The sequence below is a fragment of the Bidens hawaiensis genome, unplaced genomic scaffold (genome assembly GCF_021521415.1).
Source record: "Bidens hawaiensis isolate Kalapana, Puna unplaced genomic scaffold, B.hawaiensis_p1.1 tig00037826_1, whole genome shotgun sequence".
Lineage (NCBI taxonomy): Eukaryota > Viridiplantae > Streptophyta > Magnoliopsida > Asterales > Asteraceae > Bidens > Bidens hawaiensis.
The window spans coordinates 9,951-154,129 of NW_027496628.1; the positions used below are offsets into that span (position 1 = coordinate 9,951).

Genomic DNA, 144,179 nt, shown 5'->3' on the forward strand with positions numbered 1-144,179 from the left:
GCTGCATATCAAGCTGCACTTGAAGCTGATCAAGTATGTTTTTAGATTTACTTTGTTTTGTTAACCACTTAACCGCCATCTAATGATTAGGACTTGATTTATTACATTCAAAGGCAAATGCATATGCATAGAATTAAGCAAGCTTTTATCGAGCTGATCTTGAGGAGCTTGGTTTGTTTACATCTCTAATCTTGCCTAATTTGATGTTTTATTGGCTGTGATTTATTAATTTCTTGATGCAAAATCAGGCTAGAGAACGCGAGAGGAGAGATGAGCAAGAGAAACTAGAAAGGGAAGCTGCTGAAGCTGAGAGAAAACAAAGGGAAGAAGAAGAGGCTCGTGAAAGAACCGCACGTGAGGCTGCAGAAAGAGAAGCTGCATTAATCAAACTAAGAGAGGATAAATCTTTGTCTTTGGGCCCTGAACCTGAAAAGGGGCCTGATGTTACTCAGGTATGGTATTCTATACTCTTGCATTATCCTCATTCCTCATGCTAATATAAGTGCCATGTTAGATTTTAAGAAGAAGTGTGTATTTAAAATTTGTAAATGGCCTGAGTCTTTGCTGAGAAATATCTGACTAATAAAAAGTAGCTTCAGAGATAATTTTTTTGCAACCGGTGAACGAAAGGCCTTATTGTTGGACATCCACAGTTTATATTTGTTTTTAAAACCTCCCAAGTGATTAATTTGTAAAATTATATTATTTTTGAAAAGCCGTACTTTTTTAGTCGTGCATGACACACTGATATTTAGGTGGCCTTAGTGTAATGTATTGAATAGTTGTCGTAGTCTATCTATAGATTATCCCTTACAAATAATTTTTGTGTTAAAATAATAACAAAAACAAAATTATTACATTTAAAACTAAAGTTTTGAATAAGAATAAAATTTGACCTTTTAGTTGTCTTATGGTTTGACCTATTTAGCGAAAGTTAATCAGCCAATTGAGATAAACTTATCATTATTATTTGGTGATGTAGGTATTGGTAAGATTACCAAACGGAGAGCGAAAGGGGAGGAGATTCCATTCTACTGCAACAATACAATCCCTATACGACTTTGTTGATTCTTCCGGGACCTTGGAAATGGGAAGTTACACTCTTGTCACCAATTTCCCACGTGTTTTATATGGTCAAGATAAACTATCTTTAACACTCAAAGAAGTTGGACTGCATCCTCAAGCCAGTCTTTTTGTTGAGATGAACTCATGAGGCTTGTTGCAGGAGCGACAAGTCTAGTTCATACTAAGGGCCCGGTTGTTTGTGATATAAATTTCTTTTTTTCTTCTTTCACTGGACCCATTCTGTGTTTAGGATATTGTTGATTGTGTATCATGCAGATAAACATTTTACCGAATGTATTAACCTAGTAATAAATAAACCTGTCTGACATACATAATGACATGCTCGGTTTTGTTCCAACCTTTGGTGGATGCCATATTTTGTTTTGGCTGTGGTTATCATGAGGGGATAACAGAACTAACTGCCTAAGGCTTGAATGTGGGTTTGTGTAGAATGCAATATTGCATCAGACAACACATGATGAACTGATCATCAAGTTCATGAAATGATGGACTCGGTCAGATGGAAAACATGATTAAAATAATAAAATATGCCAATACGATTTAAAAAATAAAATAAATTTAATTTTGTCTTTTATTAATAAACAGGTTAAAAATAATACATATATATAATCTATACTATATATAAAGCATGAGTTAGAGACCTCTTAAATTTTAAGAGGTACCAAACTTATTGCTTTGTATACAACAACTAACGCATCAAAATTTAAAAAACTAGAGGTAATTAAGTCTTTATATACAAATCTTACGTAAATTTCATTCTTTCAAAATATACTTACAATTTTGGTCCTCAACTTCACTATTTTTTTTGTAAAGTTTAATAATAGTTACAAATATGCCCCATAATTCAAAACTAACTACCCCACGACTTTTTAACGGACATAACTTTTTCACACGTTAATATTTTTTCAAAAAAATTACGTCATAAAAACGAGTATTTTATTCTCTTTAATTTGGGTATAATATTGTTATGGTTTTTAGTTTTAAAAATTTAGCATGTTACGCGCTTACCATTTAGAACCGGGTAACAAGTCGAGCTGGGCGAGTTCGGGTCATTTATAAAAGTACAATAGGGTCGGAATGAGTCGATACAAAAAAATGGTTATGGTTCGGGTTCGGGTTCGAGTAGAAATGGGCCAGATCAGAACGTTGTCGAGTCAGAACGGGTTTGGGGCCAAAATGGGTTGGTTTAAAAAATGATTTATTTCAAATTACTGTATATTGGTTAAGCATGTTTTAATGTCGGTAACGTGTATTCCCGTCCGGTTACACGTGTTCAATCTTCGATTACACGCAACTGGCTTTGCACGAGTTACACGCCCAACTTTAGACTATGTGCTCGTTGTCATCAGGTGACGTATGTACCGACACGGACTATGCGTTAAATATTGAGTTGCGCGTGCGCCCCGCTGCATTGCGCGGACACCATGCTAGTATATTCACATGTACCAGCTTTATACCAATAAACTATTTTGTATTTAGTTAGTTAAAAGAGTAAAAGCAACTGTCCTGTATAAATGGTGGCACATATTGCGGATGTGCATTCAACAGATAACTGGATATGTATATTTACAAAATCCACCCTCTAAGTTTAATCTAGTTGCATACCGCTAAAACTTACAAGAACAAACCAAACTTTCATTTGCTTGTGTTATTTAGGTTTCATTCCCATTCTTTTTGGTTTTATGGGGTTTCTTCGTTATTTAACTCAAGGAAACCCAACATTAAATCGAAAAATCACACGTCACAGTTTTTCTTTATAGGTGTTAGCATACCGATAAATATACACACATTTTCTTATTAGTTTCACTAGTTAAATTTAATAAAATATTTGCTTAGCTACTTCAAATTTGTTCTTTGAGGTTAGCATAAAAATATGAGCAATTTGATGTAAAGAACTAAAGACTTGAGTTAAGCTACTTCAAATTTCTTTATAGGTTTTAATGGATCCGATTGTCTTTATATTTTTGCATCTAGAAACGAAAGGAGGGTAGAATGAGGCTACTTCTTCAACGGCCTAACATGAAAGTAAGCTTTTGTAATTTTCAAGATTTATTTTATTAGTCTATAAGTTCTAAACTAGCCGAACTACTCAACATCGAGCTGTTAAAAAATGAGAATCAAGCCAAGTACAAAGAATTGAGCTAAGCTTAGGACTAAATTGGAACTCGATTAAATTGAGCTTGATTAGACTCTTAAGATTAAATGACTACTATTATATGTATATGATCACACTTATATTATATAATTTAAGTTGTATAAAATAGAGAGATAAGATTAATACCAATATACCATAGTTTGTGCATTATAATCAATAAATATTATATTTTAATCATTTAATGTGGTTGTTGTCTCTGTCTTCCTTTTTCTGACATTTTTCTACCCAAGTGATTGAGTAGCATTGGAAACAAAATCATGTTTTTTAATATTTTGTAAAAAAAAAAAAAAAAAAAAAAAAAAAACTAAGTCAACTATAGTATGAAATGAGACCATTACCAACGTCCTCTTGCTTGCATTTATGTTTAATGATCAAGTCATTGAATATGATTTTTTTAAAAACTTTTGTTTATAATTGTTTTTGAGGCATCTATTACAAAGAAATATTGAATAAGCAATTTAACGTTAACCTTCTATATCACTTTATTACACGTATATATGACCACCTTACCAACCCACCTAATGTGACCTTTTCTCTATATATTAATATTCGAATAGCTTTCTATTAAGCAATTGAACATGAACTAAAGTTCTCTCTTAGGCTTGCCGATAAAACTTTAATCACTTGTACTTGTAAAATATATTCAAACATGCTATAAAACTATGTCTAGTGATAACCTCCTTAACCATCCAAAATAATATATTCAAAGAATAAAATGCAAGGTTGTTGTAAAAAAAATATTTTTTTTAGTGTAAATGAAGATTTAACTCTCACTAAGGTTAACTATGATGAAATAACATCCCTAGACTAGTCATCAAACTAAAGGGCAAGCAACGCTTTAAACACCATTAAATAGAGGGTGCCAAAGGCGTTAAGGCAACTCTCGTGTAGTGACGAAGCTTATACTAGCATACTCGTGCGGGAGAGGGGGGAGGGGGGTTCAAAATGTATTAAACAAATTCACAAACGAGGGGGGTCGGGCTCAAACTTTCGATCAAAAGCAGCTAAATTTACACTACGTATAAAAAATTTCGGGTGAAAACAAGTAAATTTACACTGATACACAAAAAAACAAGGGGAGGGGGGTCATCTCAAGCCCTTAGTATACTTCGCCACTGCTCTCGTGAGTGTACTAACATGCATTAACAAGTGAAAAGACTGCAACATGATCTTAACAGGTTTAAAATAAACCAGGTAAAGTAAAGGTGTAGTCAAATATTAACCCGTTACACATAGTCTAAAATGTACTAAACAACCATTTCGAAAATGAAAAATAAAAGGTTGTTAGGGTTAAATATGAAATATGTCGAATAGTATAAGGACCTCACTAATCCACTCATCCCCGATAAATAGGAAAGAAAGTTTAAAGTTTAAACTTTAGATTAAAAAACATTATCTCGCGTTGAAATCGCTAGAAAATAGAAATTGAGCATTTGGGGATTAGGGTTTTATAATAGTCATTCACGCCTGCATTTCAATCACCAATCAATCAAATTCGCTTCAATTCGTTCATTCAATTCCCCTAATTGTCAACCCAATTGCAATTGCATACATAAATGATTAGGGATCTGAAGGTTTTCCGGTATGGCTAGATTGTTATTATCCCAACAACAAGACGATTCACGCCTGGTTTCCAGAATCCAGATTCGATCCACGAATCGTACACACGCATTATTATTGCCTATGAGTTTTGGCGGCAATTATTTCATGATCCGATCGTCAATTGATTCGTTCTCGGTTGCATGCGAAGCGTTCTCTGAACACGCCCAGCAACTGTAATTAGGGTTTTGCTCCTCTTTCTTCGTTGTTTCTGGATCTTTTACGGTTTAATTGTTGTTGGTGTTATTAATGGGTTCTGAATTAGGGTTTTTGGGGGCTGGTAATAATAATGAGTTGGTTAAGAAGTTGAATTTGGGGTTGGATTTGAAAGTGAGACCGGAGGTTGAGGATCCTGATGTTGTTGAAAGGTGCCCGAATAATCGATACGTGAGGGTATGACTAATGTTTCATTTTTTACTGTTTTTATGTGTTTGGTGAGTTATTGAAGTTTAAAAGTAAGAAAAATGAGTTTTGAGTTGCTTGTTGTGGTTAAGTTAACATGGCCACATGGGTTTGTGGTTGTTATGTTGGAAGGTATTTATTAGCTCTGTTGAAGTAGTATTAAATTGCGTTTAAAACATGTGATATGAACCAGAATTTGACCATGAGGTATGGTTGTAAAAATCGCGGCTAATCACTAATTGGTAGGGGTGTTCAAAAAAATCCGAATACGAAAATTTGGATGCCTGAAATTTCGGATTCGGATAGTGATTTTGAAAATTTTGGGATGTCTGAATTATCTGAAACATTTTTTTAGCTATTAAATAATAAGTACTAGTATTATTTATAAATTTCAGATACTTTTCGGATATCTGAAATATTTTTAAAAAATAGTTCTTTATAATGTTTTTTGTAATTATTCTCTTTCTAGAATTCGGATATCGGATATGAACTTCCCTACTAATCGGTGGTTCGCTATGGAATTTTCATCTAATCAGATAACTAATAGCTAGGCGGTCAGGCCCAGCAATTTTGGCCAAATGAGCCAAACCCTGTAAAATCCGGTCCTGAATGGGTCTAGGAGGGGTTAAAATCTGTCTACTACAAAAAGTTACATATAAAGATGTGTATAATATAAAACTGGAAATTACATATAAAAATTCCAATCCGATTATCGCTAGTCGGTACCCCACCGCCCGACTAGAGAGTTCTACAACACTGCCATGAATTGTTACGTTTTTTTTATTGTTTTGTTTATTTACCAGTTTCTTAGTGTTTCTTGTGTCCTGTATTCAGTATAATGAAATGCTGGGGAGAGGAGCATTCAAGACTGTGTATGACTTCTAGACTTATACTCTATTTTCCTTATGTATAAGTTTGTACATCCATCATACTTGTAGATATAACTTTATTTTTGCTAATGTAAGTCTGTGTTCTTTTGTGTATTTAAATAACTTTACTTACTTTTTTGTTTTATTTATTGACAGATATAAGGGTTTTGATGAAGTTGAAGGAATTGAAGTTGCTTGGAACCAAGTGATGCTAGACGATGCTATGCAATCTCCCGAACATTTGGAGAGAGTTTACTCAGAGGTTCACTTGTTAAAGACACTTAAACACGAAAACATAATCAAGTCCTATGTTTCATGGGTGGATGATGAAAAGAAAACTATTAACATGATTACCGAATTGTTCACTTCTGGGAATTTGAGGCAGTAAGTTTAAGTTCTGTTTCTCTTGTTATACACTTTATTTAAATTCTATTCGAATAGGGTTAAAATTATGTTTTATTTGCTTTTAGATACCGAAAGAAGCATAAGAGTGTTGATTTGAAGGCGATCAAGAATTGGGCTAGACAGATCCTTAAAGGGTTGGCTTATCTTCACAGTCATGAACCGCCTATTATTCATAGAGATTTAAAATGTGACAACATTTTTGTTAATGGAAATCATGGAGAAGTGAAGATTGGAGATCTAGGACTTGCAACTCTGATGCTACGTCCCACTGCCAAAAGCTTGATTGGTAACTGAAGACCGACACTCGCTTAGATTTTTTGTAAAGTTGATAAAATGTTATTTATTTGTAATTGATTAATTGGATTTCAGGAACACCCGAGTTCATGGCTCCAGAGCTATATGAAGAGGAATATAATGAACTAGTCGACATTTATTCGTTTGGAATGTGCATACTGGAGCTGATTACTTGTGAATATCCGTACAGTGAATGCAGAAATCAAGCACAAATATACAAAAAAGTTACTTCTGTAAGTTTCCTACCATGTATTTGCATTATGTGACTTGAAGTTGCAATAATCTGTTCTAATGTTTGGACAAACAGATTTTGCTTCTGATTATTTGATTTTTTATGGCCAAATATTTTGTTTCATGCCAATTACAAACTGTAACAATCCTGTTTACTACTTCTATACTTTTGCCAAAAAAGTCCTTTTTGGTCATTATTAGTATTATAAATTCAGAATTTGTCAAACATGTAGCATCTGTATGTCTGGCTGTTAAAGCTATAAACAGTTATATGCTTGTTACAACTATAAACTGGTATAGCTGATTCAAACACGCATAATGTGTTATTCCAGAATGTGGATGTGTGATCTTGGTTTTTGTTTGTTGCAGGGTATAAAGCCTGCTGGTCTTTTAAAAGTCAAAGATCCACAAGTGAAAGAGTTCATAGAGAAGTGTTTGGTCCCACTGCCTCAAAGATTGTCAGCAAAAGAGCTTCTGAAAGACCCATTTCTTGACCTTGAGAGTGTAAAAGAGCATGTGCACGAGTCGGTCAACTTTGACTTGGTCAACCTGCCAACACCCAACGATTCTGCCATGGACATTGACCGTAATGATAATAAGGTTTCATCTGGTAGCTTAGGCATGAAGAGCAACACTAGCATACTTGAGCTTCAGTGTCTCAATGGGAGGAATGATATCCGATTGAAAGGCGAAAAGAACGAAGATAACTCCGTCATGTTAACTTTGAGAATTGCTGATTTTAGTGGTAAGATTTGTTTATCTTAATGTGGTAAAATTGGTTTCGGTCGTTTTTTTTGTACCGAACTAAAAAATCTGATTTAAGTAATAAGAAATTTGATTTTGTTTTATGTTTAATAAAAACTATTATTCGTTCGATTTTGCTATAATCAAAATCCGGAAAAACCGTTTTTTAAGTTAATTACAAGAAACTAACAAATGGTATGGCTCAAAAACTTTAGATCCAAATGTGTAACAACAATTAATTATTAACAAAAAAAGGCCCAATAGGGCCTTAACTTTTTAAGCTGAAATGGTAATACCGAACCGAACCCATTGCAAAAACAGGAAAAAAAACGAAACTTTTCAAAAACCCAAAACAGATGCAATTTTTTTGTTATATATGTTCAAATTTCTCTAATTTATGTAGGTAGCGTGAGGAACATTCATTTCCCTTTTTATCTGGATTCCGACACTGCACATACAATTGCTCAAGAAATGGTCGAACAACTTGACCTACTGCATGAAGACGTTGCTGTAATTGCAGAACTGATTGATGACATGATCTTGAAGTTCGTGCCAACATGGAAAACCTCTTTCAAGAAGTCTGGTTCTAGTGGCGGTTCTGTAATTGTTCAAAATGATCAAACTGCAAGTGGGCCCACAAAGGCTGAAAATAATAATAATGTTGGGTCGGATTATTCTTCATCTACATATTCTGGTGATTGGATGAAGAGCTCGGGAACAATAACCAGTGATTCTTCAGTGCTGTGTGAAGAAGAGAAAGACGTGTGCGAAGACTTGAAGCAAGAACTTGATGCGATTGAAGCTCGGTATCATCACTGGTATAGTGAGTTGCAGAAGTCTCGTGAAGCTGCGATTGAAGAAGCAAAGAGGAGATGGGTGACCAAGAAGAAAGAGTCGGGCTTTTGAGTTTGGTACACAATAAATGATTTGGTGTGTTTTTTGATTCGTGTGTTGGTTTTGAATTTTTTTACAGTTGGCTTTAGACGGTTTTGTTTTAGAATTTGTGAATGCTTATCAATTTGTTGATGATTGATTTGATTGTAAGGTACATTGTTTGAATTTTTTTTCCCAGGTCAATGATAATAATAGGTACAGACTACAGGTGCTGGTTAGCCCTGCTTGCGGTGCGCACATATGATGTATATATGTGTGAACCCTCGGGTGGGCAAAAGTGAAATTGCACTAATTTTGACGTTATTTTACTAATCTCGTGAAAATAACGTTAAAAGTGACGGACGGTTAATCAGGCATCATGTAGTGGCGTTGATAGCTGAAAGATAAGGGTACATGCACCGATCAGCCGGTGTCCCGATGATTGAGTGCTATGTGCCTTATATCCAAGGCTTGATGCAAAACTACTATCGAGCCGGGGGTCTCACCGGAAGCAGCCTCTCTATCCCTATGGGGTAGAGGTAAGGCTGCTTACATCTTACCCTCCTCAGACCCTACCATAGCTTTGCTATTGGTGGGATATACTGAGTACAATGATGATGATGATGACTACAGGTGCTGGTTTTTTTTTTCTGTTTACTAGTTTTGGGTTGTGTTAAATCTTAAACGGGTCAATTATATAATATAGCTAAGAGAAGAGTTAAACAAGATGCAGCGGGTTGAATATTGCTGTTGTCGGTTAAACAATGTGAAATGGGTTGAATGCAGATATGTGAAACGGGTGAACATAGATTTTACGCAAAAGAAAACGAGTCAAATGAAATATATTAGATAAAAGAATGGTTAAACAGTTCGCATAAAGAGTTTAGCTAAAATGCTAAATGAAGAGTTAAACAAGAGAAACAGGTTGAATGACGATTTTAAGCTAAACAAACAAAGATTTTAGCTAAAAGAAGCGCTAAACAAGGTGAAACGAGCTAAATAAAGTTTTTAGCTAACTTAAGGGTTAGTATAGGTAAAACAAGTTGAATAAAGATTTTGGCAAGAGTTAACAAGGTAAGATGGGTTGAACAAAGATTTTTAGCAAAAGAATTAGTTAAACAAGATGACACGGTCCAAGTAAAGAGTATAGCTGAAATAAGTTTTTAACGAGAAGAAACCAGTCAAATATTTTATTTTAACTAGTTACAAAAGATGAAACTGAAACAGGCTATAAGATTTTATTAGAAGAGTTTAACAACGTGAAAGTCATCTAAAGTCGTCGTCTAAAGTCTTTCCTGACCGTACAACCTTTTTATTTTTAAATCATAACAAATTTGCACTTAGTTAATAGTTGAACAATTGATTTTTAAATGTTTTTCTAACTGCATAAAAATGTTTCATTTATATATTTAGATGTACTACAATCATAAGATCGCTTTGAAATCTAAAATCAAGTGAACATCAGTTTGAAAGATCACATACATGTATATACAATATCACAAATACCAAATGTTTAACCTTATATACACCATTCGAATTACAACCTTCCATCTTAAACACATGCATCAATGGAACAGACGAATCGCCAACCAATCGGGCCAAAAACAACAAACAATCACTTATTGAACACCACCACATTTCATACACTTACCAAGACATAATATAAACATATAAACCATTAAATCATCAATTACTACTACCAATTCTCTTTGACAATTTTGGACTTCTCAAGAATAAACTTGCCTTCCTTATACTTTTGCGATTCCTCATAAGCCCGCTCGTATTTCCAGCCCAATACCTCACGACAATCCAAGCAGTACACGTCAGCAACTGTGTGGAGCCCGGTCATCAAGTTCCTATCTTCTTTCGGGCCCATTGACACATTCATTGCATGAGAAAACAGAAAGGCTCTACCGTTCCTCCCCTAACATATAAAAGAAACACAATTTTGATTTGAGATGAAAAGATTAATTTCGTATATACCGTTACAAACTTGGAAATTTCCGTACATATACCCAACCAAAACTAAAAATATCATATGTTGGTAACTTTAAAGAATTTTTACTTAGCGATCACACTCTACCCATGCCCATTATAGTTGTTTAAACCCTATTTTTTATTTGAATTGCGATCAACAATTCGACATCGACAATAAACAAGCTATAAATCGGTAGAAAATCAAAATTTAAAGTTAAAGATGGGCATGTATGGAATTTTATAAAAGTTTTAGAAAAATAAGAGTAAAATGATGATTTATTGAATGGTTATAATGAATTGGGTATATTTGATATTTTAACCACTTTGTAAGGCCATTATATGATAACTTTAGTTTTGCATGGGTATATATGATATTGTTCAAGTTTGTATGGGTATATATGAAATTGCTAAAATATTATTATAATTAGAATTTAGAGAAGTTAGTAATCTCGTCACGTCACATCTGCAAAATTAGATTTATTTCAAGAATCATCCTTTCACTAAGAAACCAGCCAACAATGTATTTTGTTCCTTTAAACGGATCAAGAGCAAACGTATATCTTTAACTTAATGGGGGTGTTTGATTTCGTGTTATAAAAGTGATTATGTGATGTTAAATGGTCAAAATAAGATAATAAGCTGTAATAAAAACGGGTTATCTAAAATAGTTATTTTGCTATCCTTGTGCTGTTTAAAGCAAGTGATTAGTAACACATAACATGACCCCATAAAACATTTTTGTGAAGAAAACAGACATTTGAAATGAAATTAAAAGTCTTTCAAATTCAGATAAAAGATAACAATGTAAGGAGACTAACCAACTTAAATTGGTAGTTTAACCTTAATAACCAAATAGAAGCAGAATATGTTTATCCAAACATTAAACACTCGTTATCCCAAGTTCCCAACTTCAAGTCGCAAAAAACAAGATCCAAAATGCAAATCTTTTGTTTAAAAGTAGAGCTCTCAAGACACTATTATTTCAACTTGAAGTTGGGATAACAAGTTTTTAGTGCTTAAATAAACTTCTATTTGATTATGCTGAGGTTAACTAACAATTTTGATTAATTAGTTTCACGACACTGTTATCTTTAAGTTGAAGACTTTCATTTCACAATATGAACTTTTTACTTCACAAATGTGTCATTTTAGTCCTGTTATGTATTACACTATTACTAATCACAACAGAAGCACATCCAAATACTAATTTTGTATAACCATTTTTATTACCTAATTATCTGATAATGATTATTCAACATCAGATAATCACTTCGAAAAGACACATCCAGACATCCCCTTTAAACTATCAGATAATCACTTCTAAAACGCACATCCATACACCCCCTTTTAAGTTATCATATAATCACTTCAAATGCACATCCCCCCCCCCCCCCCCCCCCCCCTTCTCTCTCTCTCTCTCTACTAAAACATACATCCAAACACCCCCTTTAAGTTATCAGATAATCACTACTAAAAAATACATCCAAACACCCCCTTTAAGTTATCAGATAATCACTACTAAAACACACATCTGAACACTCCCTTTAAGTTATCAGATAATCACTACTTAAACACACATTGAAACACCCCTTTAAGTTATTAGATAATCACTAATAAAATAAACATCCAAACAATAACTATTTCTAAATGACGCATGCAAACACCCCCTTAGAGCTATCAAATAATAATTTCTAAGAACCAGGTTTAAGTTACCAAATAAGCATTCTAAAACACACATCTAAACACCACCTTTAAGTTATCAAATAATCATTTCTAAACACCCCCTTTTAAGTTATCAGATAATCAGTTCTTAAACACACATCAAAACCACAACTTCTTGAGCATCAAAAATCAAGAAACAGTACTTTGAATCATCACAACTCTCAACAAAATCTTCAAGTTTTGTTCTCACCTGAAAAGCTTTAGAAATGATATCATCATGAAGGGCAACATGATTTCGACAATTACAGCAGCCATATAACCTCGGACCCACTATCTCCGCCATTGATGATTGAATCTGTTGCCACAGTCAGATAAACCCTAAATACTCAAATCAGATGATCATAATCAAGAAACAAAGAAAATAAAAATAAAAATAAAAAAGCAATCTTTTTTCCTAATATCCTACCAACAAGAAAGATTGATACTTAACTTCCTTTTGTTCTTTGATTAAAGCGGTTTTCAATTTTTATGGAACAAAATGGTGCAAATTGAAATGGGTAAATTGAAAACAGAGTAAATCCTAATAACCCAAATCAGATTAATCATAACCAAGAAACAAAATGAACAGAAAAAAAAAACAATCTTTTTTACTTAATATCCTACCAACAAGAAAGATTGATACTTAACTTCATTTTGATCTTTAATTAAAGTGGTTTTTAATTTTTTATAGCACAAAAAGGTGCAAATTAAAATGGGTAAACTGAAAACAGAGTAAACCCTAAATACCCAAATCAGATGATCATAATCAAGACTCACAGAAAAAGCTAGAAAAGTAATCTTTTTTTCCTACCAACAAGAAAGATTGATGCTTTAACTTCTTTTTGTTCTTTGATTAAAGTGGTTTTTAACTTTTACAGTGCAAAAGGGTGTAAATTAAAATGGGTAATTGAAAATAATAATATTATTATAAGTTAAAGAAAGCTGAAAAAGAACACAAATTAGGATCAGAGAAGGTTACCCAGTAACCGAAGTAGCTGAAAGCAGGATGGATGATGATTCATTGGAGTGTGTATATATGTATTGTGTGTTTTATTTAATTTAATAATAATAATAATAATTTATGGCAGAAATGATGGCTTTTGTTTGATTTCAAATCGGTGACGTGGATGTTCTGAATTTCAGAATTATGATTGTGAAGAATAAAGAAAGAGACTGTAGGGTTTGTTTTTGGCTGTGTTGGATTTTAGGTGGGCTCTCAATTTTATCATCTTTTTGTTTTCATTTACATCATTCAAAACCGGCTAAAAACGATCAAATATTCGATTTTAAGTGGTTCAAGGATGATACCGAGACGGTTTGGGTGATTCCAACTTCATACGTGATTATAAAAGTTTGTCGTGTATCTGGTTTAAGACGTGTTGTGTATATATCGGATGTATAATTGCTGGTTAATTGTCAGATTTGCATATCCGACCCAAAACCCGTGTGTTATTAACCCTTATCCGTTTGTTTTACTGTGCATATATCGATTCTCAAGAAATTAGTTTATAAATTACACAAATAAATTAAGTATGTGTGTTATGGTTTAATTAGCAAAGGCTAGTTAAAGTGTCACGTCATTGTCACGTAGACAGTAAGACTTTAACTACACACTCCCAAATTTAAGAATTGTTGGTTAATCATTGTTTTTGGTATAACTAGCTGCTACGTGAAGAGAGGAAACCACAAAGACAATAAAAAAAAACCGTTATGTGGATGGCACTCTGGGTGTTGTTTAGGGCGGTGCGGTGTTCATGACGTCATCTTGTCTATGTGGCAAGGATGGCGTCCCAAACCGAAACTAAAATGTTTTGTTCAAAGCCACCACACTACCACAATGACATTAGTGGTGGACCTAAGATTTTTTTCCCAAAGAGATCCCCTTTTTTGGTGTAGATTTTATACAACCGACATTAGAATTTTAGGGGCGGTGGCCGTTCGGGTTAGGTCGGGGCAAGTACTGTTTAGAGAAGATGAGGACTCAAACTTTTTTTCTAATTCTGTCCGAGATCTTTTTTAGTTGTCTGTTACTTGGATATGAGATTTGTAATAACTAGGTTTACAAGCAAGGGATTTACCATTACACCAAACATATTTTCATGAAGTCCTTGAAAATTAAACTATCTACTATATTTAAAAAAAAAATGATAGGAGTCTTGGGACCCCGATCCGACTAAGGTGGGTCCGCCCCTAAGTGGCATAGTCCATAGTACGTCCACAACTCGATGTTGCAAAAGGCCTAAGTCAAATAGTCAATAATCTACATTAGTAGGCTCAAACTCAAAAGACAGCATGCCATCTAAATCCAGTATGCCTAACATTCTAACACTCACTTCAATTATGAGGCTCTGGTATGACTTGACTTATGAGGCATAACCACTAACCAATAGCGTGCCAATTACCACACACCGTTTTCACATGACAACTCTTCCAACATCAATCAAACAAATATACTATAAAGTTATGTACCTAAACACTTAAAACAGATACATAGAAAAAAAAGAAAGAAAATCATGTCGCTATATAATCGAGTAAGCATGTATATGTTATTGGGTGAACAAATATATCTTCAAATCCCATACCCGGTCCAAGGGCGGATAGAAGTGGAGTTTGGAGGTTTAGGGTTTTGATGTTTGGTTGTTTTAGAGTTTTAGTTAATCCGTTTGATCAACTGGTTAAATTATCACACCTTAAGTCTGAAGATAGTGTATAGTTATAATAGTTGTATTGCAAATTAGAGAATAATTAATTTCAACTAATCAAAGGGGCCCAACACCAAATGTGAAGCTTTTTTTTATTGCTTTTAGAAATTACATGTATAAATTATCATTATTTAACTTGTTTTTCTCACCTTTTGTTTTTACACAACTGATTTGTTTCGATCGACCCATTTTTTTATGTCTACCACTGCCTGGTCCCAACTCCATGCCCGATTGGCTTTAAAAATTTTCGTGGATATGTGACGAGTTTTAGTACTCCAAGCCACAACTGCAAAATAAAAGCCAACACGAATAATCCTTCAAATTAGCCGCGCTAACACTTTCAACCCTCACACGAATAATCCTTTTAAGTATTGGGGGAGAGACCGCTTTGGGGCACCGGTTATTACCGTGGACGCGAAGATCAGAAGGTTGGTTGGGCCATTTGATTTTTTCTGTTATAGCTATAAAGATAGCTTACTAATTAAAAGATTGTAATAATGTGGCAATAACTTTGAGTGTTCTTGAGGTTTGGGTTTTTCAATTGTATGAGAAGTTTTTGTGTTCCCTAACAGAAATGACAATAGTACATCACAGTATTAAGAATGGAATAATTAAGTTAGGTAATTGTGGTTCTAGAAGGTCTTGACCAAATACACACAAGTCTTTACTTACACACGTGACAAAGGTTTCAACTATGAGTTGTAAAGTTGGGTACTATAACACTAGACCAAATGCTTCCTTCTTAAAAAACATCATTAATGGTGTTGACAAAATACATAATAAAATGTAGAAACACTTAGGTTAGAAAAAAACCATTGTTAATGTTTTAATCCAACTATGAAAACTGCAACATACTCTATATTATAATGGTATACAAAATTCCTTATTTTAAAAACAACTTCTAAATCTGTCATCCATGTTCTTCTTCACCACCATCACCTATGTCCCTCAAATCATCTGATTTCCAAGAGACAATATATTGCACACACCTTTAGACTTGTTGACTTTGACCATTTCTTTAACATATCAAATATTGAGTGGTTCAGCCTCCAATTCCCTCACTTTATCTTGCCCTGAAACACCATTACATACAAATTTAACAACTTATTAATCATAATGAATCTAGAAATGAAAGAATGGTAGAATTTAATGAAAAAAATATGAGCATACTTGATCTTTCTGCAACCCCCAAAAGACGCCTTTGCAACATCGACGCGATGAAGAGGAAACCGGAGCACATTCCAAACATCATAGTGATCGGGAATGCATCAACCTAAAAAGAAATTAAACAAAAACGATTAATATCATCTAGATTGTATATTTGTATATGTGACATGTGGCAATCGTGTCGGGTTGACAGTTAAGTTAATGAATCAGAAGTCAGAACTCAGAACACACCCTGTATATTTATTTGTATCTATGACATAAACATTAACCTGAACACACCTAAAATCATATAACTTATTTATCTAAATGAGTTAAAATGGTCATAAACGAGGCTGTAGCCGAGCTGAGCCAGGTTAGGCTCAGGCTTGAGCTCAAAGTTTCAAACTTAAACGAGCCGGCTCGTTCATTTTTGCGCGTTGTTGAATTGAAAAGGTCGAGCTCGAACAGCTGGTTTGTCCAGCCGGCTTGTTAAATTATTTTTACATTTTTTATTCTAGTTTTAAACGATCCAACCTATTTAATTAACATGCTAAGCACGTGAACCCGACCACAACCTGCTTACATAAACGAGTAAAAAGGCCAACCCAAATTCGATCTGTTTAATGAAGTTAGAAATACAATCCACAACATGCGTATTATCTTGTTTCAGGTCGCGTTAGTAATTGCCACCCCTAATATGTGTGCATATATAGATGTAGAGAGAGAATACTCACATTATAAAGCACGATGCACACAAAAATGTTGAGGGGGATTCGGAAAAAGTTCATGATTGTGCTTCTAGCCTCTTCAGGAATGTATTGTGACCTCATTTTCATTATAGATGGCCAAAATAAACCAACACATGCTTCAAATACACAGAATCCAAGCAGTTGGATACACCCTGCAAATGTTATGCTTCCACCCTTCTCTTTAGAAGGCGCCACCAAAAACTATTGAAAAAATAAAATAAATATCAAACACACATTTATATACTTTCATCAGAGTAAAATAAGGTTAACATTTATATACTCAAGGTTAACATACACTGGTGATGACAGGTAGCAAGAGGGATGCAGAAGAGATGACAAAAACGATTTGCATGTAGCTTTCGACTTTAACTGATGCACGGTCCAAAAACCGAGAAGCCAAAGAACTTCCCAACATTGAGGATAACATGAAAATAGAGAAAATAAAACCATGTGGAATATCTTCACCATTTGGGCTCAAAGCAGGAGTCCACAAAAACACAAAGGTGTACATTGAACCTTCAAATAGAGATTGAATCGCGCCCAATAATGCTATCTTTTCATCTGATTTAACAAAACATATAGAAATTATTACATGAACAAACAACCATAAACTAACTTAAGACGCATATAATATATATACACAGGTGAGATAGATAACAGAACACTAAATTATTGTGAGAACTAAAACAGCAAACCTAAATCAGTTAAAAATATTTTTTTTTATCAGTGGTCCATACTTTAAAAGTTTTTACTAATGACATACAAATGCGTATAATTTTTACATAAAAACCATTATATTAAATTATTAATATGCTCATATCTTTTATTGTTTTCAACTATTCACCTACACTTATATAGGTAATACAACCAATACATGACCTTACAAATGCACATGTTTTTTTTACATAAAAACCATTGAATTCATTTCTTCATGTGTTTTTCAAAATTGTAACCATTACACATGACTTACACATGTGTAGTTACACACACATGCATATATATATATATATATATATATATATATATAGAGAGAGAGAGAGAGAGAGACCAGATGCAATTGCTACAGCAGCTCCCCTAAATTGGGTCATTAAATCCTTGCTTTCTGATGGGTCACCATAGTTTTCGGTCCAGGTTGATAGAATAACAGCCATGCCAATGGCAAGAAAGATTGAAGCAGCATCAAAAGGAGCCACGGGCCCCAGAGCCAACGATCCAACTAACAGATTCCCAAATAAACCAGCCAATATAGCAACGAGCCCGTTTCCAAGAAATATTGCTTTGGAGAATGTTATCGATAGCCATTGTTGCTCAAAACCCCTCTACAATATAACATTAGAATCAAACACATAAGTTTTTAATTAGAGTATATTACACTTTTCAATATGCAGGTTGTGATTTTAATCAAAGGTAATTACAAATAAAAACATCATTTATCCAAAAAATTCTTAACACATTACGTCTTTTCTGCTAACTGGTGCTTAGAATTCCGTCAACTTTTTTACAAAATGTCTGTTTTGCCCTTACACCTAATGCCAACATGTGAAATTTATACCAAATTACCAAATACCTAAACATTTTCTGAAATTAATGTGTTGATAAACAAATTTCAACTTTATAGCAATTGCAACAAACTTTACTATTCAAGGGTAACAAAACCATCTAATTTACACAAAGTTCACTAACTTTTCTCGTTTTTTTCTTCAGAAAACTGCATTTTTTGGTCATTTTATTTTTTATTTCAATAAATATTTAAATAGAAAAAGTGCATCCAAACATGATCTTCTATTGTGGATTTTGTTAAATCTAGTTAACTAATTCTGATTATTCAATTATCACATAATTAACTTCAAAACACACATCCAAAAATCTCTCACCTTGTTGTGTTCAGCAACAAGCCATGATTCAAAAGCCGAAAACAACAGAGAAGTTGCAATCCCTCCCAATATTCTTCCCACCATCAGAATTCTATACTGAGGTGAATGCTTGGTGATGCAACTCAAAATATAAGTTATGCAGTAAGTCACCGAAGCTCGTTTTCGACCACTAAATACAAAAGAATACGCTTCAAGTCAAATTCACAATAATAAAACTAATCATATTATTAACTTGATCTGAAAACTAGTGATCTTCATGAAGAAATGCAAAATTACTGTTTATCGGCTAGTGATCCAACAATGGTTCCAAACAGCATGGAAGATCCAAATCCTGCAATAAACAGCTGCCCAATATCTCCTTTACCGAAACCGTAGGTGGTGTAGAGATGGTACACGTACGGCCCCTGCAACCAATCACCAGCTGCAACCACAATGGAAATTCATCTAAATAAGCTTAATACTTCCATAATAAAAAACTTCAATATCCATTTTACATATATCAGAATTTGAGCGAAAGTCGTACTTGTTACATTGATTCAATTATGTACTTAATCAACCAATGAGTTTATAACTTTATATGGTCATCAAGATCAATCTATCCTAGGCACACATTATGGATCAAACAACACATCAAACAATAGTACTATACAATACTCAATTGAGCTTAAAGCAGCCTAGATCTACAAAAGCTATCAACTTTATCAACATTTACATCAAATCTTGAACAACCCAGATCTAATTAACACCAAAGATTCACAAACAATGCAAAATGTAAGAATAAAGAAAACATTATAATAATAATAATAATAATACCATACCCATCATGAGGGAGTAAACAAGGAGGTAATTGTTCTTGAAGGAATTGAAAGCAGAGGGAGTATTGATCCGATCTTTATTATTCTTGCTGAGCTCCATTGTTGCAACAATGGCAGCAAGACCACCAAACACAATCAAGTAGAACAACTCCATTGTTGGTTCTTGATTTGGATTTGGATCTTGATCTGATGAGAGTGTGTGAATGGAAAAAGAGTGGACCAGAAAGCAAAGATCTTTATACAAAAAAAAATCTGTGTTTGAAGTGTGATGGAAGCGTGGAATTATATATATATATATATATATATATATATATATATATATATATATATATATATATTATTATTATTATTATTTGGTAACGGGATCCCAAATCTAAGGGATAAAAGCCCTATACTGTTCTGGCAAAAGGGTGTGTCGGTGAGTGTTATTATTTATAATTTTTTTTATTAATTATTATATCATTTTTGGTTTTAAGGATAGATACAAAATAGTAAACGCTTTTATACGGCACACCCACATAGTTTAGATCAGATCCCGAAACACTAATGTTTTTCAAAATTTTCGAAATGACTCATTTTAGAAAAGAGAGTTCAAAATGTCATCAATTTTGCTTAATTCCATAAATAGCCCCTCTAAAGAGAATCTAATGTTTGTATGGCCTAAACAGGGACGAGATCGGTACCGTACCGGTACCGACCGGTCCGGGTTCCGGAAATCGCATTTTTTTTGTACTGATACCGCTATTGAAGGTAAAAAAAATCAGAAAATACTGGTACTGATACCGAAACTCAATACTCCGATACCGACGGTACCGAATCGGTACTGACTTCGATACTAGTCCCGAATTTACTCATCCCTAGCCTAAACTAACCCTCAACATATGGAATACCCCACGAAATTCCAAAAGTGCACACGTATACTTAAACATGTATCATAACTCCCAAAAGACTTGTAACCTAATGCTACTTACCTAATTTAAATTAGCCCACTAACACAAAACGTGATAACACCACCAATTAAGATAAAAAAAAATTATATACATACAAGTATTCTTAGACATCTTATTCGAATTATTTAGTGACCAATGACCATACTTCATCTTGATGAGCCACCGGAGGCTATGTTGATGGTACAGTAAAATGTCCACCACAGCTTAGTCACCAACAACTTATATGGCTATGTTGATGGTACAATTAAATGCCCACCACAGAAGACAACAACAACCATCGACACGTCTTCTATGGACAACCTAGTTACATGTATTGGATTGCTAATGATGAACATGTACGCATGGTTATCATCTCCACAATCTCTTAATCATCTTTTCAACAAGTTCAAGGCGAAACCTCTCGGGAATTATGACTCTCGCTGGAGCGTGCTTACACACCAAACAACTCATCCAGGGAATATATCTTAATAACCCAGTTATGACATAGCTTAGCCGTGCACACGAGTATTCCATAGCTTTAGCCAATATTGGCGAACCATTCAAAAACAAGGACTTGATTGTGTTAGCTATCTCCGGCCTTCCGGGTGAATATAATGGTCTGAAGCAACCCTAGTGGCCCGCTCACCACCAGTCACCTTCAATAAATTTCACGGTTTAATTAACGACCATGAGTACATGATCCAACGTCATGCTCCACCTACACCTCAGGCTTCCATGGTTTTTACAGCGGGTCCAACAAATCAGCATGTCCTTTCCTCCACTACTTATTAACATCCTTGCAACAACAGGCGGCTCAAGTTGGGTACCAACTTGCCCACTTATTTCTCAAAATAATATTCAGCCACAAGCGTTCTATTCAAATCGCTCCCAAAACAATTATCGTGGCAATCGTCGTGGAAACTCACGGGGTACTAATACCAGGAATCGTGATGATTCTCGTGATACTGGTGGACAAAACCATTACCCACAATTCGCTTGGGCATCCACTCAGAACACCGTTTATGGTCATTGTGGCCAGTATGGTATAAGTCATATACATGCGCAATGCCCCAATCAGCCCGGTTCTTCCACTCGTGACTCACCTCAAGCGAACTTTGCAGCCTTTTATGAGAATAAATCAACAGCAGGCTCAACGTGGTGCCCAAACACAAGGTCGAACAACCATGTCATCCCTGACCTAACAAGTTTGGATAACTCTGAAGCCTACCATGGTAACAACTCCCTTCATGTTGGCGACGGTAATCCTCTTCCTATTTTTCATGTCGAATCTTCAAAATTCTATTATCATACCAAAACGTTTAATTTATCTAATATTCTTCACGTACCCAAAATTAAAATGAATCTCTTATCTATTCAACAGTTTTGCATGGATAATAACGTTTTCTTTGAATTTTACTCTTTTTATTTTGTTGTGAAGGACGAGTTTACACATTACATCCTACTCATGGGTCCAAATAATCAAGGTCTTTATTCGCTTCGTCTTCTTCATTAGAAGTCCCTCTGACATGTCTCCTTCACGACAACCCAAACATCATCTACAACTTGGTATCACCGTCTAGGGCATCCTCATGCACATGTTTTTCAATCTATTGTTTCTAGTAGTTCTTTACCTGCTTCATCAAAATTGTTTCCATCTTAAGTTTCTTCTTGTCAAATGGGGAAATTCTCCAAATTATCTTTGAATGTTTCAAATTTTCATAGTAATAATATTTTGGATTTGATTTATTGTGATGTGTGGGGTCCAACACCTTCTCTTTCTTTCAATGGCTACATGTTTTCTTATTATGTGTTGATCATCACTCAAAATATATGTGGATTTAACCCTTAGCTCAGAAATATGATGTTTACTCAAACTTTACATCATTTGTCTTAACGGTTGAATGCCGATTTAACACTAAACTTAAAAACGCCCAATCTGATTGGGGGGGGGGGGGGGGTTGAAGTTCGTAATCTTACACCATTTTTCTCTTCAATTGGCATTACACAGGCGTTCGTGTCCCCACACAAGTGAACAAAACGGTATCGTTGAGTGCATAAACCATGAAACGGGTCTTGCCCTTCTTGCTCACTCCCACACTCCTCAACGTGTTTGGAACTTTACTTTCGAAGCATTCGTTTAATTAATAAATCGAAAGCCCTCAAGAGCTTATTCCAACAAACCACCATTTGAACAAGTGTTTAAACGGCCTTTTGATTATTCTTTCCTCCGGGCCTTCAGACATCAATGTTTCCATGACTTACGTCCATACAATCATCACAAAATGGACTTTTGATCATCCCCGTGTGTTTTCTTAGGGTACATCCCTCTTTATCACGGGTATCGTTGTCTGGACTTACAAACCGATCATGTATACGTAGCACGCCATGTACGCCTTAACGGGCATCTTTTTCTGTTTACCCCGCCACTACCCCCACTTTATATGACCATCCATCTCCATATTTCTCCTCATATCATATTTCCCTCACTACACCCAACTCCGTTCCACAATCCTCAGCTAGCTCCTTAATTGAACCCTCTAATCAGCCCGCCACTCCTAAACATATATCAAACCAGCCTTCCACTTCTGAACCATCAGCTATGGACCCGCCCTCTACACCTGCCAAACCGTCGGTTAGTTCCTCTAGTTCTACTGACTATTCTTCCACTCATACTGCATCTTTACAACCTCATACTCGTCCACCTAACCTACGAAAAAATCCCAAAACCACCACTCGCTATGATCCTTCCGCTTATCACACTTCTATTAACTCTTTTGACCTCATTGAACCATCCTCTTTTACCGTCGCCAACAAATTACCAGAGTGGCGCAAGGCCATGGCTGAAGAGTTTGATGCTTTTGTTCAGAATGGGACGTGGTATCTTGTACCTCATGTTAAAAATTATAATGTTATTGATTCAAAGTGGGTTTACAAGATAAAAAAGGATGAAAATGGGAAAGTCCCTCTCTACAAGGCGAGGCTTGTTGCCAAAGGTCTTAACCAAAGACCTGGTGTTGATTTCCAGGAAACATATAATCCCGTCATCAAAGCCACTACAATTCGAGCACTTCCGTCTCTCGTAGTGATGAACCAATGGTCTCTTTGACAGTTGGACGTTCAAAATGCGTTTCTTCATGGCGATTTAAAAGAAATTGTTTATTTACGCCAACCACCGGGTTTTGTTGACAAATCCAAATCCGACCATGTTTGCCTATTATATAAGTCGTTATATGGAACAGGCACCGAGAGCACGGTTCGAACGTCTCTCCCAAACTTTGCATCATCTTTTTACTAGCTCCAAAACTGACATTTTTTTATTTATTTTAAAGGATCGAGGCACCATGGTGTATGTCCTAGTTTGCGTCGATGACATCATCGTTACCGTGTTTAATATTGTGGCAATTAATAATGTCATTGAAAAGTTGGGCACCTCCTTTGCAGTCAAAGATTTGGGGAATTCGAATTATTTTTTGGGCATTGAAATTGTTCTCATGGCAAAAACCTAATTCTGTTTCAGCGCAAATACATCTTTGAGTTGATTAATAAGGCTGGCTTATCTGATTGCAAAAGTGTGTCCTCTCCAGTGAGTAGTTCAAAAGTACTTACTCCCGCCGATAGCCCCTTCTTGCTGATCCTACAAAATACCGCTAAATGGTAGGTGCTCTTCAATTTGTCTCCTTATCAAGACCTGATATTACGTTGTTGTCAATAAAGTTTGTCAGTTTATGCAGACTCCTACAAAATCATTGGTCGACTGTTAAATGGATTATCAAAGGTACTTCTCATTTTGGTTTTTTTACTCACCATGATTTTGGTTCTACTCTTCAAGCTTTCACCGATGTTCACCGGCGCACAACTTTGAAAGCGTATTCTGATGCGGATTGGGCCGGTTGTCCAGATGATCGTTAGTCCACTGGGGGGGGGGGGGGTGTTGTATACCTAGGCTCAAATCTTGTCTAGTGAAATGCTAGAAAACAGCGCACGGTTTCTTGGTCTTCCACTATATCTGAGTATAAAGCTCTCGCTGACACTGTATCTGAAAAAAACCTGGCTCGTGGCACTTTTAAAGGATCTTGGTATTATCTCAAAAGTTTCACCTACACTTTGGTGTGATAACTTAGGTGCCACATATCTCTCTGCAAATCCCGTGTTTCATGCTCACACAAAATATGTTGAAGTTGACCATCATTTTGTTCGTGAACTAGTGGCTAAAGGAAAAATTAAAAGTTCGGTTTATATATACACACGACCATATTGCTGATGTGTTTCCCCGCCCTCAACTTGCGGGAGGGTGATAGACAATACATTAGATAGTATTTTATATTTATTAATACTATGTGGTATTTAATTGTAATATTCTATCCTATATATTTTGACCTTGTAATTGATATTCATTGAATCAATAATATATATTATTTTATGTGGTTTATTACGGGCCAACAAGATCATCCTAGTAGTTTGGGCCCAATCATGTGGGTTGGGCCTCAAGACATGAGTTTCTTATCAATTCTCCATTCAAGTGTATGGTCTAGCACTATTAACTCTTAAGATGTGTAAAAGGATTTCCTATGTGTTGTTGATGATTTGAGTTTTGTGTAAAGAAGATGTTAGCCGTATGAACTAGAACCAATAATGAAGATATAAAGTCTTGGTCTACTATATATGTACGTGTAATTGTGTGTGAGAGAAAGAAGAAATATAGAGAAAGATAGGTTTGTTGAGTTGTGTTAACATAACAGTCGGCTTGGGCTTTTTGCAACCCTACCCCACCCCACGCACCCTCTTCTTTCTCACCCCTTTATTTATCATCTCTATCTCCTCCTTCCTTTCTCACCATTTTCATTTTATATATATACATTCTCATCAAGGTCAAGCGAAAAAGAAGCTATATATGTATATCTTTTGAGGGGAATGTTGTTTGGCTCGAGATCATTAGAAACCATACATGGATCTCTTTCTCTATATATTATATAGATGCTATAATCAACTCAACTGGTCAACAGATGATCGATCATCCAGTTGATCATGTATTGGATCTGGTGTACTCGGACCAGGCTTCATTCCCCCCAATTGTTGCTTCGTTTCTTCACAAACTTTCAATCTTTCTTGCTTAATAAAGATCCGATCTTTGAGGTGGGTTAATCTTTATTCTTAACTCCAACAGTTTTTAGCTTCTTTTTATGACTTTTAGGTATAAAGTAGGTCAACTGATGAATACAGATATATAAAGGACAAGTCTTGCAAATAACCAGAAAACTATAGATCCGAAACAAAGCAGTTGATCGTAACAATTTGTCTTTGTGTTTGTGATTTCCATCATCATGGCTTCAAGTTAAAGATTCGTGTGTATGTTTATGCTATTTCAGCTTTTTACAATTTTAATGCATGTATTTTACTTTAACTTTCAACCCCTTCATCATTACCTTATGATTAACATCATGATGAAACCCTTTTCTTTTTCTGTTTTGTTTTTTATTTTCAAATCTAGGGTTTTTATGCTTTGAAACTTCATTTTTTTTTACTGTTTTTCTTTCCTTTGTTATGGAATCAAGGGATTTAGATTTGTAACTCTTTGAGATCTAATTTACTATAAAGAAGGTCTAATTTAATGTTGATTTAAATTGTTAATGGACTAACAAATATACACACCTCAGCAGTCAGCATCTACCTTCACATACAAATGTTTGAACCACAATCTTGAAATCACTTACATGGGATTTGTTGATCATCAGGTACAACTAATTTGCTTAAATCATTTTATTTATGTTAGTTCTAGATTAGTTATCATATATAGTTTCTTTAATGCCAATTATTCCGGCACAAGTGGTTGAGGTGAGACATCCAAATACGTCAATTTAAAAAGGTCTTGGGTTTATGTCATACTTTAGACAAAAATAGGGGTTTTCAAGTTGGACGAGGGGTTCTCAGTTCTCACCTACGGTAGGTTTACTTACAAAGGATGAAATGAAGATTATCGGGTGGCTTAATGACTCGTCAGCGATCCAAGTGACTATTAAATATATATGTTTTTTAATAAGTTGCTAAGATTGTTTGTTTTCAGTCATATCATGTGAAGGTTGTGACTTTATTAGGCTGAGGGGTGTGGGGCGCTAACCTGGGCGCGTGAGCCCCTCCGCTCGCGCCCCCAGGCGCTAACCCCACACCACCGGGGCGCGAACCGGGGCGCGAACGGGGCGCTAGCGCGAGCCCCCAGGCAGGCGTGAGTGTGGTCGCGGGAGAAGAGAGAGAAAAAGCCGGTGGGCCCGCCCAAAAGAGCCGTTGGAGCTCATTATTTTTAAAAAAAAAAACCTTAAAACCCTTATATAATATCCCAAACTCCTATATAATACCCCATTTCATCTATAAAATACCCCATTTCACTCATATCAATCACCACAACTTCAAAATAAAACTCAAAATCAACCCATCTTCCCAATTTTTTTTTAAAAAATAATGTCGTCGTGAGATACACGGGGATCTTCGACATGAGTTGGTTGAACATTTGTGGGCGAAGCGACCCGATGATCTTGTATTAGATTAGTGTTATTATTAAGTATTATTGTTTGTTTAATTTTTAGTATGTTTTTTTTTTGTAATTTGAATTTTAAAAAAAAATGTGTCTCCACACCAGGGCCAGGGGCTCCAGCGGGGGCTCCAACACCCCCCTTATCCAGTTTCTCTCTCTGCCACACGTCACAATATTATTGGCTGGAGCCCCCATTCGCGCCCCCGTTAGAGCCCCCCACACCCCTCAGCCTTAGGTGCAATTAGTTAATGCTAGTGGTTTTACTTGAATAAGTTAAGGATGTATATGTGTGAAGTGAATGGAAACCTCAAAGAAGCATTGAATGGTGATTAATAGGCGGTAGATGTGTCATGAAGAAATCTAATATTATGAGTTGTCATTTACTAGACCACTAGTAGCCCGGCCTAGTTGATATAATGTGAAAATGATTCAAACATTTTGTTTCTTTTTTCCCTTTTTCGTTGAATTATTTCTCTTATTATGTTGGCCTCACAGGCGTGGTAGTCCTTTGATTGATTTGATCGGTTTCATTTGTCCTTAACTCTATTCATCAACAGTTTCTTGATAAATTGTTCTTGTTCTTTGTATCTTGATTAATGATGCCATGTGAGCTCATGCATGTTAATTTCAAATTTTAAAACCCATTAGACCATCGATCCATCACATGTCTTTGGTGCATGCGTGTCAACCGCTCATCCAATGGACGGGGTTGGAGATCTTTGCCCTTAGGACTATGTCGTTGTAGAAAACGCTTGGATGAAAATGTTGTGACATGGGAAGAAGATAGAGTTGGTTGTGCCGATATGGTCGCAACCTCAATTGGTTTTATTTTCTTTAAACCCTAAAAGTATTTATTGATTAATATAATTGTTTTTAATGACACTCATACACTAATAAATTTACATCATTTGTCTATAATGAAACTTGATCATGATCACTTATCATCACTTGATAGGGATATTATTCCAACATTTTTTATATAATTAACATACATTTGATGATTTATAATTGTATATATGTTTTCTTTTATACAATTTCTCTTGTTGAGAAACAAGAAGTGAAAGAGAGCTGTCAAGTACCCTCATCTGTGAGTCAGACTACAGGAGCATGTAATGTCAAACGTGACATGAATTCTTGAAGCTGTGGGTCTGTCTGGCTTAGGGGTGTGGGGGGCGCGAGAGGGGGCGCGAGTGGGGGCTCCAGCCAATAATATTGTGACGTGTGGCAGAGAGAGAAACTTGATAAGATGGGTGTTGGTTGTGGTGCTCGCGCCCCGGGCCCTGGTGTGGAGGGGCGCGAGAGGGGGCGCGAGCGGTTTTTTTTTATTTTTTTATAAATGTATTAAAAAAACGTATTATTAATGAGGTACCAATTTCCAGCCATGTTTTTAAAAAAAGGTTTGGAAGATGGGGTGATTTTGGGTTTTTTTGAGGTTGTGGTAAGTATTTTATGTGATTTTGGGTGTGGTATGTGATATTGGGTTGATATTGGTTTATATAGAGAAAAAAAAATTTTTTTTTAATAAACTTAAAGAGCCAACGGCTCTATTTCTAAGCCCCAACGGCTCTGCACGTATTCCCAAGCCAACTTTACGCCCATTTTCAGCCGTGACTGGCCTTGCGCCCGCCTTGGTCTGCGTGCTCGCGCCCCTTTCGCGCCCCTCTCGCGCCCCGGGTGGTGTGGTGCTCGCGCCCCGAGGCGCGAGCGGATGGGCTCACGCGCCGCCTCTCGCGCTCCACACCCCTCAGCCTCATCATTTTTACATCATTCAGTAGTAGTACTACTATCATTTAATGTCTATTTTTAAAAATATACAAGGTTTGATGCAGGAGATACAAGTGGTGCTAGCTTTTATCTAGCATTGACTCACTTGCTCAGAGTGTAGTCAACATCTGGCATCTAGGGGCTATGGATTCTGTTTCTAAACCTGGCTACTCGTCCCTTAATTGATTGAACAGTCATGTTTCTTTTCTTCCGTTACTTCCTATTCATTTTCATATAATTAAGGTTAAATTCCCTAAATAACTCAAAATAGGATTGAGAAAAAAAAAAAGAATCCAAATTCCAAAAATAATCCATAAATTTGTACTGAGCCGACAAATTGGTAATATAACCGATAGGATTTTCCAACCAATGAAAACTTGACACTTGGAAAGTTTCTGACATTTCCGACGAGATTTTTAAAAATCTTGGGGTTTTCGTCCATATTTCTAATTTAAAGCATTTTGTAAAAAGCAGTCTCTCCAGACGGCTTTTTTATGTTTCCTATCTATTCTATTCAAATTATTATTATTCCTAACTTTTTCTTCATCTTCATCTTTTTCATCTTCATCTTCTTCATCTTCCATCTTTATCTTCTTCATCTTCATATTCATATTCCATCTAACAATAAACCATTGTTCTTTTATAATCAACAAATTAACTCCACCACTCAAGCAAGAACAAGAATTCGGAACCACCACTTTCCACCATAACAAAAATTAACAAACCCACTGGAACAAGAATTCCATCACTTGAACCATCACTCGGAACCACCACTTTCCACCGCACATGCATCACCCGTTTATAGCTCCAAACCAACCAAAAATCCCTACGGTCCGTTATTAGACCTGAAACCTACAATGAAATTTGATAATATTGTAGTTTGTTTCAATGAAAGAAGATGAAGATGAAGATGGAAGATGAAGATGGAAGATAAAGATGAAGAAGATGAAGATGAAGAAAAAATTGGGAATTATAATAATTTGAACGGACCAGGTAGGAAACATAAAAAAACCGTATGGAGAGACTGCTTTTTACAAAAAGATTTAAAGAACAGATTTGGACGAAAACCCCAAGATTTTCAAAAATATGGTCGGATTTGTCATATTCTTGCCACGTGTCAGCGTTTAAATGGTTAATCAATCTCGTCGGTTATATTACCAATGTGTCGGCTCAGTACAAATTTCATGGGTTATTTTGAGAATTTGGATTCTTTTTGGGTCATTTTTTTTCTCCCTCTTATTTTGGGTCATTTAGGGAATTTTCCCTATAATTAATCAACTCTTTAATTGGTTGAAAATTATAAAAATTCTATAATCTACTTGTACATAACATAAAAGATAACCAGAATGCAAAAAATGAATAAGGTTACATAGATTTATTTTATATCACATTCAAACATGAGACTAAAAATCACATGGTGACAATTTAGTAATTAATTGAAACATCACATACGATTTAATTACATAAAATAAATAAAATTCACAGCTTCAGTGTCATAACCGAGTTGAACATTAACAATAATAGTCTATGTAAACGTGACATACACGGATTTAAGGGTGGCGTTGACGTAAATAAGTGAAACATTCATAGTCTAGTGTATACTCTTTGATACACACAACGTGCGCTCACCTTGTAATACTCAAGTTTGTGTATTGATGATTGCTCCACAGGTGTTTCTGATAGCATGTTAGTGCATATGTTAATGGTTACACTACATTTGTTATTGATGAAACTTTAGCGTATGCATTGATAATTACGCTACTACATGAGTTCCTTATGATGCTTCAGTGTATGAACCGGATATTACACTTTATACATTATTATTCATGATAGTTTAGCGGTACGCATTTTGTGTATATATGTAGTTCAGGCATGCATGATTTTACTTGACATAGGTTATTGGTATGGTACTATGGTGTCATCTTTTATAAATGTGAGGTGGTGGGTTCAAATCCTTGTTAGTGTAAGGTTTAAGAGATTTTAAGGCACGTAGAAAATTTTTTTGATAAAAAAAGTGTAGTTAACTATCTATAATATAATATATATAAACGAAACCATAAAAATTCTACGTGTTGTGATGTGGTCGCTCCCCCTTTTTTTGAAGTCGCCAGATTTGCTTGATTTTTAAATGGATGCTTCTCATGCATTTGACCCGAATTCACGGGTATGAGTCTTATCAAACCTAGATAATTTTTAAACGAGTTATAACATCTCATTAAATAAAAAATTAATTTCACCAAATATTTGATATAAAAATCTCATAAAGTAGGGATATGTTAAAAATTATTATCTGATTTATTTAAAAAGAGAAATATATTATATATAATTAAAAAACCAATTTTATAGTAAAAAAGTAAACGGGTTTTGGGTCTCATCAAACCCATATAACTTTTAAACCGAGTTATAACATCTCATTTATTTGTGAAACAATTTATCATCAAATCATAAGTATTTTATTAACTTTCATACAATAAAAAAATAAAAATTTAAAATATAAGTAAATATTAGAAACAAATAATATAAAACAACTCTCGCAATACGAGAGATAAAAACTATTAAATATATAAATGTTGGTGTGCTGTATGATTGTGCCAGCTTGTGAGTTATAAAGAAGCTGATCGATGTGCTAATGGGCCGAAGTGTTGGGCTACTGCTTATAAAGTGAATGCGCTTTTCTTGAAGGACTAACCTAAAGTATGATTAAACTAGAAGGTGTGGAGTGTGAATGTGCTTCTTCTTGAAGGACTAACTAAAATATGATTAAACTAGAGAGTGTAGTGTAAATATGCTACGTAATTAAACCATCATTCTACTCGCTTCTTCTATCCGATCAACGCCCTCTACTTTTGTTTGCAATATGCGATTATCGAACACGAACTTTGTTTAGATATCGGGGCCTTTTCTTGGGTTTAAGCAGAAAATTTTGAGAGGGTTGTGTTTGTTAAACCTTAGACAAGTGAATCAAAAACACCAAACACGATTTTGCATAAAACGTTTATGCGACTCTTTTCATTAATAAGAAATAAGAACAAATACTTTCGACCCTCTTTTCTCTACTCTACCAAAGAAAACTAATGAGAGGTTTATATAACACCCACAATTCTAATCCTACTCAAACTAGAAATTTAAACATACTAGACTTCTAATTTATTTAATAATAAATAAAATATATCTATGACACCAAGTTATTCAACTTGGTCCCTAAACTTTGGATCTCCACCGAACCGCCTCTTGAGATCTTCCGTACCACCCTTGTACTTTTCATATTATCCATTCGGGTCCTTCAAGTTGGTGTTGCTCCAAGTTTTACACTCCCTCTCAATACCAACTTCCATTGTTCCTTCAAGATCCTTCACACCTTGTAACGCTCTCACTTCATTGAGCTTGATTCTTGGATTCGACTTTATAACACTACCCGCGGATTCTTTTTCCCGTTGAAAAATAAGCTAGTTTCGAGATTACCACTATTTAGAACTGCATCACCCGTTTTCAGATGGGAAACAACTTTTGCTTTCTCAACTCCATGACCAACTATCATGGTACTCAAAACAATTCTTCCATTCCCACTCGATGCATGCTCCCTCTCGAACTCAAGTCCTCTATCCGTTCGTTCATTCGGATCACCCGAACTTTGCATGAACCTCATGCAAACTCCAACGTCAACTTTGTTGGTTTGTTGATTTTTAACGTTTTCTATTCCACCATGACCACCCGTAACATGAGACGGAACTACCTCCTCGTGCACTTCATCCAGCACGGTTTATTTCTCGTCTTGTTCGATTACTGTCACGGTTACGTCTTGATCAACCGTATTTTCTTCTTCAACCATGATTTCCTCATCATCTAGATTCAAAATAACAATAGATGGTTCCATGGTTACTTTTAACGGCGACTCTCGCACTTCCTTCGGACTTGTCCACCAACATGAGCATTCTTCAAACCATTCATCTACAAGGTTCGGTTTGAATTCGGTGTCAACTGCGTATTTTCATTGGACCTCGGCCATATTAGCCTCCACATCCCATGGTTCTTCTTCTTTAACCACAGCTGCATTACCTTCCTTCTTAGACTCTCGACAATACCTTGCCATATGCCCTTTTTGTCCACAGTTATGGCACCTAAACGGAAACTGCTTTGGTTGGTACCTTGATTCCTTGTCTCAGTTCTCTTCATCCGATGAATCTTCTTCACAGTTTTCAACCCGACCCTTCCAGTTCCATTCTCTCTTCTTGGGTCGGTCACGTTTCTCGTTCTCCCGATATTTACTCTTACCTTTCTCGCCATAACGGTTATGATTTTTACTAAACCGATGCTTCTCCTTTCTTCCGACATACAAGGCTTCGCTCTCGGTTTTAATCAACACACCGGCTAACTGTTTTACCAAGGCTTCTTGTCCGGCAAGAATATTTTCGAACTCGGTAATACTCGGTTGGGTAGCCCACCCTTGAATAGCGGTAACGAAGCTACGATACTACGGCTTTAAACCATGGATGAGTATCCGCTTCATACGAGCATCGTTAACCCGAGACTGTGGATCGATTTCTCCAATCTCGCGATACAAATTATTCACTTTACGAAAATACTGTTAAATAGGAAGATCACCTTGAGAAATCGTCATCAACTCACCTTCGACTAGTTGCAATCGAGCATCGTTCTTTTTCGTGAATAAGGTCTCTAGCGTATCCCACGCTTGCTTTGGGTATTCGAAATCTTGAATGTGATCAAGAACATCATCATTAACTGTTGTCTTGATGATAAACATCGCTCGGCCCGCTTTCACCTGCCACTTCCCGATACTGCCATTAATATCGTTCGCGGGTTGTCTCGTCGCGGTACCGTTCGTTACCTACCAAAGATCCTGACCTTGAAGACACGATTTGATGCACGTCGACCATTGTTTGTAGTTACTCTGGTTCAGTTTCTTGATTCCTCCTACCACTTGCAATTCTGCCATCGTCACGTTTCTTTCTTAATTGACGGTGGTGCTCTTCGCACAGACAAAAACAATTCTTAAGTAGGAATATTGATTCTTGAGGAGCAACTGCTCACGTAGTGAATTAACTTCATCAAAAGAAACCAATATATTATATTAACAAATAATAAATTGCTTTCAGCCTCCTGGTAGCAACGAACACCAAAATCCACACAAAAAAAACCTTTCTTTTTATTTTTGTAATTCGATGAACAGCAACCACAAACAATATTAATATATTGCCCCTGCCTTCTTTTCTTTTTCTCTTCGCTGGGGACCACACAAATAGATAGCAGCAAAACTTTCTTTTTACGTTTCAATCGAACAGCAAAAGTAACAGACTGATCTTTTCAAAACTTCCGAATTATTTTCTTGCTTCGGATACGTATATGCGGATGGCCCTCAATTAATATTCAAGTTGCCTCCGGTTCTCTTCGTAGCAATCTGAATCGTTTCTTAACCGTGATCGGTTTCTTGGCCTCTTATGTCTTTGATCAGAACTACTACCGCAATCAAGACTTGCCACCAATCGGAAACACGAGCCTGAATCGTTAGGCTCTGATACCACTTGTTAAACCTTAGACAAGTGAATCAAGAACACCAAACATGATTTTGCATAAAACGTTTATGCGACTTTTTTCATTAATAAGAAATAAGAACAAATACTTTCGACTCTCTTTCTCTACTCTACCAAAAGAAAACTAATGAGGGGTTTATATAACACCCACAATTCTAATCCTATTCAAACTAGGAAACATAAACATACTAGACTTCTAATTTATTTAATAATAAATAAAAGATATTCATGACACCAAGTTATTTAACTTAGTCCCTGAACTTTGGATCTCCACCGAACCGCCCCTTGAGATCTTCCGTACCACCCTTGTACTTTTCATATTATCCATTCGGGTCCTTCAAGTTGGTGTTGCTCCAAGTTTTACAGTGTTGGTGGTGGTGGGCGTTGTCAGTGATGATATAAACCTTAATATTCTAGATGCAAAAAAAATCCGTCCTTTTGGATTAAAGTGACCCGATGGACGATTTTAAGTTTACTCTCTATATAAATATATTATTATAATAAACAAAAACCATTGTTTTGCCCACATATCATCTAATTGTTCTATTTTTGTGCCAAGTGACATCATTATTGCTCAACAATGAAAGTCAAAACTCTCTAATTTCAACCATTAATAAATATTTTAAACATTCCATATTTATGATTTATCTATGATTTTATAATAGTAAATAAAGTAAAAAAATAGAATAAAAGAATGTATGTAGAACCTTTGAAACTCATTTTAGTGTGTGTAAATTTGTGTTGTGTGTTTTTTATTTATTGGTGACCAGCCCAGAAGGTGCAATTATTTGTCTTTACTCTGAGCAATACGAAAATGGTTCATCTCACTTGATTACTTATTACTTTTAATTCTATATAATAAACTTTTTTATATGTATTCATAACTTTTGCTAAAGTCACATAATTCGACATTCAATGAGAATAGTTGATTGATAATGGTGCATACCATTACTCTTTCTTTTATATCTAATAATTATGTGAATTTTTTGTGTTACATGTTAACTAATAGTGAAATCATTGTGTTTATTATACTTCATTTGCAGGTCAAGATATTATACAAACTTGCATCAACTACAATTTTGGGTTAGACTAATATAAAAATAAAGTTGTTTTGATCCCCGTAATACATTGGTATCATAGTGATTTTTTGTTTATATTAATTTATATTCATGAAGCAAAATTCATATCTTCTTGGATGACTATCATTAAGTTGTCTATTACAGGATCAACACTAATTTTTTTTGTTTTTGTTTTTAATTTAAAATCTTGTAAGTTGAGACCGTAAAGTATAAGTGACTGCTAAAAATGATAGGGAAATGGTTGTGTTATGGGTGTTGCAAACTGATTCTATAAAAATCATTGTAAGATCATGAGTAGGGCGCTTGAAATAAAATTTGTTTCTTTTAAGTTGGTTGTTTAATATTATGATTTATTTGTGTTGTATCTTTTATATAAGAATCTCGAAATTGTTTTATATAAGGGAGGGATGATGGTTTGGTTTTTAGTGAGATACTTATTTGTTGTGAATTAAACCTTTGCAACAGTTTTTTTACTCTGATTTACGAATTGGGTCACAACAAGTTCCACTTGAAACAGACCCACATTTGGTATGACTTGGAACATGTTGGGCAAGTTCAACTTATATTCGAACCTTTAAGTAAACGGGTCAAATTTGCTACTTGTGTTCTCTTATAGTTGGCAAACTGGAAGGGTCGTGTCAGTCGGCGCAACGCATAAGAATCGATTTGGCCAGTACACATTTTTTTTACTTTTACAAACAAATATAAAACTCATTATAACTGTTAAGTTTCTTGTATATTATTTGAATTGAGTAAAACCATTTTTATTATAAATAAAAAAAAGGTGATATTTTGTTATTTAAAAAAATCATTTTCTAAAATATTAAAAACAATAACAATAATAAAATAAAAAAATGCAACAAAGAAACAAAGAAATGTTTTAATTGTATTAATGAAAAGTTTGAGGGAGGGATATATTTAGTAAAAAATGAGGGGGTGAGATTTGTTCAATAACACCTTTATTGCAATATGAAGAATAAAATTATATAATAAGATAATGAATGAGATTTAATTTTTTTTAAACCCGTGTATCACACGGGTTTCTAACCTAGTATATATGATACATAAATTCAAGTTTGTATAGATATATATCTTAGGGTTGAGTTATAATAAGAAGATTAGTTTTCCTAAAAATAATAAGAAATACTCTTGTCCCATTCATTTGAGAATTGAATGGTTGAGATTAGATTAGAGAGATCATCAAGTGTAAAACAAGTGTAAGGGCATAATAGGGATAACATATTTGTTGACTTTCCCTCTCCACATGCAAGACACATGTCAAATTCCCCCATCATTTTAAAACGTCCATATCTTTTTTATACGACATTTTTTTTCAAAACAATTTCACCATAAAAACGAGTGTTTTTTTTATCTTTTATATGAGTACCATATTGCTTTATAAAAATAAATAAATAATTCATGGGTTTTTACAAAGTGTGTTTTATCATAATTGCGTTTTACAAAATTGTGTTATACAATTGTGTTTTATTTTTTCATAGTGTTTTTTGCATTGTGTTTTTTACATTGTGTTTTCATTGTTTTTTTGTCATTGCGTTTTTATTTTCATAGTGTTTTTTCCATTGTGTCTTTTCATTGTGTTTTTCATAGTGTTTTATTTTCTGGCGAAATTTCCGAAGACTTTTCCGGCAAGGTGGTGGCGGTGGGCGGTGGTGGTAGTAGGAGATGAGTGAAAATTTAAGTGGGTTTTAATTAAGTGGGTTTTAATTAAATGGATTTTTGAAATTAAATTAAGTGGGTTTTAATATTAAGGTAATAGACTAAAATACTCTCCTTTCTAGCCTTCTTAGGAAAATCAAACTTCTTATTCGATCTTTTTTCATATATCTTATTATCACTTCTTGTAAACAAACTATTGTACCAATAGAAGGCATTCATTAATTTCATATTTACCGTGAATCTGTCATCTTGGGCGGTGGGTGATTCAATACAAATGACATGTGCATGGACCAATTCATTTAGACTTGTTCAAGTATCTTTTCCTTCGGATATGGTCGTCATGCAGCATGTATGCTGTCCTAAACTTACTAGTACTACAACTACCGTCAAATTCAACATATCACCAACATATATACGTTTATAAATTAGCTACTTTATCTCCTCTACAACGCAGTAAAATCAAAATCGAAATGGGCACACACTCGTTGTTTTTCATTATTTTGTGCTTGCTTCATGTTTCGTGTTGTGTTTCCTTCACTAACTTTGCATTTGGGGACTCGATTGTCGATGCTGGAAACAATAATTACTTGCCAAGTCTCTCGAAGGCTGACTACTCTCCTTATGGCATCGATTTTACTCCGTCCGGTGGTAAGCCCACCGGAAGATACACAAATGGTTTCACAATCGTTGACCTTGTTGGTACTAAACCATCCACTTTCATTTCCTTTAGGTTTACCATCTTTTAAGTAATTGTGAGATTTATGTTACATGAGTAAATATTGATTATTAACAATCGGTTTAGGATAATTATCAAATATTATAACAAAACTAGTTATCTAAACAAACGCCTGCCTTGTGACATATATTTATCTTTTTTTGGTTATGTAATTGATCATTCATTAAAAAAAACTATTATTTTTAAACGGGTAACTCACACATGCAATGTTCCTTTTACTAAATATACCTTTTAACTCATACACCCATATTTAAAATACTCCTAAATCTACATTTTTATTAATCTACTGCTAAACTATAATTCTCAATCATTAGAATGACACTTAGTTTACACTCCTTGATACTTAAGGTACCTAAGAATGTTTGTTTCTGGTGTGTTTTTAAAGGTATATATGTAAATCAGTAAATGATTGTTGATGATGTACAAAATGAATAGAGATGTTTGTAAAGGTAACTTGTATGTATGGTATATGCTCTAGCTATAAAACATTGATATTAAAAAATCGTGTATAGATGAATAACTCGCTTTACGATTATGATTTCATATTAGCGCAAGCTTTGGGCGCCAAAACACTGTCTCCACCGTCTCTAGCTGCTAATGCAGCATCACATGCGACTCAAGGTGGCATAAACTACGCGTCTGGAGCTTCTGGTATACTAGATGGAACTGGTAAGCCTCTTTGTATGTGAATTCAATAACAGATTCTTGTATTTTCTTCTAATCATGCAACAAGATAAGATTATATTTGTGTTTCGAAATAAAAATCTTAACTTGTGCAGGTTGGACGTCTTCCTTTAAGAACACAAATCGATAATTTTGAGGCAAGTAGAGCTGAAATGGTGAGGAAGATGGGAGAAAACGGTACACTAGATCACTTAAAGAATTCGATCTTCTCGTTAACGATTGGATCAAATGATATTATAACCTACTTCCTACCAAATCTTCCTTTTGTTGGCAACTATGATGGTTCCCCTACTACTTTACAAGACATCATGGTCTCAAATATGACTTTACATCTCAAGGTACATTTTTTTCTGTTATCTTTTTAGTAAGATTCTACATGAATGTGATCATCACTATAACAAATGGATATTTTCAACGGCTAAATCCCGTGACGGTATTGTGGCTCAACTTACCCGTCTCTAATCTTGCGACAAAAATATCCGTTCGGTAATTTTGCAATATTTAAAAAAAAACTTTTATTAAGGGTATCTACACTTTACAATGTTTTATAAAGGGCGTAGTCATTGCAAATGACGACCTCTTGAAAAGATCGTTACTTTTAATGGTTCGTGGTATATAATCACAGTTTCTTTACTTATGATTAACTTTTTGTCTTTGACGAAGCGTTTGCATAAACTAGGGGCTCGGAAAGTCGTTGTAGTAGACATAGGGCCTCTTGGTTGCATACCCTTTGTTCGGTCTATACACTTCCTTCCGGTGGGAAAATGCCACGAAGAAATGAACATGTTGATCCGGGGATACAATCAAAAGTTACGTACCGCAGTACACAACTTAAATCACGAGATGGGTTCGGGTTCAGTTTTTGTCTATGCAAATTCATACGATGTCATTAGTGGGATGTTACAAAACTACACCGACTATGGTATATTATTAATCGTATATATATCCAACCATGATAATTATATAGCTTCTGCAGTACAATTATGGTAACTCTAGTTAATTATTGTGCAGGATTTGAGAATGTGAATGATCCTTGTTGTGGAGAATTCTTTCCGCTATCTTTTTGCTTAAGAATAGGCGATGAGGATGAAATTAGCACGAACATTTGCGATGATCGATCAAAGTATTTGTTCTGGGATGCATATCACCCTGGGCAAGCAGCGAATTTCATCATAGCACAACATATGCTAAATGGCGATGAAAACATATGTTCTCCTCTAAACGTTCGCCAGCTTCACAATTACAAGGTTTAAGCAAGTGTGTTGCTGGATTCTTGAGTGATGTTTGTAGTAGTAGGTCATATGTGACTCGAGATGTTTAAACTGGACGTTTGTGTAGCTACGTATTCATGTGCATTAGAACAATTCATGTGATTCATTTTCGGCTCATCATTTTGCCAAGTTAAATGTGATCTACTATGATTAGTTGTGACGAAAGAGAATATGAAAAAATGGTAGATAGCAGCTATTGTTGTGTTTACAACAAAATAATCAGTTTATCTTATTTAAACAAAAAACAAACACAAATAAACTTCAATTAGAAAACAAGATTAAACCAGGTCGTGTCTCAATCCTTTTGGGCTCAAAACGTGTAGTAAAGTTGAAGCCCTTTTCATAAGAAAAATATTCTTTTTCGGTCATGTGACTCTTATGTCATCTATGCGAATGTATAGTTATAGATTACAAACCTTTTCGTCAAACAATCTCAAAACCAAAATTACTTGTATGTAATGTGTTATGTGTTTAGAATTTGGGGGTCTTAGAGATCAAGTGGGGACCTAAATCCCTTGCTTTATTTCACTTCCCGTTGAGCCACTCCTGGATTAAACTAAAGAAAACTTACAAGTTAATGCCAGAATAAGAGAGCTACAACGAGTTGTGAGCGCCTTGAGCATGCAAACGGTGGTTGGCGGTCAGCATACTATGATGTAGCAACATGCTGAGGTTCACTCATTCAACCTTTAAAAATCAAAAAGAGTGACAAAACAAGATATATTTGAAATTATCTATTTTTACTAGAGGCGAGCAATAACCGAATCGTTAACCGAAACCTAACCGAAAACCAATGAAACCGAACCGAACTCTTCATTTTTTTTAATATTTTCTAGCCTTTTTTTCTCTATTTCATGTATTATATGTACTAATAGTTTAATACTATCATTTTCATATATTTATATCTCCATTTCATGTACTAATATCAAAATTTCATATATTAATACATTTGTCTCATGTAGTTATGCCTTTATTTCATGTATTTTTAAGCAAAATTTTAGACCAAATTTGATACTGGTTATTAACCGATCGAATTGATAACTGATCGGTTTGGTTAATGCTAATAGCCAAACCGAACCAAACCGTACACACCCCTAATTTTTACGACTAACTTGATATTTCTAGTGGTAAACCTGCAAACTTTTAAAACGTAATCCCTTTTACACGGTCTTTAATCTAAAATAAATAAAAATAAATGCCCGTTTAAAATATCGTGTTTTCAAATTCATAATTTCTTTACTAGAATACAGATTCCACATGAGCTGGGCTCTTTTATGTTATGTAAAGCATATGGGCCAGTAACTGTTATACTCAAAAAGCCCATATACTAAATATAAGTTATTAACTTATTATTCATTTTGTTCTGTTTTCTTTTCACAATCTATAATAATTATAATCGGAGAAGTGATGGGATACGCACTCAGGCTGCGGTTGGCTTCGTTCTTCGCCGGCGCTGCGGTGGCGTCGGCCGGAGGATTTTATTACCTTCACAAAGATTATAAAGTTGCTCATCAATCCATGTCTCAACAGGTATTATTATTGCCTCTTAAAACCTCAAGCTCAAAACCCTAGGTAGCTTATTAGTGGATCTCAGTATCAATATTGATATTTTAAATCTTAATTCTCAATTTTTATTATTTAATGTTAATGTTTTAAGTCTTAATCAGTTCCTACTTGCTACAATTGTTAGTGTTTTGCAAGTTTCAAAAGGTTAATTTGTTAATGGTATGATTGTATATTAAATTAGTAGTGTTAAATTGCTATATATATATATATATATTAATTCTCCATGATATTAATCTTACCGATATCCCACCGCGATATCCGATATTTTTCCGCATTAACTGCATAGGCGAGCGTGAATTTTATGTTCTGCATCATGCCTTAGATTGCATCTTTGAACAGCATGGGGAGTTGGGGATAGCATTGTATTAGGTTAAATAAATATTATTGTTTTGTTTCAAGTGATTATGCAAGACATCAAATTTGTACGGATTCAAGTTCTCCTTTCTAATTGACAAATATAGTGTGTTGAGCTGCACCGATGATTGAGTAAGAAATAGAGACTTTTCTTGAATTTGAAAAGTTTACGTCATTTACAGTAAAACTTAGCATCAAATAAGATCTTTGGTGAAGTAGAATAACAAAGATCTCGCAAGCTTCATAGCGTTACAAGAGGTTTGTTCCTGCTTTCATAGAATTTGTTAATTTTAGTTGTATTATGATGATTTTGTTGGGGTTTGACTTCTGAAGTAACTCTTGGTAAACCTGTAGGTGTATTTCTGAGTGGCATATATAGATTGATATTTGATATACACGTATACGAGTCAACTGCTTAGTCTTGATTGCAGTTAATTGGCATGGGTTAAGACATGGCCTATCTGGCATTATACTTTAGAAGTTTAGGTAACTATTTTCTAGACTTTTTAATCATTTTGTGAATTGTGACATTCAAGTTGTACAACTTTAGTATAGAGTTATAGATGCTTCCCTGAGAGATGTAAAAAAAGAAAGTTTCTTGTTTAGGGTGTGTGTAATGGCCGGCAAATTGGGTGGTTTTGGGGCGATAATGGGGCTACAACACCGTCCCCCTAGGCTACAAATGGGCGAATTGTGGGGGGGGGGGGTCGACCACTGCTTCTCGCCCTGTCTTCCTTTTCTTTAATTATTATTATATTCACATGTGTCTTGCATACATACATATATATATATATATATAGGGGCTACAACACCATTACACCCCTAAAACAAAAACCCACATTTTGCTTACTGGGCACCACATGGCACAAAACGCCCCATTTTGTAGCCCCTCCACTACACATAGCCTTATATAGACATGTAAGCTAAGAATTCTGGTTGTGCATAAAGCTTATTTGGTAATACATGTTGCCTTGGTTTTCGTGTGGGAGGTTGTGTGTTTAACAGATCTGCAGCTGAGACTTTCTATTTTTCTTATATATTTTAAATAATGATAAAAGTATTGACTAAATAAACTCATTCTCATTTTAACTGAGGATCGTTTGAAGTTCTAACAAGCTGTTGGCTATCCTTGGTCGTGTAGATGAGCAACCTTTATAAATCTCTAGACAGGCGCATATCTTCATTGGAAAATTTGAATCAAGTTGAATCACTGAAGCCGGTTGAAAGTGCAGAATAAGGAAGCCCCTTACACATCTGTTACTTGTATGTTAATTCAACTTTGTACTATGTTTTAAGTTATGTTTTAGTTTCGTTTTTATGTTTGTGGAATGGTGAATTAGGCGAGCCGTTTTTGTTTTTTATTACCTTTTATCCAATAAACATCTTTGACTAAATGTTTGTTTTGTTTGTTTTATCAACATTTCCCACAAAGTCCATGCTGAATGTAGTCTTACTTTTATCTGGATGTGTTTTATGTTTTTCTTCGTTTGACATGTTTTACCAGGATGAGTTTTATGTTTTTCTTCACTGGACAATTTTTTCATGTGATTTCATCAATTTGTTCAAGCTTAATGAAACCAATAAGACCACCTGGGTGTGTTTAGTAGATGTGGCAAAATTTTGGAAAAAATTGCATTGGTGGAGGCTGCCATTTACAGGTTATGCATGTGGGTACATGTGTTGCGTTTAAACTATTGTGAGAGGGAAGGCGAAAGACATGGACGAGAGAGGAGGAGAGGAGGAAAGAAGATGAAATAAAATGCGGGGCAAGTTGAATTAGTTGGTGATTCCATTATGAAATCGAGTTTTTGAATTGTTTTTAATTAATTTATGAAAAAAAGGGTCGACGAAGCAACTTTTGTTTGTCTGCTTTCTGTTTCGATGCAAAAAGGTATTCACAAATTAACATGAAACACTGAAAACTAACTATAGTAGAAAACACATTTCATATTTATATTTTTGGACTTGAAACTTTTTTTAATCTAAAAGTCACTATTGTAACCAATAAATATCCTAATATAATTGTTCCCAAACTGTTAACTTTTCTTTAAGCGACCCATTCTTAGTTATTTTCGCAATCCTCGTGTGCATTCGAAATGGTATGGAAGTTCAAGTGGTTTTAACTCCTAGCCAACACCGAGCAATTCTGAATCCTTGATCAGTTTTGATCGGATATGTTCAAAGTAATAATTAAATAAATAAATATGTGTCTTTTGCACCAATATAACGTAATCAGCCGAGCATATCCTCTTATCATGTGGTTTTGCCTCTATCATTTGGCAAGATATAAGTAATTGGTGCAAGTTAAAGTCTCGACCATTTATACTTTTATCTCAAAGATCCAAATTTTCGTGGGACTCCGAATATGAACCCATCTAGGAGAAAGATAATACACGCGGTGACTCTCACTATTAGTTGTTGCACATATATGGAAAGCTAGAAATGAAGCGATTTTCAATCATAGAAGACCTATCTCAACCGTATTGTTGAAGACGTAAAGAACACGAGCTTTTATGCTTGTCTTTAGATTGGGAAGATTGCTGAAATTATCGTTTTCAATCTCGCTCTTTTGTTTTTGTACTTTGGAGTTTTTGGTTGTTTCCAGCTTCTTGCTAGTTCGGCCCATTTTATAAAATTCTTCGTTCAAAAAAAAATATAAATATCGAAACCCATCATGTTATATATGTCAAAACATTAGCATGTGGGTGATAATTGGCCCGGGCTGGAGTCCGTGGGAGTTGTCTGCTGTCCTAGTAACAGAAGAGATAATAAAGTGACGAATCAGATTCCTTTTCAGGTGAGGATTTGAACTTATAGCAACCATATGATCTTTTCCAATGGGACTAAAGTAACTTGACATGAGTTAAAAGTCCTAGACCACAACAACCAGGTTGAAGAAAGAATGTGTTGATGGAAATGGTTGTTAATTAGTTGTTGGAGAGAGATGAAGCTGAATGGTTGCTTTCATGTTTTAAATAATATTGAGATTAACTAAATAAAATTCTTGTATTCATTTAATTGTAAGAAGAACAGTCCTTCTCTAACCTTAATTGTACAACTGACATCAATCAATGTGTGTTCATGTATTTCTTCATACGGTCGGCTGATCTTTTGTATTCTTTCATCTTTCATTTCTTTTCATTTTATTCGCTTGTCTCATCCCATTCCCCATCTCTGACGTATAACTTAACTACAAATCATATATTCCAAAATTTGCTTCACTTTTTTTAAGAAAAAAACTCTCATATCTAATTTTATACATATTTATCTCTATTCAGTTAAATAATATTTATTTATTCTTCGTTTTTTTTTTTCACTTTTCCATCAACATCAACACACAAAATATTTTAAAAATTATATATGGGATAAAAAGTGAGAACTTTCTTACAAAATACATCTCTACATGTATTCATGTAGAGATGTTTAATTTGGTTTTTGATCATTTTCTCTAGATTTAAGAATGAGGTTTGGAGATGGGGATGGGATCGCCACGTTCGTCACCTACCTCCCACCACCGTCGTCACTCATTACCATTTCAGTTTTTTTCCCCGTGTTTTCCTGCCTACCAAACAACGTATAGTTATGATTTATTATATTTTCATGCGGTAATAACCCATTTAATTCATTTGTCAATTTCATTACCTTAATTCCTTCAATCTTTAACCAATCCCCAAGTGTTCACACAAAACTCAAACTTTGGTCCTGATAGAGCTATTATAAACATATATGCTGAACTCAAATTTGTATCTACAACTTCAATCTCCAGTTCCTTAGAATTTACCACACATATATAATGAAATGAAGGAGCCAATGCTGTGCATAGTACGTTTAAATTTAAACTCTTTCGTTGGCGAACCTTTAACAAAGATTAACGAACGAGCCGAAGGTAAACAACGTACGTACTTCCATCCGCACTTCCATCTATGAGGAATTCCCTCGTATCCAATTAAAAAAAGTTCAATTCAATGAGAAGGTTTTTTATTTGTTTTATTATTATTTTTTATATATACAAATAAATCAACTTTAAATAGCATTGACTTGGATTTCAGACTTAACTAAAAGATCAACACATAGTACGAAGACGCAAAAGTTGAGAGAGATATTGTTTAATAAAATGATTAATATTTTTAAAATTTGTTGCACATAATATTGTTTTATAATCTGAGATACAAATTACCCTTTTTCTTTTTACCAAGGTTCTCATTTATATGATGATTTATTTATAACTAGACGGGTGTCCGCGCGATGCAGCGAGTGTTTGAACCTATTAATCACGTACAAATATAAGTGTTTATGGTTCGGTTAAAACCTTGAAATCATTTAAACCGGTCATTGGTTTAACTTTTTTTTTCTTTTTTTTTTTACTTTCGGTTTCTTGGTCGGTTTCAAAATTTTCAAAACGTAGTGAACGGTTGGTTCGCGGTTTATATCGGCAACCGACCATATGAAGCCAGAAAGGACTGTAAATTAACCTAATTGTAATATGATTCATTTTGTAATATTTGTTGTTATTATTTCACGTCCTAAATCTTCCATTAATATTTACCATTTATGTGGCTAAAATTATCATTTTTTATGTATGATCATCTCAAGTATCATATTATGTTGGTTTTTAGTTAACATTGACGGTACATTTACATTATTAATTATTTTAAACTAAATTTATTATTAAAGTTTAAACTGTGAAACCAAACCAGAACCAGACCGTTAGTAACGATTCGGGTTCAACTTTCAATGGTTGAGTTTGGTTTTGGACGACAAAAAATCAGTATTAACGGTTGGACTCACAAGTTTAACTTAAAAACCATCAAAACCGACACTGAACACTTATACGTAACATATTAATTTATTTAAAATGAAAAAAAAATTACAACAATATTATATCCAAATTAAAGAGAATAAAATTCTCGTTTTTATGGTGCAATTTGTTTATATAAATATTAGCGTATGAAAAGGCTATAGTTGTTTAAAAATCATGGGTGGGAAGTTAGTTTACAAGTTAAATTAAAAACATAATATGGTTAAAGATGAGGGACCAAACTTGTAAGTTGGATAAATTGTGTTTAAAATACATATTTACCCTTACTAACACATGTATCTTATGCTTTAAGTGTTGTAAATTAAATGTCTTAATTTATACTTGTTTGATGTATTATATAGTATAGATAAAAAAGAAATTGCTCAACATGTTAACATCACAGTCAGCACTTTCTTTGAAACAATAAGAAAATGAAACTTAATTTTGGCATTAGTTTTTTTTGTCTATAAAAACACATTGATTAAGTTATCTTTCTAATTCTAATAATTATGATGCAAAAGTCGGAGCTAATTCCTTAATTAAATTAAAATATCTGTTCACATCTTTTACTTGCTTTAAAATGTCTTTTTCTCTAATCGATTTTTTCTTCAACGGCATCAAAATTACTTATACACATTAAAATAATATATTAAGAAAAATATACAATAAATATTATATGTATATATATATACAGAGGAAAGTGTTTTATTTTTTGTTTTATTAACATGAGTTTCTATTTCTATGTGTTATTAATGAACTTAAAAGCATTAATAATTTTGTTCCATGTGTTGTCGGTAAACCCTTGATTTAAGGAGTTGGTCACGGACCCGTTACTAATCATTTTTCTTTTAAGACAACAATGCCTTTAAGAGGTTGCCTCTTAATCATTTAGACTTAACGTTAACTTTTTAACAATTAAAAAGCTATGAATTATTAAAGAGTAACATCTTAATGATTGTTAAGAGGCTATCAAACAACTCATTAGTCTTATATATGGCCATTACATGTCTCATACAATAATGGCATACTTATATTTTTCATCTTACATTGTCTAAAATATCTTGAGCATATATATGAGATTATTCAAATTTTGGTCCCTAGAGGACGGATTTACTTTGGGACATACACACAGAATTCAGTAGACGGGGGTTATTTGTCAAAATCCAAAGCAATCAATCATAATGAATAAATTTATGTGGTTTTAAAGGTGTATGACGAAAATAAGGGTTATTTATCTATCATAATCCAAAATAATCGATCATGAGTGCAAAGTTACAACGATGTAAAAGATGTAAGAGTCTTTCTGAATGATCAATTAAAAGAACACCATTTGTATGAAAAGACAACCTATGGTGTTTGTCAAAACTCAAAATACGTGGTTGAGTGTTTCATCTAACGTGTTAGGTGGGTGAGGTGGATTGCAATATAGTTTGAATGATTTTTTCGCAAAAACAAAAAAACAAAAACAAAACAAATGTTTCCTACTTAAGTAACACATTCTTAATTCATATGTGAGAGATGCTAGAGTTGAACATGTTTAGTTTTCATATTTTACTCTTCGACGAGCTAGTTCCAATGTCACTGGAGTTTATATCGATCTGAATACCTTTTCTTACCGTTTTTAGCTTGTAGAATCTGATTGAGGACTCGAATTTAAAATTTATTTAGGTTTGGTTTACTATGAATTGTAATTAGTTCACTCTAATTCCTTCGTATAAATAAATCTAACATCTTTTCTAAAATGTGAAGAATCTCAACCAAAACATTAATATCTTGAACACTCACAATCATCACATATATCCACCACCCCATGGCCACAAAATCAACGACTGTCACTTGATGCCATAAGTCCGCTTATGACGGTTTTATGAGGCCTTATTGTAGACAGAACATTTGTCCGCAAAGTGAAAATAGGATTAATTTCATAAGATATTTTGTATAGGTTTTTTAAACCATTGCCGGTGTGGGTCTAGTTGGCCACATCCAGATTCCAAAAGACATCATACTATCATACTAGATTAATTGCAGCTAGCGCGCTTCACTCTCATTTGGTTTATGCCTGCAACCCACTCCAACAAATTCCCTGGGATATGTCCAGAAGGTTACTAGTTTTGTACTGAGATAACCTGGAAAATAAACTACTTATTTTGTATTATCAAATCATAAGATCCAACAGTTGAATTCAGAAAATGGGTTCCCGTGAAGAAAGTTAAGATTACTTATTTACTTGGTACGTCGCTAGTGGAGTTGGGTGTGGTGCGTTAATTAGTTATCTAACAGAAATCTAATTATATTAACATGACAATTGTTTGAATAAAGACTTGAGTGAGTAAAGTAATAGGAAATCTAGAAGCTACATACGCTAAACAAAATCAATCATGAAAATTATTATTATTATTTTTATTATTATTATTTCAATTGGAAAAAAGTGGTGGACTTTTCATTTAACTTTTCGTACTAGTGTTGCTGGTGAGACCTTTTCTATTGGACCAACCACATGACAATAAATCAACCATTAATCATTAAAAACAAAATAGAGAGCGAGACTTTTGAGTCTTGATACTAAAATCCTGAAAAAAAAGGAATTTTAACTAATAAATAAAGCCTCCTCCAACTTATGGTAACTCTATAGTATATATCCGTGATTATAAACATTACTAGGTAGCCTAAGCCCGTTATAAACCCGCTGTCTGAAAACTTACTGTTGTAAATTAAGGTTAAGATCATATTCGAATTTGAGACCTTGTGACCTCTCCTTCCTAAATCTTTAGTTCCCATTCAATGTAAGTTGAGTTAAGACACATACCGTAAAATAACTTGACCATGAAAAAACAATTTATTGATGTATACGTATATCGAATATATACATGTACATAGGCACCATAATGAAAACCTTATGTAGCGTGTGACGGATGACATAGTTATTACGTGACATGCATGGACGATATGGTGCACCCCACAAATCCATCACCAATACACACATACAAACATACACCTTTATTCGCTAATTCTCATTCATTCCTTTCCCATATAATATGTTTGTAGAATGTCTTTTCCCTTTTCTTTTTCGACCATATGATACCTATATCCATCAATCACCTTACATTTGGTCAATTGATGCACCATCCTAAACCCCTATTTTCGTATTTAATTCCTCTACTTTATTTTATATGATTATATTATGATTTATGATAATCTCTATGGAATTCAAGTGTATAATTATTATACTGACAAGTGACATAACGCATCCGGGGATGATGAAGATGAAGAAGATCTAGCAAAGCTCCATAGATCTATCTCACTCGTGTACACCGCTTGGTTCGGTCTAACGGCTGTTGTTGAATCACATAGGTGAGATGGCTCTGGTTCTTCATGATCAAGTGGGAAACAGAAGTCATCACTTGGTTCACCAAAGCAAGAGTATAACTGCTTTGTAGAGTCAACTTGACCATTGAGTTGGTTGGCCACAAGCCCTTCAAGGTCTGCCCAACTATCAGTTCGCTCACGTGAGTCATGGTCCGTGTTTGTTGGTTGATTGGATTCGGTCAGGAAGTCGTTTACATAGGGCTTGAAAGTTAGTCCTTGATCGAAGTTGGTTGAGGCCAAGCTGTGATGAGGGGACAAGGTTATCGTGGGACTTTCGAGCCTTGGTAGGTGGTAGAATCTATCGCTAATAGGGTTCATGATTTGTGGCATAGCGTTGTGGTTTGTGGTTAAAGACTCGATTTCTTGTTTGCAAGACCTACTGCTATTCATGTATGCGAGTAATTGATCAAGAGCACCGTCTTTGTTTAACGTTTGCAATTGTGTCCTTGACTCTATAGCGGCTGAAAGCGGTCTCTTGGGGCTCTCGACCGCTTTATGGTAGTTTTTCTTCTTGAAAACACGACATACCACCCACCCGTCTTCTTGAGTTGAATCGCACATATTAGAACCCTGAGAAAATATAAGTATATGAGTTTATCATTTAATCTACTCTTATTTTTTTCTTTTTGGTATTACTTCATAATCAAGACTCAACATAAATAAAGAGTTAAGACCAAGAAAAGAAATTCTTAAGTAATAAACAGATTATGTCACCATTTTTTAAAATGAGTTGCAAATCAAAACTGTTGAGCAAACTTTAATTCGGCGAAAATATTCTTGTAATTGTTTTGTGGTTAGACCATTTCCGTAGCATGCTCGTGACCTATGTGGACGGTCTTAATTTCTTTTAACGACAATGGTCATTCAAGATATATACTAGGATGGTTTGAACTTGGGACCTGTGGATGCCATTTAAGTGCCTTAAGGCCATGAAGAGTGTTGAATGGTCTTAACTTAATTTTAGTTTACCAAACCATTAATAAAGATGTTCATGCTAAACTGAAATTTCAAGTTCAAGCAAGCTTTATAACTGTGAATTCTTGTTTTGGGGGGCAAATAATTCACACCCTTCATCCCTATACCAAGTTTGAATTCACAAGCTTTTGCTTGAGGGGACACATTTGGTACCATTTGAGCTATATGCCCTGATCATGGCTGTAATATGAAAATAAAGAAACTTACACATTCATCTTGGTTGGTAATCTCATCCAACCTATATTCATGCATTATCCAATCAGATTTCTGGCCATGTGGTGCTCTCCCTTTGTAGAACACCAATGTCTTCCTCATACCAATTCTTTTAACACTACTATAGATGACCTTATCCCGTCCGGTTGCTTTCCAGAAGCCCGCAGCAGTCGCACGATTCGTTCTGGTTCCAGTAGGGTACTTCTTATCTTTGTGGCTAAAGAAGTACCAATCATTTTGAGGAGTGGATCCTATTTTGCATTTCTCTGCCAAACCACAAAGTACATATCATTTAATATTATTATGTTAATTATCTTTCATTATGGACTACATAAAACCTACACAAAATATATACCTTGTATATCCCATGGTTCAAGCTTGTTAAGATCAACGTCGCGAATAACATCAAGATCAATCGTTTCATACGCAACTTTCTTCCGTAAGTAATAGTGAAGAAGCTCTTCTTCTGTGGGATGGAACCGAAATCCAGGTGGCACTTTAGACTGACCATTAACATTCACAGATAAACTCATTTCCTCTTCAGGCATTACTAGAGAGAGAAGAGAAGAGAAGAGAAGAGAATGATAACAAAAAAGATAAGCTAGGTGTGTGCATAAAAGTAGTTGCAAGGACGTAATTATTTATATGGGACGATGAGTGAGATTGGTCCCAACAAACTCAACGCACGTATCCTTTTGGTGTGTATAATGGTATGACCAACCCAAGGACCCCACAAATTTGAAGAAATGGCTGAAAAATGTATAGTGTAGATAAGTACGATATTATTGGCTTGGTTAGCATATAAAAGATCATTAAAGAGGAACTCTTGAGACAAATTTATGTATTGCTGAATGAGAAAAACAATACAAAACGTTAGTGCAATATTTTTTGTCCGTAGCTGTTCAAATAGCTCAAGGCGTGTTTGTTTCACAGAATTCGTAGGAACTCAAAGGAACTGGCTTTAAAATCCTATGGCGTGACGTGTTTGTTTCTTTGGAATTGGAATCTCAATTCCATTTTGGTATTCGGTTGTCAAAAAATTGGAATTGGAAATTCAGTTCCTTCAAATTCCTTTAACTAAAGGAATTCCAAATCATTCCAAAATATTGGGGAATTCAAGTAAATTCATTGGAATCTTTTATAGCTCGACGTTTCGGGTGTGTTCATGTTTAGGTCGATGCTCCGGGTCGTAGCGCTTTCAGGTTGGCGCTGCGGGTTGGTTCGCGTCTGGCTCGATGTCCCGGGTCGATTCGCGTCCGGTACGACGCCCTGGGTCGGTTCGCGTTTGGTCACCCGAGTCAGTTTGGTTTGATACTTTGCTTTGATTCAACACTACGGGTCAGTTCGCGTTCAGTTTAACGCTCCGCGTCAGAGTGCGTTGGGTTCGACAAACCGTGTCAGATCAGTTCGACTCTACAGGTCAGTTCGCATTCAACTCGATGCTCTGGGTCACTTCGGTTTGACGCTCCGGGTCAGTTCACTTCGGTTCGACACTTCGTGCCAATTCGCGTTTTGGGTTTCGGGTTTATTATAATATTTTGAACGAGGGCAACGAATAAACATTTTAGTTTTGTTTTTTATTTATATTTTGAGCTATGAATTTATTATTATTATTTTTGAATATTATTTTGAGGGGTTTTTTATTTTAATAGATAACCCCTAAAAAGTTCAAAAAGTAATAAATAAATCATAACGCAAAATATAAAAAAAACTAAAACATTTCCACCGTTATGCTCGTTTAAAAAAAACTGAAACCCGTTATGACCCTAACATGTTACGACCAAAAACAAAAAAACCTTTTTTTAATTGACTCGTTCTGACCCAAACTCATTCAGACCAAAACCTGTTTCAACCTGATATTATTGTGGTGATAGATTAAATTCATTTGTCAAACGACCACATCAAGAATGGAATTAGATTTCAAATCCTATGCAAATTCCAATTTCATTCCATTCTTTAAAACGAACGCACCCTAAGGGTATATTCGGGTTTAATACATGTATTGCATTTGCCCATACAACTGGATGTAGCAAATGCCTACGTGTGAGCGTATAAGTAGCCATTAAGCCTGGAGCCATACACATGGGAATGTAGGCATATGGCAAGCCTATTTATAGGCTAAGCCCCAAGGCTTAATACATGTATTGTATTTGCCCATACGACTGGATGTAGGTGTATGGAGGCGCATACACTTAGACTAGAACCCATATGCTTACGTGTGAGCGTATAAGTAGCCTTAGGCTTGGAGCCATACGCCTTGTAACGTAGGCATATGGGATGCCTATTTAAATGCTAAACCCCAAACGTATGGTAAGAATCCTAGCCATTTCTCTATCAATTTGTATCGTTATGTTGTTGGAGTCTCTAGGATGATAGGCCACCACGAGGCGCACATCGTGGTGGATCGAGCTTAATCGAGTGTATGTATGCATGTATGATTGTATTCATTCGGTTAAACGTTAATGAGAATAACCTTTCGGCTCGAATCATCCTGTTTGCGTCTCATATACGAAGATATATCACAACTGCGACTAGATTCCTGTTTTCTCACAAAAGGTCCTATGAGTTCTAAATTAGATAGATTTGTCAAATCTTTGAAACTCTAAAGTGGCATCTAAATGATGAAGTTAAAAATATAAATAAACATGTAAGTTAAGTCAATCAATGATTTACGTGTTCTTACACCAAAAGGAGACCGATCAAGAAAATGTTAGAATTGATGGAACATCTCCGGTCATCAAATTGGAGCCCTAAATGATGAAATTCGGATCCGACATGTAGCCCACATGACTCATCGAGACCTTTCCCTCTGTTGTGTATGGGCTTTATAGCTCCATACGTTGGTCAAGTTAGTGTCAACTCAATAGTTGTTTGGCCCGAGAAAATGGCCTAACCCAATAATTTAAAAGGGGTTATTAATGAGTTCCATAATGGTCAAGTTAGAGTTATTATGTTTTAATTTATATAAATTAGATTTAACATTATAAATAAAATCATCTGAATTAAGATTTATCATGAGAAACACGATCATGTGTGCATTTTTAAACTCGTCACGAGAAAACTGAAAACCATCAATTTATATTGGGTTGCGTTTATAGACTAAATACTTACCAGAAGATCACAACAAATAAAATAGAAATAAAAGGTCCAAATGTAGGGTATGATATAATGAGGTAGCTGATTTGGACATGTGGGCATAGTGATTGCTACTTTTAGTGTAGGGTCCTGAACTTGGAAAACAACTAACAACCTAAATATAATAGCGAGATAGAAGGTGGTCTTAAGTGGTGGGTCCATTGGCTAATGCAGCGGGAGGCATGCCTCCATCTTAACTACGACCTTCGACCTTAAAATCTCTTAGAAAACCACATATGAAACTACCTCTATCTTTAAGTATCTTTTTCTCTCAAAATCCTCGTGCAAAAACTAGAACAAGTGTGAGCTAGAGCACTAGTAACCATCGGTCTTTGTAGAGCCACGAACAACCAATCCGTATATAGTTAGTTACACCAATATCATATTTATATCCGGTAATTAGATATATCTTTTGTTGAATAATTACTAAGAGAAATTACGTTTTTTTAATATATGATATAAAGTCAAGAGTTCTACTAAATTTAATTAATGTCTTTTTTTTAATTAAAAACGGTGTATTGGATGTAAAAAAATAATAATAAAAACGCTAGCTAGTTTAAACACCGCCTTTAACAACGATCAAATCAGTTGTTAAACAACAAAATCGATCTTTTACTAGCTAGTTTCTACATATAAACACAGTTTATATATGTTACTCAATTATCATAATAGTGAAGGTATTTTTTTTACGAGAGACCCACATACTTACACATATAAATTTACACCATTTTGCATACAATGAGATCAGTTTAATCCTCACTACTTGGAGGGACATCATATATTGCAACACTTTAATACCAATAAAAAAATCATGAAAATTGAATTTTATATTATTATATAACTTTCGCTTGGCCACAACCTCTGCTCATCAAAGACTTCTCGTAACTTTGAATTTTACTAGGCTCTTATCATGTTTTCCATATATGTGAAGAGATCTATGACCTCAGTTATAAGAAATTTTTCCTCTGAAATATTATTGACACATTTTGGTGAATTGGATTGGAAGAGAGAAGAACTTGATCATACTTTTGTTTGAGCAATCCTATGGTTGTTAACCTCAAGGAAATTTCACTAGGACAACTAGATATAAATTTGTGAGCTCATCGTGGGAAAATCGCACAATATTGACGATAAGAGCGACCATGTGTTAAATCATTTAAGAATGCTTAGCCGTAATTTTCAGTGTGTGCAACGAATTTAAAAATCAATATGTGGGTTGCATATTACTATTGCAATCCATGTGATATTTTTAGAGGGTATAGGCAGCCATTGCTTTAAGGTATAGCACTATTGCTGGTGTAAATTATGCACACAAAGATATATTATAAACAGTCATTTAATTTACTCACCGAAAAAGTAGCAGTACCGATTGACACGTCAAATTAAAAGCTACTTTAGTGAATGAGTAGAACTACTCACTGGAGCTACATGCATGGTCCTTTTCCATACACTTAACCGGTACGCATAAGTTATATATAGTATACATTCAGCTTTAGACAATGACGACTGATTTGCTTTCGATTCTTTAAACGTCCAATAAAGAATCCTTCATATTACGTAGATATATCGATTCAGTCATCCAAAATTTCTTCCTTCTTCCGGTCACATGAATACAAACTTTTATAGTGTGGTCTAGTCATTTTTTCTTTTCCTTTTTCAAACTAGAATGTTAACTGTTTAGTTCATCAACACACAAACGATCTCAAGATTTGATGCGATTGTGCATCGAAAATACATAACTTCTATAGAACTATAACATAAATTAATTACAAAATATATCAAATTATATAATATATATCGTGTCAAATGTAATAGAGCCTCACATATATGTAATGATTCAGAAGTGTGAAAATGGGGAGCTGAAGTCTAAAACTAATGATTCAGTTCATTTACACCAAAACAAATTCTAAACACAATAATTGTTCCATTCTATAAAAATAGACACAACAACTAACACCTCCCGGGCAACTACCAACCTTTCTTTAATTCATTCCTTGGTGATTATAATAAATTAATAACTACCCATTAATCAGTTATCTCTATTCCATGCCCGTTTAGTTTAGAACAATCCAGCTGCAAAGTGTGTAAATAAGTTTTGAATACAATATGGTTGTTGTATGGAAAGTTGACAAACTTTTATTTAAAAATTTAAATACTGTATTCTAAAGATAGACACAACCTCTATCATTTGTAGCTTGATTTGAGTAAAACTAACAAAACCAATTGAATAACCAATAATTTGGTTATAACCCACTTTTACGGTTCGATTTTGATTATGGTTACTGGGAGAACCAAAGTAACTTACCGGACCGAATCCATGTGTTAAGTTAAGCTATATTATAGCTAACTCTTCTTGTTTCCTCACAAAATGGACTTTTATTCCAAATGGATCCCTATCTTACATCAAACCAATTTCACATATGAGAACTTCTTTATTGTATCAAGCCCTTTCTCCCATGTTCAATCCTCTTAATGATCACCCTAGGCCAAGCAATATAGTACTTGATCCATTCTTTGATATGACTCAGTATTTTAAACCATGTTGTTCCATGTTTCACCTCTTCCTATAGCAGGTACCCCAGGGGCGGACCTACACTGGAGTCGCACGTACCCTACCCTGTGAATTTTTTTTGTAGAGGTACATATATATGTTAAAATTTTGACTAACCCCTATGAAAGTTTAAGGACGACCCCCTCCGAAGTCCAGCCCCGTGATAAAATTTTCTGGATCTGCCTCTGACTATTCCATGACTCATAGAAGGCTTGAAGTCTGGATATGTAATCTTCATCACAACTTGCAGAGTAGATGAGACTATTGAATTATTATAGGTACCTAACTAGAGCAAGCTAGCAATGATAGAGTTACTCCTGGACCTGGTAATACTTAGTACCAACAACATATGTCTTATACACGGGTTTTGCTAACGCCATTTATTTGGGTGAATATCAACATCTATAAGAATTGGCAAATACGACTAAGAAGTCTAACGGCAAAAAAAATGATAATTAAAAGAAAATCAAAGGATTCTAGTCAATTGTCCCTAGTACTCATGAGACTGAGGGTTCAAGTTTTACAAAACAATGAAAAATAATTTTAATTAATAGGTATAGAAGAGTTAGCAGTTAAAAAAAAACTCTCAACGACTACATAACCAATTAACCATGAACTCCAAACTCGTTTCCTTATGTCATCATGCCATCATGCATGCAAACCAAATTAATAGATAAAGACAAACCAAACCAACCCAATCAACCAACTTATTCCATACGTGCTTAATTTTCGTAATGGAACATGACCAAGTGTGACGCCCACACATAAACAACCTTAATTTGCTGCTTTGGTCCCTTAAATAATAAAAAATATCCTAAAACAAACTAAATATATTTATATAACTCCAAGTACCTTAGGCTGCACGGTATAGAATTGAAGGCACGGGGCCGAAACACCGCCCCAACTCCATCTTTGGAAGGAAAAAAAAATCTCACTTGGTGTGGTGGCATTTGAGCAAATTTAATATGAAAATTAATTCAAGCCTCTATACAAACGAATTCAAACCTTCGAATTTTTTTTATATACCAACAGCCTTTCTCAAATTTTGTGAAGAGTTCTCTCGAATCACTAATGGATTCAACGCCCAAAAAAAAACTGGTTTAAATAAAAAAACTTGCGATTAAATACCAACACCCGCAAAATCAAACTCAATATAACCAACAATTCCATCACTATTCACAAAGTCGATCCCAATTCCATCAATATCCCAACTTCTGCAACTTTCAACACAACACACGTGTAATGAGTTCCGTCTCTTGCATGATCAACTAAACTTGGATCCATTAAATAATTAAGCCTACCGTCAGTAAATTGATAAACATGTACAAATAAAAGCGGCCAGGGTCTTATTCAATAGAAAACTTAATAGTACAAAAAAAAGAGGATATAAACAATATATACTTGGGCTACAAGCTTACTAGCTAACAGGCCAAAGCCCACAATAAACTAATTAACTAAACTTCTTTTATTAAGCTAGCAACAGTAATAAGCATTGAGAGTTTGTCAAACAAAAAACGAAATCGAGGGCCGACTTAGCTTTCGTGAAAATATCATCAATCTATGAGGCTGATGGAACATATGGAAGCGAGATGGTCCAGGCTGATGGAACAATGGAACTCGTCCAAACTATTTTTTACCTATAATAGTCGTCTCAAAAAAGTTTAGTGCTTCATAATAATCGTCCCTGAAATTTTCTAGACTAAAATAGTCGTCGCAACCACTTTTGTAAACCACTCATTGAAACCAGGGCCGGCTCCGAAAAGACGAAAAAAAATTTGGGCCAAAGGCGAACTTTTTTTTGGGCTCTAAGTAAAAGAAACATTTTGTTGGATTGAAACAATTTAATTTTAAATGGACTTATTTGATTATGATTTAAGTTATGTAAAAAACTTTTGTATATAAATAAGCTTAAAATTGTCTCAAATAAGACTAGAACCCACCACCTTTTGGTTAGATGTCATATCCCTTTACCATTAGACCAAGCTAGTGGTTATGTAATTGTGTTGAACATTGATTATACACATGTTTTTTTATAAAAACACATAATTTTTTTTTGAAAAAAAAAATTTCGGGCTTAGCAGGGTGTCGGGCCTGTGGCCGTCGACTGCCCTGCCATACCTCAAGGACGGCCCTACTTGAAACCAAGAATGTAGTCATCATGACAAATTTAAAATACATATTTATAGAATTCTATACAAATGATATTTAAAACTAGAAACTTATGTTTAAAAATACACATTTTAAAAAGGGAAAATTCCCAAAATAAGTACTTGTGAACATAAATTTTAAGTTATAGGTATCATTTCCAAAGAATTTCATAAATATGTGTTTAACTAATCGTGACAAGTAGATTATGTTAACATACGAGTAGTTTGGAAAGCCAATTTAAACATGCCACGTGGCCATGAAGTATAAACTATATAACCATGACGAGCACGTTCACTAATCATTTAGTCACCACGACTAAAGAAGTTGCATGCCTCGTAATCAACGCCCATGAGTACTTCATAAATCGTTTCGTCGTGACAAGTAGATTACAACTTTTTGAGACACAACTAGTTTACTAAACTAAGTAACTAACCATGATGAGTTGTTTTGTTTACCAAATGTATTGAACTAGTTTTTTGCCCGGCGCGTTGCGTCAGGGCTGTTCGAAAACATAGAACTTAAACTTCTATATATACATACCATTAGGCAAATAGGCAAAGCAAGCACTATAGAAGTTAACATAAAGAAACCACGTCAGTTATACCTTTCTCTAGCTTATTTAAGGACACAAAGATATTGACTTTCATCTTCAACGGGCTTCTTAGCCTAACTCCAAATCTTGATGCTGTGAATTCTGAAATATAGCAATTTGATTCAGAGCACCAAATAAGAAAAGTGCATACAAGCAAGCAAAACAAATATAAATATATAAATAAATAAAAAATTGGTTTTATAACAGTACTCGCAAAATCATATTCACAGTAAAAGTCTAACCAAGCTAGAGATACAAAAACGCTCCTTTGTACAGCTAGCAAGGTAAATATAAAATTAACTACATATCTCAATCGAGGTTTGACTTCTGCATTATACTTCAATATGTCTTTAATCGGAGTTCAAAAGACAGCTAGAGATAAAAAAAGGGTTTTGAATCCGTGTCGTTTTGAATCCGTGTATGGCATTCATGCAATTTAAAACCTTTAGAATTGAAAATTTAACATGTACGACCAATCTATAATACATTCTTGGTGTATATCCACTTTAATAAATCTTCATCAGCTCAATTTCAGTATAACTTTCTATGGTAAATATATCAGTGATTCATTGACAGTGCAGTTTAGTTTTCAAACATTATGGTTCTATTGCTATGTTACTGTTTAGAGTACTTCTTATAGTATTTATTTATAGTATGAAGACTTATAGTATTTATTTATAGTATCTTCATAATGTTTTAACAAATATAAGATTTATGAGCCTCGTTCCTTGTTTCTATTCACCTGATTAGCAATTTAAACAAATAATAAAAAAACAACAATAAGTACTCAAAAGACTAAAAATTAGCAAATGAAATAAACTGCTTAATAGAGAATAATGAAAGAGCCTTTAGTGTGTGTGTTCTGTTTGCTAATTTTTGTCTATAGTGTGTAACATTTATATAATCAAATATAATTAGAAAAAAAAACCCTGACTTAATAAAAGTTGAAAGCAGAAAAATCAAACCTTTTTAGCTACTGACATGTCATCATACACCTGTCGGACAAGTAGACAACAAATTTGGTCGAAAAGGCAAACCAATTGATGTTTCTGAACCATGAATAGATTCAAATAAGATTAAAAGAAACGACATGCATAAGAAACATTTACCTTAAAATTTGTAAGTAACAGCAGATAAAAGCAACGCCACATGGAAACCTTACACTACAATATAGCAACAAAAAACGCATTAGGAATCATCACACGAATGCTGCAAACCACAAAGAGAACAACCACAATACAGATTCAACAGCTAAAATTACCAACAAAGGACATAATCGTGCATGCGGCTTTGGCACTGACCAATGACAACTCTTTTAAGATCAAGCATCCCATGACTGCAATAACCACATAGATAACAATATAACGCATCAATTTGTAACACTTAACAGTTTCATATATATTTATATTTATATATATTTAAAAATAGATTACCTTAATATGATATTAGATAATTGTAGAGAGGACATGTACTGCCTCGGCGGGACTGCCATGCCTAACAATAGGAGAACAAATTGCAGGCATGTGGAGATCGATGGCTGGTTAAAAAAAGTTAAAAATAATCAAATACAAGTGAAATAATATAATCAACACAAACAAACACTTAGGATGATATTAAAATGTGCTACAATGAAAGCTCAGCATCCATCCTTTGCAGGTGTCATGAATTCCATTTTATCTGCAGCTAGCATATTATTTGGTTGTTTTCATTTTCTCAATCTCTGTTATTATATACTTTATTACCTACAGAACATTTGAAACAAAACATATTATTATACATGGATCTTATCATCCTCATTAAACTCATAGTAACCATAAATAGATGTTGTATTGCCTAACTGGAGCGTTTAGTTTAAAACTCAGTTAGTCATTACGAGTAGATTTTGATCAATGACTAGTTCTTCTTATATACATTTCCAATACGATTAGTTTATTATCAGTTAACTCGTCGCCGCTAGTTTGATCTTACAATCTACCCGTGGCTACTCGTTTTAGTGGTAATCCGATTTATTAAAAAAATATTTTATATATATATATAAATATTATGCAATCCCTTATTTTCATGTCATTTTTAAAATAATTATTATGTAATGTTTATTTTATGCAATTCTCTATTTTTATGTCATTTTTCATAAAAATTAGTATGCCATGTACCCTCTTTTTGTGATCCCTTATATTTATATCATCTTTTATAAAAATTAGTATGTCATGTCCCCAATATTTGTGATCCCTTATATATATGTTATTGTTTATAAAAAATTATTATGTCATGTCCTCTATTTTTGTGATCCTTATTTTTAGGTCATATTTTATAAAAATATATAAAAAACAAAATGTTTAATAATTTTAAGTGTTTCAATATATTATTTTTATGCCAATTTAATTTGAAAAACTTGTGTTAATACAACTATACCAATAGTGTTAATAGTGTTGTTTACATGTTAAATAAAGTTCATATGTAGATGGCAATTTGCAAATGAATTCAATAGCTACGGTTATTGGTTGCGTTCACTATTTTTGAAAGTTGTATATATTTTAATTTTATTTTAGTCTAGTAAATTGTATATATTATATTTATTAATAAAATAGTGCAAAAAAGTTCATAAAATCAAACGAGTAACTTAATTACTAATAAAATTTAAATTTAATCACTAGTATATGACATAAAAATAAAGATCGCAAAAAATAGGGGAGGTGACATAATATTATTTTTTATAAATAATAACATAAAAATAAGGGATCACAAAATATAGGAGACATAACATAATAACTTTTATAAAAAAATGATATAAAAATAAGGGATCACAAAAAATAGGGTACATGAGATAATAACTTTTATGAAAAATGACAAAAATACAGAGTCACATAAAATAAGGACATTACATAATAACTTTTTAAAAAACTGACATAAAAATAAGGGATTACATAATATTTATTAAATAAATCGGATTACCGTTAAAATAAATGAGTAGTCATGTAACATCCCGTTTTCTAGTTTTGGTTAATAAATGAGAATACGAGTTATTATTAGTCAGACTAGTGTTGGGTTAAATGAATATGGGTTATGAACTTAGGTTAAAGAAAGAAGGAAAGACCATGAGCTTAAGCCCATGATCCATAATTATATAAGTCATAATTCCCATTTAATCACTCATTTCACACATATTCCATACACCACCAAAACGCACACCTAAGATCTCTCTCAAGTTTCCTTCTCTCTCTAGCCGAAATCATCAAGGAAAACCGATTCCGATCCAAGGTAATGAAAATATAATATTGTATGAGCTTAAACCCGTTAGATATGGTCATGAAACGACGAGCCGACACCGTTAAATCGTTTAAGTCACGAGATACGGATGGAATCGGGTATAAACCGAACCTAAGATGAGCTTAGGGATCACCCTAGCTCAGATCTGGATCGAACGGGACGAAAAACGGTGAAAAACGAGTTAAAACTCGTTTTTCTGGCGAATCCGCGGTTTTCCGGCGACGACGCTGGAAAGGGGGCGCCGGAAAAGGGGGATACGAGGTGAGAGATGTCAGGGAATGTTCTGACATTCCCTGACCTAACCCTAGTTCGCTAACGGGAATTTAGCGAATCAAATGTGTTTCGCTAACTGATTCGTCTAAGGAAGCATAACGAACCAGCTCTAGTTCGTATCCGATTCGTTAAGGGAAAAGGGTAACGAATTACCCTTGATTCGTATAGCCAGTTCATTAGAAGAAGATAACGAATTAGATGGACCGATTCGTTACCTGGACTGGTTCGCTATGGACTAATTCGTTAAGAGTCCAGTTCGTTAGAGGGTTCAATTCGTTACAAGAACCAGTTCGTACGACAACCCAATTCGTTAAGAACAATGTAACGAATTAGAAGTTTAACATATTGTCAAGAACAGTCCCTAGACTTAGAAAAAGAATGATTTAATTACAAATAAGCCCAACCAGGGGCTCTGCCCCTTGGACCCTGCTAGGGGCTGCTGCCCATAGAACCCCGTTGCCAGGGGCGCTGCCCCCGGACCCCGTTCGTTGTGGGTTATATAAAGATAGAAATACGATATGAGAAGCGATAGTTGATTAATACATGTAATCATTATACAGTTAGCCGCGCACAACTCAAGAAAGGAATAACTATTAACGGTGAACGTAACCGCATCCAGGTGAGTTCTAGCCCCATTCCTTGTTATGTTTTCGGGGCTGTGTGCATACTCGATGTGATTAGTTAATACCCTTATCCTAAGAGATAATGTATGCCATATAGTATTATGCGAAAGATGTGAATGATTGCTTGTCGGTGCGTGAACGATCTTCGGATATTGCACGTATTGACAAGTTATGATTATGGATATAATGTTGTGTATAATGTATGAATGATATGTACGTATGTTATGAACGAATGTAAGAGATAGCCAGGTATAGAAGAAAGGGACTGAGCCTTAATAATACTCAAGGCAGAAAGGGACTGAGCCCTAATAATACTCAAGGCAGAAAGGGACTGAGCCCTAATAATACTCAAGACAGAAAGGGACTGAGCCCTAATAATACTCAAGGCAGAAAGGGACTGAGCCCTAATAATACTCAAGGCAAAAAAAGGGACCGAGCCCTAATAATACTCGAGGCAGTAGGGCGTAATGCTCTTTAAAACGTATAAGTATGTAACGTATTGATAGATACAAAGTATGTAAAGAAATAATAAAAGGAAGAATGAAAGAAAAAATGTATATATTTATATATGTGCGAAAGAAAGATGTGCAGGTTAAGAATATAATATGCATCTTCGGATGCGTATGTATAAGTAGGTGAAGGTATTGTATATTACTTGATTAACTAGAACTCACTCAGCGTAGCTGACTTTTAGTATGCACGCAGGTGAGTAGAATGAGACAGCTGGCTTGAGCGAGGGCACATGGCAGAAGAATAAGAGTCTGGCATATGAAGACTTAAGACGTTTATGTTTAATGTTATGATATTTTGAAAGATAAGAGTGTTTATTTTAAGACAAGTCATGGATTTATATGTAATGTTTTATGAATGTTTAATGTTCCGCGAATGTTTTAATTAACTCTGATGTTCAGAACTGTGTTTATGAGTAAATCCAACGTCCAATGTATGGCACCGGTAACGGGGCCTTACAAGTCACGAGTAGATTGTCGGGTCAAACTAGTCACGACGAGTTAACAGGTAATAAACTACTTGTATAGGAAATGTATACCGGAAGAACTAGCGCTGGCCAAGATCTTCTCGTAATGACTAACTGAGCTTTCAAACTAACCTGTTCGATTTGTTTAGTAAACAAAACAACTCACCAAGGTTAGTTTAGTAAACTACTATTGTCTCGAAAAGTTGTAATCTACTCGTCGCAATTAAATGATTTATGCAGTACTGCGTTGACTACGAGGCATGCAACTTCTTTAGTCGTGGTGACTAAATGATTAGTGAAGATGTTCGTCACAGTTAGTTTATAACCACATGACATGTTTTAACTGGTTCTGCAACTACTCATGTGTTAACAAAGTTTACTCGTCAAGACAAGTTTATACTACTTATTTATGGAGTTATTTGAAAATCAGACATAGACATGAAATTTGTATTCATAAATACTTATTTTGAAAATTTTTCCCTTCTAAAAATTTCTCAATTATTTATGTCTTTTCAGTATCTTTTCATTCTTGTCCCCAAAAGATGCATTATTTCCACACTCATTAATGTGTTCTCTATTTTAATTTTTGGGACTTTTTTCCACAATCATTTAACATACATTTCTTTTAGATTGTTTTCACAATCATTTAGTGTCTTTTGTGTGATTTGTTTTTTATAACAAGGTAAACCCAGATATTCTCTAATCTTGTTTTTAAATATATACTTTTTGTCCATAAGAAAACTTACACCCTCACTAGGGGTGTTCATGGTCCGGTTTTCATCGTTTTTAGGTGAAACCGTGAAACAAACCGTTAGTAACGGTACGTTCTTGATTTTATAAACTAAAATCAAACCGTTAAACTTTTAAACCGAACCAAATTTAAGCGTTGGTAACGGTTTGGTTTTACAGTTTAGACTTGTTGAGGATGTTGTACAAAATCTCCAAAATAATTCATGATATTTAATTGTACAACTTCCAATAATTTACATAAAGTAACAAACACCAACAGTAACTTACAGAAGGTAACAAACGACAACTGAATTTTGGTTTCTCATTTATAATATTGAAATGCTAGTTTAAGTTTTTACGTTTTAAATTTGTTAATTTGTTACTTTTTTTATGTAGTGCCACTACCTGTATTTAGTAATGTGTAGTTGTATACTATATGCATTAATAACTTTTATTCAATTATGTCTACTAATATACTATACTTGTGTATATATTTATGACATAAAATATTTAATATACATATATATAAATAAATCACACGGTCCGGTCTAGTTTATACGGCTGGTTTCAGTACAACCCGTAAACCAAACTGATCGTTACCGTTAAAAAATTTTCAAACCAACCGACCGCAAGTTCAGAAAAAAACAATCGTAAAACCAAATCGATGACCGGTGAAGAAACACTAAGTGACCCTGTACAGATTATAGATAATCTGGGGGTTAAGTAATGTTTCCCACGGATGAGGTCTAGCTGAGAAGGCTGTTCTCCAGGAGACCTGCAAAACAAACACCGTAAGCTCGTCACTGAGAAGGGGGGGGGGGTTCCTCCTTGTGACCACCCTCCGGCGTGAGAATCAGACTAGGTTGCTCTGAATATAAGTGTATATTAAGAGATTGCTAGATAACTGGATAGCAGATGATCTTACCATTCCAAGATATTGGAGTATTTATAGCCGAAGGTAGGTTTCCAAGAAGGTACAGCCGGCTGAATAGTATTCCTGTTCAACCAACAGTGGACTATGCACAGGCCATACTGGTTGGTGGGTAGGTTACGGCCAACAGTGACAAAGTCGGCTGCACTATTCCACCAACTGTAGATTATGCACGTCCCACCTACTGTGGATTGTACGCAGGCCATACTGGTTGGTGAAAAGGTTACGGCCAATAGTAACACTATTCCACCAACTGTAGGCTGTGCATGTCCCACAGTAAGGGTTGGTGAGTAGGCAGCGGCTAATAGTGACAAACAGTACTAGAGGGTGCTCCTCCTCGCACTGTTGTCGGTGAGCTGTCACCCTGTGATTGGCTCATGGGTTGTTCTGGTCAGATCGCCTGTCCTATCCATACCTTGGTAGGTATAGTACAAAAGATCTTTCAGAATCATAGACTGGCTCATTTAGGCGGGATTGTTCCCGCCTTGCTCATTCCTTCATGTGACTACTGAAGTATCTATTGTCTTGTGCGTGTAGCCCTGCTGTCTGCGGGTAGCCTTCCCTGATGGCTTGTATCCGCAACTGCGGGAACAGGCGGGGTACTTCACCATTGGGAGGCTTTCCCTGCGTGTACAGCTTGCGTACTGCGCGTAAGGTTCTATGAGCATGGTGGGTCCTGCGGGAGCAGATGGTCTTTGCGCAGACGTCCCTGTTCAAGGTGAGTCTTGCGGGACCAACTGGGCTCTGCTGTGACCTACCTCTTCAAGTCCCCCCAGTCCAATGTTCTTCTCATGAATGTTCAATAAAGTGAGGTGAACTTTTGGACTTTAAGCAAGGGGTTTTGAAAAGGTTTTTAGTTTTAAGGTTCTCCGTGGGGATTCTTCCCGCGGATTTCCTAATGTCACTTGCAAAAATTCCCGATTTTTTGCTTGATCTTTGGGTATGATGCGGGTAGGTATGTAACCTTCTCGCAAGTCAGGAGCGTTGAGTCTCACTTGTGTGGATTCTCCTTGAGGTTTTAGTGGTTTTGAACATAGTGATCAATTGTTTAAACCACCAATTCCATCCTGGAGCCTCAAACAATGTATTTCTCGACGTTCCCGCTATGCGGGGATGTTATTTCCGTTTCCACAAGCATTGCCCAGAAGATCCTTCCTGGTTTCAATTCCCTGCCGGGCGCTAGGTATGTGAAGGGTTTTGCCTTAACACTGTACCCGCGCTTCGTCTTACGGTTACTTTACTTTCAAGGTACTCCTGGCGTCAATTCCCTGCGGGTGCTAGGTACGTGAAGGGTTTTGCCTTAACACTGTATCCGCACCCGTCTTATAGTTACTTTGTTGCCGGGGTATTTCTTGTCTTCAATTCCCTGCGGGTGCTAGGTATGTGGAAGGTTTTGCCTTAACACTGTACCCGCATCCGTCTTATGGTTACTTGGTTGCCAAGGTAAGGGGTATTTTCCCGCTTACCTTTGAATCTTTTTGAATTTTGAATTTTGAAATTCGAAAGGTTGGTGAGGATAAGAACAGTCCAAACATCTGAAACGTCGTGTGACGGTTTCTTCTGACTGTCAGGACGTGCAGGAAGTTATGGTGACGTGACAGAACATGGTCATTCCAGTCGCTTTTTCAGGCGCGTGGGCATGATTTTTCGGGCGCGTGGCCGCGAAATTACTGGCACACGTCCTTTCAACAGCTGTTGCCAGCTTGCTTTTTGCCACGTGTCATAGTTTCATTGCACCTTTGATTTCTCTCTCCTCCGCATTAAATTCACCGCATTAATTGCGATTACTATATAAAGGGGGAGAGGGTTATTTGCAATTCACACTTTTCACTCTTCTTCTTCTTCTTAGTGATTTCCGGCAAATACTCCCCTTTTTCAGGCAAGCATTTTCCCGAAATCACTCTTCTTTCTGCAAAAATGTCCTCTCGTGATGCTGAAGCTATAGCTGACGACAGGGGTACTGCTGGTGAGTGCCAGTGTGCTCTGCCCGGCGATCAGTACCGGTATGTTGTCAGGAAGTTCATGCTCGATCATCTCGAGCCTGAGTTTCCTGAATCCCACCAGACCGTGTACGATGCCCCCAGTGGCAAGATCGGGGTTATGCTGCATTTTTTGTCTATGGGAATCTTAGATTCCCATTGACAAAATTTGTTTACCGTGTCCTTGAGAGGCACGGTGTCCATTTGACCGAGCTGCACCCCATGGCGATCGCCAAGATTCGCCATTTTGAGTGGGTGTGCCGGATTTTGGGCATCGAGCCCCATGTGGACCGCCTGATGACCTTCTATACCTGGAGGTGCATCCAAGGGTGGTACACCCTGACGACCCGTATTAAGGGTCTGAAGATTTGCGACACCGAGCGCAGTCTTCGCGCGTGGAAGCAGGAATTCTTCTACATTTCTGCCCGCGCCATCCCCCTTGCCATGAAGTTTAAAAATGGCCAAGCGATACCGAGCCTTCACGCCCCCAACTACCAGGAGGCGGAATGGTTTTCGAAGATATCCCGGATCCAATCTCCGGTTTACCGGTTTGCGGAGTCCGGGATGGTCATGTTAGGGATGAGCCGGGTGTGGAAAGATGCATCTCTGGTTCCCATCCTCCTCGAATACGGTTTGAACTCTATTCCCTATGGTATGTCTTGTTTTTCTTTTTTGATACAAGTTTGTCTTCTAACTGTTTCTTTTCTTTCAGAGGGAAATGATTTGGAGTCGCTTCTGTTTCCGCGGGAAGCCGACGGTCCCGCGCGGATGGGTACTCGTGCTTTGGACGAGGGCGAGTTGCCCATCCTGGAGCAAACAGCGGATCGGTTTGTGGAGGTCTATCCGCTGGGCCACGAGATCCTGAGCCACCGGCGGCCAGGTAAGGCGATATTCTTTCCTCAACCCCTTAACGCTGTACCCGCTGTTGGAATTCTTGACCTGTCTTCTTCTGAGGAATCCTCAGATGCTCCTCCATTGGTGCGGAAGAAGAAAGCTGCTGCCAGCGGGAAAGGGAAGGAGAAGGCCTCCACGGCTGGTCCGGTGGTTCTATCTGACTCGGAGTCAGATAGTGAAGAGGTGGCGGGGAAGCCCGGTTGTGAGAGGACCACTGTTCCGGAGGCTACGACCGTTACCTCCGGGGAACCAACGAAGACGACGGTGACCGGTACCAAGAGGCCGGCTCCGTCGGGTTCCTCCCCGCCCGTCCGTACGTTCAGGGTCAAGAGAACCCGTAAGTACAATCATAATGTCTTTGCAGATTTATTACTTCATAAATTTCTCACTTTCTTCTTTGTGCAGGCGTGGATGTTGACGCATTCCGGGGTGAAGCGCAGGGGAGTACCTCCTCGCCAATGACGGTAGGCTCGGTCAGCCTTCCTGAGGCGTCGACCCAGGCGCCTGCGCCTGCATCCGCTGGTCCAGTTGCTCGTTCCTTTGAGCCAACTGTTCCGGCCGAGATGACGTCACCGCCGGCCGTGAGTGCGATTTTTACAGCATCCTTCACGGAGCCGGCGGTTACTGCTGCTGCTGAGGCGGTGACCGCGGCGGCGACCACAACGGCGACCACGGCGGCTGCCACCATGCCCGCGCCACCGGCACCTACGGCCGGACCATCAGGTACGCGCAGGGCTTCCCGCCGATCTTTGCCCCCTTCCCGTCTGCCTGACCTGTTGGATGGATTTCCTTTAGGTTCAGGTGATGGGTTTGGCGGCTATCGGCCTGTCATTGACCCTACAGGTGCGTAGGGTTCCTTTCTTTTTCCCTTGTTTTTTATCATCTTTTCCTTACTGCCTTTGTTTCTTTTGCAGTGTCGGATTCCAATGAAGTGTATGTTCCGCGATGGAACATACGCCGAGGAACAACCCTTCGTACCCCTGTGGAGTGCGTGGACTGGGCTCGCCACGCTGCTCCTCATGGTGCGTTGGGGGAAGCCATGGCTAGCTACCAGGAGGGTAGGCTAACCAATGAGCTTCGGGTTCTCCAAGCCCGGATGCAGCCGCGCGTCGAGCTGCTTTGTCGTGAAAACGACAAGTTGAAAGCAGCTCGCGCCAAGGACGTATCTGAGGCGCGTGCTCTCCGGGAGGAGAACCAACAGCTGGCGGCAGCTGCCGCCGACAAGGTGAAGGCCTTCAAGGCCCTCGAGGTTGAAGTTCAGGCGCGACTCGAGGCCCGCTCCAAGGCTGCCCAAGCTGTGAATGAACAGCTTCGGCTGGCCAGGGAGACTGCGCGAAACGCAACCGAGAGGGCTGCCAAGGCTGAAGCCATTGCTGAGCCTTTGCGTGTGGAGAATGAGGAGCTCAAGGCCAAATTAGAGGCTCTCCAACGCGCTCATGATGCCTTGGCAATGGAGGATGCCAAGAAACTCCAGGAAATCTTGGACCAAAGAGGGGTGCTTGACCACACCGAGCGGAAGCTTAAGGGCGTCGAAGAGGCTGCCGCAAAGGAAGTTTTACTTGCCAACCTTAACAAGAGCGAAGCCGAACGCGCCCATAACGAAGCTCAAGCTGCCCTCCAATGGCTTCTTCGAGAAGCGTTGCCTCAGGTATGTTTAGCTTTATCTTCTCGCTTTTCTTTTGTAAGAAAAGGTTTTAATACTTGTATTTTTTCTTTGTAGGTTGTGCGTCGGGTCTTTTCAGAGACCACTTACGATGATGCTATGACCGCAGCCTTCAACGCTTCTCATGAGGATGGGGAAAAGGCCGGCTTCCTGCTGGGTCTAGGGTTTGTTGAGAAAGGCGTCCCGCCTTCCAACTTCCCTTTGTTCGATGTGGATACCGAAGCCATTTATGACCAAGCATTGAACCAATACGCCGCTTTCCCGCATCCAGTGGTGGAAAAGGTGGACGAAGTAGCTGCTGCTGATGATGGGTTAGCTGTCCTTAAAGCGTTCCTCGAACCACCCCGTTCTTCTGACGGAGCGGGTCCAAGTGGAAGCGCCCCTGAAGCTTGATCCTGAAGATCCCTTTCCATTGCTAAGAGACTTGTATAGATTTATTCTTTCAGGCGGGTAGTAACCCGGCCATTCTTGTAATATATCATTGGAATATAAATCTTTTTGCGGATAAGATTGTTATTTCCTTCTTTGGATTCCTTGCTTTATAAGCTCATGACTTAGTTTAAGTTAGCAATTTTCCAAGTTTTTTAGAATAAGTTAACCTGTTGAACGTGGTTGATGATGGGTTAAAGTTTCGCTTCCTCCTTCGTGATTGTGCGGGTAAGCCGTCACTTGCACTTGGTAGGATGGCTAAATTTTAACCGTCATCTGACCTGCGTGTAGGTTTTCCTCATTTTTCCTCGAAATTTCTAAGTATTTAGGATAAGTTAACCTTTGAACGTGGTTGATAGTGGGTTAAAGTTTCGCTTCCTCCTTCGTGATTGTGCGGGTAAACCGTCACTTGCACTTGGTAGGATGGCTAAACTTTACCCATACCTGACCTGCGTGTAGGTTTTCCTTATCCTTATTTCTAAGTATTTTTTTTTTTTTTTTTTTTATTTTTTATTTTTTTTAGGATAACCTTTGAACGTGGTAGATGATAATTTGAAGTTTTGCTTCCTTATTTGTGATTGTGCGGATAAGACCGTCACTTGCACTTACAAAGATGGCTAAACTTTACTTATATCATACCTGCGTGTAGGTTTCCCTTATTTTTAACGTTGTGTTTATGCGGGTTTTGCCGCCTTCCACACGCAATGACTTATTTCTCCTCATTTATGCGGTAAATACCGGCACCAGTGGGGAGTTCATAAGGATAAAGGTAAACACATTATGAAAGGAGAATCATTTCCATTAGAAGTGGCTCTTGGCCTTTTCTTTACAAGTTTTGGAATTGATCTACATATAACATTTGCGTAATTGAGCTCCATTCCATGTTCTTGGGATGGGAGTGCCATCGAGCCTTTCGAGCCGGTATGCGCCCTTTCCCAGAACCTGTTTGATAACGTATGGCCCTTCCCAGATCGGGGCCAACTTTCCTGGGCGTTCTTGGTTCGAAGCCTCGTTGTTACGCAGTATGTAGTCTCCTTCCTTGAAGTTGCAGAGTTTTACCCGCGTGTTGTAGTACTTTTGCATTTGTCGTTTGTAGTTCTCTTCACGCACTGCGGCTAAGTCTCTGCGTTCCTCGGTTAGCATAAGATCCAACCGTCTTTCCGCATCATTGTCTTCTGGCTGACTCAAGACCCTTGGTGAGGGTAGACCAATTTCGACCGGGACCATGGCTTCAGTGCCATAAGTGAGGCTGAACGGGGTTTCTCCCGTACTGGCCTTCTTCAACGTTCTGTTTGCCCAAAGGACGTGCGGGAGTTCGTCCACCCAGCCGGATCTGTGTTTCAAGAGTCTTTTCTTTATGCCTTCGACGATGCTTTTATTTGCTCTTTCCACCTCACCATTTCCTTGCGGGTGTGCCACTGAGGTAAAGGTGTGGGTGATTTGAAGTTCTTTTAGCCACTGTTGTAGCTTTTTGTCAGCAAAGTTGGTGCCGTTATCGCTCACCAAATTCTGTGGAAGTCCAAAACGACAAATTATAAATTCCCAAATAAATTTTTTGATATGCTTTGCGGTTGTTTGGGCTAAAGGTTTTGCTTCTATCCACTTGGTGAAGTAGTCGATGGCTACCACTAGGAACTGAACATTTCCTGCTGCTGTAGGAAATGGGCCTGTCACATCGATGGCCCACTTCTGAAATGGCCACAAAGAAGTGACTGGAACCAGTTCGTTTTTCGGGCGATGCGTGTTAGGTGCGTAAAGCTGGCAAGATCTGCATTTTCTGATGTATGCCAGTGCATCCGTATGCATCCCTGGCCAAAAGTATCTCGCGTTGTTTAGCTTGGCTACAACAGCGCGGGGACCTGCGTGTACCCCACAGATGCCTTCGTGTACTTCCCTTAGGAGGTAGTTGGCATCTTGGTTGTCCACGCATCTCAAGAGTGGGCCAAGAAAGTTACGTCTGTAAAGGATGTCATTGACGAGCTGATAATTCAGTGCTTTACAGCGTAGTTTTCTTGCCTGTGTTTTTGACTCTGGTAGTATTCCTGCTGCAAGGTAATTTATTATTGGTGTCATCCACGTTTCTGTACTGGTTTGGATGACACAAATTTCCTTGTGCGGGACTGATGGCGCTTCGAGGAGTTCAATGCGGATGTCCTTTCCCAGGTGGGTGAAGGCTAGTGATGCAAGCTTGCTTAACGCATCCGCAGATTTGTTTTCGCTGCGCTTGACATGTATGACTTTACAATCACTAAAATCACGCATAAGGGTTTTTGCCTGGGCGAGGTACAGGGCCATGGTGTCGTTCACAGCCGTGTATGTTCCATTTATTTGGTTGGCCACCAGCATGGAATCCACATGGGCTTCCAAGTTTTTCACTCCCATCTTACGCGCAATTCTCAAACCGGCCAAGAATGCTTCATATTCGGCTTCGTTATTCGTACTTGGAAAGTCCAGCCGAATAGCGTAAGTATATTCTTGGCCCGCTGGGTTGGTTAATTTTAACCCTGCGCCTGAACCCTCGTTACTGGCTGCTCCATCAGTATAGAGTCGCCAGACATCATTGACGTCCTGTGCTGGGGAGGGTTGAGCCTCCTCCTGGCACTCTTTCACCCGCGAAGCGGGGACTTCTGCAATAAAATCGGCCAGGACTTGGCCTTTTATGGCTGGTCTTGGCTTGTACTTAATTGCATATTCTCCCAATTCAATTGCCCATTTGGCTAGACGTCCCGATAATTCGGGTTTGCCTAGAACGTTTGAGAGTTTGAAGTTGGTGAGAATGGTGATTGGGTGGCCCTGGAAATATCGTCTTAACCTGCGTGAAGCATGTATAAGTGCTAAGACTAATTTTTCGAGGGTAGAGTACCGGGTTTCTACGTCTGTTAGTACACGGCTAACATAATAGATTGGCATCTGGATGCCCTTTCGTTCTACTAGCAGGACTGCCCCGGTTGCTCTATCTGTTGCGGAAAGGTATAGGATTAACTCCTCTCCCGCTTGCGGTGCTGTAAGTGTTGGGAGTTCGATCAGGCGTGACCGAATCTCCTGAAAAGCTGCTTCCGCTTCTGGTGTCCAGCGGAAGTGCGTTTTCTTCAAGCAGTTTCTCAATGTTGACACGAAAGGAAACGACTTATCTGCATGGTTTGCCAAGAAGCGATTAAGTGCGACTAGTCGTCCATTCAGTGTCTGAGCCTGTTTGATGGTGGTAGGTGATTCCATTTTAACAATGGCTTCAACCTTTTCAGGGTTCGCTCTAAAGCCATCTTTAGTAACAATGACTCCCAAGAACTTCCCTTCTTCCATCCCAAATGAACACTTGCTCGGGTTGAGCTTCATGTTTATCTTTCGGAGCGTGTTGAAAGTTTCTTCAATGTCTTTCAACATCGCCTCAGGCTCGAGGCTTTTGATGACCAAATCATCCATATAGACTTCCAAGTTTCTCCCGATTTGGGCATGAAACTCTTTGTCCATTAGTCGTTGGTACGTGGACCCTGCATTCTTAAGTCCGAATGGCATCATTTTATAACAAAATGTACCATCGGGCGTCCGAAATGCGGTTTTGTCCTGGTCATCAATGGCCATGTGGATTTGGTGGTACCCCTTATACGCATCCAAGAAGCATTTAAGGCGGAATGGTGCCAACGAATCCACTTTGAGATCAATTTCTGGTAACGGATAACAATCTTTGGGGCATGCTTTGTTCAAATCTTTGAAATCTATGCACATGCGCCATTGTTTGTCATTCTTCGGTACCATTACGGGATTTGCAACCCATGTTTGATATCTACTAACGCGCACGATGCCTGCGTCAAGGAGTTCCTTGACTTGGGTTCTACACGCGTTAGTTTGTTCAGGCCCCATTACTCTGCGCTTTTGTACGATAGGCGTAACAGCCGGATCGCATTTGAGCTTATGCTCCGCCTTACTTCGGGGTACACCAGTCATGTCAGCTGGTGCCCACGCAAAGATGTCAGCGTTTTTCTGCAGTAAGCGTTTGAGTAAGGTGCGGGTGGGATCAACGATTGTTGGTCCAATGGTAACGGCCTGGTCAGGGTATTTGCCATTGAAGGCCCATTTTTCTGGTTCAGTGATGGTTGGTTTAGCCTTTTTCGGTTTGGGTTTAGATGAAACAGATGCAATGCATACCTGGGGAATGCCAGAGATCATTGCTACACCCTCAGCTGTTGGCCATCCCATCATGCCATGGACTGAAGATACCACGGCGTTGAATCTTGCCATCCCGTCTCTTCCGAATAGGATGTCGTACGTATGATGTGGCTTTTTCATTACGACAAAATCCACGTCTTCTGTGCGTGAATGATTCCCATCAGTAAGAGTAACGGGGAAAGAGAGGATACCCAGGGGTGTTTCTGTACTTCCGTCAAACCCTTCCATTAAAGCGTAGACCGTTTCCAAGCGTTCTTTGTCTTCATCATCCAGCTTATCAAAGAACTGTCTGTACATCACTGTCGACGAAGCGCCGTTGTCAGCAAGAGTGCGTGAAGTGATGTAGTGCCCCAGCTGGCTTCTGATGACGATGGGGCCTTCTTTGCTGGGGCCTCCTGGCACTCGCGGGAAGCGCACCTCAGCTTCCTTCCACGCGCATGGTTCTGCCACCCGTCTCTTTCTTCCTCTGACCTTGCCATGAACCATGTTGATGCTGATATCGACGGGCTTTCGTCCGTTACCTCTGTACCGGTTGTCATTCCTTCCTCCCTTCCTGATCGATGCCACAAGATGTGCAAGCCTTCCATCCTTGACAAATGTCTCAATAATATCCTTCAAGGATGTGCACTCTTCAGTACCATGACCCTTTGTCCCGTGGAAATCACAGGATTTGCTTTGATCCGCATTAGGTTTCTGCCGGATCAATGGGGCTTTAGGCCATGGCAATTTTTCCGTGGCAAATATCTCCGTGACGCTCTTCGTGAGTGGCGTCCACCGGTGTTTTCGGCTTGAAGGGTGTGTGTTGTCCCTTCCGCCAACAAGAGGGCGAGAGCTGGATGAGGTGTCAAAGTTTACCCTTGACTGCCAAATACCTAGCCTCCTCTTTTTGTTCTGCCGGGCGATCCGGACATTGTTCTCTCTGGTCCTCTGCGTGTAGAGGTGTGTACTCTGGGGAAGATCCCTTCCCAGTTGCTTTTCCGTCTCGGCAAAGCGCTTTGCCGCCGTCATGATGGCATCCCAAGTTGATGGCATGCCATCCTTACCCGTCAATGTGCGGATAAGTTCTGGGTATTCGGCGCCTTGGATGAAGGCGGCGCGAACCAGATCTTCACTTATGTTGCCGAGACTAAGCTTTTTGGAGTTGAAGCGAGTGATGAAGTCTAGTAGGGATTCATCCTCCTCTCTCACGCAGTTAAGGATCGTCCACTGCTCTTCAGTGTACTTCCTCTGTTGGCTGAAATGCTGGCTGAACTTGTTCTGAAAGTCCGCCCAGTCATATATGTGGTGGATCGGTAAACGATCGAACCATGCCCTGGCCGCTCCGACCAGAGTCATCTGGAACATGTAGCACCACGTGGGTTCCGTCCAGTTGCTGACGGTAGCCCCCGCAATGAACCTGTTCAAATGGTCGTCTGGGTCGGATAGACCATCATAAGTGCCAATGTTGGACATTTGTTTGGCACTTCTCGGGGCGATTGCTTCCGCAATGTCCCTTGCGAACTTTGACTTCCCTGCATTTGTAGCAGTTGGTCTAAAGGTTTTGGAAAAGTCACGCGGGTTTCTCTCCACGATTGGTTTAAAGGCTTCCCCAAAGTTCCTTTTTGGTTGGACGTCCGTTTCCTTACGCTTCCCTTTCGCCTTATGGCGAGGGTTCGCGTCGGTGTCGGATTCCAACTCGTCTGAGTACTCGCAGTCACTGCTCATATTGAGGTGTTGGCGAGTACTGGCGAATTCGTCAGCCTGTTGAACTGAACGCAAGCGTTCGTCCAATTCGGCTTGGAATTCTCTTTGCCGTGCTTCGGCCCATGCCTTCACTTGATCTAGTGTCTGGCGAGGAACCTTCGTTCGTTTTTCCAGTTGGGTATCGGAGAACCCCAATGGAATATTTACTCCACTTGCCCCGGCTTGGGTAGTCGGGGTAGTGTTCGTAAGGATTGTATAACCGCCGGTGTTCCCCCCAGTTGCTGGGGTTGTTACCTGGGTTTCTTGGTCGGTTACTGGCCTTTGAACCGGAGTAACGTTAACCATTTCTTCAGAAATTGTGAAAAAACTAAAGTAGTTCTAGCTTTTATACACGGATGGCGCCAATGAAGAAACACTAAGTGACCCTGTACAGATTATAGATAATCTGGGGGTTAAGTAATGTTTCCCACGGATGAGGTCTAGCTGAGAAGGCTGTTCTCCAGGAGACCTGCAAAACAAACACCGTAACCTCGTCACTGAGAAGGGGGGGTTCCTCCTTGTGACCACCCTCCGGCGTGAGAATCAGACTAGGTTGCTCTGAATATAAGTGTATATTAAGAGATTGCTAGATAACTGGATAGCAGATGATCTTACCATTCCAAGATATTGGAGTATTTATAGCCGAAGGTAGGTTTCCAAGAAGGTACAGCCGGCTGAATAGTATTCCTGTTCAACCAACAGTGGACTATGCACAGGCCATACTGGTTGGTGGGTAGGTTACGGCCAACAGTGACAAAGTCGGCTGCACTATTCCACCAACTGTAGATTATGCACGTCCCACCTACTGTGGATTGTACGCAGGCCATACTGGTTGGTGAAAAGGTTACGGCCAATAGTAACACTATTCCACCAACTGTAGGCTGTGCATGTCCCACAGTAAGGGTTGGTGAGTAGGCAGCGGCTAATAGTGACAAACAGTACTAGAGGGTGCTCCTCCTCGCACTGTTGTCGGTGAGCTGTCACCCTGTGATTGGCTCATGGGTTGTTCTGGTCAGATCGCCTGTCCTATCCATACCTTGGTAGGTATAGTACAAAAGATCTTTCAGAATCATAGACTGGCTCATTTAGGCGGGATTGTTCCCGCCTTGCTCATTCCTTCATGTGACTACTGAAGTATCTATTGTCTTGTGCGTGTAGCCCTGCTGTCTGCGGGTAGCCTTCCCTGATGGCTTGTATCCGCAACTGCGGGAACAGGCGGGGTACTTCACCATTGGGAGGCTTTCCCTGCGTGTACAGCTTGCGTACTGCGCGTAAGGTTCTATGAGCATGGTGGGTCCTGCGGGAGCAGATGGTCTTTGCGCAGACGTCCCTGTTCAAGGTGAGTCTTGCGGGACCAACTGGGCTCTGCTGGGACCTAACCTCCGGGACAACATTATGATTATCCTTGCGGGACAACATTATGATTATGGATATAATGTTGTGTATAATGTATGAATGATATGTACGTATGTTATGAACGAATGTAAGAGATAGCCAGGTATAGAAGAAAGGGACTGAGCCCTAATAATACTCAAGGCAGAAAGGGACTGAGCCCTAATAATACTCAAGGCAGAAAGGGACTGAGCCCTAATAATACTCAAGACAGAAAGGGACTGAGCCCTAATAATACTCAAGGCAGAAAGGGACTGAGCCCTAATAATACTCAAGGCAAAAAAAGGGACCGAGCCCTAATAATACTCGAGGCAGTAGGGCATAATGCTCTTTAAAACGTATAAGTATGTAACGTATTGATAGATACAAAGTATGTAAAGAAATAATAAAAGGAAGAATGAAAGAAAAAATGTATATATTTATATATGTGCGAAAGAAAGATGTGCAGGTTAAGAATATAATATGCATCTTCGGATGCGTATGTATAAGTAGGTGAAGGTATTGTATATTACTTGATTAACTAGAACTCACTCAGCGTAGCTGACTTTTAGTATGCACGCAGGTGAGTAGAATGAGACAGCTGGCTTGAGCGAGGGCACATGGCAGAAGAATAAGAGTCTGGCATCTGAAGACTTAAGACGTTTATGTTTAATGTTATGATATTTTGAAAGATAAGAGTGTTTATTTTAAGACAAGTCATGGATTTATATGTAATGTTTTATGAATGTTTAATGTTCCGCGAATGTTTTAATTAACTCTGATGTTCAGAACTGTGTTTATGAGTAAATCCAACGTCCAATGTATGGCACCGGTAACGGGGCCTTACAAGTCACGAGTAGATTGTCGGGTCAAACTAGTCACGACGAGTTAACAGGTAATAAACTACTTGTATAGGAAATGTATACCGGAAGAACTAGCGCTGGCCAAGATCTTCTCGTAATGACTAACTGAGCTTTCAAACTAACCGGTTCGATTTGTTTAGTAAACAAAACAACTCACCAAGGTTAGTTTAGTAAACTACTATTGTCTCGAAAAGTTGTAATCTACTCGTCGCAACTAAATGATTTATGCAGTACTGCGTTGACTACGAGGCATGCAACTTCTTTAGTCGTGGTGACTAAATGATTAGTGAAGATGTTCGTCACAGTTAGTTTATAACCACATGACATGTTTTAACTGGTTCTGCAACTACTCATGTGTTAACAAAGTTTACTCGTCAAGACAAGTTTATACTACTTATTTATGGAGTTATTTGAAAATCAGACATAAACATGAAATTTGTATTCATAAATACTTATTTTGAAAATTTTTCCCTTCTAAAAATTTCTCAATTATTTATGTCTTTTCAGTATCTTTTCATTCTTGTCCCCAAAAGATGCATTATTTCCACACTCATTAATGTGTTCTCTATTTTAATTTTTGGGACTTTTTTCCACAATCATTTAACATACATTTCTTTTAGATTGTTTTCACAATCATTTAGTGTCTTTTGTGTGATTTGTTTTTTATAACAAGGTAAACCCAGATATTCTCTAATCTTGTTTTTAAATATATACTTTTTGTCCATAAGAAAACTTACACCCTCACTAGGGGTGTTCATGGTCCGGTTTTCATCGTTTTTAGGTGAAACCGTGAAACAAACCGTTAGTAACGGTACGTTCTTGATTTTATAAACTAAAATCAAACCGTTAAACTTTTAAACCGAACCAAATTAAAGCGTTGGTAACGGTTTGGTTTTACAGTTTAGACTTGTTGAGGATGTTGTACAAAATCTCCAAAATAATTCATGATATTTAATTGTACAACTTCCAATAATTTACATAAAGTAACAAACACCAACAGTAACTTACAGAAGGTAACAAACGACAACTGAATTTTGGTTTCTCATTTATAATATTGAAATGCTAGTTTAAGTTTTTACGTTTTAAATTTGTTAATTTGTTACTTTTTTTATGTAGTGCCACTACCTGTATTTAGTAATGTGTAGTTGTATACTATATGCATTAATAACTTTTATTCAATTATGTCTACTAATATACTATACTTGTGTATATATTTATGACATAAAATATTTAATATACATATATATAAATAAATCACACGGTCCGGTCTAGTTTATACGGCTCGTTTCAGTACAACCCGTAAACCAAACTGATCGTTACCGTTAAAAAATTTTCAAACCAACCGACCGCAAGTTCAGAAAAAAACAATCGTAAAACCAAATCGATGACCGGTTTGAACGGTTTTGCGATATTTCAAACCGAATGATGAACAACCCTAACCCTCACTATTCTAACTGAAACACATTTATCAAAATACTTAGGTATCAGTAGAATATTAAAGATCACCCTTTGAAATTTGCTTTTAGGTTAAATAAAACTATTGATTGGAAAATTTACTTTAGGAACTCTTTAATTATAACGTAAGGAACCAGCTATTTGACACAAGAAATTAGTTTTCTTAAATCTGTAGAATTTATGATTGTCTTTATCATCAAAATAATATCAGAATATCACCACAAAAACTTGTTAAACAAAAAGCAATAAAAATAGTAATTGTAGTGATTTATTAGATCATACGTTATGGGCGCTCTGAGTGCTCCCATGGGGTTTCGAAGCCCTGCACACCATCGAGGGGCGCTTGGGGGGGGGGGGGGGGCTTCACAACTATGGGCGTCTAAGGAAGTTTCGGTGGGGTCATGTGTTTCTCTCTCTCTCTCCCTCTCATACACACACACACATACATATATATATTGGAGCGCGCAAGGGGCTTTAAACCACATCGGGGCGTTATGGAGAAGGACTTCGAAGCTCCATTTCTTACGTGGCGATAACGTGGAGTGGTCCATAGTGAACAACCTTAGCGGAACATGTTGCTGATGCGTGTTTGTTTCGTGAAATTAATTCAATAAAAAATTTGACTTTTTGTCAATTTTCTTTAATTTGAATGTTTGTTTTATAAAAATTAATCCTAATTTAATTCTTGATGTATTAATTTACACATGAACTAGAATTTCAATTAATTTATATTTAACTTCCTTTGTGTCAAACTGAAAAAGAATTCAATCTAAGGAATGAAAATCTTTTACTACGCCTGTACGCCTGGGATGAGCTATCAGCATACCCCATCCACCCCTGGCCATTGCCACCACGAATGCATAACAGACACTCCCTCCGCGGCCACAACCTCAACATCTTTGCGACCAAGAGTGCAACCACCACCAACATATATCACAAGCATAAGCCCGAGCCCGCAAACATAATGGACCTTTGTAGTCCAAAATTCCTTCGAAATTTGAATTTCTATTCAAACGATTGCTTTGAGGTTGACAACTTGGAGTCTTGGACATACATGCAATTATTAACAATGCGACACATGATCACATTAAATCTATGCCACATTTACTTTTCTTGAACAATATGCCACTTGTAGCCAACTCATGCTACCCTACATGCCATCAAGATACCGATTTTTTAAAATTAAATAGCAAATTCAAACATTGCAATTTCAAAACCAATTAATCAGATACAGCAATATGTACACCAACGAAGAAGCTAACGCTCACTCTGGCAAAGAAATTACATGTACAGGTTTGTTTAGTTCATGTAAAACTTGTATTGATCGACAACTTTGAATATTTAAAAATATATGATCCGAGTTTTCAGTATTAATTAATCATGTGATGATGTTTAATAAATTTTCTGCATGTTGTTTGAAGCTGCTGTGGCATGGGGTCCTGGGCAGCCTTTCTCCATGCAGCAAATTCGTGTTCAACCCCCTCAGCAATCCGAAGTCCGAGTGAAAATCCTATTCACTTCAATCTGTCATACTGATCTTAGTGCTTGGAAGGGTGAGGTATGAATATATATCATATAATCTATAACCTTTAATTAAAAGCTACAACTTATCTTCTCCTTACTCCTCACTAATTTTGGAAATTACTTGCTAAAAGAAATGTAGTTGATTAATATTTCCAATCTATAATATATATAAACGAACCCATAAAAATCCTACGTGTCGCGATGTGGTCGCTCCCCCTTTTTTTAGAGTCATCAGATTTGCTTGATTTTTAAATGGAGGCTTCTCATACATTTGACCCGAATTAATTCACGGGTATGGGTCTCATCAAACCCAGATATTTCTTAAACGGGTTATAATATCTCACTAAATTAAAAACTAATCTCACCAAATATTAATTTGATGTAAAAATCCTATAAAGTAGAGATATACTGTCAATTTATATCTGATTTAAAAAAAGAATATATTATTTATAATTAAAAAACCAATTTTATAATAAAAAAATAAACGGGTCTTGGGTCTCATCAAACCCATATAGCTTTTGAACCGGGTTATAACATCATTTATTTGTAAAACAATTTATCATCAAACCATAAGTGTACTATTGACGATGAAAAATTTGGACCAGAACTTGGAAGCTGTGATTATATGAGATCTAATTATGTATGTGAAGTAAAATATTATTCAGTGAATTCTTTTGTTTTTTGTTTATTTTAATTACGCTATTGTGTTTAATGACCAGACTTAACGGGGTTAGTGGGGTCGGGTTTAATTACAAGTGAAATGAAACCACGGGGACGAAAATCACAAATTTGAAACTATTAGACTAACTGCATATTTGAACAAACCACGGAGACGAAAACCGTAGTTTACTCCTTAAACAATTTAGAACCATTAATAACTACTAAATTAGTTTTCTTTAAAACCACTAACTACATGCCCTCTAATCATACTTCAAAATCTTAATGTCGTACATATTATAATGAGAGATTTAAACTTAAAAGAGAATACTTCTGGGGACGCAAAGAAATTTAATGTTTGAAACAAAATATCTGAGTGATAGCCCTCAATCTAGATATCAAGATTGTCCATGCAATGAAAACTAGAGACATGGGATAGCCCACTTTTTAATGTATAACTTAAAGCTATGCAAACCTGAGTCACAAGCGACTCTTTCATATTCGCTCATTTGTTTGCTTAATTAATTAGTGGGTGGCCCCGCGTTTTATGACGGGTTCGTAAGAGTTAAATCTAACTCGACTTGTCTTAAACACTTATTGATCGTGTATAGCGAATAAGGTGTTTCTAAATATTTAGTTCACCAAATAAATAACATTTTCACTTTCGGGCTATACATGCATGCTCCACTCCATTGATCGTGATCATCGCTTATTCCCGTCCCCTCTATGATCCGATATCAAAAAAAGTTATTTGTGAAACAAATTATTATTATACAATAAAAAAATAAAAATTCAAAAAATAAATAAATATTAGAAACAAATAATATAAAACAACTTCCGTAATACATGGTATAAAAACTAGTAGTTTTATAAAAGTATAGCATTTAAACTACTGATGTTGTTGTAAACAAACAAGCTAGGTTAACAATTATTTAATTTTATGTTAAACCTACATAAAAATCTGAATAAACCTATCGTTATCAATATTTCAATATTATAAATATTCATATAAAAAACTTATATCTACTTAGTGTTTCAATATTTAACTGAAACATTTTGGTATATAATCTCAGGTACTAAATCTTACAATTTAAAATACTTTAGTATTATTATTATTAGAAAAATTGGATTTAAATAATCCCACCTTTAATGGGTTGGCTAATAATAATTCTACATCTGGTATTTCCTGCTGGCAATCCCACCTTTTCAATGTCTTTTGTTTTATAAACCAGCGTTAAAAAAACTTATCGGGGTTAAGTTTTGCTGATGTGGCTGGTGAGTTGGCAGTGTCATAATCCTACGTGGCTTTTCCCTTTGGATTAAAATGCAATTACTATAATTTATTATATTAAATCCTATTATTCAGATTTATTAACTTGGATCTGACCCAAACCCGCGACCCGATTAGCGAACCCAGATACCCAAATCACTAGCTTGCACTATAATTCTCGTCCTAAACTTAGAAATTGAATCTTGCATATCCTTATGCATACCATAACGAGCCCACCGACACCATAAACATGGAATGAGATCAATTATTGATTCGTATTACTCGTTTGAACGAACCGACGTAACCTGTTAATCAATATACTTTATAATGTTCATAATAATTCAATTAAACTTTCAGAAAGAACCTCACATACATAGCCTATAGTTACCCTATAATGAATTATATTATCATTGATGTTTTGATGCATGTTCTTGAGCCCCTTACACCGTCACTGCCGGGATCAAATTAACCCTCTTCCAATCATCTTTATAGGTAACTAATTATACCTTTGTGTTCGTCGTCATTCACTCTTTAATAGCCCTAATTTCAATCGGCCAATCAAATAACGAATTGGCCGATTGATGATCTAGGGTTCATAATATAGTAATTGCGAATGTCAGGTTATATGGGTTGCGAATGTCAGGTTATATAGGTTCTGTTTCTGGAATTTTATCAAAGGATCACTCAGATCAGTTGGCTTATGCATGTGGTTGTTGACTGCCGGGCTGGAGGCTCAGGTTCGAATCCCCTGCAGCCTGTTTTCGTAGGATTAATATAGGTTTTTGTAGGATTAATATAGTAATTGCATTTTAGGATTAAAAAGGAAAAGCCATGTAGGATTATGACTGCCAACTCACCAGCCACATCAGCAAAAACTTAACCCCGTTAAGGTTTTTTTAACACTGGTTTATAAAACAAAAAACATTGAAAAGGTGGGACTGCCAGCGGGAAATACCGGAGGTGGGATTATTATTGACCAACCCATTAAAGGTGGGATTATTTAAATCCAATTTTCCTTATTATTATATGTTATTTTTAATACTATTATTTTTGGTTGTAGCTGGTTTCAACTAATGAAATAGCCGGTGAAAGTCCAACATTTAACATGTTTGCTTCCAACGATTCACGACTAACGGAAGTGTAACTCCGTTAGTCTTCCGCCACCAGAAAAACGTTTTTTCCCCGAAAACTTCTTTTTCGCCGGAAAACTCAACCTGAACATAACCACTGACCACCACCACCTGAACACCACTGTCATCGACCGACAACCACCACATGAACACCAGTACCGCCACTTGAACACCAGCGTTGACTACCACCACCCGAACACCACAACCGCTGGCCAACATTATCTGAACGTACACAACGGTTTCCACTTGAAAAAGAGTTTTCCGGTCGAACACGTTTTTTCGGCGTTCACTACCAAGGGTTCTTGCGACCTCGGTGATGGAGATTTTAACAAAAAAAAATGTTTCTAAAAGTGCAATCTAATGTTTTAAAGAGGTTTGGAACGAAAAGGTTGAGTTTTCCGACCGAAAACGTTTTTCTACAACCGGAGACTAACGGAGTTACGCTTCCGTTAGTCATGGATCGTTGGAAGCAAACATGTTAAAACGGGAGACTGTCACAAGTCATTTCGTTAGTTGGGACCAACAGCTACCAAAAAGTGATAGTTGGGATCATTTAAAACCAATGGTTTTCATGACGTTTTCATGTGTCCATGGTTTTCATTATATCCTTACAGAGTACTGATACACTGAATACTTGCATACAGAATGAATCTCAATGGGTGTATCCTCGGATATTCGGACATGAGGCCTCCGGGTAATCTTTTCAACTTGAAACATTTAACCTTATAAACTCCGTGCGAGTGTTACTGGTATACATGACAGGTTGTAGATATTACGCTAGTTTGCTTAATTCTGCCCCCTTGTTTGCTTATTCGGACATGATCCCTTTAGTAATCATTTTTCAACGCGGCTGACTGAAAAACCGCTGCAAAGACCCCAATATTCATCTTTTGAAGCTGTGTCTTACCTCTACACTAAATATTACTGTATAATATTCGGAAACTGAGATTGCAACTTTATACTTCAATACAAGATGGGTGTTATCCAATTACTTTTTGTATAAAAGACTATGCAGTGTTATTACATGACGTTAATTTGCGTATTAATTGATTCGTTGCATCCTTATATGTAGGCTTGTTGAGTCTGTAGGGGAAGGTGTGGAGGACATAAAGGAAGGAGATTATGTTCTTACAATTTTTAATGGAGAATGTGGTGAATGCATTTATTGCAACTCAAAAACCACCAATCTATGTACAAAGTTTCGAGTTGACCCGCTACGAAGTGTGATGAGAAATGATGAGAAAACAAGGTTCTTGACTCAAGACGGAAAACCTATCTACCATTTCTTAAACACTTCAACTTTCAGTGAGTACACAGTCATAGATTCAGCTTGTGTCGTCAAGATTAATCCAAAAGCTCCCCTCATCAAGATGACTTTACTTAGTTGTTGTCTCCCCACAGGTTTTGGTCTCTATATATATATATATACACATATTTATTAGTTACGCTTTAAATTGTCCATCCTTGTTTTAAGTGAATTAGTTCAAGAATTAATATGTGTTTGAAGGATTTGGATCTGTAACCAATATCGCAAACATACACGAAGGATCAACAGTGGCAGTTTTCGGTTTGGGTGCTGTTGGATTGGCGGTAATACTAGCAGTATATTATATATGTTTTTTGAGTTAACTTCTATTTAAAGGATGATATATACCGTCACTAAAAGCTATCAGCAACATATTTGTAGTTGTTTAGCAATAGATTTTTGACTTTTGCTAATGACAGTTTTCAAGTAGTGGTGTATTTGATTATGGCATGTTAAAGCAGGTCATACTAGGGGCCAAAACCAAAGGAGCATCTAAAATTATAGGAATTGACATCAATTCTGACAAGTGTATCAAAGGTACAACACAGTATATACTTACTTGTAAATATATGTTTTATCCTATAAACTGAGCTTATGGGGCAAAGCATATTTTTATACATGAATAATCCTTGAGACCAATTATCTAGTAACTATATTCGATAGAATAGATATATGTTTATACATGAATCACCCTTGAGATTTGCATTTTAATGCTCTAATCCATTGTTACATTTGAGGCACTTTAGATATTCATGGTTGCATCTATATGTATCAGTTATCTGATGCAGATATAAACTGGGGATTTACCAGTACATTTCATTGATACCCAATTATTACGAGTTTATGTTAGATTAGTTATTATTTTGGTACTTGATACGCCAAGTTATTATCTCCGATGTTGGAGTACCTTGTCGGAACATAGGGAAAAAAACATATTCACGCGTGAAATGAAAGAAAAGAATAATCGGATAACTCATAGGAAAAGATTAAGATATAAAGACTAGCTAAGAGTTTAAATTAAGTTGTTTAGTTTATTTGTTAGATTTATCGGGTTTAGTTATATCTGTTTTATAGTATTAGTATTAAACTAGAATTAATTTAAGGGTTAGTATAGATATAGGGATATGTAATTGGTTCTGGTTCTGGTGTGTCGAGTTTGGGCTCAATAAAAAGAGTCTGAGATGGTTATGTCTCCAAATCAGTTTGTTTCTTTGTTTGTTTTGATCATCGATCATGCCTGGGCCTTCATCCACGTTTAGTTTTGAAGCAAAATATAATGAGGCAGCTATTGTGATAACTGATAATATTCAATAGAGATATGTTGATTTCGTTATCTGTAATCGAGCCTTGGTGTAGAATACTCCACGCAAGTAGTATCTATTATAAATTTATAGTAGTGTCAATGTGGAATATCTTTCAACCAACTGGTAGAACATCAAGGTAAATGCATAAAAGATAATTGATATCTATATCCTTTAAAAAAGGTTGTTTTAGTCCACCTTTATGCCCTACATGTTCTGTTTGTTATCAAGGGCGCGCGTAGGTGAATGAATCTATGTGGAGCAGTGTAATTTGATCAACGATCGAGAAAAAGAGCCATGTCGCATGTTGTGTGAAGGCAATATAGGCTTCACGATCTGTGTGAGGTGACCGACCAATAAGCAATAAGTCGAATAGATAAGACCTGTGTGGTGAAACCGATCAAGTGATAGTTATAAAAAGAGAATGGCATAAGAAAATGTCGGAGGGGACGATCATACCAAATGACGTATTGAAATCACTTCACATTCGATTTCTAGGAGTTGATCATGTGCAAAAGGATTGTCTACAAACACTTAGAAACGAGTTATAACTGTTGAAGATAAAAGATAACGAGTCCATTCATGAGTTCTTAGGTAAGCATAGTGGAATTATCTTGATGTTCAAGAGCCTTGATTCGAGTCTTGATGACTAGGTAATTGTAAGAAGGTGTACGTTAAGTTATGACTCAAATATATACTTGTAACCCGTGGTTGTTGTCGAAAAATACTAGTAAACTGTGGTTGACGTCGAGCCTTGGTGTAGGGTTTTGGGAGGACAGGGTGCAGGATAAAAGAAACGTTATTAGATGTTACAATTGCAAAGATTTTGGTCATTATGTGGCCGAATGTCCTAAAGGAGAACAAATTGAAATTTAGCTCAAGAAGTTGAGTTTGCAGTACTATGACAAGAAGTGGGTCCAAATCTGTATAGGTGGAGAATGAAGATGTTAAACCCAATTTGGTTCACATTTGAATAAGATTATTCAGTATACAAGGAAAATGTTAAGAAAAAAGTTTGTTAGAGTTTGACTCTTGGTTAGTTTAGTTTATAAGTTGATCATTTGTTAGGGTTATCTAGTTTGTGATTGTGTATTAGTTTAATTGGTTTTTAAGTCATGCTAGGTTTAATATTACTTAGGCTTAAATACCAAGTCCTGTTTCGTTTATGTTATTTCAAGTTTCGGTTGAGTTATTACTTAAAAGAGAGTCAATATCCAAGGTTTGGTATCAACCGATTTTGTTTGTGTGTTCATATCTAATCAAGCCAAACATGACTAAGTTTAATTTTAGATAACATTGTTCTATAATCATAAAACAACTTAAACATTCTTTGGAGTTCAAATAAGTTATTGGAGTTGAACAAAGTTCAAACGAATAATATCTCCAAAGTTAAGATTATGCATTTTTTTTTCTTCTTCTTTTATGTTAATAGTTTACCCATATTGGTGTAATGAAATGCATATTAAAGTAGGGTAGAATTTTATCAAAGATGTATTTCGTTGATACATCCTATATATGACAGGGCAAACATTGGGAATGACGAACTTTATAAACCCAAGAGATCTTAAAACTTCAGTACATGAGGTAAGTAACTAGCTAGTACGTGTATGTGTGTGTATAATAAAATTCTTATTCTGTTGTACACAATTGTTATAATGTTAGATAGATTAAGCAAAATGATGATGTAAAGTAGTAATAATATATGTTATCAAACTCAAACAGAAAATAAGGGACATGACAGAAGGTGGGGTAGACTTCAGCTTCGAGTGTTGTGGAAATGTTGATGTACTTCGTGAAGCCTTCTTATCCACACATGATGTATGTATATATGTATATACCAATGTGTATGGATGAACTTTTGTATTAATTAATGTGAATCGATGCGTGAATACAGGGATGGGGGATGACTCTAATATTGGGGATTCATCCATCACCAAGACTGTTGCAATTGCATCCCATGGAATTGTTTGAAGGCCGAACAATCACCGGTTCAGTGTTTGGCGGTTTCAAAGGGAAAACCCAACTCCCTCTTTTCGTCGAGCACTTTATGCACGAGGTATGCTTATTTCTTTTATATACGTGTATACATGCGTGTATATTAACGTAACATTATACATATGTGTAATGTAATGTATCCATATGTATGTTTATATCAATATAATATTAGTATGTGCATATATGAACGTTTCAGATGGAAGGGCTAAAGTTGGATGAATTTATAACACACGAGCTTCCATTCAACAAAATCGACGAAGCTTTCGAACTGCTAATTCATGGAAAATCATTACGATGTATGCTTCACATGTGAGTATAGCATATATATGTTACTTTGTTGGATAATTGAAAATGATGGAAGGGTGTCCTACTGGAAGTTCAAACTAAACTTAATTAAGGTAAAACTTATATTGTTCTAATTATTAGGGATTAAGTGTAATTAGTGTGTTAGATTAATCGGTGTATTTCCCAAGACTACACATTGTCTTGAGAAGCGTTGGTTGAGTCGGTGTTTAAAACATATCTCTAATCAGAATTGTAATCAAGAAATTCAAGTTTGTGTGTTAATTCTTGTTCCTTTCATTCAGTTGTCGCTTTGATTACCAACAATTGGTAAGGTTAAAATCAAGAACGATCGATCTGGGAGTAATGATTGGTTTAGATTCACTAGGTGAACATAACAGCCGTGTATCTTTGTCATTAGATGTGGTTGTTTTGATTCACTCTGTGACCGAAAAAATACGTGTACTATTTTTGTAACATTTGGTTTTGAACCATCCTAAGTTTTTAAGCAAGCGAAAACTTGTGGAAGACTTTATTAAGTTAAGCATGATGGTGACGGATGTCGTTTAGCCAATAGTATATGAACACGAACATTTATATAAGTTGGACATTTATTTATAACTTACAAACATTATTCGCAAGTTTACAAGCACATGATTTACGAAAAACATTTGTCTAACATTTCGGGTTCGAAACATGACACCCGCTTTTCTTACATGCAACATGAGGGCTCCAACTTTTTTTTATTAAAAATGAAAAAACAAAAACAACACAAAATATGTATATACGTAGGGCTATAAGCGAACCAAACGAAGCTTTATTCATGTTCGTACGTTTAGCATTAAATTTTTTCACAAACAATTCATGTACGTTAACCCAGCGGAAGATCTTGTATGTGTTTGTTCATTAAGGAATTGAAGTTGTTCACGAACGCAAATAAACTTATACCATTTTAAGAAAAAACAAACAACATTCTTAGTCCATGACATTAGAGATAATCACCATAATATAATATAAAGTTAAGCACTTGATATAACAATAACAATCATAAACATAATCATCCTCTAATTGACGGTTTTCTAAAAAAGGTCTACGCAAGCTCTTTTTGTCTGCGTCGTGCAAACCACATGCAGACATTGTCATCTGCAAACTATTTGTTTTTTCGAAGACGTTTCATTAAAAAACGTCTGCGCGAACTCTTCTTGGTGCAGACTTGGTTTATCCACTTCTAAGGTCTATAGAGGGTTAAACACCATCACCTACCAACATCCACTGTCCACCACCACCACCACTATCACCGTCGTCTGCAACCACAACAACCCACCACCCACCCATCCGACACCACCATCGTCCACTGTCCTTCGCCACCACCACCGTCCACCCCCTCTACCTCCACCACCCTCCACCATCGTTCGTACACCACAACCAGTTTATTTTAGTATCATACAATTGTTAAAAAAATCTTTTTTCTTGCAGGCTGCAGATGTTTTGTCTACCTCTTCTTCTACAGATATGGCTCGCAGACTACAAACATTTTACATCTGAAAAACAAACAACACCCTGTACTTGTTATTAGTTAAAGCAAGACTTTATAAAACAAACATTTAACGAAACGAACCAAACCAAACATAAACAATCAAACTATAATATTTAAATGGTATGTTGGATATTACAAATAAAATATTATAAAAATATAAAACAACCTTTTACTAACGTACATAAACAAATGAACATAAATGAACACATTTCCAATGATTCACGAAGACAAAAGAACGAACACTACCTTTGTTCATGGTCGTTCATTTAACTAAATTTGAACACATTTTAACACTAATCCTCAAATTGCTGCTGTGTAAGCTGCTGCAATTACATAACCTACATCTTGATTGTGTATATGTGTTATAGTTCAGTGTTCAACATCAATTATTAAGTGAGCTGTGTGTGTGTGATTTTTTTTATGGAGTTTAGTGTTTGAATGTGATGTATATAGATGGTTTTGCAAATTATCATCAATCAACCTTTGCTTATTTTTGTTGAAATTTTTGAAGTTTTATGCATTTACAATGCATACGTAGGCTCAAGCTTGGCTTGTTTTGACTTATCAAAGCTCGAGATCATTTTGTGAATCGTTTTATCAAGGTCAAGCTCGGTTTGGGCTTGGCTCTTTTAGGCTCACAAGGCGGATCGAGTTCGATAAGTGAAGCTTGGACTCGAGCTTGTTTATTAAACAAGTTTATTTTAAGCCTCGAGCTTGTTTGAGCTTGGCTCGATTCAAGCCTTTAACGAGGGGATCTCGAGTGGCTTAAAAAAAAAGAAAACTTTCTTTTAAAAATGGAACAGGGGAAAAAATATTTAATGTCATAGATGTCAACTCTTGATGCGTGATTATTATTTATTAGTGCCATACATTTGGTATTATAACACAGTATTAACATCTAATATCTTCAATTCATATTTTCTCTGATTTATACGGAAGAATGATGATTATGGTATATGCAGATTTGTGAAGAAATCTAAAAATGAAGTATTCAAAACAAGAACCATTGAGACCAACTTCACATATGCACCCACCAAAATATGTTCCTCCCAAAGCCCGTGGCTCGAGCCGCAGTCCAATGGCAAGAAGTGGGGTTGGAACCAAAGGCAGAAAGATTTCTCTGCTGACCGAGAAACCAAGCAGTACTCGAGTTGAGGGTCGAGTTTTGGAATCACCAAAATTGAAGTTCGGAAACAATGAGCACGTGATTCCTTGTGGTGGTCGTTGGAACTTAAGCAAGAAGGTAAATAAGTTGTTGAAATTTTGTTGTTTATAGTTTTTAAATGGTAAAAGGTTCAAGTTTGTTATCGAATGCAGACACTCGTTGAGCCCAGACAGATCACGCGTTGGGCTATTGTGAACTTCTCTACGCCTTGTGACATCGATAAAATATGCAGAGATTTATTGAGGTGTTGTAGAGCTAAAGGAATGGTGAGTTTATTGCATGCATCTTTTTGTTAAAAGAATACAACATGATATAATTACCATGGTTTTTTATCATAAAGGGTATTTTAGTTATTTTGAAAATTTAACAAAAAACAAAAGATAACCTCATCCATAATGTTAAAAATGACAATAAAACTAATTAATAGAATATGCAAAATTAAATAAAAAAATCCAATGGAACTCAAAGAAACTAAACTGAAAACTCTTGAAGTAATCACCTCATTTAAAAAAATACTACTAATTAGTATTTAGTAGCTAGTAATTTTACAAATATTAATGCTACTTTGTCAAATGTTGATTTATATTTAAGTAAGCTAAAGTGCTTATTAAATTAATTTGTGTTTTCTTTGAACCGATCCATTATTGCTCCGACCCATATTTGGCCCCTGTAACGAAAATTCATATATTCGTCACCGATCTTTTTTAAAAAATATAACAGTAAAGGATAACCCCATCCAACAAGGGATTAAAATGTATCAAATCCATAATATAGGTAGACCAAAATGATGAACCGTGTAACTAATTTAAGATAATATTAATAAAAGAAAGTTTGTTCTACTTGCAGGATGTTGAAAAGCCATATTCTATTATCCAAGAGAATCAGCAGTCTACCTGCAAACCTGCTTCTGCTTATGCTCGTGTCAAACTTATGTTTGAAGCTATGGAGCAAACACTCCCTGGCCAACCTCAGTTTCTTTTGTGCATCCTGCCCGAAAGAAAACATTCTGACATCTATGGTTTTTGTCCTTCCTTGTCATCTTCAGTTTTCATTAAATTATAGTTAATAATAAATATAACGTTTATTTACAACAATAGGCCCGTGGAAGCGAACATGTCTTGTGGATTACGGGATTGTTACTCAGTGTATGTCACCTACTTCGATCAACGATCAGTATCTAGCAAACTTGCTACTAAAGATCAATGCAAAGGTCTACATTTCAATTTGATAAATAAAAGAATTATATATGGTTATTTGTGTTACTCTTAGGATATGACCAAAATTCCATTGTGTTTAAAATTAAAAAGTAACTTAAGAAACTAATATATACATGTATAACTAAACTCAATCATGTTGACCACCTCTAAAAGAATTTGCAAGGGTATTTTTGGTGTTTCAAGATTAGTGGGCTGGACTTTAATTGATACGAAAATGAAACTGTTGGATAAAAGGTCAGATTTAAACTATAGACTAAAAGGGTTATTTGTGTCGAATCACTTGACTAAAACCGCATTTAACTCTAAAATCTACATAATATAAAGTTTTGTGTTTTTCTGATTCGTTTTATATAATTTTCAGATGGGTGGCATAAACCATCTGCTATCAGCCGAGTGTTTGGAATGTATGCCATTAGTTTCAAAGATTCCAACAATGATATTTGGAATGGCCGTGTCGTCTGATGTTCCTTCAATTGCTGCTGTACGTTTCTGTTTCGGATTCTTATGACATGGAATCCAAATGTAAAATGTTGATTATTATTGTTTAATGTGTAGGTTGTTGGCTCAAGAAAATGGCCACTGATTGCTCAATACCGAGCTTCTGTTCGTGCACTGTCTTCACGAGTTGATATGATAGATGGTTTGTTTGAACCTGTGTCACCCAAAAGAGATGAAGGGATGATAAGGTTTGACTTCATTTTATATATAATTCAGAACTTTGAATTTTCAATTTTTGTATAGATTAAACATTTTTTTTTTTGATAATTTCAGGGAACTATTGGAAGATTTTTATGAAAGTACTTGTAAGATGAAGCCAGAGCATATAATTATTTTCAGGTATGTTTTTGTTGTACTGTGAGAATCCATTATTGAAAAACTCAAGGATCCCACCGATACTCTGCTAACCAATGGGATGAGGTGCACGAAACCGAAATAACCGAATCATAATCAACATAGAGAACGCCCTGCTTGCGGTGCACGCATATAATGTATATATGTGTGAACCCTCGGGTGGGCAAAAGTGAAATTGCACTAATTTTGACGTTATTTTACTAATCGCGTGAAAATAACGTTAAAAGTGGCGGAAGGTTAATCAGGCATCATGTGGTGGCGTTGATAGCCGAAAGACAAGGGTACATGCACCAATCGGTCGGTGTCCCGATGGTTGAGTGTTATGTGTCTTATGTCCAAGGCTTGATGCAAAACTACTATCGAGCCGGGGGTCTCACCGGAAGCAGCCTCTCTATCCCTATGGGGTAGAGATAAGGCTGTCTACATCTTACCCTCCTCAGACCCTACCATAGCTTTGCTATTGGTGGGATATACTGAGTACGATGATGATGATGATGATGATGATCAACATAATCGATGTAACCGAATTGAAATCACCGAAACTAATAAAAAAACCGCTGGTTTTATGTTTTATGATTTATGTTTTTTAAAATCCGATTTTTCAGTTTGGTTTCAGTTTTGCTATAACTAAAACTGGTGTAGCTCAAAAATTTTAGGTCCAAATGTGTAACAGTCAATTAATTATAAACTAACAAAAAAAATGAAGCCCAAAGTTTTAGGCCCAAATTCATTGTTTCAGTCCAAAAGTTTTAAACCCAAATAGTAAAACCGAAAATCGAACCCATTAAAATAACCATTTTGAGCCCAAAATGACCCATGCACATCCCTACTGGATAGGTCTTCAAGGGGGTTAATGGCAGCATGCCATATACCATTAATTTATAAATTATGTTCTTATTTCAGAGATGGAGTCAACGGGTCTCAGTTTGACCGAGTGCTCAATGTAGAGCTTGATCAGATAATGAAGGTTTAAGCATTTACTTTCATACTTTTACCTGTTAACTTTGTAACCAGAATCAATTAAAAAATTAAACATTGTGTAACGTAGGCATGCAATTTTATAAATGATGATAAATGGAACCCAAAGTTTTTGGTGATTGTGGCACAAAAAACTCCAATGAAGTTTCTTCAACCCGAATCTGATACCAATGCTCCCCCAGGTTACGTGTCTGATTCTTGAATATGTAATGATCATGAAGAACAAAAACTCACTGGTTTTAAATTGTTTCAGGAACAATTGTTGACACTAGAGTCTGCCATCCTAAGAACAATGATTTTTATTTGTGTGCTCCGAACGGGCCGATTGTGAGTATTAATTATTCAAACATTTATACATATATGTGTTTTTTGTCTAAAAGAGTTATTATTATTAAGGGGAATGCTCGGTCTACACGATACCATGTCCTGCTCGATCAAATTGGTTTCTCTGCTGATAACTTGCATGAGCTGGTTCATTCGTTATCATACGTGTAAGTCAAGTAGGGATTAACTAACTGTGGAAATTAGTTAATTAGTTGCTGATTTTGCGATTGTGGATTATGCAGGTACCAAACGAGCACGAATGTCAAATCTGTAGGTAAATAAATAAACTGCTCAACTTTTGCATATGGTTTGGTCATAACAAAAAAAATGCCAAATAATATTTTTATGTTAAGATTATAAGTAAATGTTACAAATGTATTTAGGTGTTGGTTTATATGTGCAGTTGCTCCTATCTGTTACGCCCACCAGGCAGCAGCCCAGATGTCCCAAATCGGTGGCGGTGGTAGTGATGACAATTTCATACAAATTCCAAAGCTACATGAAGATGTCTGCAACTCCATGTTCTTTTGTTAAACACTTAGATAATTACAGGAAATCTTGTGCGTTTGCAGTATATTTATGCCGGTTTTCAATTAGATTAACCATGACAAAAGGTGATGTTATCATATAGGCAATTTTAGTATCTAGATATTGTATGATGTAGTTTATAGATTTTGTTTCAAAGTTGCTAGCTTTTGCTTTCTGAATTTGTTGTGGGATCCGTAATGGTTCATATTTATTAGTTACTCTGTCTAGCGAAAGGCAACTGAACCGAGCTTACAATATAATGGCCCAAAGGGTATGTTTGATTTTCGTGCAAATAGAAGTTTTGTAGCTGCCGTGTTCTACCATCTTTGATAACACCTTGGTATAATGCTACGTTAGAGATGGTCTTATGAGAGGATAGTGTAAAATGTGAACCGAAACTGGTGAATGTTTTATATGAATTTATCAATAGAAAGTAACAATATCAAAAGTAAAATTATGGAAAATACATTGGAGATACCTAACTTGTAATGAAAGAATTCTAGTAACAAAGCCTCACTTCCTCCTACAACAATACTTTTACAGGATATCAACTTTCCCTCTTGTTTTCCATCTTTATTCCCCCCTTTATCTTTATTTGATGCTCTCATTTGATCACAAAAATAAATTAATTAAAAACCTTTCATAACATCAAACAACCACCATTAACAACACCACAATTATCATGATCCTGATTCTCATGCAATCCTTCCACACAAATCTTCCCTGCAAAACAAATTATATTCTTAGCAATAATAATATAAGTTAAGGGGTTACATATATGCATCGGCTGACCTACACCTTGGGTATACGCGTCAATCGACCCCTATGAAAATAAAAATTTAAAGATATATTATATGTTAAAATCCTGATCGACCCTTAAAAATTTTTAACACCGACCCTCTTCCGATCCACTTAAAAATTTTTCGTGGGTACGTCATTGGATATATGATATACCAATTTACAAGAAAACTTAGCTTTATAAAAGTGTTAGAATAAAGTGAAAAAGAAACTTACCGCCGACGAGATTGACATATACCCATTGCCGGGATTCTCCGGCAGCATGGCATACGGTGGCGAATATGTTGTAGAGTTATTATGGCCGGAATTACCTCCAACGGATATTCCGGTGAACCCGAGGTTATAAGCCGGATTTCCATCCGGCTTAAACAAACCATAATTCCTCTCTGAAGTCGGTCCCCCTTCAAATTCTTGTTAAAAAGTGCGAAAACAAATATATTCAGATCATGATCTGGCATTGCCGGAGTCCCTTTTGTATGATTCACCATTTTAAAGAGGTTTCCATTATACTTTTTAGCATTTTCCGGTGAGGCTCCGGGTTCGTCAGCGTCTCCTTTAGATGGCCAGCCGGTTTCGGATATCTGAACCGGTAAATTTTTGTGGCCTAGTTGGCCGAGAGCTGCGTATACAGCGTCAATCTGCGCGAACAACATGTTGTCGTAGCGCAGATTGTTGCCGGAATCAACGATTCCGTCGTTGGATTCGAACAGAACGAAATCCAACGACACCTCCTTCGAATTCCCCTTGTATGCGAAGAATGGGTACGCGTTGATTAGAAAAGGCGAGCATGTTTTCGAAAGGAAATCCAAAATCAGAGAAATGCAATCTTTTAAATCTTGCCGGAAAGCGCCCGCTGACGGCGGATATGAGGTTTCAAGTACGGCCAAGGAATGTGCTAAGTAACAGTAATCTGTTACACAGGTAATATATTAGTCAGAGTTTATTGTAATAATTATTTATTATAGTTAAAATATTAGTGATTTGACTAAAGCTATATTATAAATATTATAAATAGTTGATCAATAATATATAATACGTGTCTGTCAAGCTTTAGGTTGACCAGAGCAGTATGTATGTTCTGCATGGCCGGAAGCAAGCAGTCTGACATAGAAGTATCGTTAAACGTCAAAACTTCGTTTCCAACAGCAATGGAGGTGATTTTCGTCGTGGGGAGGTACGCTTGGACGTTTGATTTGATCCACGACTGTGCAGCGTCAGGATCTTGCAAATCCGATAAGTACTCGTTACCAATTCCAACAATGAACTCAATATCAGTGTTTGCAAAGGCTTTAAGGACTTTATGATCGGCGTCGTAGAGTTTAACCTTGTCGGCGCCTATGGACTTGACTAAGGGGACTACCTTATCCGGTGAGGGGAGATTGTTGGCTATTTGGCCGTAGTTTATTCCGATCGACGAGACCGGAAAAAGGGGATTGGAGATAAAGAGAAGCAATAGGATGGTGGTGAAGTGGTCCATTAATGGTGGTAGATGTTGGCCGGAAGTGGTGGTGGTGGTGGTGACTATAGAAAAGTGAATGTGACACCAACTTGAAACGTTGCATGTAATGTTACTTTGTTGGCCTAAATTCCTAAAGTGATACAAACAAGTGACATTTATTTTCGTGACTTGCTTTTAGCATTTGCTTTGATAGTAATAATAATTGTTATATTATGTGGGGATATATGTTCAAATGTTCCATGGTTCTTTACTCAAGATCTACTTTAGATTTCTTTAACACCGATAATCATTATGAACTTGTGATTAAATAATAATTATTTCTTTTGTAGTAAGCAATCTATTGATGTAGGAAAGCTCGTTTACAACCTTTTTAACTTGTTCGGATAAATGGGTTTTATGGTTTATATATGTTTGGATTACATGATCATTTAAGTGTGTTTGTGTTAGCTAATGTTCTTAAAAACAAACAAGCATATGGATCGCGTGTTGGGTTTTGTAAGTTCAACCCAGCAACCCAAAACTCGACAACTTGACCTGGTCGACCCCTGACCAAAACAAATACTCTAGCATGATAATGCGTCAAGGGTAACGCCGGCCCGGACAACAAGTTCTTTTATTTGGATGAAATCATGACCATAGATGAATTTATTTAGGGGAGCTTTTCAAAATAGCCTATTTTGACTATCGTTTTCTAGAAATTGTCCAAAACCAAACAAAAACCCAAACTAGCCTAAAAATCCCGTTAGTGTTGTGAAACAAACCTAATAGCTAAACATGTGAGAAAGAGATGTAGGGAGAAAGATGGAGATTTCATTAATATGGTGTGTCTTACAATAAGATACAATGATATGTATATATAGGAAAAGATAAATTGGAGAATAAGCTTAATCTATATTAGGTATTGATAACCATAATAATATATATTTATAACACTCCCCCTTGGTTATCAACTCAATACGCTTGGATATGCTGCCTCCTTAAAAACCTTGCTAGGAAAACCCAGTGGGACAAAACCATAGCTAAGGGAAAAAGAGTGCAGCGCGTATTGTCTCCCTCTGATTAATATATCTGTCAAAATGGTAAATATCGATCTTCTATGAAAGTTGCCCAAAACTTTTGTAGTCAATCATTTGCGTCTTCGTCACTTGACATTTGAATCTTTAAGTTGAATAATGTTGTATGATCTTCACATGAAAACTTCTATTGCTTAATCTGGTAAACACTATGACCTTGATGTGTTTCTCTGCATAAACAAGACTAACCAAACTTGTTTTGATGGGTTAGTAAAATATAAACACATATATTTCATACCTGAAATATATGTTTTAACTCATTCGGATGTCTCCTAGCATGACGCATGCTGATAAATATAAACAAGAAAATAATAATCCTATATAGCTAACAGTATGACATAATGCATATATGCATTACGATATTTCCAATAATATTTCATATTCATATAGGAAATGATAATAGAGTCATTGCTTGACATCCTTTAACGTGCTAAAATGATTAAATTTGTCCATGGTAAAATGTCTCAACATTTCTTAGATCTTCGATGGATTTATAAACATATAATCACACATATACTCGAACTATAAGTCGAGCAATAATCACACCTTGTCAAGGTCTTTGAAAAATAATTTTCTCTTTAAAAGCTCATAAGTTTCTCTTGATGATGTGTACATCATCAGTGTATGATTTTAGTGAACTTTTAAGAGTGAAATTTTGATAAAAAGTATGGCTATTTATATCCAACTTATCTCCCTCTTTATCAAAATATCTCTTGATTTGTATCAAGCTCAATCCGATTAATCTATACTTAATAAGCATAAATCCATGCATTTACCAATCCATCATGAACTTCTTTCCAACTTGACAAATTATGCATGTGTATTCACTTTTCTAGGATTTTTGATGCATAAAGTTGCTCATTTAAAAACATCAATTTTGTATCACATATCATCCATATTGTACCATTTCTTTGTTTATTGAGATATTGTACTCATAATATAGATGCTATTCTATGCGTATGCTTACTGATGCACAAGAATTCCATCATTAAGATGTATTAGTTAACCTTTCAGGTATTCAACTACCTCAGGAAACTCTATAGGAGTTCTATTTATGTTCAACTTTCAATAACCGTAACATATTCAAATATGACTCTATACACAAAAAATCATTGTGTTCTCGAGAACTTACTTTACATGATTTGTTAATTCAAATCGTTCAAAAACTTTCTTGTAAACTTTCAGTATCAACTGAATCACAATATTTATTGGACGCATATCAATTCTCTCTTTATATTACCAGACTTTTTAGTTATTGGAAAGTCATTGCTTCCAACATTGGAGAATGTGTCTCCTCAATCCTCATAATTAATCATGGGTCTTTGCAAAAAAATTTGTGCCATTAATTTTGCTTTATATCACTTGATGAATTTTCATAACTCATATACAAGACCCGTTTGTATCTAACACATTTTACAACTTTAGTTGTACGGACTGTTGGTCCAATAAACTTTCCGTTATTTAGAGAATTCAACTCTGCCCTGTTTGCGTATTTCCACTTTGGCCAATCATTTTTTTTATAGGCAGATTTAGAATCTTGATCCTCATCATCATTTCAAGCGCTAACTATATATATAAATAAAATTATAACGACGTCGACTTTATTTCGATTCCATATATCTTTGTAGACATGATACAATATAATTTATTGAGAGCTTTTTGTTTTCAGGTACCTAAGGTTCTTCAAGAACCATCATGTCTAATCTCTTTCAAGAGACCTTTTACTGCACCTCGACTTGACCATCTTTATTACTTGCTCCAAATTTCGAGGAAATTTTACCTTTGGAACCGATCAGTCTACCACGCTACACGCGGGCATTATACTATTATCAATATGCGTTTGTCCTTCTGGGACATTTATTAATTGGAGCATTAGCAGTTCGTATAGGTGTCTTAGCTAGACACTCTCTTTTGGTCAGTGAATCATCCGTTAATTCATTCGTTGATCTTTATTCATGAATTATCCTTTGAACTTTTAATTCATATAATTTAGTTTGAGGATCAATGATAATTCATTCCAACTAAATTTGTTTTCCAACTGCTTTAAATCCCCCCCCCCCCTAATGTTGGGAATGTTGATTCACTAAAGTGAAAACTAATGAGCCACAAGTAAATATCTCATTAATGGCTCTAAGTATTAATCATATATAATATTTAATACCGACATATATTCCCAACTTCCTTTGAGTTCTCATCTTTATGTCTTGTGGTGGATTAATTTCAGTATATAACACATACGGAAAATTAGATGAGAAATATTTGGTTACTGACAAAAAACCAATTGCAATGGGGAGGAAGTATCATAACTTGTTGGCTTGATGTGAATTAATTTAAAGACAGTAAAATCATATGTACTCAAATACAAACATGAACCTTTGCTCTCGTGATGATTACCTTTGCAACGAATTATAGACGTTGAGTAATCGTCTTTAACAAAACAATTTATGTAAGAACATAATCTGTTATGAAGTTTAACACTTATTCCAATGATCATTATTAACTTGGGAATCAAATTCATTATTATAACCGAATGTAATATACCGATCTGGAATAATATGCTTGCTATCTTATTAGCTAAGCTATAGATCATGCAAACATGAAGTTGCGATCTTGATAACCATCTGGACGATGCATCGATTTTCAAAACACTAAATGGTATCATGTTAGGATATGTGTATCCTTTTCTCAATTTCATAACATCTAGGGATTCACACCCTCCTTCAGTTGGTAAATAAATGATTTCCCTTGAGAGCAATATGCATGTATAAGTATTATGAAGAATCACTTGGTTCCTCAATATATTTCACATCATTGACTCAGTGTGGTCTAACCGGTCATGCCATTAGATAATCATGATCCATAAACTTTAGGTTTATGATCGTATATGTAGTATGCTTCTTTAATGCAAGACTATAAATATGAAAGAACATTGTATTATCGTTTCAAACGATCATGTGATTTCACTTTAGTATTTTCACATTTTGTTCTCATATATGATCAATCTCTTTGCCACATGTGGTGGTCGATCTCATTATTAGCATGATCAACATTATAATTCCGATAGTCGATCTCATTATTAATATAATAATTGTTACAAATTTTCAATTATGCCCATGATTGCAACAATCATTGCGTATTCACATTCACTTCGGGGAATGATATCAAACCAACATTGTTGATGGTTTATTCATAATTTTCTCTGACACATATACAAAACCACTTCAAACCCTTCATACGTTTTAATGATATGCTACTTCAGGGGCATATTTGAGGTTTGACAAATGAAATATGGTCTTAATCTTGCGTTTCCTCATAATTAATTTTCTTTTCACATGATATCAATAGAGAAGTAATTACATGAATGAGTCATGTATTCTTTTAATAAATTATAATTTTTAATAATGAGATTAGAGAGAATGACACTTCAGGTGTCATATTATTCTAAATAATTGAATCTTTATGATACCTAAGCATCATCGAGAGTAAAATAAAACACCAATTTATGATTAGCATTAATATAATTTGTATGTAAATAATCAGTAACATGTAGATGAAATATATATCACAAAGTTAAACCACGTAATTCACAATCTTTATTAAAATGTCATCATATTAAACAAGTTATTACAAGAACTTCATGAAATAAGATTTTTTTTAATCTCATCAAGCAAATATATATAGCGAGTCTATATATAATTATGTATTTGATTCTAACATGTATCACAAATCACATGGGTATCTAACATGCCATTTTATTATACTTTGCTTTAAAACATAAACAAATAAAATATGTAATATGAAGTGATAAATCATTAAAAGAGAACTTAAAATCTTGAATATATCTTAACATAACTCATTCAGTTTCATATTCAAACAGAAACAGAAACAGTTTACAGTGTAACTTGTTATGACAAAAATACTACGGTGTTATATATAACACAACTTATATTACGTGCATATAAACACATCTACAATTTGCACTCACTATATTGCATTGTGTATAGCAAAACAGACATGTAAAGCTTCAAAAATAACTATATTGCATTCATGATTGTAAACAGTTATATATGTTACAATACAAGATCTAACCTCACTAACCAACTATTGTATCGCCTTTACTATATTAATATATTTATTAAAATTTATAACTAAAGAAACTTTGGAGCCATAATTTTGTTAACTTCAATTTTATTTAGCATGTAAATCAATTATATAAAACATGTAAATCTAGTATATTGGCCAACTACACATTTAAAAAAAACACAAATTCTCATATCAATACAATTTGTAAGAGTCTATAATAACTAATCGAACAGTAATCTAATTTCCATAATGGCGTGTGCCTATAAGAGTTCAAAATCAATCTTAAATGATTAAATCATAGAAACTTGATAATTATGTATAAATAAATAAAATATATATGAGAAAAACCATTTGTTAAAATCATTAACTAATATAAGTAATAATACTTTCTTTCTCAAAAACATTACATCCACGTTTAGTGGGGGCTAATTTGGAAACAAATTTAATTTTTAAATATATTATTTGCATTTATCACAAATAAAGAAAATTTTACAGTAGATGATTAAATATATAAGATTCTATCAGTTGGGTTTCATATATATAGTATCATATATCGTAAAAGATAATTATCTTAACGCTATGCATATAACCACCAAACATAAACAATGATTATCAATATAATTTTAACTTTTTTTTTTTATTTTAAATAGTCCGTATAATTAAAATTGAATGTGTTGGAAAATATATGAACTGTCCAAAAGGATTTAAATCATCCAGTAAAAATATTTAGTTCCATTCTTTTAGGAAAACATGGAGAAAAGAAAAATTAATATCACTAAAAGCAATACGTTTATTTTAAAAGCAATACGTTTATTTTAGACTCAACAAAATTCTAGCATTATTATATAAGAGATCTTGTCAAATAGTTAATCTGACATTCCAGAAAGTTGAATTTCATTCTTTTAAGAAAACACAAGTAAACTAAAAGAAAATTGCATGGCACGATCAACAAATTTATTAACAGTTAGCACTATCGAAAATTTGTATTTTATATATTGCTATATAATTATTATGACATGATTGATTATCTTTCTGAATTAATTATAAAATATAACAGGTTAATTTTTAAGCATATTTGAAATAACTATAAATCTCGGTTAAATCCAGAACTGTATGGATTGCAAATGGATTGTTTTAAAAGATTTAAGAAAATAACAAAACTAATCTCAAACATAACCCAAAACCATAATGGATTAAGTTGGAAGAAAAAAAAAACAAAAGTAAATAATGTGACATACCTTATAACGATTCAACTCCAAAAGCACTTCGTGCTGATAATGTGTTGTGAAACAAACCTAATAGCTAAACATGTGAGAAAGAGATGTAGGGAGAAAGATGAAGATTTCATTAATATGGTGTGTCTTACAATAAGATACAATGATATGTATATATAGGAAAAGATAACTTGGAGAATAAGCCTAATCTATATTAGGTATTGATAACCATAATAATATATATTTATAACAGTTAGAAACCGTATTCTAAAAAAAGAAATTGTTTATGATATGACTGAATTTCAACACTGTCCGATGGAATTTTTGGATATTTAAAATCGCACCACGTATCAACGTATTAATGGATCCGACGGATTATCTTAAAAAACCATCAGATCCGACGGAATTTTAGCGGGTCCAACGGAATTCTTCATCTTCTACCTCTAAAACCCTAAACCTCCATAACTGACCTCAATCTCCATCGTTCTTATTTCTCCACAAAATCAAGCAAATCAATAGTGCAAATCGATTAGTTTTCGGGGAGAACACAATCACAGTGTTCAATTTCACTCTATAACTCAAAATCAAAAACACCCGATATGAAAGATCTAGGGTTCTTCGGGCAAATTAAACAGTCGGATCCGACAAAAGCATGAATTATATCGTCAGATCCAACTGTTTATTATTACGTCGGTTTGTTTCATTAATCCGTCGGACAATAACGGAATAGTATGCTTCGTGGCACGTCCTGATGGGGTCACTAATCCGTCGGATCAGAAAAGGTTTCCGTCAGGTCCGACGGGATTTTCAGGCTAGTTTTGGTTTTTGTTTGATCTTGAGCTATGTATGGAAAATCATAGTCAAAATAATGTATCCTAAAGTTTATAGTACAACTTTTCTCAATCTTATAATTAATAAGAGTCACAAAGTTTGATTAAAAATAAAAGCTTGGTTGTACATTGTGATTGAAATTTGCTTGTTCTGGATTCAATTTCACATGAAGAGTGGATGAGACGTCGCCTTCGACGTGGTGGTGGTTTAAATTTGTTCTATTATTAATATTAAACTTTTTAGTATACTCAAATAAACAGAATGTTGTAAACGCTTATTACTTGTGTTCAAAGTTCAAACAAGATGTTATTTATGCAAGTTTTAAAGTTCTCTGTTTAATATTATTGCATATGAGTTTCTGTATGTTTGTTAAATTTGTAAAATACTGGCACCATTTTTTATTCTACTGAAACTTAAAATACAGTAAGCCAAGGAAAATGCATCAAATTAACCAAAATCATTGATATATTTTTTTATTTTTGAATAATCAACTTATAAAACAAACATTTTAAGTAACCAACGTCAAATCAATTTCTATTGTTAGTTGTACAATGTTAACTTCAATACCTAAAGATGTCATCTTTCACTTAGATCTTTTCTAACTCATTTATCTTTAGTGTTCAAATAAAAAGGTTTACTTATCATCTTAGACTACTTTAATTTAATTAAATTTGTTGAATAAAGAAAACATAATACTAATTAAAATATAAGTGTATGATACGGATGATTTGAGATAACTAATATTTAATATAATGTTAAGTTAAAAAGTTTTTTTTATAGAAACATGAACACTTGAATACTAAGGAAATAGAACCTTTTTATTCAAATAAGGAAAAATTTGTTAGTGTTTTCTTCAATTTGGTTTATCCTCCAAAACTATGTACTACAATATAATCTGAATAAAACTATAAATAACTTATCAGATACTCTTATTGTTCGATATCAGTTTATAAAACTATAAAATGGATCACTATTAGGTGTCTTCGGGTACCCCTCACCAGTACAAAAGATGAAGAATTAGATTGCAATAGTGGAAAGAAGAGGAGAGAGAAATGTGTGTGGGTACATCACCACCACCTATGTGGGTACCCACTGAAAGATGAAGAATTAGATTGCAACTCGTGAAAAGAAGAGGAGAGAAAGATGCTTGTGTGTGGAGAGGACTGAGGAGTGAGAGAGATGTGGGTTCTGCTGGGTATTTGGGGAATTGCAGGTAGGCGCCAGTGTTTATGGTTTGCGGGTTCTATCGGGTCCAAAGGGATGGGTGAGTTGTCGCCTGTTGATTCCCCCCTGTCATAAAAGTTGAATTTAATTTATTGAAACCAAGAAACAAGAACTATAAGTCTTGAATGATTACAACCAGAACCACCGTTAGCAGAACTGCTATACGAACAAGAAATACAAAACCAACTATTGAAAAGAAGAAGCGATATATGATGTGTATTTTAACAATGAAGACAACATCTTCTTATAGGGAGGCGACGACCTAATTGTACAAGGAAAGAGCAGACCGTTGACGCGGTATTCCAAAGATAGATTCGAAGAATCTGGTGTTTCCAAAGCAGGTAAAAGACGCTCCTTTCCAAACAGATACAAGAAAACTCTTATGCAGCTCCAGCCCATTAGCCATCCGGCCCATTAGTGAGATCCATATCAGGTAATATCACCTCAATAATCAAAACATAAGATGTTATTAGAAAGATTATAGAATTGAAGGTAAAATAAAATAACTAATACTAATTTTAACACCCCTCCCAATTCTATAATCTAAACATATCATGTAGACTAAGAGACTTACACAACAACTCATGCTGAGTAATAGGCAACCCTTTAGTCAGTATATCAGCTAATTGATTCTCAGACTTGACACCAACGGTTTTGACAACACCTTTAGCTATCTTCTCCCGAAGATAAAAAAGGTCGACTTCGAAATGCTTGGTTCGTTCATGGAACACAGGGTTAGCAGCAATCGATATTGCTGCATCATTGTCACAACAAATCTCAACTGGAAGTTTCACACTCACACCCAACTCACCTAGAACATTTTTCAACCAAATTATTTCTCCCAATACAGAGCACATCGCCCTATATTCAGCCTCAGCAGACGGCCTGGAAACGGTATCTTGTTTTTTACCTTTCCAGGAAATCAATGAACTTCCCAAGAAAACACAATAGCCTGTCACAGACTTTCTAGTTTCCAAACACTTTCCCCAATCAGAGTCAGCAAAGGCTTTTAGCTGAAAGGACCCATACTTTTTAAACATAATTCCCTTTCTAGGAGAACCTTTGAGATATTTCAAAAGTTTTAATGCAATTTGAAAATGAGCCATTTTTGGTTTATGCATAAATTGACTCAAAAAATGTACAGCATAAGCAATGTCAGGTCTAGTGTGAGATAGATATATGAGTTTACCAGTTAACCTTTGGTAGCTGGTTATGTATGTTAAAAAGGAGTTATCCTTGTTACACAAATCCATAACAACATAATGTTTATCAATTGGTACACTCGTAGGCTTACTAGCACTAAGACCAAATTCAGAGATTAGATCCATGCAAGATTTTCTCTGAGAAAGGCACACACCTTCATCAGATTGAATAACTTCTACACCCAGAAAATATTTTAATTTTCCAAGATCTTTAATAAGAAACTTGGTTTTTAATAATTGTTTTATTTTATCAATTTCAGACTTACTGTTTCCGGTAACAACTATATCATCTACATAAACAAGCAAAACAATAAACACATTTTTATCATTTAGCACGAACATAGAATGATCAAATTTACTTTGAAGGAAGCCGAATTCTAATAAAACACTAACAAGCTTTTCATTCCACATCCGTGGAGCTTGTTTTAAACCATACAAGGATTTATTCAACTTGCAAACTTTAGTTTCATTTTTAGAAAAGAAACCTTCAGGGAGAGTCATATAGACATCTTCATTTAAGTTTCCATAGGAAAGCATTATTAATATCTAATTGGTATAGAGGCCAACTGTTTTGAACAGCCATAGCAATCACAGTTCTAACTGTGACCATTTTGACCACCGGAGAAAAGGTTTCATCAAAATCTATGCATTCTCTCTGATTATAACCTTTAGCAACTAAACGAGCTTTATACCTATCAATTTCTCCAGTTGACTTATACTTAATTTTGTAAATCCAACGTGTAACATCCTAAAATTTATAATGTTGAATAAAGAAAGTTACGTTTAGTGATTTCCGCGTTATTAATTAATTAATATCGAGTAAAGAACGGATCATGGATTTAGATTAATTGAGATGGGTTAAATGAGAATGGGCTTTAGGTCCATGGGCTTTAAGGGATATAAATATCCCCTAAACCAACCTAAAACCCTAAACCCTCATTTCATTTCCATCATAATCTCTACGCACTCCAAAACACACACACACCACACACCGCCATATACAGCCGGCGGCCGAGGGAGAGAAACGAGCAAGATCCGAGAGAGAGTAAACGATTAGTTGTGATTAAACAAGTTAAACGAGATCCAAACGAGCACAAAATGTATGTTCTTGACCTTTAAAGTTTATGTTTTATTGAATGTCCTTAAGCTTAAAGATCCAAGCTTTATAGTATATACGGGATATATATACGAACGAAATGGTTAGGGAACGTTAGTGGGTGATGTCGAACCATAACAAGGGTATTAAAATCTCCAAAATGCTTGATAAAAACCAAACCTGTAGCTGAACTGGGCAACTTCGCCTGCGAACTGGGCAACTTCGCCTGCAAACTGATAACTTCGCCTGCAAACTGGTAACTTCGCCTTCAAAGCTTAACTTCGCCTTCAAAGCTTAACTTCGCCTACGGCCAAGTTCGCCTAGCTGGTAACTTCGCCTAAAGCTAAGTTCGCCTAAGGTTTAACTTCGCCTAAAGCTAAGTTCGCCTAAGGTTTAACTTCGCCTAAAGCTAAGTTCGCCTAAGGTTTAACTTCGCCTAAAGCTAAGTTCGCCTAAGGTTTAACTTCGCCTAAAGTCAAGTTCGATTAGAAAAAAATTAAAAACCTAATGGAAAATGTGTTAAGACAGTTAATGTAAATAAAATTTTTCCAAGCTGACCTGGCAGCTCGACCCCAGCCAGGGGCTCTGCCCCTTGGATCCTGCTAGGGGCTGCCGCCCCTAGACCCGGCTGCCAGGGGCGCTGCCCTCGGACCCCCGTTCGTTGTGGGTTGTATAAAGATAGAAATACAACATGAGTAGTAGTAGTTAATTGATACATGTAAATATTATACAGTTAGCCGTGCACAGCTCAAGAAGGGAATAACGATTAACGGAGAGCGTAACAGGATTCAGGTGAGTTTCTAGCCCCATTTATGTGTTATATTTTCGGGGCTGTGTGCATACTCGATGTGTTGTTAATACATTTATCCTAAGTGATAAGTGTATGCCATATGTGATATATGTGATGGATATGAATGATTGCTTGTCGGTACGCGAACGATTTTCGGATATTGCGCGTACTGTCAGGTCAAAAATAAAGGTACGAATATTATATATCGAAGATGTATGAACATTACAAATGAATACTTGTCGGGGCGTGAACGATCTTCGGATATTGCACGTATCGACAAGAGGTATGGTTGTTAAATGAATGATGTAAAGAACGCCTAGAGTGTTCTTATGCTATAATGAAATTATTGTATATGTGAAGTATGTGTATACAGGTACACGAATGGTATGTGAGTTCTACGTTCGACATAGTAAGTTAGGATGGCAAATCCCTCTAGCTTTTGCCGGACATAGACTCGGCTGGTGATGGCGTAGTTAAGGACTGCGGGCCTTATACGTAATGTAGATGATAGATGTAAACGTAGATAGGGACGGTGGGCCTTATACGTGTTACATATAATAGACGACAATGTAGTTAAGGATTGCGGGCCTTATACGTAAAGTAGATGATAGATGTAAACGTAGATAGGGACGGTGGGCCTTATACGTGTTACAGATAATAGACGACAACGTAGTTAAGGACTGCGGGCCTTATACGTAAAGTAGATGATAGATGTAAATGTAGATAGGGACGGTGGGCCTTATACGTGTTACAGATAATAGACGACAACGTAGTTAAGGACTGCGGACCTTATACGTATTATAGATAGGCATCAGCATAGGAAAGGACTGTGGACCTTATACGTGCTGTATTTGTATTGTGGTAGCATAGGGGAGGACTGCGGACCTCGTACGTGCTATGGTTTAGGTTGCAACATAGGGAAGGACTGTGGACCTTGTACGTGTTGTGGATGTAGGATGGTATAGGGAAGGACTGCGGACCTTGCACGTACCATAAATGGTGAACATAGGTAAGGACTGCGGACCTTTTACGTGTTCACGACCTTGAGTACAGGTATAGACGGCGGACTATGAACGTACTCTCGGTAGACTGAGGTTAGTGATTGTAGATATGTATGTATGTATGGTAGTAAGTATGTATGTAGAACAGAAGGGTAACTAGTTAGGTATGGATATGTATCTTCGGATATGTATGTATGTGTATGTATTGTATGGCGTCCGATTAACTAGAACTCACTCAGCGTAGCTGACTTTTAGTATGCACGCAGGTGAGTAGAATGAGACAACTAGCTTGAGCGGGCACATGGTGGGCGAATAGGAGACTGGCATTTGAAGACTCAAGATGTTTTAATGTAATTGACGTTTATTTTGAAAGACAAGAATGTTTAATTAAGGCAAGTTTTGGATTGTTGTAACGTTTCATGAAAGTTTTTATATTCCGCGAAAGTTTTAATGAACTCTGATTTGTAAGAACTGTGTTTATGAGTAAATCCGACGCTAAAGTAAGGCTACCGGGTTCGGGGCCTTACACAACGACACCCTATAGGTTTTCTATTACTTGGCAACTCAACTAGACTCCAAGTATTATTCCTATTTAAAGCTTCCATTTCTTCATTCATGGCATTAACCTAATTAACATCAGACATGGCTTCATTGAAGCTTTGTGGCTCAACAGTCTTATTTAAAATAGTTGCAAAACACAAATTATCAATTGAAAGTTTTGAGTAATTTATAACTTTTTCAAAGCCATATTTTACTTTCCCTTCAACAACAAAATCATCAAGTTTCTTAGAACAATAAATTTTCCTGGTGGACCTTCTAGTGTTTATGACGGGCCAGTTGAATCATTAATACCCTCAGGAGATGTAGACTCGTCATGTTTATTACTACCATGCCCATCCTCATGATGACCATCACTAGAACACCCCGATTGCTGATTATCAGCCCTACCAGAAGCACTAGTGTTATCAATAGGAGACTCAACATTGGTCATGGGAGACTCATCATGAGTGTCACTAGAACGCCCCGATTGCTGATTATCAGCCCTACCAGAAGCGCTAGTGTTATCAATGGGAGACTCAACATTGGCAGCAGTTTCTCTCAGCATCCCCTCTTCATCATCGGGTTTTTCATCAATAAAGTTTACTGGCTCGCTTGTATCAAAAACATCAAAAAAGTTTAAAGTATTGACTTGATTGTCAAATAAAAAATCATGATCTAAACTTTTATTTTCTTTAAAAGGAAATACACTTTCATAAAACTTGACATCTCTAGAAAACGAAATCTGTTTTTGTTCTAAACTCCAAACTTTATAACCTTTTTATTAATAGAATATCCTAAAAATACACATTTTTCAGCACGTTTTTCAAATTTGTTATTGTTATTTAAAACTGTAGAGAAACACAAGCATCTAAAAACTCTAAGATGATCTAAGGAGGGGATAAAACCAAACAATAATTCATACGGAGATTTGCCACTTAAGAACGAAGAGGGTGCCCTGTTAATTAAGTATGTAGCAGTTAAAACACAATCAGACCAAAAATTAAGAGGAACTCCACCCTGAAGAAATAAAGACTTTGCAATATTGAGAAGGTGTCTATGTTTCCTCTCAACTATTCCATTCTGTTGTGGGGTATATGGACAAGATGTTTGGTGTATGATACCATTTTCCCTTAAAAATCAAACATTTGAGAGTTAACAAACTCAGTCACATTATCACTTCTAAAATATTTAACTGTTACACCAAATAGATTTTTTACTAAATTATAAAAACTTACAATATTATAAAACACTTCACTTTTACTTTTAAGAAGATATACCAATACAGCCATGGAATAATCATCAACAATTGTGAGAAAATATTTAAAACCTTCCCTACTTGCAATTTTATAGGGACCCCACACACCAATATGCACAAGTTCACCAATACTTGATGTCTTATGATCATTTAAGGGAAAAGGCTCTCTATGTTGTTTAGCTTGATGACATATATCACAAACTAATTGATTATGGGGGTTCCTAATACCAATCTGATCCTTTAGAACATATAAGACATGGTCTGAAGGATGACCTAACCTAGAATGCCACAAATAAAAAACAACTTGACTATTAAAACACATCTTAACACTTTTAGAAGCATCACTACAAAAATAAAGACCATCAATCTGATTACCAGTCACCAGGTGTTTCTTTGTGAACAAATCCTGAAGATAGCACTTATATTCATCAAATGTGACAGATACTTTGTTATTCTTATCTAGTTTATACACAGAAAGAAGATTCACATAGTACTCAGGAACCACAAACACATCATTTAAGACAATATTATCACTTAGTTTTAAACTACCAATTTTAGTAACAGTAGCATTTGACCCATTAGGATGTTTAATTTTAATATTTAAATCAGACACATCAACTTGATTAAAAACATCTTTATCAGACATGACCATATGTTGATTGGCTCCTGAATCCACAACCCAATTAGAAAGAGGGGTTGTGGATTGATCATAACTATTGAATCCATAAACACATGTATTAAAACAATTTGCAAAAGAACAGTTGAAGTTACCTCCAATATTGTTGGAATTAGTTTCACTAGGCTTATCATTCAACAAACCAAGAAGTCTAGTGATCTGCTCAGAAGTAAGAGTTGGAGAAGAACTACTATTGTTATTAGAATCAGAACCTGATTGACTAGATGAAGCAACATTAGACACATTTTGTTTAGCAGTTTGTCTTAACCTAGACCTATTATTGGGAGGGTATCCAACAATTTCAAAGCACCTCTCAACAGTGTGGCCAAGTTTATTGCAATGTGTGCATTTTAAATTTGGATTTGGCCCTTTGTTAAACTTTCTTTTATTATAAAAAATTTGTCCAGATTTAGAAACAAAACCCACATTTTGTCCTTTAGAAGAAAAGTTGCTATTGTTATTATTTCTATGTGATTCCTCTCTAGAAACCACAGCAAAGACATTTTTAACAGTAGGAAGAGGTTCTTTAGTCAACATATTAGTTCTCACGGGTTGATAATAATCATCAAGTCCCATGAGGAAATGCATTAATTTTATCAATGTGTTAAAATCATTAAAGGTTTTAGAAGCTTGACAAGAACAAGATGGTAATTGCATAATTGCATCAAACTGTTTCCACATAGTATTGAGTTTATTATAGTACTCAGAAACTATGGACCTGTTTTGTGTCACAGAATTATTTTTTTGATACAATCCAAACACAACAGACCCATCTACTTTATCATAAGTTTCTTTAAGATCTTCCCAAACTTCATATGCAAATTTGGAATACACTTGCCCTACATATAGCTCCTCTGACACAGAGTTAAGTATCCAAGTCAAAACAACAGAGTTGCACCTTTCCCATTGACTAATGAGAATAGCATCCTCTGTTGGTTTGAAGCAAGTTCCATCAATAAAACCAGTTTTATTCCTAGATTGAAGAGCTAATCTTATAGTATTAGACCACACATTATAGTTATCAGTACCTTTAAGTTTGATATTAACAATATTAAGACCGCTCGAATCACTAGCATGCAAATATAATGGATTACTAACATCAAATTTACTAACTAATGTCTCAGAACCAGCATCACCCATTTTAATAGAGAATAAAACACACAAAATATATCACACAAATGAAGCACAAATTAAAAGAAAACTGACCCAACTAGCCAAGCAACACCAAGACCTAACGACAAAGACAAAAAAAATAATAATAAATAAATAAAGAACTGGGGAAAAGAACGATCTCACAGCGATTTGTCCACTGATGACTTGCAATAAGTCACTCTTGAAAACAGCCTGAGTAGTATGTTTGTAATCCACCACAACTTTGTTCCAATATTTGATTAGAGACAAAAAACCGTCAAAAACACAATACCCCAAATTAGGGTTCAGATCTAGAAAACCCTAATTCTTCAATCAGAGTGAAAAACCTAATTCTTTAATCAGAGAACAACTTGCGGAAGAGCGAACAATTAGAGCCTTATTGCTCTGGTACCATGTCATAAAAGTTGAATTTAATTTATTGAAACCAAGAAACAAGAACTATAAGTGTTGAATGATTACAACCAGAACCACCGTTAGCAGCACTGCTATACGAACAAGAAATACAAAACCAACTATTGAAAAGAAGAAGTGATATATGATGTGTATTTTAACAATGAAGACAACATCTTCTTATAAGGAGGCGACGACCTAATTGTACAAGGAAAGAGCAGACCGTTGACGCGGTATTCCAAAGATAGATCCGAAGAATTTAGTGTTTCCAAAGCAGGTAAAAGACGCTCCTTTCCAAACAGATACAAGAAAACTCTTATGCAGCTCCAGCCCATTAGCCATCCGGCCCATTAGTGAGATCCATATCAGGTAATATCACCTCAATAATCAAAACATAAGATATTATTAGAAAGATTATAGAATTGAAGGTAAAATAAAATAACTAATACTAATTTTAACCCCCCCCCCCCCCCCCAAGACCCTCTAGTAACATATAGTTCATCGAAGAGTATAATAATCTGATCGATGACATTCATTAATCGATGTTTTACTGTATAGTAGTGTGTTGTTAGAGTATTCTCAACCCATTCTCTAAAGTTGTTAAACCCATATAATTTAGGGCAAATTTTGAGAAAACCATCAAAATCACATCTCCAATCCATTCCCTATTATATGGATGAACATCCCATTCCATATATTTTCCATATAATTTAGCTAAAAAACACCATTCCATAAATTTATATATCATTTTTCAAAATTCTTCCACATTCTATTCCCTATTCATATCCATAAATTAATTCTTTATTATTTTTTTCTCTTTTGTCTTAATATATAGTAAATGGTGATTGGGAGATATGTGATATATTAGAGCATTCTCAACCCATTCTCATCCATATCTCTATAATTACACTAAAAAACACTGCATTTCTCTCATGTTCAATTAAATAATATTTTTTATACCTTTATTATTACAGTTTTCTCTCTCTTCTACTCACAACCAATCTAACAAATATTAAAAAATTAATAAGGGAAACAATGTTTTCCCAAATTTACAAAAAAATCACTACATTTCTCTCTCCACCCTATAATTTACACTCACAATCACTCACAACCTCACCCTATAATTTGCAAACTTCCCTCACATAATTATAGGGAATGGGATGAGAATGCTCTTATATGGTATGGATAAAAAATAAGTCCTTATATTTAAGGATTTACTTTAGTTATCATATAACTCATCCATATAATAGAGAATGGATTGGAGAGGTGATTTTGATGGATTTTTTAAAATTTACCCTAAATTATATGAGTTTGACAACTTTAGAGAATGGGTTGAGAATGCTCTTATATGGCAACTAAAGTAAAAAACCTAAATATAGGGTTTCACTTTTGATCCATAACATATAATATATCAAGTATCTTCCAATCACCATATACTATATAACAAGACAAAAGAGAAAGAAATAGTAAAATAAGAATTTATTGATATGAATAGGGAATAGAATGTGAAAGATTTTTGAAAAATGATAGATAAATTTATAAAATGGAGTTTTTTAGCTAAATTATAGAGAAACATATATGGAATGGACCGAGAATGCTCTTAAAGATTATTTATTTGTATTTCGTTGCAAACAAATCTTGTATTCGAGTTTTTTTTTATGAATAAGAACTTTAAATAAAAGTTAAATGGAGTACTCAATCATTCCTATTTTCCAATTCATTATTACCTCTAATAGATGGAAGAATAAATCGACTTGAAATTTGAAATAGTCTAGACATCAGTCAGACAGTCATATATAAATAACCCGGTGAATTGAGTTTCAGCCCATTATATATACTAATAATTAGGAGCGTAAACCAACCAACCAAAGTGAACAACGTCGTCTTAGTACATGTTCATCTGTTAAGCTTTCTTTGAAACGGTTCACGAACAACTTACCAAACGAGTTTTTTGTTTGTGTTCGCTTATTAAGGAATGAACTAAGCCGATCACAAACGAACGAACACCAAATAAACCCAAACAATGTTTTATTTAATTTGACTAACTGAAAATGGAAAGTGTCAATGGTTCGGTCTAACCTACCAAGTTTGTGTTAATGGTTTTTAAACATTCATATTCATGTATTAGTTTTACATATAAACTAGGGGCAATTTCATATAATAGCAACAAAGTTTTAAAAGTGTTTCAATTAGGTCACTCAACTTTAAAAAGTGTTCCAATTAAGTCACTTAACTTTCATATTTTATTAAATTAAATATTTTAATATGATTTTTTAGCGTTTTTCTTCTTTGTTTCACATACGAAATCTTTTTATCTTTTTTTTATGTTGACGTTGAGTGGCGACGTGGATTTTATTTTTTATTTCTGAATTTTAATATAATTAATGTATTTTTACTTTTTTTTTAAAATTTAACTATATATATTGCAAATTCCGACCCCACATCTTATCCTCTATTTCTTTCTTGATGCACAAAAAAGTAGGTAAGACTCGATTTGAAGTATTAAACAAACATAAAAAAACTAATATTAACGAATATATTATCGAATGTTCACAGACACAACTGAACGAACATGGTCTATGTTTATGTTTGTTCATTTAGTTAACCAAACGAAATTCCTTGTTCATTTATTAAACGAACGAATATAAACGAATATATTATCAAATGTTCACAAACACAACTGAACTAACATAGTCTATGTTTATGTTTGTTCATTTGGTTAACCAAACGAAATTCCTTGTTCATTTATTAAACGAACGACTATAAACGAATTTCCAGCCAAACAGTTTGTTGAACATTCGATTCATTTACAGCCCTATTGATCATAAAGAATAATACATGATTTAGATTCATCGTGTTTTCTTTTATGGAGGAAAATATTTCTTGGCAGGTCATCATATATATTTTGCTGTCGTTTAAGAAAATAGGTAAAGTATGTAAATGCTAGTCTAGTTGTGGGCTGCAAATGGGGCTTCAAAGCTTACGTGGCCCAACTTTAACACCACAGTGTCGAGGCGTTCAACATATTAACGGGTGTCAAAGGAAAAACAATGATCGGGCTCAAATGCTAAATGGTTAGGCTTTTAACATGATAATGGGGCTTTAAACTCGGTGTTTGGTGGGGCTTTAACGTGACTTGGTGCTTTAACTTAAACTTTAGAGCTCCTCCATAACAAGCCCCACCATTTTAGTATTTGAGCCCCATCATGTGTTGAAGATTTTTCTTTGTCGCCCGATAATGCCTTGAAATCCCTCCCTTACCGACCCTCTCTTACCAACTTAGCGCGATGTTCGGGCTTTAAAGCCATGCCACATCACCTTACCGACCACTGTCACCGCAACAACTAGTCTTAATGGATAATGGAGAATTTGACACCTATTAGATAAATTAACCAACAAACAAAATAAATAAATTAACCAATAAACCAAATAGCACAATACTAAACAATTTCATTGTTGATAACCATGAAACCGGGGTGAATAGAAAATCGAAAAAACCGAACCGAAACATTAACCGAAAGTTAAATTTTTTTTGTTTAGCAAAACCAAAATTTAGGTTATTTTTTGGTTTTTCATTTTTTGAAAAAACGCAAAAAACAAACCGATTAATGGTGATTAAGATATGATGACTTGGTAAACATTGAAGATGATAAATGCATATTGGGACAAAACTTTTAGTGTTTTTTGAGTAAACTTTTTAAGATTTTAAACTCTACTAGTCTATCAGCGTTGTATTCATATGGTTCCACGTAACACACACAAGGCCGGCCATGGCATATGGCAGGGTAGTCGACGGCCATAGGCCCGACTACCCGCTAGGCCCGGAATTTTTTTTTTAAATCATATGTATTTTGGATGAAAAACTATACCTATACTTAATGTTTTAACACAGTTACATAAAAACTATACCTATACTTAATGTTTTAACACAGTTACATAACAACCAAAAGGTTGTGGGTTCTAGCCTCACTTGAAACATGTTTTAGCCTATATTTATACATTATTTTTTTAAACAACCCAAATCATAACCAAGAAAGCCAATTAAAAAATTAAATTGTTTTAACCCAACAAAATACTCTTTTTTACTTTAGGCCTAAAATATTTTTCGCCTTCGGCCAAAAAAAAAATTTCAATTCTCGGAGCCGGCCCTGAACACACACCTATTTTTGTATTTTGAATTCAATATATACATAACTCTAATCCGCTCTTACAAGCTCAAAATCATCATTTTCATTTTTAATATATTTTTTTTCAATGTCACAAAAGACAGAATTGAAAAAAATGACTATAACCAAGCCAAAATAACCGATACCGAATGACATGTATATTAAAAAAACGAATGACTACGGTTTCGGTTAAACCTAATAATCAAACCGAACTACCACAAACCACACAATTTGTAAACCAATAAAAGAAATTTAATCAAATCAAATCAATATGATAACAAACTCAAATAGTAATAACACATTAGGCGCCCCAGAAACGAGATCTAACAATCAAACACTAAAAACAAATAAAAATAAACAATTACAACTTTAGACATGTAAACTAAACAGATAATAATTCACAAAACCTGCAACTTCTTCTCTCACTTATGTGCAGTCACCAATGTCTCAATAAACCTCAATCCATCAAATCTCGGCGCAAATTTCCCATCCAAACCTGCTTCCCCACCGTTTCTCCCCCTCAGTTCCTATCACCAATTATTAACTAATTGAACTCAATTGACCATTATAACCCTAAATTATGAAAAATTGGGGAAAATATGTATACCTTGAAATTGGAGGTTGAGAGTGCCGCTGTGGAGGCGGCGAGAACGGATGCGACGACGGCGGAAGAAGACGAGAGCTTCGTCATGATGACGTGATAATCGAAATCCGACGACGGTCGTCGGATCTCGATGAGTTGTGTTCGTGACGGAGAAGCAATGTAATGTAATGTAATGTAATGCTATGTATGTGGCTTTTTATATATCGGTGGTGGCTTGAGGATTTAGCTGAATTTAATAGTGGTGTGGATTCCGCACAACGTCATACATACATAGGAGGAATACGATGAATTGATGTTGTACGTGTTACTTTTCTTTTTTTACTTTATTTTAATTTTTTTATATGTAAATGGTAGCTTATCGGATTTGTTTGGTATAAGACTATCTCCAATGTTACGTATGTTTTTATGTGTCCTTAACTGTGATATCTTCTACTATGTAATATTCTTACGAAATCTTATAAAGCTAAATTTCATCTTCAACCCTACAAATATCATTAATCTTTAATTGTTATCTCATCACCCACCCATTACACACTACACACAACATTTGTATACAAGTTACATTTTTTTCTTTGGCCACATCGTCTTTAAAAGGCAACAAAAACCGAAACCCTTATGAAAAGGCTTAGTTGCTAAGAGCAAAGTTCTCCAATGGTAAATGGCTACCAAGGGCTTAATTTAACTAATTCATTGTAGTATTCTAAGATGATGAAATAGACGTAAGAATAGAATGATATGTGTTGTTTGTTTAATATGTAGGAAAAGAATAAGTAAAGTACAACCGACAAAACTACTTATGCTTCACAACAACAAAAAATTACCTAGAAAAAATTAAGGGCAATGGTGATGGTAAGGAGGACTACTACTGCCATTTGAGAACATAGAATATTGAAAAATAAGAAAATCAAACTAAGCACACCTTAGTTTTATAAATAATCGAAGTTTTATATAATTTACTATAAAACGATTACAATAAAGTGGCAGGCAAACGGGCAACAAGCTGCGCCGCAACCCCCTTTTGAACAGCAAAGCCAATCCTGCTAAAAACGAAGCTTTGAGACCTAGAAGCTGAAGAGGTTCCGTGTATGACGCGCTGAACCCTACTCAAAAATTTCACAGCCTCTGGAGCCAGAAAACCAAATGTATCAAAGGCAAATGGTAGAAAGACATGTTGATTATCTAAACAAGCTTTCTCGTGTTTAACAACTTTGCCCGATTCAGCCTTCAACGCAGCTTGACCCACAACAAACCCACGGTCCCTGAGCCCAACAAGAGGAGACACTCCTGTAAGATCCACACAGGCGTGTTTCCCCCCTGCCCACCCGAACACAAGAATATCAGTTGGTCAATTGGAATTTATTTTCTCAATTTTGAATTTTGTTTATTTGAAGTACGTATAGAAAACAATGACGCGTGAATGTTGTCGTTCTAAAAGAAAATGAATGTGAATGTCAGAAATGTTTGGTTTTGTATGCATGTGTATCGGTTTATTCCAAATTAAATTGATTATTATATAAAATAAAATGCTGCTTTTTTTTCAAAATCCATCTACTTGCTTGATGCTCGTTTTCTTAAATTGCACAATGATAGAATAACGAATCCAGTTGTAAAACATGAGAATATGTTCAATGTCCGGTTAAACCGGTTTTAAAACCGTTTAAATTAAAAAATAAAATAAAAGTTAGACCGAACAAAATCGAAATCGTTTAAAATCAAACTAGAAAAACAGAAATTGGGGATCAAGGTGTCATTTTAGTTAAATAGTTTCACATTTTATAATGATGGTTGAATTCCTTTATACAATGGAGTATTAGAGAATGAATTCAATTCATTTACCAACAAACATACAGAATTGAGGTTTGTCAAAAGCATTTGAAGTTAGAAGAATGGAATTGTTATGTATTTGAGCGACAAAACAATCATTAATGATTGAATTCTATTATCATTGTCAGCGTTGTCGACGATCTCGTTATTGGCGTCTTCAACCCCGCCGCCTACTGGTCTTCATCACCACCCCACCCCTCCACCTCCCAGTTGCCACAATGATCATTAGTTGTTGTTGCCACTAGTATCATCACCATCGACAAAATGATAGAGGCGGGGGTGGTGATGACTAATGATTGCATTATTGCTGGAATGTTGGCCGCGTCGACTAAAATAGTGGCCATAGATAGCTGGCGGTGAATATACAAGACCAACCAGATACTGGAAAACATGAAAAAACAAGATTTGGAAAATCAACTGACTTCGGAGTTTTTCAAGTCGAGTTTCATATTCAATCGGTTCAACCTAAGGTATACATAACTTTGTATATACATAATTGTGTTCCCCTCTAAGTGATTAAGGGACTGTTTGGCAATTTGGTGATGTTTCATTAGTCGGTGAAGTCATCTCAAACTTGTACTATTTTGACACTCACATTACATAATTACACAGGCATGTCATCGTCACATCTTCCGGCCACATCAAACTCACTCGGCCTAGCATCGGAAGCCAACACCCAACCACATGTAAGAATAAATATATGTATTTATATATTTATATATGTGTTAGGGCACGAAAATTTGACACTGTGGATACGTTATCCTGGCATATGTTCTTTGATCAGTAATCCTTAGTCAGATCCTGTCAGGATCAAGGATCCTCAGTATTTATTATTTACTAACGATTGTTTCTCATGTGTAGTCTTATATTTGATATATATAACGGCTCCAAGACTTATTCCACCGGATATCTCGCTATTGGACTTGTCAAACACGTTGTCAAATGGCTATAACACGTTTAGTGGGAGAAGTGGCAGATTTATAGGACTTCTTGTTGAGTCACAAATTGCTGAGTACTAAGGACTGAAGACGTGCTTGGATCAATTGTCCTCATAAAGAATTCTCTATCTGAAGTCTGGATCCAAGATCCTTAGTCAATGTAACTATTAATGGATGATTTTCGTATGAAGACTGATGTTTAAATAACAACAACGGTTCCTGGACTTAGTCTACCACTTATTTCGTCATTAAACGTCTATTAGCACGCGGTCAAAGAGCACGATGAAGAAGAGTGGAAGACTAGCGAGTTTATAGGACTTGTTTGTTAGTTATTTTTCTTTATATACATTGAGATATGATCGATTAGATATCATTATCACTTGTACTCTCACACACTTAGAGCAGAAATTACAATTCTCTCTATACACGTTAGCAATTATTGTAATATCGATCTAATCTTGATGTGTTGAATAACACACTTATATTTCCTTACAATTTTATAATGTTTTAATGATTTAATATCAAATTTATGTAAGTTTAGGGGGTTAAGTGCAAAGTTTTACAAAGTTGAAATGTTTTGTGTAGGTTATGGAAAGATGTGGAAAAAAAAGCAAGAAAAAGAGAACTTGGAGGGTTTAAGTGTCAAAGTTTAATCAAGGCCCGACCCAAACCCACTTCTTAAAAGCCTTTTATGTTATTATATTTAATTAATATCAAGAGTTTCCAGCCATTAACCAAGCCTTAATCCCGAAATTAAAAACCCTAACCCCATCTACCAGATTCCGATCGGAATCTGCAGCCGCAAGAAGAAGAAAGAAAAAAAAAGGAAGAGGCGGCGGCTTGGAGGCTGTTGGCGGCTGAGGAAGAAGAAGGAGACTAGGGGCAGCAGCTAGGGGCTTCAAACAATCATAAATCTCAACCATACTCTTAAGTAAAACACTCATAAACTTTAGTTATTGTCAAGAACCCTAACTTTGATTGATTTGGTCTTTTGTTTTACATTGTTTTGCAATTGATTGATAGTTTGACTTATAATTGATTGTGTTTGGATCTTGAATGAGTTTTATAATGTTTATGATGATGTTTATGGTGTTTTTCTTGAGTATACATAGCTGTCCAAAAGTGATGAGTAGCTAAACTTGTTTGTTCTACCTAGGATAGATGATTGTTGAGTAGTTTTAACTTGTTTAATGGATTGTTAATGTTCAAGACTTAAATTATTGATGTAAAGTTTAACTAAACCATGAATCGGTTTTGATTTGTTATTACTTATAATCCTCTTGCATTAGTTAATTGAATCGGTTTTGATTAATTGATTGCTTGTTAAACTCTTTACTTGGTGTTTTGGGTTTATTTGCGGGAAGTACAACCGTAGGGATAAGTGGGTAATATATCATCTAAAATCAGTTAAAATACACCTTCTTTGAGACCGAGAGGTGATAAGAAGTAATATTGTCTCATTGCTTTTACTTGTTAGAATTAAGACTGCGCGAGAGCGGGTTTTTGTCTTGTCAAGTTTGAGTGTTTATGTGCAATTAGTTGGTTTAATTTGGGTTAAGTTAAATTGTTCCTCTATCCTTGGTTGCGTAGTATTCGTCTCCATTAGGATAGTGTGTCGAGGAGACCGAGAGGAGAGTCGATATTTGAACACGTTAATAATTGTTTTTCCGGTTTGTTCTTTAAAAATCAACTAAAATAAGTTAAAGTTTGTTAGAGAGACTGAGAGGTAATTTGACTTTCTTAAACAAGTTTTGGTTGTGTCATCTTTTATAACCGGTGTCTTGAATATTTTCAATCCGTTGTCTTGTTATTTCTGTCAACATGATTCATTCCTAGGTAGACGTTTTTACATATTGAATTTAAATCAAAGTTTTCTAAAAGTGTTTTGTCAAACGTTTTCGTTTAGTTAAATTAATTTAAGTAGTTAAATAAAATCTTAAAAATTAAATAAATATTATTTTGGTAAGTCTTGGTTAGAGTTTTCTTAATCATAAACGTTTTCACGTGTCTTTGAGTTCGACATCCGGACTTCCTTGATGCTATACTATTTATGATCGGTACACTTGCCGGTTTTGTGTGGTTTCTATAGGATTTTCGTTTTTATAAATTTAAAGCTTAATTGTGATTCGTTCTTTATTTATATTATACATTTTCACACATCAAATCTCCACAACCTTTGTAACCCTTTTTTGATATTAATAAATTGGTGATCGACGAGTTGTCATCACCCGGGGTTTTTTTCCTTTGATCTAAACAAGATCAAGGGGTTTTTCCTCGCAGCAAATCTCGGTGTTCATCCCAATTTCGTTCATATATTCATTGTTATTGTTTTAGCACTAGACCTCACTTTACGGATTTGGATACATTATCCTTAGCAGATTTTTATCCAAAACAATTTAGCGCCCACCGTGGGGCCATTGGTGCTATAATCCATATTACTCCTTTTAATTTTCGATTTTTTCATACCCATATCACTATCAATGGCCTCTCAATCAACCTCTGCTTCATCAACCATGTCGTCATCGGTTCCTCTCTCATCAAGGACTTTGCCACCGATGCCTCCGCCAATCACGGGAGCACAACGGCCTGCTGCTGCTGGAAGCAAGACGCAACTACCAGTCTTCCAGAGCTCTAAAACCGTTGCTGCTGCGCCGGTGGTTAATACTAACAATGATGTTTCATCTATGTTTTCGCAGGTTAAAGCATACATGGAGCAGCAGAACAAGACTAACCAGAGGATCCTTCGTGAGATAGAAGATCTCAAGAAGACTAAGAGGCCAGCGGAGGATCACACTCCTCTGATGCCCAGGATGCTGGATTTCACCAGTCCAGGATCTATGGCTCAGTTCTCGCAAGGATCATCTATCCTTCAACAGGGGTCCATGGGTCCACAGGCTCAAGGGTCCTCACTGTTTCAGTCATGATCATCTATCCTTCAACAGGGGTCCATGGGTCCACAGGCTCAAGGATCCTCAATGTTTCAGGCAGGATCATCTATCCTTCAACAAGGGTCCTCTGGGTTATATCTTCAAGGATCCTATAATTCCCAACCTCAAGGATCCTTCTATCAGAATCAAGGATCCTCAGGAGTCCAACATCAACGATCCTCCGAAGTCCATGAAGGAGATTTCATTCCCATGCAGACTATCGCGTCGGGTGGTCAAACTCCTATCGCTTACTCTTCTTATCCCAGATACTCATCCGAGATGCCAACCTTCGCCCAGCAAAGAGGTAACTTGTATGATCCTTTATCCTTAGATGCTAACCGTGGTTCCATGCAGGATGCAGGTATCAACCAAGCTATGGCCAATGAACTACAGAAGCTCAAGGATATGATATCCAGTGTTCCCGGGGTGATACGACCAATCCCCGAGATACCTGAGGGAAGCCACAAGTTATCCAGATTTGCTCCGCCTATCTGTGATGCTGAAATCCCGAAGCGATTCCAAACCCCCAACATGAAGACTTACGATGGAACCATTGATCCTGAAGAACATGTGGCACAATACAGAGAAAGGATGGAGATAAACCCCATTCCTGAGAGACTCAAGGAAACTTGCTTGTGCAAAGGCTTTGGATCCACACTGACAGGATCAACATTAAAATGGCTGCTAAGTCTTCCTCCCTTTTCAATTACTTCTTTTTCGTACTTAGTTAACTTGTTCAACAATCAATTCTCCTGTAGCAGGAAATTTGAGAAGTTAACTAGTGATCTATACCGAGTTATCCAACCAAGTGATGAATCCCTTAGGGATTTTGTTACGAGGTTCGGTAGGGAAGCTCTGGAAATCCCTAATCTTGACATGGCTACTGCTGTTGAGGCCTTCAAGATGGGACTTCAGAGAGGCTCCCCCTTTTATGATGATCTTGTGATGACTCCTTGCAGGTCTCTGGATGAAGTAAGGAACAGAGCACCAAGATTTATACGGCTGGAAGATGACAAAAGGATCCAAGAAAGATTGGGGGCTCAAGCAAAACAGGAATCCCCTGACAAGAATAAAGGATCCTCATATAGGAACAACAACTCAAAGCCGTACAACAAGTTTAACAATCAAAACGTACGAGCAGTCGAAGAAGGAGATGATGATGATGAAGACTATCCCTGCATCTTCGAGTACTGTTTCTCCGTAGATACCCATGGCTTGATTTGTGCCATGAAGGATCTAGGGGAGAAAGCAAGGTGGCCCCAAAAGAACGAAAAGTCTAAGTGGTGTGCCTTCCACGAGGATTTTGGCCATATGACAGACGAATGCATTGGCTTAAGGCGGGAAATTGGATACCTCCTGAGCAAGGGCCACTTTAAAGAGCTCTTGGGAAGGAAGAAATCCAAGATCCAGGATCCTGAAGATCTTCCACAAAAAGCGACACCACCACCACCACCACCAGATGCTCATGTGATCAACTTCGTCTCCAGAGACTACGACGTATTTCGAGCCTCTTATGATGTAGAAGAAAAGCCCTCAAAAGAATTAAAGTTGGATGATGAAAGAAGACCGCTCATCCCCATAACTCGAATAACTGATAAGAGAATCTTCTTCGATTCGAGTATCCAGGATCCTCATCATGATGAACTGGATGTGCGAATGGTCAACTTCATCTCTGGAGGTTCGGACATATGTGGGACTTCCTTCTCCGCAGCGAAAAGGCTCGCCAAAGAGATCAAGTTGGATAATGGAGACCGACCAATAGTATCCACCACTTTGACGACAGACAAAAGGATCTTCTTCGATGAGGAGGACAAACTAAACATCCAGGATCCTCACCATGACGGTTTGATTATAACTTTATTTATCGCTAACCATTATGTACGCAGGATCCTAGTTAACGGTGGGAGCTCAGTCAACATCATCCAACATGATGTGCTAAAGAAGATGAACATACCAGATTCAGAGATCATCCCTAGAACATCAGTGCTAGTCGGTTTCAGTGGAGAAACCAAGAAGACATTGGGGGACATCAACCTCCCAATTTATATCGAATGGTTAAATTCATATCAGAAATTTTGTGTTATTGATAATATTTCTTGTTGCAATGTTATTTTAGGTAGGCACTGGCTGCATGGAATGAAGGCAGTAGCCTCAACTTATCACCAATGCATCAAACTACATACTCCATGAGGAGTTGTGAAGATAGTTGGTGATCAGGCGGAGGCCAAGAACAATTATTCTTCATCAATGAAGCCAACAGCCAAACAAACTATAGCATAGCAACTACAGCAACATCCTAGGGATGTACTAGAAGCTCGGGAGAAAGACATTAAAGAAGTATCTTTGGATCCCGAGGATCCAAAGGTAAAGGTGTTCCTAGGATCCAGTATCCCCAGCAAGATTGAGGAGGATTTGGTATCCTTCTTAGGGCGAAGAAAATCTACCTTTGCTTTCAAACACTCAGACATGACAGGTATTTCAAAGAAGGTAATCACTCATAAATTAGGCCTTGATTTATCTATTAAACCCGTCCATCAGAAGCGAAGAAAATTCTCTCCTGAGAGGAACAAAATCATACAAGAAGAAGTTGAAAAACTTCATAAGGCGGTATGATCAGAGAGGTTCAGTATCCTCGATGGCTAGCTAATGTGGTCGTTATCTCAAAAAAGAATGGAAAGTGGAGGGTGTGTGTTGAGTTTACCGATTTAAACAAGGCATGCCCCAAGGATCCTTTCCCATTACCACATATAGATTCCATGGTGGATGCAATGGCAGGACATGAAATGCTTACCTTTATTGATGCTTCCTCTGGATTTCAACAAATTCGGATGGAACCATCTGATCAGGAGGATACAGCCTTCATGAGTCCTACCGGCATATACTGCTATATTGCTATGCCGTTTGGACTAAGAAATGCATGGGCAACATACCAAAGACTAGTCAACATGATGTTCAAGGATCAGTTGGGCAAGACTATGGAGGTATACATAGACGATATGGTGGTAAAGTCGAAGAAAGCAGAGGATCACCTTAGAGACCTCGAGGAAGCATTCAATATCCTCGACCAGTATAACATGAAATTGAATCCGTCAAAATGCCACTTTGGTGTTAAGGCTGGAAACTTTCTGGGATATATGGTGACTAAAAGAGGAATTGAAGCAAGCCCCGAGCATATTGAATCCATCCTCAATTTGAAGTCTCCTGCAAATGCCAAGGATGTCCAAAGGCTCACAGGAAGAATAGCCGCTCTCAATAGGTTCATCTCAAGATCCTCCGAGAAGAGCAAACATTTCTACGACATCCTTAGAAAGAATAAGAAGTTTGAGTGGACGGAAAAGCATGAGGCTGCGATTACAGCCTTGAAGGATTACTTATCCTCAGCTCCAGCTCTAATGAAGCCTGTGGATGGAGAATCCTTATATCTATATTTAGCTGTCTCGGGAAATCCAGTAAGTGCCGTCTTGGTAAAGGATCATGAGGTGAACAACATCTCGTTTATTATGTAAGTAAGAGTCTTCTAGATGCAGAAGCCATGTATTCTCATTTAGAAAAGTTAATTCTTATGCTTATTATAGCTTCTACTAAATTGAGACATTATTTTGAAACTCATACTATTATTTTGAGAACTAATTATCCTGTTAAGAATGTTCTTAGAAAACCTGAGTTATCAGGTAGAATGGCCAAGTAGGCCGTGAAACTAAGTGCATATGATATTCATTACGAGCCAAGAACAACAATCAAGTCACAAGCACTCGCGGACTTTGTGGCTGATTTCACTAGTGACCTAAAAAAAGAAGCTGACTTGGAGGTCCAACAACTAGAGAAGACTAAGGATCCTTGGATACTCTTCACCGATGGCGCTTCTAATGTAAGAGGAACTAGATTGGGGATCCTACTGAAATCGCCACAGGGGGACATATTACCCCAGTCTATAGCCTGTGAGTTTCAAACAACAAACAATGAGGCAGAGTATGAGGCTTTGATCGCAGGTTTGCAATTAGTTAAGTGCATGAGAATAAGGTATCTTCAAGTATATATAGATTCATGATGTGTTGTAAAACACATTTGTTTTCCGTACCTTTTTTATCATGTTTTAAGTGCTTAATCGTATAATAAATAATAATTATGGCTTTTTTTATATGATCTTACAAAGATTGAATGTTGATTGTAGGTTATGAGATTTGATGGAGAAAAGAGTAAAGTTTGAAGACTCTAGGGGCTTATTTGTTCAAGATTGAATACTGCAAGTCAAGGCCCGACCCAAACCCACAAGATCCAAGTCTTTTACTTATTATTATATTAAGTAAAGAAAAAAAAACCCAAGCACCTTAACCCTAATAATTCCCGATTGGAAAAGAACAAAGAAAGAAAAAGTTGGTGGTTTGTTTTGGAATTGGTCAGCTAGGCTTGGAGGTGTTCATTTTTTTTGCTTTAAGGAAACACACAAACAATTATTGTTTGTGTGGGTGTGAACACAGCTCACGTGAGCAGCAACAATAACAACAAATCAACAAACAAATATATATAAACCAAAACAGCCCCTATTTTGGCCGATCGGAAACGGGACAGCAAAGAAGGAAGAAAAAAGCTTTGTGTAAGGGATGTTGAGCCAAGGGAAGAAAGAGAGCAGCCAAGGGTGACTTGGTACAGCAGCCAGGGTCATTATACATCCATAATCTCAGCCATAATATTAAGTATTACTCTCATAAACTTTGTTCTTTTGTTCAAGATACTTACCTAGTTTATTTGATCTTTTACTTTGAATTGTTTTTCAAGTAACTTGAAGATTGACTTGTGCTTGATTGAGATTGATTCTTGAATGATTTTAATTATGTTTATGTTGAGTTATATGATGTTTACTTTGATGTATAGCTGCTGTCCAAAATTGATGTGTAGCTAATCTTCTTAGTTCTACGTAGGTTAGATGATTATTGTTAGGTTTTAGCAAGTAATATGGATTGTTGATCATCATGGCTTGAATTGTTAATGAAAAGTTTGGTTTAACATTGAATTAGGTTGTGTTTAGTGGATGTGAATTTATTAATTACACTCATATACCTCTTGCTTTGATTGATTGAATTGGTTTTGATTGATTGTTGCTTGTTTAGACTCTTTACTTTGTGTTTAGGGTTTGTTTGCGGGGTGTACAACCGTAGGGTTTAAGTGGGTGTGTTAATTGATTGAATTCAGCGGGTAGGCACCTTTTTAGAGACCGAGAGGTGATAAGAAGTAAACTCGTCTCATAGCTTTTACTTGTTAGGATTAGGATCGCGCGAGAGCGGGTTCGGTTCTTGTCGGGTTTGGGTTTTGAGCGATTAGTTGATCTAGTTTAAGTTAAACTAAATTGTTTCTCTATCCTTGGTTGCGTAGTATTTGTCTCCATTAGGGTAGTGTGTCGGTGAGACCGAGAGGAGAGTCGGCATTAGAGCATTTTAACAGTTCGTTTCCTGGTTTGTTCTTAAAATCAACTAAGTGTAAGTTAGAGTTTGTTAGTGAGACTGAGAGGTGATCTAGCTTCCTTGAGTGAACCTTAGTTGTGTCATCCTTAGGAACCGGTGTCGTGAGATTCATCAATCCATTACCTTATCATACCTTCAATATGATTCTTACCTAGGTAGACGTTTTCTCCGATTGCAGTTAAGCGTCCAAGTTTCGTCAAGAGTTTCATTTAGTTAAGTTAAGTTTAGTTAATTAATTTAGTTAAAGTAAGTTAGGTTAAGTAATTAATTATCATTTAAATATTATTAGGTGAGTCTTGGTTAGGGTTAAGTATCATCAACGTTTTCAAGTGTCCTTGTGTTCGATACTCGGACTTCCTTAGTGCTATACTATTAGTGATCGGTACACTTGCCGGTTTTGTGTGGTTTCTTTAGGATTTTCGTTTAATAAATTTAAAGCTTAGTTGTGAGAGCATCATTATGCACACATCAAGTTTTTGGCGCCGTTGTCGGGGACACGGTTAGAGGCATATTGATAACGACTCGAGTTAGGACTTACCTTGTTTGCTACTTGTTTTCTTATTTGCTTTGTTTGGTAGTTTAAAATAGTTTAGCTAATTTTAGTTTATTTTGTTTATTTTAATAGTTGTATGCGACGTACTCGATCTCTAGGACAACCAGAAGCCGAAGAATTTTCCGAACCTGAGAAAGAGTTGCGTGAGAGACGTCGTACAAAGCCGTCTTCCAGTTCTCCTTCGTCGTCTGTTGGTAATACATCCTCTTCCCCTACTTTTTCTAAACCCGCCATTAGGGATAGGATCATGGGCGACACAGCACATCAAGGAGGACAGTTGCAGACCGGGCCCGTCTGGTCCACGCTGGCGCGAGATCCAGCATTGCTCCGCCAGCCATCGTAGTTACCATGACTTGGCAGATTCCATCGAATCTTCTGAACACCATTTCCCATTCTGCTCAATTTCACGGGTTGATCCACGAAAACCCGTATTCTCATCTCACTCGCATCGCACGTATTTGCGACACACTTCAACTTGCCGGCGTATCCGAAGACGTCATCAAACTCCGCATCTTTTTGTTCTCACTCGTTGATTAGGCGAGTCTGTGGCTTGAGTCCCTCCCACAGGGATCAATTGCTACTTGGGCCGCCATGCAGACCCAGTTTCTTGAGAAATACGATCCTCCAGCTAAGGCCGCTCGTTTGCGTAACCAGATTCATTCTTTCCAGATGGAGGACACCGAGAGCTTCTACGAGGCGTGGGAGAGATTCAGAAATCTACTTGCTTTATGCCCGAACCACGGCCTGCAGGACTGGGCGGTTGTTGAAAAGTTCTATAATGGAGTGACATACGCGACTCAGAATATGCTTGACACTGCTGCAGGAGGCAACTTATTGACGACAAAGGATACTGATGAGTGCATTGCCTTATTTAACGGTTTAGCCATGAGTGGATACCAGCGACCACCTTCTAAGAGCACCAAAACCGTCGACGCCTTATCACGCGGCATACATTCGGTCGACACGAGCACCGCACTTGCGGAACAGGTTGAGGCGTTGGTAAAGATTGTGAAGGACTTGCAGGTGAAGAGTAAGTTGTGCGAGATCTGTAGAGGAGGGCATGATACCATTCAGTGCCCCGTAGGTTTCCAGGAGGAGGTTGTCGACTTTGTTAATAATCCGAACCGAAATCCAAATTCTTTCAATTCTTATAATTCGGGTTGGAGAGGTAATCAAAATTCCAACTGGAGGAACGGATATCATTCCGGCTTCCAGCCGCGTCAGAGTCTATTCCAGGATTCCGGTGAGGGAGTGAGTAGTGGGGAGAAGAAGCCCACGTTAGAGGAGATGATGGCACAACAGACTCAGATGCTGTCACAGCTTATGACTCGAGAGGATTCCCGTCACAAAGAGACCCAAGAGAAATTTCGGGAGAACGAGTCATTCATGAGAAATCAGGGGGCGTCAATTCAAAATCTTGAGAGGCAGATGGGGGAATAGCAAGTCGTCTAAATGAGAGGTTGCCAGGTACCCTTCCGTGTAACACTGAGCAAAATCCGAAGGCTTTCGCGAAGGCTGTGACGACGAGGAGCGGTGCAGGGGCACGTAGTGAGATAGTGAATCAGTAGCCTGCAGTCGATGGAGAGGAGCAGATGGAAGAGGAGATCCAGATGGAGTCTCCACCGGCCAAGGTGCATCAGAGGCGAAGCCCAGGAAGTACAGTGCAGGGCGAGGACCAGCCATTACCCAGCACACCACCGAGAGTCTACAAACCTAGACTTCCATATCCCGGGAGAGTCCGCAGGGATAGAGACGAGGAGCAGAACTCCAAATTTCTTGATCTTCTGAAGCAACTTCACCTTAACATTCCATTCCTTGAGGCACTCACTAAAATGCCGAAATATGCAAAGTTCCTTAAGGATATTCTTTCGAATAAGGAGAAGTTAGCTGAGGTCTCTTCCATCCCACTGAGTGCTGGTTGCTCTGCAGTCTTGCAGAGAAAGTTACCAGAAAAGATGTCCGATCCTGGGAGTTTCACGATTCCCTGCATCTTGAGTGATAATACGGTTGTTCATGCGCTGGCATATCTTGGTGCCAGTATTAATCTCATGCCGTATTCCGTGTATCGCAAGTTGGGTCTAGGCGAACCACGTCCTACCCTTATGAGTATCCAGCTTGCTGATCGTTCTGTGAAATACCCCCGAGGGGTGGTCGAGAACATGCTAGTTCGTGTCGACAATTTCATCTTCCCGGTGGATTTTGTCATCCTGGACATGAACGACGATGATAGTGTCCCACTTAACTTAGGCCGACCATTCCTTGCCACTACACAGGCATTGATAGACGTCTGCTTGGGTAAGTTGATTTTGAGAGTTGGGAATGAGAACGTCACCTTTGATGTTCGACAGTCACTGAAACACCCCAAGTCTGCTGATAACTCCTTATACTTCATCGATACCATCATGGAACATGTTGGGGAGTTTTTCAGCGAGATCTGTGGAGGATTTTCCTCCGACACCCAGATTCTCGATAGGGGGATTCCTAAGAACAGGATACTTCTGTCCAACAATGAAGAGAGATGCAATGGAATATTCAAAGAAATGTGATGCTTGTCAAAGACATGCAAACATCCTTCATCAACCTGCAGAACCTATGTATCCTATATCCTCTTCATGGCCTTTCATGAAATGGGGTATGGATATTGTAGGCAAACTACCCAAGGCACCAGGAGGATAAGTATTCATGCTTGCAATGACGGACTACTTTTCGAAATGGATAGAAGCAGAAGTTTTTGTTCAAGTACGCGAAAAAGAGGTGATATCTTTCATTAAAAGGAATATTATTACTAGATTTGGTATACCCTCAGAAATTATTTGTGACAATGGTTCCCAGTTTATCGGGAAAAGAACCACTAACTTTTGTGACATCTGGGGCATCAAGATGATTACCTCTACTCCAGTGCATCCTCAAGCTAATGGTCAAGCGAAGTCTAGCAACAAAATCATCATTAACAATTTAAAGAAGAAGCTAGGATCCAATAAGGGGAAATGGGCCGAGGAACTACCATATGTTCTTTGGGCCGACAGGACAACACCCAAGAATGCAACAGGCCAAACACCCTTTTCGTTGGTATTTGGATCAGAAGCAATAATCCCAACAGAGATGGTAGTTCCTACAGCAAGAACGATAATCCGTGATCCTGAAGCCAATGAAGAAATCCTTCTTGAAGACTTGGATACTGTTGAAGAACTCAGAGACCTGGCCAAGATCAGAATGGCAGCTTATCAACAAAGGGTAGCTGGGGCATACAACAAAAATATAAGGATCAGAAGATTTCAAGAAGGAGATTTAGTTTTGAGGAAAGCCTTCCAAAATACAACCAATCCGGCTGATGGGAAGTTAGCACCCAAATGGGAAGGTCCTTATCAGATCGAGTCGGAGGCAGGAAAGGGGGCATATCATTTGCTCACAATGGAAGGCAACAGGTTACCAAGAGCATGGAATGCTATCCACCACAAGAAGTACTTTTCTGATCAGGATCTAATATCCTATGAGGATATATTATCCTTAAAGGATCAAGGATCCCCAAAATTGGTAAAATCTATCCTATCCTTTATCTTTTTCAGTTTCCTAATTTTCAATTTATGGATAATATATATTCTTAACGATTTGTTTCTTCCAAGTTTTAAGTAACAATGCACGATATTAGTAAGATGTATAATAATCAAGAGGTTGACCTGCTCTCCTTTACATTCAAGGTACTATACTATTTCCCTTGGCCTAGCCCACGATTGAATATGATCCCCGATGGTCATATCCCCTAAGGTAAGGTTTTCACCTTTCTTATAAATAGAGTTTCTACACTCTCGCCTGGAGCGCACGCTATCCAACGTATAGTCCAGGGCAGCGGGACTAGCACACGCTTAGTGGCTGACAATTTCGTTGTCTTCGGCTATATGGAGGATCCTACGATTTATTGTAGACGTACCATACCACCGATTTATAATGTTTTCACGTTATCTCACGTTTGGGCTAAATCCCGGTTTGGGCGGGTCCCCAGTTGACATCCGTATCTTTGGGCCAGTCCCCAGTTTGGGCATGTCCCCAGTTTTTGGGCTTGTCCCCAGTATTTGGGCTTGTCCCTAGTTTAACACCAGTTTGGGCTTGTCCCCAGTTCACGGGCTTGTCCCCAGTTTATTTTATAGGCTTGTCCCCAGCTTATTGGGTTTAATCCCAGTTAACATTATAAGTTGTTTGCAACAGATTTTCTAAGTTCATTATGAAGATCAAGACTTATGGATTCAAAATCCTTAAATTGCTTCTACCAGGATCACAAAAGGATCATTACTTATGGTAACTTAGGTCTAATTAGACCTTATGGTATGATTTCTGATTGTCAATTTACTTTTATTTATCTAAGACTTTGTAATAACTTAAAGATTTAAGATCTTTAAATTATTATTGCAAGGACCCGTTCTGACCCGAAACACGTTTTGACATTTCCAACCCGGACCCGTTCTGACCCGAACCTGTTGACCCTAACCCGTTCCAACCAGAACCAAAACAACTCATTTTAGTCAAAACGTGCTGAAACAAGCTGTTAAGTGCTGAAACAAACTGAAAAATCGCTTAAACAATTTGTTAGCTACTGAAACGAACCTGAAAAATCGCTTAAATGAGTTGTTAGGTGCTGAAACGAACTGAAAAATTGCTTAAACAAGCTGTTAGGTGCTGAAACGAACAAAAAAGTTCTTAAACGACCTATTAGGTGCTCAAATGAACTGAAAAATCGCTTAAACGACTTATTAGATGCTGAAACAAACTGAAAAATTGCTTAAACGAGCTGTTAGGTGCTGAAACGAGCTGAAAAATGTTTTAAACGACCTATTAGGTGCTGAAACGAACTGAAAAATCGCTTAAATGAGCTGTTAGGTGCTGAAACAAACTGAAAAATCGCTTAAACGAGCTGTTAAATGCTGAACGAACTAAAAAATCGCTTAAACGTGCTGTTAGATGCTGAAACGAACTGAAAAATCGCTTAAACGAGCTGTTAGGTGTTGAAACGAACTAAAAACTCGCTTAAACGAGTTGTTAGGTGCTGAAACAAATTGAAAAATCGCTTAAACGAGCTGTTAGGTGCTGAAGCGAACTAAAAAATCGCTTAAACGAGTTGCTAGGTGTTGAAACGAACTGAAAAATCGCTTAAACGAGCTGTTAGGTGCTGAAACGAACTGAAAAAATCGCTTAAACGAGCGTTCGCTGTTAAAACGAGCTGTAACATGTTGAAAACGCACTGATTTTTTGGTCCAAAAAAAACTGACCCGAAACCCGTTTTAACCAACTGTTGACCCTAACCCGTTCCAACACGAACCAAAACAACCATTTTTTTAAGTGACCCGTTCCGACCCATGACCCGTTTCGACCCAACCCAACCCATTTGTCACCTCTAAATTAACAATATAACTAAAAGGATTATAATTTATTGTAATTTTCAAAAAAATAATTGAACATTTTTGCATTATTTTTTTCAATTTTGCAATTTATTGTAATTTTTCGAACTTTTTTGCAAATTTTTGGAACTTTAAAATTATATTTCGCATTTTTACTAATTTTCGTAAACTTTAAAAGTTATTATGCAAAGTAAAAACATTGAAAAATTAAAAAAAAAACCTAGATTACCTGCTATCCATGTAAAATATCTATAACTGAAACAAAAATGAAAGTTCAATGACCTAATTGGAACAAAAGTTTATATCAATGACCTGATTGGAACAACTTTTAAAGTTGGTTACTATTTTATGGAGTAATCCTTTTTTTTTTAAAAAAATGTCGTATAAAAAAGTTATGGAAGCTTTAAAACGATGGAAGAATTGACATATGCCTTGCATGTGGGAAAAAAAAGTCAAACAATATGCGTTATTCTTTTTTTTGTCATTTCACTTGTTTTATACTTATTATTTTTCCTAAACTAATCTCAACCCTTCAAATTCAAAATTAATAGTTTAGATTACTTACTATCCTTCGTACAAAATCATATTTCTTATTTTAACTTGACCCAATAAGATTTTTCATTAGGATTTGAATATCATACTTATCACAATAGTTTGTGTTTTTTAAGGTGTTGGGTGTCTAATCATCTTTGAAGATCGATCCATTAGCTTGAATCGGTCCCACTTTCCTAACCCATAACTCGGTTCGAAAATTAACTTCGACGAGCACCCCACCTTAAAATGACCTTTTTTTTGTAATTTTAGAACCTTTTTCATTTCGGTAACATGCAATAACTTTACTAAATTTGTATATGTTATTATGCTTTCTCATAAATGATATGACTTTTGGATTTATGTGATATTATGGACTACCTGTTAGTGTAATCTTGCGTAAGTGGGGGGACCTAGTTGTCGCACTTACAAACCTAGGGGGTTTTTGAGTTAGCTTTTCTCCTATTCATGTCTAACAAGTAATTGTATGGTTATAAACAGGGTTTATTTGTAATCAAGTATTTACAACAACTTATTAATCAATACAATAAAGGTTTAGACTTGAAATCTTATTGTCTTCAATTGGCATCAGAGCCTAAATATCGATCAAGAAATTCCGGCGGCGCAAGGCATCTCTGATCGAAGGTGAGTCCGACGAGGAAGGAAATCACGTCTGGTTGCAAGACCTCTGCGACAGGTTCTAAGATCGATCAAAGATCAAGAGCGGCAGTCGGAAAGAAAGATTTGGTGTTGATCTGATTTCCAGCAAGGTTGGCGTCTAGTTTCCGGCGAACAAAGAGTAAAGAATAAGACAGCAGGTTTCAAGAAGATCGATTCGGTTTCTTGAACGTGAAAAAGAATCCAACGATCGTGAAAAAAATAAGAAATCGTTTACGTCGTTGCTTTCTACTGCGTCGGCTGAAACAAAACAAGTACCTGATAACTTTTGTGTTAATAATTGTGGGGCTCTTTATAATCGGTGTTTTATTCGGCGATCAAGATTTTGATTCAAGAAGATTCAGTTTAGGTTTGAATTAAAATACTAAAGTTCGAAGAAAATGATGGGTGATAAACCAAATAATCAAGTTGTAGGGTCAAGTAATCAAGTCGGTTTTCCTAAAGAACCGAGTTCCCTCTCGATTCAGTTTCCGATTCGATTTGGGCGGTAAAAATCAAGGCTATCTTCAAGGTTCAAGGGTTGTTGGAGGCTATCGAACCAAGAACGGGAACGGTGGTTGACTTAAAGATAGATGGGTTGGCGATTGTGTATCTTTATCAAGGCATGCCGAAGGCTTTGGTGATGCAAGTGGCTCATCTTTCCACCGCTAAAGAGATATGGGATGCACTTAAGACTCGTTCCGTTGGGGTTTATAGGATTCGAGAAGCACGTATTGAGTCTCTTCAACATGAGTTCGATATACTCAAGATGAAAGAAACTGACACGATTGATGACTTCTCGACCAAGATTAGCCAAATAGCTTCCAAAGCAAGCAATCTTGGAGAACCGTTTGAAGAGAAGACCCTTGTGAGAAAGCTTTTGAAGTCCGTTCCGAGAAAGAGGTATATAGCGATTGTTTCTACTATTGAACAGTTTGCCGATATAAAGACCATGACGTTCCATGAAGCCGTTGGACGACTAAAAGCGTTTGAGGAACGATCTGGAGATGAAGACAAACCCGCGTCTGGTAAGCAAGAACTACTCCTATATACATATGAAGAATGGAAAGCTAAAAGCAATCAAGAAAGGCGTTATGGGAAAGGCAAGATGGGAACTGAATCAAGTCAAAAGAACAAGGGAAGGGTAAGGTTGTGGATTGGGAAAAGAAAGAACCCCGAGTTAAGAAGGATTGGTCAAAGATTAAATGTTATCGGTGTGATGAACTATGACACTTTGCCACGTCATGTCCTAACTGAAACAAGGAGACGAACGATCAAAGTAACCTCACTCAAGATGGCGGACCGGTTCTAAACATGATGACGGTAGCTCGGAGTAAGGAAGATGTCGTTTTTCTAAAAGAAGACCGGGTTGATCCAAAGCAATATGCTTCAACCCCATGTGATAAAAACACATGGATTCTTGACAACGGGGCGAGTAACCACATGACGGGAAATCCGGAATGGTTTTCCAACATCGATCGTAACAAGACCGGTAAAGTAAGTTTCGGTGATGGTTCGTGTGTTGAAATCGAAGGTCGAGGCATGATAGTAGTAGAAGGTCAAAGGGGAGAACAACGAGCCTTGAGTGACGTTTATTTTATTCCATCTCTCAAAAATAATATTATAAGTCTCGGGCAATTAGACGAAGGAGGATGCAAGATCGGAATCCAAGATGGTTCTTATGGATATTCGAACAAGATGGAAGACTTCTAATCAAGGTACCTCGTTCCTTTAACCGGGTTTATAAAATTAATTTAAAGGTTGTTTCTCCGGTTTGCTTACAAGTCAATTTACATAATGTTGCATGGATATGGCATGCTCGATTGGGGCATTTGAATTTCGATGCCCTTCAGGGTCTCTCGAAACTCGTGGATGGAGTGCCAAGAATCGAACACCCGATGCAAATTTGTGATGCATGTATGCTTGGCAAACAGACAAGATCGGATATCCCGAAAGAATCTAATTATCGTGCAAAGGTACCGCTCGAGCTCGTTTATGCCGATGTTTGTGGCGCGATTACTCTCGAGATACATGGTGGCAACCGATACTTTTTACTAGTTGTTGACGAGTAGACCCGCTATATGTGGGTTTTCACAATAAAGATGAAAGACCAAGTTGCGGGCTTACTCATAGATTTCGTGAAAAGGGTGGAAAACGAAACGGGCAAGAAACTTAAAACCATACGAACCGACAATGGGGGTGAGTTTACATCCCATGTGTTGGAAGATTACTTATCAAGTATAGGTGTGGCACATCAGTTTATGGCCCGTACACCCCACATCAAAATGGAGTGGTTGAAAGAAGAAATCGAACCATACTTGGTACGACTCGAAGTTTGTTAAAGGCGATGTCACTACCACAAGATCTATGGGGAGAAGCAGTTCATCACTCAATTTATTTACTAAACCGGTCACTCACAAAATCTTTGAAGGATTCGACTCCGTACGAGCGTTTTAAAGGAATAAAACCAAACCTTTCACGTGTTAAAGTGTTCGGATGCACGGGGTATGTAAAAGTCCTTGGTACTGGTCAAAAAAAAATTGGACGACCGAAGCATTGTGATGATTCACTTAGGTACTCAACCTGGAACAAAAGTCTACCTTATGTTTGATCCGATCAAAAGGCGAGTACACGTTACGCGGGATGTCAAGTTTGACGAGTGTAAAAGGTACGCGTGGGTTGATATTGAAAAACAAGAGGGCAAAAAGGGTCCGGAATGGACCGATTTTATTGTTAGGTGTGATATTGAACCCGAATCAGAGCATGTGACATCCGAGCTTGACACCGGGTCCGTAGACCGTCATGATACCGGTGAGTTGGTTCGTATCAGAAACAGAAGTGAGTCGTCAAATTCAGAAGGTGGCAGCCCACCTGTAAGCCCAGCTAGGCCCAACACTGGCCTAAACGAAGAACCGTTACAAGTTATCCAGCCGCGTCGAACTACTCGAAAGAAGATTTTACCCAAGAAATTTAGCGACTTTCTGGTTGAAGGTATACCGACACCCGCCGAGCAAGACCCGACAACCGACGAGGTAAATCTCCTATTATTATTCGATGATGAGCCGGTTAATTTTCGAGAAGCGAATAATGGAAAACATTGGAGAAAAGCAATGGAAGCGGAGATCGAGTAGATTGAAAGAAATAAGACATGGCGGTTAGTCGAAGCATCACCCAAAGTAACACCGATAGGTTTAAAGTGGGTCTATAAAATCAAAAGAGATGAAGCCGGGAAAATAACTAAGTACAAGGCCCGACTCGTAGCTAAGGGGTATGTTCATAAATATGGGATTGATTTCGAAGAGGTGTTCGCACCAGTGGCGAGAATCGAAACCGTTCGACTTTTACTCGCGTTAGCAGCAAACCGAGGTTGGGAAGTGCATCACTTGGATGTAAAATCCGCGTTTCTTCATGGTGATTTGAAAGAAGAGGTGTACGTATTTCAACCGGATGGGTTCGTTAAGAAAGGTGAAGAAAGAAAAGTGTACAAGTTGGCTAAAGCGTTATACGGTCTGCGCCATGCTCCAAGGGCGTGGAATACTAAACTAGACGGGTCGTTAAAGGAACTCGGTTTCACTCAATGTAAACAAGAACAAGCGGTTTACGAACGGTGTTTTGGTCAAAGGCTACTACTCGTTGGAGTTTACGTTGATGATTTAATAGTCACGGGTACAAGTGTGCAAGAAATTTCAAACTTCAAAAGACAAATGGAGTCTAGGTTCGAAATGAGTGACCTTGGGTTGTTGCATTACTATCTCGGGATCGAAGTGAAGCAAAGCGAGTGTGGGATAACGTTAAAGCAAAGTGGTTATGCAACGAAGATCCTAAAAGAAGCAAGTCTTTGGGAATGTAACTCGATTCAATTTCTTATGGAACCGGGCTTAAAGTTGTCAAAGGAAGATGAAAATCCGAAGGTAGATCCGACCGGTTATAGAAAGATAATCGGAAGCTTAAGGTATTTAACTCATACGAGACCAGATTTGAGCTACTCGGTTGGTTATGCAAGTCGATTCATGCAATCACCAACTCAAGCTCATGCTCAAGCAGTTAAATATATTCTTCGATATCTAAGAGGTACACTAGACTTTGGTATTACTTACTCGAGAGGCAGAAACAGTATGTTGCACGGGTATAGTGATAGTAGTCATGCGGTGGATATGGATGATGGTCGGAGTACATCAAGTTTGATTTTCTACTATGGTATATCACCGATATCATGGGTTTCTCAGAAACAAGGAACGGTGGCGTTATCATCATGTGAGGCTGAATTTATGGCAACTACATCGGCTGCATGTCAAGCCTTATGGCTTCGGGGTTTGTTGTCAGAGATGACCGGAGAAAATGAGGAAATCGTGACGTTGAAGGTGGATAATTCATCGGCTATTGCCTTTATGAAAAACCCGGTTTTTCACGGGAGAAGCAAGCACATCAACACACGTTACCATTTCATTCGAGAGTGCATCGAGAGAGAACAAATCAAGGTGGAGCATGTCAGTGGAGATATACAAAGAGCAGACATCCTTACAAAAGCGTTGCCACAGTTGAAGTTTAACGAGATGCGAAGCTTCATCGGTGTTACAAGATTAGGGGGTGATTGTTAGTGTAATATTGCGTAAGTGCGGGGACCTAGTTGTCGCACTTACAAACCTATGGGGTTTTTGAGTTATTTTTTCTCCTATTCTTGTCTAACAAGTAATTGTATGGTTATAAATAGGGTTTATTTGTAATCAAGTATTTACAACAACTTATTAATCAATACAATAAAGGTTTAAACTTGAAACCTTATTGTCTTCACTACCTAGATATGTTTTTACACTATTACTCGAGCATGCCCTTACATGTAGGGCGATCACATGCACGACATTGTGAGACCAATGACGCGGCACTATGACAACTGAGATCAAGGCTAGCCATTTAGTACCCGAGAGTACACCGACCATTTTATTATATGGTATGTTAAATTAGGAAGCGTATGGATTAGGCATTCTATCTACTACATTTAGAATTCATTGCAAACCTACTTTTCAACCTTTTTTAAAATACCTTTATTTTAATTCAAATTCTTACATTTATAATACAATTGGATGAAAAAACAAACTGTAATTTTACATGCCATTTTGTTTTTGATAGAATATTAGATGCATGGTTTTTATTAAATTAAATCAATCAAATTTCACTCTCGTTACGTTGTTTTCTCTCAACCATCGTGTCCTTTCTAATTTCTTAAATAACTACTTTTTAACTGTAAATAACTGCCACCCCCTCAAAACCTATAAATACATCCCCCACCCACCCCATATCCATCCATTATCATGCATGGTAAAAGGAGGCGATCATATCAAGATGCTGCTGCCATCATAATCTGCACCACCGCCAACATATTTGCATCCAATCACCATCACAACAACG

General features: G+C 36.5%; 10 protein-coding genes, 1 long non-coding RNA gene and 2 pseudogenes across 14 annotated transcripts in view; 7 read left to right on the forward strand and 6 right to left on the reverse strand.

The window, feature by feature from the left end:
- LOC143589808 (plant UBX domain-containing protein 10-like) overlaps positions 1-1,513 on the forward strand; it is a 3,784-nt pseudogene extending 2,271 nt beyond the window's left edge. Inside the window, exons 2-4 of the transcript XR_013145351.1 lie at positions 1-33; positions 249-452; positions 983-1,513. The exon at positions 1-33 is cut by the window's left edge and continues 138 nt beyond it. The product of XR_013145351.1 is annotated as a plant UBX domain-containing protein 10-like (transcript). The remainder of the gene's footprint in view (positions 34-248; positions 453-982) is intronic.
- Positions 1,514-4,675: 3,162 nt separating this feature from the next.
- On the forward strand, positions 4,676-8,884 carry LOC143589809 (putative serine/threonine-protein kinase WNK10). The gene is made up of 7 exons (XM_077070461.1): positions 4,676-5,233; positions 6,077-6,114; positions 6,268-6,495; positions 6,582-6,802; positions 6,886-7,043; positions 7,411-7,786; positions 8,189-8,884. The coding sequence occupies exons 1-7, from the start codon at positions 5,090-5,092 to the stop codon at positions 8,689-8,691; spliced, it is 1,668 nt and encodes a 555-aa protein (XP_076926576.1). The 5' UTR covers positions 4,676-5,089; the 3' UTR covers positions 8,692-8,884.
- A 1,298-nt stretch (positions 8,885-10,182) lies between these two features.
- On the reverse strand, positions 10,183-13,391 carry LOC143589813 (protein yippee-like At4g27745). 2 transcript variants are annotated; one of them, XM_077070464.1, is made up of 3 exons: positions 13,316-13,391; positions 12,548-12,675; positions 10,183-10,582 (listed from the first exon to the last, which is right to left on the reverse strand). In XM_077070464.1, the coding sequence occupies exons 2-3, from the start codon at positions 12,638-12,640 to the stop codon at positions 10,355-10,357; spliced, it is 321 nt and encodes a 106-aa protein (XP_076926579.1). In that variant the 5' UTR covers positions 12,641-12,675; positions 13,316-13,391; the 3' UTR covers positions 10,183-10,354. The 2 variants fall into 2 exon arrangements, with proteins under 2 accessions (XP_076926579.1, XP_076926580.1); XM_077070465.1 differs by having other exon boundaries at positions 12,548-12,652; positions 13,316-13,364.
- A 2,370-nt stretch (positions 13,392-15,761) lies between these two features.
- Positions 15,762-19,909, reverse strand: LOC143589810 (uncharacterized). Its single transcript, XM_077070463.1, has 8 exons — positions 19,626-19,909; positions 19,084-19,228; positions 18,808-18,976; positions 17,982-18,252; positions 17,229-17,494; positions 16,919-17,134; positions 16,209-16,311; positions 15,762-16,111 (listed from the first exon to the last, which is right to left on the reverse strand). The coding sequence occupies exons 1-8, from the start codon at positions 19,774-19,776 to the stop codon at positions 16,065-16,067; spliced, it is 1,368 nt and encodes a 455-aa protein (XP_076926578.1). The 5' UTR covers positions 19,777-19,909; the 3' UTR covers positions 15,762-16,064.
- A 17,527-nt stretch (positions 19,910-37,436) lies between these two features.
- On the forward strand, positions 37,437-39,915 carry LOC143589814 (GDSL esterase/lipase At5g41890-like). The gene is made up of 5 exons (XM_077070466.1): positions 37,437-37,845; positions 38,432-38,552; positions 38,652-38,904; positions 39,230-39,488; positions 39,578-39,915. Exons 1-5 carry the CDS (start codon positions 37,494-37,496, stop codon positions 39,817-39,819), a joined length of 1,227 nt encoding a protein of 408 aa, XP_076926581.1. The 5' UTR covers positions 37,437-37,493; the 3' UTR covers positions 39,820-39,915.
- A 1,312-nt stretch (positions 39,916-41,227) lies between these two features.
- LOC143589815 (uncharacterized) lies at positions 41,228-43,151 on the forward strand. Its single transcript, XM_077070467.1, has 2 exons — positions 41,228-41,367; positions 42,899-43,151. Exons 1-2 carry the CDS (start codon positions 41,245-41,247, stop codon positions 42,992-42,994), a joined length of 219 nt encoding a protein of 72 aa, XP_076926582.1. The 5' UTR covers positions 41,228-41,244; the 3' UTR covers positions 42,995-43,151.
- Positions 43,152-49,745: 6,594 nt separating this feature from the next.
- On the reverse strand, positions 49,746-53,117 carry LOC143589817 (NAC domain-containing protein 43-like). The gene is made up of 4 exons (XM_077070468.1): positions 53,081-53,117; positions 51,465-52,019; positions 51,104-51,375; positions 49,746-50,491 (listed from the first exon to the last, which is right to left on the reverse strand). Exons 2-4 carry the CDS (start codon positions 51,655-51,657, stop codon positions 49,778-49,780), a joined length of 1,179 nt encoding a protein of 392 aa, XP_076926583.1. The 5' UTR covers positions 51,658-52,019; positions 53,081-53,117; the 3' UTR covers positions 49,746-49,777.
- A 7,397-nt stretch (positions 53,118-60,514) lies between these two features.
- Positions 60,515-61,312, reverse strand: LOC143589818 (uncharacterized). Its single transcript, XR_013145354.1, has 3 exons — positions 60,969-61,312; positions 60,797-60,871; positions 60,515-60,698 (listed from the first exon to the last, which is right to left on the reverse strand). It is a non-coding gene; the product is annotated as an uncharacterized LOC143589818 (long non-coding RNA).
- Positions 61,313-82,044: 20,732 nt separating this feature from the next.
- Positions 82,045-90,562, forward strand: LOC143589819 (alcohol dehydrogenase-like 4). Its single transcript, XM_077070469.1, has 10 exons — positions 82,045-82,167; positions 82,296-82,432; positions 86,100-86,149; positions 86,528-86,856; positions 86,963-87,045; positions 87,223-87,298; positions 89,585-89,646; positions 89,785-89,880; positions 89,957-90,118; positions 90,254-90,562. Exons 1-10 carry the CDS (start codon positions 82,113-82,115, stop codon positions 90,368-90,370), a joined length of 1,167 nt encoding a protein of 388 aa, XP_076926584.1. The 5' UTR covers positions 82,045-82,112; the 3' UTR covers positions 90,371-90,562.
- A 2,130-nt stretch (positions 90,563-92,692) lies between these two features.
- Positions 92,693-94,234, forward strand: LOC143589820 (protein argonaute 16-like). The gene is made up of 3 exons (XM_077070471.1): positions 92,693-93,119; positions 93,194-93,307; positions 93,888-94,234. The coding sequence occupies exons 1-3, from the start codon at positions 92,859-92,861 to the stop codon at positions 94,101-94,103; spliced, it is 591 nt and encodes a 196-aa protein (XP_076926586.1). The 5' UTR covers positions 92,693-92,858; the 3' UTR covers positions 94,104-94,234.
- A 385-nt stretch (positions 94,235-94,619) lies between these two features.
- On the forward strand, positions 94,620-96,946 carry LOC143589823 (protein argonaute 4A-like). Its single transcript, XM_077070473.1, has 6 exons — positions 94,620-94,739; positions 94,814-94,944; positions 95,030-95,095; positions 96,014-96,077; positions 96,655-96,686; positions 96,796-96,946. Exons 1-6 carry the CDS (start codon positions 94,620-94,622, stop codon positions 96,944-96,946), a joined length of 564 nt encoding a protein of 187 aa, XP_076926588.1.
- A 519-nt stretch (positions 96,947-97,465) lies between these two features.
- LOC143589821 (glucan endo-1,3-beta-glucosidase 11-like) lies at positions 97,466-99,542 on the reverse strand (annotated as a pseudogene). Its single transcript, XR_013145355.1, has 3 exons — positions 98,763-99,542; positions 97,955-98,637; positions 97,466-97,663 (listed from the first exon to the last, which is right to left on the reverse strand). The product of XR_013145355.1 is annotated as a glucan endo-1,3-beta-glucosidase 11-like (transcript).
- A 12,992-nt stretch (positions 99,543-112,534) lies between these two features.
- Positions 112,535-115,322, reverse strand: LOC143589824 (uncharacterized). The gene is made up of 2 exons (XM_077070474.1): positions 113,882-115,322; positions 112,535-112,899 (listed from the first exon to the last, which is right to left on the reverse strand). The coding sequence occupies exons 1-2, from the start codon at positions 115,320-115,322 to the stop codon at positions 112,535-112,537; spliced, it is 1,806 nt and encodes a 601-aa protein (XP_076926589.1).
- Between the last annotated feature and the right edge of the window lie 28,857 nt (positions 115,323-144,179).

What these genes read in the sequence shown, in the direction of transcription:
- LOC143589809 (XM_077070461.1), top strand. Translation starts at nt 5,090, where the DNA reads ATGGGTTCTGAATTAGGGTTTTTGGGGGCTGGTAATAATAATGAGTTG. An exon ending in AGAGGAGCATTCAAGACTGT is followed by an intron (nt 6,115 to 6,267) that starts GTATGACTTCTA and finishes ATTTATTGACAG; the next exon opens with ATATAAGGGTTTTGATGAAG. An exon ending in TATACAAAAAAGTTACTTCT is followed by an intron (nt 7,044 to 7,410) that starts GTAAGTTTCCTA and finishes TGTTTGTTGCAG; the next exon opens with GGTATAAAGCCTGCTGGTCT.
- LOC143589813 (XM_077070464.1), bottom strand. Translation starts at nt 12,640, where the DNA reads ATGGCGGAGATAGTGGGTCCGAGGTTATATGGCTGCTGTAATTGTCGA. An exon ending in TCATTTCTAAAGCTTTTCAG is followed by an intron (nt 10,583 to 12,547) that starts GTGAGAACAAAA and finishes TTTATATGTTAG; the next exon opens with GGGAGGAACGGTAGAGCCTT.
- LOC143589810 (XM_077070463.1), bottom strand. Translation starts at nt 19,776, where the DNA reads ATGGAGTTGTTCTACTTGATTGTGTTTGGTGGTCTTGCTGCCATTGTT. An exon ending in TGTTTACTCCCTCATGATGG is followed by an intron (nt 19,229 to 19,625) that starts GTATGGTATTAT and finishes TTGTGGTTGCAG; the next exon opens with CTGGTGATTGGTTGCAGGGG. An exon ending in TTGTTGCTGAACACAACAAG is followed by an intron (nt 18,253 to 18,807) that starts GTGAGAGATTTT and finishes GTTATATTGTAG; the next exon opens with AGGGGTTTTGAGCAACAATG.
- LOC143589814 (XM_077070466.1), top strand. Translation starts at nt 37,494, where the DNA reads ATGTATGCTGTCCTAAACTTACTAGTACTACAACTACCGTCAAATTCA. An exon ending in GGTATACTAGATGGAACTGG is followed by an intron (nt 38,553 to 38,651) that starts TAAGCCTCTTTG and finishes ATAAAAATCTTA; the next exon opens with ACTTGTGCAGGTTGGACGTC. An exon ending in ATATGACTTTACATCTCAAG is followed by an intron (nt 38,905 to 39,229) that starts GTACATTTTTTT and finishes TCTTTGACGAAG; the next exon opens with CGTTTGCATAAACTAGGGGC.
- LOC143589815 (XM_077070467.1), top strand. Translation starts at nt 41,245, where the DNA reads ATGGGATACGCACTCAGGCTGCGGTTGGCTTCGTTCTTCGCCGGCGCT. An exon ending in ATCAATCCATGTCTCAACAG is followed by an intron (nt 41,368 to 42,898) that starts GTATTATTATTG and finishes TTGGTCGTGTAG; the next exon opens with ATGAGCAACCTTTATAAATC.
- LOC143589817 (XM_077070468.1), bottom strand. Translation starts at nt 51,657, where the DNA reads ATGCCTGAAGAGGAAATGAGTTTATCTGTGAATGTTAATGGTCAGTCT. An exon ending in TGAACCATGGGATATACAAG is followed by an intron (nt 51,376 to 51,464) that starts GTATATATTTTG and finishes GTGGTTTGGCAG; the next exon opens with AGAAATGCAAAATAGGATCC. An exon ending in TTACCAACCAAGATGAATGT is followed by an intron (nt 50,492 to 51,103) that starts GTAAGTTTCTTT and finishes ATATTTTCTCAG; the next exon opens with GGTTCTAATATGTGCGATTC.
- LOC143589819 (XM_077070469.1), top strand. Translation starts at nt 82,113, where the DNA reads ATGTACACCAACGAAGAAGCTAACGCTCACTCTGGCAAAGAAATTACA. An exon ending in TTAGTGCTTGGAAGGGTGAG is followed by an intron (nt 82,433 to 86,099) that starts GTATGAATATAT and finishes ACTTGCATACAG; the next exon opens with AATGAATCTCAATGGGTGTA. An exon ending in TTCTGACAAGTGTATCAAAG is followed by an intron (nt 87,299 to 89,584) that starts GTACAACACAGT and finishes TATATATGACAG; the next exon opens with GGCAAACATTGGGAATGACG.
- LOC143589820 (XM_077070471.1), top strand. Translation starts at nt 92,859, where the DNA reads ATGAAGTATTCAAAACAAGAACCATTGAGACCAACTTCACATATGCAC. An exon ending in GTTGGAACTTAAGCAAGAAG is followed by an intron (nt 93,120 to 93,193) that starts GTAAATAAGTTG and finishes TATCGAATGCAG; the next exon opens with ACACTCGTTGAGCCCAGACA. An exon ending in GTTGTAGAGCTAAAGGAATG is followed by an intron (nt 93,308 to 93,887) that starts GTGAGTTTATTG and finishes TTCTACTTGCAG; the next exon opens with GATGTTGAAAAGCCATATTC.
- LOC143589823 (XM_077070473.1), top strand. Translation starts at nt 94,620, where the DNA reads ATGGGTGGCATAAACCATCTGCTATCAGCCGAGTGTTTGGAATGTATG. An exon ending in AGAGATGAAGGGATGATAAG is followed by an intron (nt 94,945 to 95,029) that starts GTTTGACTTCAT and finishes TGATAATTTCAG; the next exon opens with GGAACTATTGGAAGATTTTT. An exon ending in CACGAATGTCAAATCTGTAG is followed by an intron (nt 96,687 to 96,795) that starts GTAAATAAATAA and finishes AAATGTATTTAG; the next exon opens with GTGTTGGTTTATATGTGCAG.
- LOC143589824 (XM_077070474.1), bottom strand. Translation starts at nt 115,322, where the DNA reads ATGGGTGATGCTGGTTCTGAGACATTAGTTAGTAAATTTGATGTTAGT. An exon ending in AAAGAAACACCTGGTGACTG is followed by an intron (nt 112,900 to 113,881) that starts GTAATCAGATTG and finishes TTGACAATCAAG; the next exon opens with TCAATACTTTAAACTTTTTT.